This window comes from Pipistrellus kuhlii, unplaced genomic scaffold (assembly GCF_014108245.1).
Source record: "Pipistrellus kuhlii isolate mPipKuh1 unplaced genomic scaffold, mPipKuh1.p scaffold_m20_p_5, whole genome shotgun sequence".
Classification (NCBI taxonomy): domain Eukaryota; kingdom Metazoa; phylum Chordata; class Mammalia; order Chiroptera; family Vespertilionidae; genus Pipistrellus; species Pipistrellus kuhlii.
Genome location: NW_023425551.1, coordinates 60,788,473 through 60,932,651, shown reverse-complemented (window position 1 = coordinate 60,932,651; position 144,179 = coordinate 60,788,473). Strand labels below are relative to the sequence as shown.

Here is a 144,179-nt window from a genome sequence, read left to right as displayed (position 1 = left end):
GCCCCCTAATTTCCCTGCCAATCCTCAATCTGTCTGCTCACCTGTCTACAGCCTCAGCAGAGAACACTCCCATCCATCTGATCAGGCTGGCTCCTACCTGAGGACATTGCCCTGGTCTCTTCTTCCAGGTATCTAATACTTAGCAAACCTCCTCACCTCCTTCAAATCTTTGCTTACATCTCACCATGACTGTGAGGCCTCCTCAGACTACCCTATTCAACGGGGATGTGGTCCCAGCACTGCCACCCACACAGTTCCAATGCCCTCTTTCTGCTCTTTTCTTTCTTTCTATGGCACTTGTGGCTTTCCAACATCTGCTATAACTAACTGATGGGTTGATTAATTCTTTTTACTGTCTCTTCTGCACTGTAATACACATTCTATGATGACAGGAGTTTTTGTTTGTTATATTTTTGGTATATTTAATGTATCTCAAGGTCATACAACTATTGATATGTCTGGGACAAGCCAAAGACAGGAGTTTTTAAAATTACACTTTAATTGTTGCAATAAACTATCAATTAAGTGACATTACTAACTTATTTTTGCAGATGGTTAGATGATTTACCCATATCACATAGCTAATAAATAACCAATCTAAACTCAAAATCTCAAACATTTTCCAACCTACCATACAGTAATATCAGTTCTCATTCTTCAATTCAATAATTCTTTCCTGAGTGCCTAACTCACACAAAGCATCATAGTGAGATCTGGGTCTGCAGTAATTATAAAGGATGATAAAATGTGGAACTTGTCTTCAAGGAGCTTAACCTCTGATAGATTTTAAATGAGAACACTCGCCTAAACCGGTTTGGCTCAGTGGATAGAGTGTTGGTCTACGGCCTGTAGACTCAAGGGTCCCAGGTTTGATTCCAGTCAAGGGTATATACATTGGTTGTGGGCACATCCCCAGTAGGGAGTGTGCAGGAGGCAGCTGGTCAATGTTTCTCTCTCATTGGTCTTTCTAGCTTTCTATTCTTCTTCCTTCCTCTCTGTAAAAAATCAATAAAATATATTTTTTAAATAAAAATAAATGAGAACACTATTAATGTGGACTCAAACCCATTCAGTCATCAGGTATATGTGCAGAGATGTTAAGCTTTATCCTGATCAACCTATCTCAGCTCCTTCTGTGATTCCTGGTTGGAAGTTTTCGGCATATATATTTACTTCTCTAATTTTTTACATTTTATCAATTGGAAAGAGAAAGGCCTTCTGAATTCTGTTTTATCTTGGAGTATTTTACAGACTATAATTGTCAGGTCATTGGAAGTGCTTCCACCACCTGAATTCTGTTTGTTCTGCAGAGTCTCTGTAAGATGGGTCTTATTGATCTATGGATTGTGGACAAGAGGAGAATGAATAATAACCTAAGCAGGACACTTCCAGCCCAGATCTCAGACATTCTCCAAAGCATCTGGAGCTCGTACTGGAAACTTAGCAGGTACAAATATATGAAGACAAGTGTTATGGACTGAATGATTGTGTCCCTTCAAAATTTCATATGTTGATGTTCTAAGCCCCAATGGCTTGGGAACTGGGGCCTTTGGTAGATAATTACATTTATGGGGCCCTCGTGATGAGATTAGTGCCCTTTTAAGGAGAAGGAGCCAGAGGGCACTCTCTTTCTCCACAGTTTTGCCCTGAGAAAAGGCCAAGTTCATACACAACAGATGGCTGCCATCTGCAAGTTGGAAGAAACTGAATCTACTGGCACCTGATTTTAGACTTCCTGGCTTCCTCATCTGTGAGAAATAAATGAATGTCTGTTGTTTAAACCACTAGTCTACGGTATTTTGTTATAGAAATCTGAGCTAAGACATTAAAAAATAAGAGCACCAGATGAAATACCTGAAGAGAAATGTCAAAAGGTTCCTCTAACCTGCATCCCCTCCTGACTCTCTTAATAACAGACCTTGTCAGAGCAAGGACTCGGGTTTTTCTGTTATGAGAAGGGAGCTGAACTAATAAGTCTTTTAGAAAAGACACCCTGCCATTAGCATGGGGATTGTTCTTATTAGATGTGAGAAAATGCTTACTCCCTTAAGTCTGGATCTTGCTCACAAGATCCTGGTTGGGTTTGTGAAATCCATAAAAATCTCCTAATGTGCAAGCTTGACTGAGATTTCAAATAAATAAATAAATAAATAAATAAATAAATAAATAAATAAAGCATATTTTTAGTGTAGGGTGTGGCTTGAAGGAAATAAGGGGAGAGCAAAAGAATGTTACAGCTAGGTTCTGGAGGATAGAAGATTCAGGCAGAAGAGATGTGGACACATGGCAGATCAGGGGAAAGGACTACCAAGAGAAAAAGCAGGCACAATGGTATAAAAATAGCAAGCAAAAAAAAAAAAAGTGGGGGTGGGGGGGGGACTGTGAACAGTTCAGGAGAACTATGAGGTTTTGGAGGGGAGTGCAAATTGTAGATAAAAGCTAAGGAATATAAATGTTCTATAAGCAGCGGTGAGCCACTAATGCCTTTTGTTCATGGGGACAATATTTGGACTATATCTGAAAGATTAATCTACGTATAATAAGTATTATATATCCATATTATTAGTGGAAAAATAAGTAATGAGAAAAAGATGTTGTGTGTAAGTCATCAACCACAGTAATGCATGCAACTCATTATAAGAAGACATATACTATTTTGGCATCCAAGAACCAAAACTGGGAAGGTAGGACAGGACTTATGCATAGGTTACCTAAATTACTTGCTCTTATTAAAATGAATGACCAGGTGTGTGCCTCCCTGCGAGACCGCAAATGTTAATAGGCTTTTGGATTATTCATTATTCTGCCTGGAAATTCCTCTGGAGAACCCACCCACTGAGAAGACCTGAATCCTCCAGCCTGGGAGAATCTGTCTTTTTGTTAATTATCTGAGTCCAATCCTCAGAGATGTTTTTATTTTGCATGAATAATGGAAAGCAAATGTAATAATGGAAAGTTCCCATCAAGAACTGCTCCTCAGCTATTGAGAAGAATGCCTGGTACTCTTAGCACATCCTAATGCATAGTTGTCCTGGTGCATCTGACTCAGGGGGTCTCCCAGAAGTAGTGTGAGCACTGGAGAATAAATCTCTCATTTAAGCTTATTATTCTATAATTCTGATCAAATACAACTACCTTTAATAAGCTATTCCTAAACAACATTATAATGTTATATTTTATATAATATTATAAAAAATCACTAATTTTAAAATAAAAAAGTCCATTTAAAGTCCTCTTTTTTACCTTACCTTTGACATGATTAATCTTATGTTTGCTCTGCAGTATCTCTTGAAACTTGAAACTTGAAGCTTTCTCCCATAATCTTAAACTATTGTGTGAATCCCACATCTTCTGTTCTTTCTCCCCCCTGGAGTTACTCACTTCAAGGGCATAAATCTGTGGTTCTCACATCTCTATTATCCTCTCTGTTACTTCTTCTTTTGTGTTTTCTGAGCCTATAGTAGTTACCAATGATACTTTAAAAATAGATCACCAATACTATGTTATTTTAAAAGGGATGATTATATTATAACTCACTTGGGGGCATTATATGTGGAGGTCATATGAACAAAGAAAGAAACTTCTGTAATAGTAATATTCTCTTTCTCTCTCTCGCTCTCAAACTAGGCTATGATGAGATCATTTTCTATTGCCAGACAAGGAGATATCCTAAGTCTTTCTGCCATTTAAAATGACAAACTTTATCTTTTAATGAAGAAAAAGAAATATAGTCAGCCTGCTGCACATATTCACATAGACTATTCAGTGGCTTGAATATATTGAAATTGATATATCATATCAAATAGATACTGTATTTAATAAATATCAGTGTCAAATTCACTTGTGTTTTTCTATAATTTAAGAAACTTACCCGGTTTGGAGAATAGAGAAAGAACTCAACATAGTGAAGCCAAAATTGGTCTTTTAGGCTATTTTTGCATTTCTGAGATAAAAAATAATAATTCTGGGGATGATAATTATAACAGTGGTGATAATTACAAGTGTTCTTGGATGATTAGATTGAAAGCACTAATGATAGCATAAGGAAATGTTTCAAAATAAAATTGCATTTTTGAAACCACCTACATTTTAAAAAGCAATATAAGTATGACTAAAATAAAAGACAACCTTGAAATTTTTATTTTTCTTAATAGATGGTAATTAAGTTTTATGATTGTTTCAGGCTTGATATGCTTCTGCTTAATTATCCCTCTCTCCTTGTTATCCTCTCTACATGTATTATTGCTCAGAAAATAATTTATGTATACACTATGAAAACAGCTGCCTCTTTCTAAGTACCTTCCACAGGAGGACTGTTTTAGGCACGTTACGTATGTTCTTTTATAATACTACACCAAAAAAGGTGGTTTTGTACTCATTTTTTTGTTTTCAATTGAATTTATTGGGATGACATTGGTTTGCAAAACCATATAGGTTTCTAATGCACAACTCAATAAAACATCATCTGCACACTGTTGTGCACCCATCACCCCAAGCAAAGTCTCTTCCTATCTCCATTTTCTCCCCCTTGTCCACCTCCACCTAACCCCTACTCTCCTTCCCCCTCTTTCCCTGTGGCAACCACCACACTGTTGTCTGTGTCTATATGCTATATATGTGTGTGGTTTTTTGCTAATCCCTTCACCTTCTTTCATCCAGTCCTCCAACCTCCCTCCCTTCTGACAGCCATCAGTCTGTTCCATGTATCCATGCCTCTGTTTCTATTTTATTCGTCATTTTATTTTATTCATTAGATTCCACATATATGGTATTTGTCTTTCTTTAGCTGGTTTATTTTATTTAGCATAATACTCTCCAGGTCCCTCCATGCTGTAGCAAAAGGTAAGAGTTCCTTCTTTTTTATGGCCATCTAGTATTCCATTGTGTAAATGTACCACAGCTTTTTTATCCACTCATCTACTGATGAGCACTTGGGCACCCATATCTTGGTATTGTAAATAATGCTGCAGTGAACATAGGAGTTCATAAATTCTTTATAATTAGTGATTTGGGTTTCTTAAGATATACTCCTAGAAGTGAGATCACTGGGTCAAAAGGCAGTTCCATTTTTAATTTTTTGAGGAAACTCCATCCTGTTTTCCAGTCTGCATTCCCACCAGCAGCATATTAGGGTTCCCTTTTCTCCACATCCTCACCAGCACTTGTTGTTTTGTTGATTTGTTGATGGTAGCCATTTTGACAAGTGTGAGGTTATATTTTAATGAGGCTTTAATTTGTATCTCTTTGATGGTTAGTGACCTTGAGCGTGTTTTTACATGTCCATTGGCCATCTGTACGTCCTCTTTCAAGAAGTGCCTATTCAGGTCCTTTGTCCATTTTTTATTTCATAGCTGAAAACACGGATTTCTTGAGTATACATATGGTGAGTGAAACTCCAGAATGTAAGTCCAAGTCTTTACATCAGTAGAAAGTCACTTGATGGATTTATCTTAGGTGAGGTAGGTTTATCAATAAACAGTATTACATTTGCCCAAATTTTCCTCTCCTTTTCTATATTTCCTCCAATTCTTCTTCACTTGGAAGCTGTTTTCCAGCATAACTTTCACGTCTCTGTAAACTCCCCTCCCCGTTCTCAACTATGAATAATAATGTCATCAGAGGTTCCTGTGGAACTCTAAGGATATAAGCCAGTAAAAATTATTTAATAATTGTCAGAGAAGATCAGGAATTCTCTGTTTATGAAGTAGCTGGCTGAATAAACTGTCACTTAGGAGGTATTTTCTTTAAAGCCTATCTTTGGGGCTTTAAAGTAATTCAGCTTAGTTGAACTGGGAGGAGGCCTAGGAATCTGTATCTTTAACTGCTCCCGAAGGTGATTCTCATTCACAGGCAGATTTGAGAACTACTGGCTAAATCAAAAGCAGAGTTGCTGATCAATGATTCCTTAAGGCCAAGATCAAGATCAACTCTGTTGTACATTAGAATCAACAGGAGAGATTACTAACACCATACTGCTCAGGCCCCACACCAAACCAATCGCATCTGGATGCCGGAAGGTGGGACCTGAGCACCCAGGTTTCCGTGTTTTTTTTTTAAATCTCCCTGGGGAACTGTAATGGGCAGCCAAGGTTAGGAACCACTGCTTTAAGGGGTGGAAACAATTAACAAGCGGCCAGACTTGGTTTTGTTTTGTTTTTTACCCAGATGGCCTCTCTCTGTTTCTTCTTAAACTCTGTGCTGCGGTTGCAGAGTTGTCACCTGATTGAGATGACATGGGACATCTCTGTCTGCAGCTGGAGTACAGTTCCAACAGGAAGGAAGCAGGGAACTGGGTCTGCAGCTTCCGGTTGGCCTGTCTTCCACAGGATCAAAATAGCCATGTGTCCAAAATGGAAATGAGGAAAAAAAAAAATGTATCCTAATTTCATTCATTTACCCTACAGACATTTTTTTAAAAAATATATCTTTATTGATTTCAGAGAGGAAGGGAGAGGCATAGAGAGTTAGAAATATCGATAAGCTGCCTCCTGCACACCCCCTACTGGGAATGTGCCTGAAACCAAGGTACATGCCTTTGACTGGCATGGAACTTAGGACCCTTCAATGCACAGGCTCACACTCTATTCACTGAGCCAAACTGGTTAGGGCTAGCCTACAGACATTTAAGCTGAATGTAGACATTACCTTACATTCACTTGAAGAAACATCAATGATTTTATATTTTTTACTTGCTTACACACAAACTCAAACACATAAACACTCGAGTAATCTCTATTGCAAAATCCTGCTTAAAACTTGTGTATTTCAAGACTGTAGCCAAAGAAAGGAAGACAACAGTGTTATGAGCTCCTGAGTAAGAATGAACACAGAGAAGATAAAATCTCAAATATTATCAAAGTTAAAGTAAAGTTGCCCAAAACAGAACCAATGTGCATACATATAACTTCTCAGCTGCTCTGATTTCCAAAAAGCATTGCAAGTAAAAGCTTTAAGTTGAGCCCTAACTGGTTTGGCTTAGTGGATAGAGGATTGGCCTGTGGACTAAAGGGTCCCAGTTTCAACTGCTTTCAAGGGCATGTACCTTGGTTGCAGGCACATCCCCAGGAGGGAATGTGCAAAAGGCAACTGAATGATGTTTCTCTCTTATCAATGCTTCTAACTCTTTATTCTCTCCCTTCCTCTCTGGGAAAAAAAAAAATCAATAAAAAAAAAATTTTAAAGCTTTAAGTTGATTGGGGATAATTCCCATCCCTAAGAGGAAATAGGAAACCAGTAGCTGAGGCAGAGGAGCTGGTAGCATCCAGGGTCAGGTAACCCAGAGTTAACGAGGTGATAAAGGACTGGACGACTATTGCTGGCATTTTTTCTGGAACAGGTTTGAATCCACTTATTATCTAAAATCCACCATAACTCTTTTTTTTTTTTTTCCCTTTATGAGTTTGAATCTGGTCCAAGGTACTCTAAGATCACCTCAAGCATTGAGATGCTTTCCTCCACTCCTGTCACAAGACCATAAAACAAGACAAGAGTCTGACGGGTGATTGGGAAGTAGAGAAAAATTGGAAATTATCTCCAGTTTATGTCTAAGTTGATTTAAATCAGAAGATGTCCGAAACTCGAGCAGGACAAGCTCATAGTCTTATGAGACAATTTAAAATGAGCTTTAAAATAAATTTAGAACCCAAAAGGCAATTTAATTCAAAATTCCTCTAGGCAGAAAACCAATGGGACTTTAAAACATGGTAAAATGCAAATAAAAGGGCAGATTCAAGGGTAAAAATATTTTACAAGCTCCAGTGACAGCACAAAAGCACTATTTAAATATAAGATAGTAGGAAGCTGATATTGTACAGCTTATTTTTAAAGCACTAGACTGGAAATGAGTAGATCCTGATAGAGTTTTGGCTCTGCCAATAACTAACAGCCTTGGGCTATTCATATAAAATTTTCTGATCCTTAGGTTCCTCGCTGTTGAAAGAAAGGTGAGAGATAATTGATATATTTCACACCCTCAAATGCTTGGTTTTGTATCTACTTGGGAACCTCAAACTTTGAATTGTCTGAAACCATTTGATTATCTTATAAAGTGAAATTGCTTTAAAATTCAATTTGATAGTTACAATTCCTTCCCCTTGCAGTAGACTAAAACCCAACCTCAACTCACCCTATCTAAGTTTAGTTTACGGAAAATTAATAGTTTTGTATAAGAAGATATTTTGAGGTTGGTAAAATATTTTTTCTTCAAATAGTTTTTCTTTAATCCCCAAAGCATTATAATTAAAAGAGACTATGAAACTATTTCTCTCTGGCAAGAAAGAATAAAATATTTACTAAAGGATGGGTGGACTTTTTCAATCAATGCTTGGCCAGTATCCCATCTTCTTTCCTCTCACAACTTTCTCATGCTCTCTACGCCCTTTTTCCCACCATCATCTCACCTCCAACCAATAGGAAGACTTCCCTTAGCCCTCAGTTTCTTATGAGTTTGTGGTTCAGAGGATTGTCTTGTTCCTTCCAGTAAGTTTTGCTCCTTTCCTCCAACTGACTCTAATATTTGACATCATAGGAGGTACTACTTTTATTTTTGAAAGGTTCATATCAATCTTAAGGCATGTCTTAAAAATAAAACTTTATTCTTATTAGAAAGGGTTTGCCTCTAAGCTCATTGGCTAATGTGATGGGAAACTATCCAGTTTTAAAATAAATGAAGACACTTGATTTACCATGCAATTCATAGATGCTAAAAAGTGAATTCTATTATGAATCTCCATTGACTGAGTAAGGCACAGAGAAACTTGCCATGTAATTCTGTTGTAAAATGCTATTGATTTACTGTACAATATATAGGAGCTCATGGTGTGGCCTTATTGGGAGGCTCTTATTCACCGCAGTGTAGCATGAAACAACCGAGTCCCTCGGTGGTGAGACTCTGGTTTAGTATGGATCTCAGAGGACCCAATTGTGTTCCTCTATGGCCACAAAACTTGAACTTTCATTAATCCATTGTGAATTTCTCATTAGAGGCCCTCTCTGTACCCTGAGATGCGGCTCCAACCAACCATGAACAATGGCAAGCACAGTCTTACTCTATGGATCTAATTCATGAAAAAGCAATCCCGGGAGAGCAGCTTCTGGCAGAAGGCATGTGTGTTACTATTCTTTCCCTTAGTAAGCAGGAGGAAGATTCTACTCATGCCAAAAATAATCTAATCAGATTTCTTAGCATAAAAATGCCAAATATGACAAGAGAAAGAACAATGTGATCGTCTTTAGTGATCATTCACTTTAAGAGTAGCTATATTTTATAAATGCTTTGAGATTGCTTGTGAACATTTTGGTTTTATTTATTTTTTATTTTTATTTTTTATTTTATTGATTTTGTACAGAGAGGAAGGGAGAGAGATAGAGAGTTAGAAACATCGATGAGAGAGAGTCATCGATCAGCTGCCTCTTGCACACCCCCAACTGGGGATATGCCCGCAACCAAGGTACATGCCCTTGACCGGAATCGAACCGGGGACCTTTCAGTCCCCAAGCCGACGCTCTATCCATTGAGTCAAACCGGTTTTGGCCATTTTGGTTTTATTTAGAAAATTCTTTTAATCATTATTTAAACATGTACAACTAAACAAGGTAACACAACATAAAATAGATTATTATTCTAGCTGAAACCGGTTTGGCTCAGTGGTAGAGCGTCAGTCTGCAGACTGAAGAGTCCCAGGTTAGATTCTGGTCAAGGGCATGTACATTGGTTGTGGGCACATCCCCGGTAGGGGGTGTGCAAGAGGCAGCTGGTCGATGTTTCTCTCTCATAGACGTTTCTAGCTCTCTATTCCTCTCTCCTCCTCTCTGTAAAAAATCAACAAAATATATTTTAAAAATAGATTATTATTCTAAAGATTTTTTTAAAGTCTTCCAAGATTTTCAAATTTGAAAATTATATAAAAGAAGTCATAAAATGTATAAAATTGTATGGTATTTTTGGTCTAAATACTGTCATCAACTTATAACATTTTATTTCTAAATTTAATTGATAATGTTCCTCATTGGGAAAGAATTTTTATTCCAAAGGTTATCATAAACCTGTTGCTCTTGAAATCTAATAAAATAAGCCCTTTCAGAAGATACCCCAGTGTCAAACATAATTTTTTGTGTATGTTAAGTTTATGTCCTTTATATAAATTATTCAAATTTGCCTTTCTCTTAACCCTGCATATTTCTTCTTTGACTTAACATAAAAATGTACTTACTAGTAAGAAAATGAGCGAATAGTCATTCATTTCAGTCCTTTGTACTGTTCAAGAGACACATTGTGATTTAATATGCTACAAAGACTCCTCCAGCTTCACAGGCAGATGAAACTCCATGCTACATGGGATTTCTTCCAGAAACTTTAGTTTACAAATGTTCTTTTCTTGCATGAATATAGAGTGTAACTCTGAAAACAATGTTTGAGGGGCTGCTTGAATCTGATATAGTATTATATTTTCTGTTAGTTTAAGAGTAATTACCTCTGACGTGTATTATCCTGTCTAATAAAGAGGGAATATGCTGCTGAAACCGGTTTGGCTCAGTGGTAGAGCATCGGTCTGTGGGCTGAAGGGTCCCAGGTTCAATTCCAGTCAGGGGCATGTACATTGGTTGCAGGCACATCCCAGTAGGGGGTGTGCAGGAGGCAGCTGGTCGATGTTTCTCTCTCATCAACATTTCTAGCTCTCTATCCCTGTCTCCTCCTCTCTGTAAAAAACTCAATAAAAAAATAAATAAAAAAAGAATACTTAAAAAAAAAAAAAAAGAGGGAATATGCTAATTGACTGTCATGCCCTCAAAGATGACAGTGCCCATAGCCACAAGATGGCAGCACCCAGTTCCCTCGGCCCCACCAGGGTGGCAGGCATACAGCATGGCCAGGCCTGCCCACAAGCAGGTCTAGCCGCTTGCCTCCAGAGTCCCCCAGTCCTCTCATCCCCCCAGATGCCCAGGGCCAGCCCAAGGCACAGGCAACCCTTGGATGGCAGCTGCCCAGATACCCAGGACCAGCCCGAGACTCAGGCCAGCCACCAATGGCAGCTACCTAGCTGCCTAAGGCTGGGCCAAGGTGCAGTAAAGTTTTGGATGGCAGCTTCCCAGTCTCCCAGGGCTGCCAAAGGCTCAGGTAACCAGGGCTGGCTGAGGCTTGCACTGCCGGTAGTGGCAGCAGCAGAGGTGTGGTGAGGGCGTCACCTTTCCCTGATCACTGGGTTGCCTCCCGCCCCGAAGGCTCCTGGCTTGTGAGAGGAGGCAGGCCAGGCTGAATGACTCCCCCTCCAGTGCATGAATTTTCATGCACCGAGCCCCTAGTCCTATATAATAAAAGGCTAATATGCAAATAGACCTAACTGCAGAACAACCAAACAACTGGTCGCTATGATGTGTGCAGACCACCATGGGGCGTGTGGAGAAACATGGGGGGTATCAGCCACAACAAGATGGTGGAGGTGAATAGCGGCACCAGACCAAGGCAGGGCACTGGTCACTGTCATCGAGTCAAGCCTCTCCTGGTTACTGAAAATTCTTTGCTCCCTTGTGTAGATGGTCCAACTGGTGCTCACACCTGCTGCCAGCACCAGCCCCACTCGCACCCATTGCCAGCACCCAATGCTGACCCAAATCACTAAGCACCATCAGCCGGTGCTAGTGGCAGCTGCCGGCCTCCATCACTCCTCAGGGCTTCTCCACTTCCCCCTGCTCCTGAGGGGCAATCAAGACAGCAGCTGCTGATTGCATTGGCCCCAATACTGTCAGCAGATGCGAGTGGGGCTGGTGTCATCAGCATGTGGGAGCAGCAGTGATAGGAACTGGCTACCAGGAGACAGGGGACTGGAGACTGTGGCAGGAGGAACCAGGCAGGAATGCAAAGGATGGGCTGAGACCCAACCCTGTGCCCAACTGCAGCCTCGTGGCCCACAGTTCCTTTCAAGGTGCATGAATTCATGCACTGGGCCCCTAGTAAGTTATAGAGTAAATTTTTAAAAGTAATATATATACTCCAAAAAAAAAGTGCTCTCTTATCCTGTCCAGAGTGATGAAAATTATTTGTAATGGGAAGAAGGAAAACAAACCGAGAAGCCAGAAGACATCAAGATTAAATGCTGCAACTGGTCCCTCCACTTGCTTCCTCTATGCACACCTCCCTCATAAATGTCTCCAAGGAAACTCCTTTTTAAAGTTATAGACCCCCAGATGGGGAGATCCCAAACCATATGGATAGGGTGAAGGGAACCCATGTTTTCTCTTGTCACAAAAAAAATGAGTAATGCTGTAGTTCACTTGCAAACATCTACTGCATGCTTAACAAAAGTTGGGCATTATATTAGGGGCTTTTCATGCATTAATTAATTTTAATCCTCGAAGTGACTTTTGAGGCATTGTTATGAACCTCATTTTACAGATGCAGAAACTGAACACAGAAAGCATACAAAACCTTCCCAAGGACACAGAGTCAGTAAGTGGCAGAGCAGGACCCCGAGCCAGGCAATCTAATCGCAGAGACTGTGCTGTATAAGACTCTACACTGCATTTCCCCATGGGGACAATGACCATCCTTTTTCAAATTACGCAGTTGTGTGTGTTCTTATAGAAATGGTTAGCTCTATTGTTGATAAACACATTGTTTCACTCTCTTCTATTACCGTGTGTGTGTGTGTGTGTGTGTGTGTGTGTGTGTGTGTGTGTAAATAAGGCATTTCAGAAATTTAAGAATCCTTTAGAAGAATGTGACAAATGCAATGTTTATAATGTGTTTTCCTATTGTTAGTGTATGTATATCTTGACATAGCTGCTTCTGTCCTATTGGGGGGAGGGGGAAGAGAGAGAATGAGCTTATTATTAGAGAGAATTAAGAGGCATTAAGGGAATTAAGAGGAATTTCATAACCCTAACCAGTATCAAACAAAAACTACATGACTTCTTGATCATGCAAGAATTTTGCCTCCTGAGAAATCAGATAGTTCAATAAGGTTAAGTGCACTTCCAAAATTATATTCTTAAAAATATCCCCACACCAATAAGCAGCAAGCCATTCGATCAGATACTTATTTATTTATTTTATGTTGGGTGGGTTTTTTTATTGATTTTATAGAGAGAGATGGGAGAGGGGAAAAGAGAGAAACAACAATGTTTCAATCGGTTGCTTCCAGAAAACTCCCTGACCAGGAATTGAACCAGCAACCTTTCAGTACACAAGGTGGCACCCAGCCATCTAAGCCACACCAGCCAGGGAGAGACTATTTTGTAGTCCTTCTCCTTCCTTAAAGGAGTAAGTAATGAAGTGAAGTGAGATCATTCACATGTCAAGAAGCATTTAACTGTCTTGGCTGTAAACGTGATTAATAGTCATCACATTGAACCTAATAGCACAGCAGATAACATACTTTTCTGGAGCGCGTAAAAGGCTTCCGTGGGTATTGAGAAGATAGCCTAGGTGTGAGAACAGCTGTTTGGCTTCTGTAGCAGTTTAGAATAGCAAACTTTTGCCCCAGGGGCACAAGAAACTAGAAGCAAAGAAGTAGCGTCTTTAAAACAACAGAAGCCTTTGTGCGTGTGTGTTTGGTCATAGATTCAGGGCTTATGGAAATCTCTGTGAATGTCCAGGCAGGTCTTGATCCTGAAAAAAAAAAAAAAAAAAAAAAAAGTGGTTCTAAAACTTAGGCATGCAGAGGAATTGCCTAGAGCACCTGTGAACACACACATTCCTGGGCCTGAGAATTTGCAGCTCTAAGAAGCCCAGAGGTGTGCCTCTGCTGCTTGCAAGGACCCCTTTGAGCAGCTTTGCACCGTGTTACGGCATCCTTGTAACCACGGTGATTCCTGAACTGCCTCTCCTTCTCACTGTGTCATTCTCTTTTCTCATACCAGAGAGACAGAAAAACTGTCCTGGCAACCACAGGACACTCAAAAACAATCTCTGACCCCTGACCAAAAAACAAAAACAAACTATACAGTCACCATGCGGCAGAGGGCTTCCTCGGCTGGGTGCCTGGGTGTGAAAAATGAGTATCGCTGCAGGGGGGAGCAGTTCTATCTCACCCTCCTCGAGAGCTTCAGCTGTGGCAGGTGACCTCGCCGATTGAATCCTTGGGGTGTTGTTTCACACTATAAAGAGAAGCCAAGAAGATTCGAAGTTGAATACATGTGGGGTGTGATTCACATGTTCTCGGCAGATTTCAGTCGAGACATTTCTTTATTCTTCATTCAACTTTAGGTTACTATTGATCCAATTCATAGCAAAATTTTCAGTAACTATTAGATGATTCAATTATACAACCATCCATTTAATGTTATATTTTTTTAAAGGTATGTTCAAAGGAGCTCAGAACGATATATTTTAGATGTTCCTTATCTAGGTGATATAACATTATATGTAGTGTTTTTTAAGGTAAAAAGTGGGATAGGAATTATTGTAACAAGTCTTCTGTTGTAGATTAAAAAAATTAAAAAAACACGACATCCTCATTTTATTGATTGAGAAATTGTGGTTAAAATAAATTAAGTTATTGGGGATGTAAACTACAACCTGGAAAATATAGTCAATAATATTGCAATAACTATGTATGGTATTAGATGGGTACTTGAAATAGCAGGGGGATCACTTTGTAAAGTATATGATTGTCCAACCACTATGCTGTATGCATGAAATCAGTACAAGAAAATAATAATGAGAGTACACTGTAATTGAACATCTTAAAAATAGATGGGTTATTTGTCCAAGATCATGTGCCAAGAGCATCGAGAGACAGCAGGCCTGCTCTGGGCCACAGCGTGGAGGGAGAAATGAAGCCATAGCTGAAGCTGCTAGTGAACCCTGTGGGACCTTCAGTGGATAGCAGACAGGCTGACCTAGAGGACCTCTCATGCCAGAAAGAGCTGAAGGACCCAGGCAGCAGATAAGAAGGACCTGGGGGATGCCCCGCCTCTGTGAAGAGAAGAGACCCCCCAAGTCTCGCCAACCCTCCAGGCTTGAACTATGGGCAGCAGATGATCAATGACCAGGTGTGACAAGGGATTTTTCTTAGAAGGAGACCAGTGAAGACTTAAAAAATAGCAGAGTAACAGTATGTAGCCTTTGCAGCCAACAGGTCATGAGTGAAATTGTGGAAATATTAAATTTGAGATACCTGGGGGACGTTCAAGTAGAGGCACTTTTTAAGAAACCAGTTTTTGGCCATCATCTGCTTGTAGATGGAAATGGAAGGTATGGAATGTACCATGGACACTCACTGGGTTTTCACATCACCGCACAAGGGTTCCCCTGCTCTGTCCCAGCCACACTGTAATAGAGAGAGTAGCTATGATTGTACTCTGGGCTTCTCCCTTCCAGGCCACAGTTAACTGGGTAAGGAGAGGGTACACTGCCCAAACTGAACCAGGCAAGTTGCAATTGGAACTAGAGAAGTCGAACTTTAGTCAGGTTGACGATTAAAAAAGACATAAATGTAGTCTGTGGTTTTAGCCACCATTTCCCAATTCGTAGAGGAAGAAACAGAGAAAGCCAGTCAACCACAAAAGAGAACACATACAGACAAGCATAGAGATGAGAAAAATATGTTTTTGTTTATTTACAGTTCTGTGGCCCCTGGTTAGGTTCATCCCTGAGACACAGCTGAGGCAAAGGTCTTTGAGTCCATGAGGCAACTTTCTATCTCTACAAAAATATATATTTTTTATTTAATCAAGTTTAATTGGAATACATTTTATTTTAAAATGAGGAAAAGACTTTTAGAAAAAAAGAGACCCTGAATAATAACCAACATTGAATATCAGAGATAAGTTTGCAGGTGTTTGAGAAGGGGTCAGAGAAAGAAAGAAAGAAAAGGACAGCCGAAACCGGTTTGGCTCAGTGGTAGAGCGTCGGTCTGCGGACTGAAAGGTCCCAGGTTCGATTCCGGTCAAGGGCATGTACCTTGGTTGCGGGCACATCCCAGGTAGGGAGTGTGCAAGAGGCAGCTGGTCGATGTTTCTCTCTCATCGACGTTTCTAGCTCTCTATCCCTCTCTCCTCCTCTCTGTAAAAAATCAATAAAAAATATATTTTAAAAAAAAAAAAAGAAAGAAAAGGAGAGAAAAAGAAACCTAGAGACTATAGTGTTTACAAGTCAAGAGAAACCCATTTCATCAAAAGGTCAAATTCTGCTTGTCTAGAAGTCATGAACTATAAAGAATGAGGCATGGCCAATGGGTTTAACAAGCGGGAGGTCACTGTTGGCTTTGGTGAGGAAAGTTGGAGTGAGTTGGTGTGGAGCTGTGAGGAGTAAACAGTATGAGGAACTCAAAAAAAAACAAGGATATGCATAACCCTGATTTTACAGAGGAGAGAGGGTATGAAGGGTATTTGGGATTATTACAGGGTTTGGTGTTTTTCACTCTTGGTACATGTGTGTATACTATACACATTGGAAACATAGTTAAATTCTGATGGGAGAGGAACATCAGAGACTGATACACTAGAGATACAGTAGAAATTGGGGCATTTGGTAGCATTAGGGTCCGAGGAGGTCGGAAGAGTGGGATCCTAAGAACACCTCAGGGATACCTCTTGCATCAAAAGCGGAACGAAGGGGGAACCATGGTGAGGTGAGGTAAGATGCTAGTTTACCATCAGAGAATTGAGGAAGTGGTTTTCTTCTCTCCTTTCTAGACTCACTTCTTTTCCTTCCCCAAGGAAAGGAGACATGAGCTCTGAAACCCTCACCACTCCAGGGTAAAGGAGGTTGGAGCCCAGGAAGTCTGTGATACAGATGAGACCTTAGTATTATTTAATTAGTATCACCCTCCTGTTTGTTGTTTTGTTCTCTTCTGCAACACATATAGTCTGTCCTCAACCCATAAATTTATAAATATACCTAATTCCTTCAATTAAACTGGAATCTCTCTGTGGGAGAAAAACATGTCTTATCTAGTTTTGTACCTTGTAGAGGGCACCTGGGAAGGCACATGGGCATTTCTTTAATTATTGTCAGCTGAATCCAGGGGCGTTGGCAGAGCCACATCCTGGAAACACACCTTGCCAGAGGTAGGTGTGTTGTCAGCTTGACCTTCAGCTCGCTCAGGCACCATGAGACAGGTTTCTTTAACTAAATCCAGCCAAGCACCAGGAGCAAGTACGATTATCTGGGCCCACCCAGAAGTGGCCATTACAAAGAAGCCACAAGAATGCACATAATTTCCTTTGTCTTGGGCTTTAATAAAACTTCCTGGTATTTTGTCGTATAAAATAGATGTGCTGTATCAGCTCTGGGTCACTGTCTCTCCATCAGAGGACAGCCCCAGCTTTTTCCTTCTATCTCTGTGTCTGTCTCTTTCTTTCATTTTCTCAAGCCCCAGAAGCCCCTACTCAGGAACCAGACCACTCTCTAGCCTCGCTGGATTTGGAAAAGAGAGAAATATTTACAGTACCTTCCTCTTCAGTACTCAACAAACAATTATTTAATAAATTGAATAGAAATAGTACTTAGAATTTAACATCAATAACAACTTAAAATCTCACCATCCTTTCTAACATCTGACACCAAAGCATCATTTCTGATTACCTCTTAAAAAACTGAATTGCCATATTTGTTTTCTGATGAGCTCAGAAAGAAAACTAGCCCTTTGTAGAAATTATGTAATTTGTAGGTGGTCTAGAGGCTTTTATCATCTGATTCATTTAAATGAACCTCCAAATGAGTAAAAAATATATAGATTTCTTTATATTCCTTTCATAGTTTATTTAATGTTAAACATTTCTTCTTTATTTCTTTTCAGAACTATTTATTCCAAATCCACTACAGAGTCATCCAGAATTTTTAAAACCTGGATTAATTTCAGACATCACATAATACAGCTAATGTTTCCATGGTTTCATATTTCTAATGGCTCTCAAATATACCCTTCAGTATCAGTAATATCCTTTCAATGCTCCCTTCTCCTCTCTCCACTGATACTGAGCCTGTACTTAATAACTGTTAACCAAAACATATTGAAATATAAGTCATGTGATTGGAAGTGAATTTCTGCTGTTAGTATTTCTAATACACTTTTTCAATTTCTATTCATTTAAGATCTGGTTACTTTCATGTTTAATATTAGGTTTTTGTGATAATTTCTGAGCCACTAGTACTGACTCTTTAATGGTACGCTGCTGCCCTCTAGCTCATGTTTGAGAAGTTCCTTACAATGTAACAATTTCTTCAATAATCTCTTGTATATGCCCAATAAATATATATCCATTCTTTTTCAATGCATTATATATTGACAATTCTATGTAAATTCAATTTGTATGTTGATTAACTAAAAGTATACATCTCTTTAATTTCCAGATAAGATTAATATGATCAGTTGGTCAACAGATCATACTAATCTTAAAAGGAAAAATCCTCAAAAGGGAGAAAAAAAGAAAACAACTCTGTTTCTCATTGTGTTTTGTATTCTCAACAGATTCTCTTTTCACCATAATTTATACCTTTTTCCTTCAGGTAAGCTGCCTGTTTTTGTTTTTGTATTGGTTTTGTTTGTGTGTGTGTGTGTGTGTGTGTGTGTGTGTGTGTGTGTTAAATCAGTGTGTTTTTCTATCTGTTTTTCTGTAAGCATCTAGAGAGAAGTATCAAATCATTTATGTGCTTGATGAATGTGCTTAGTGAATACTTGTCACAGGATATTTTTGAATATGGAACAAAATAATTTCAGTTCAAATTCCAAGGACTGTCAGAAAATTTACCAGGTATCTATTAAAAGAAAAATATAAAATTCTTTAAGGCTTGATGTACTATTCTTTTTGGAGAAATGTTCTAAAATAAATCCTGTTATGGAATGATACTCTTTTGTGATGAGATTTCCTTGGCCTGGATAGAGTAGCTGGCAGGTAGTTATTACCTGAAGAATTCCACATCTGGTTTGCTGAGATTTGTTTGTATTCGAACATATTAACTAAAACTCGGTGAAACTACATTAAATTGAACTGCATATTAGCAAAAAGGAACAGTCGCATTATTTAAGTATCTACCTGTATTTTGTTGCCCAGAAGCCTTAAAATTGAAATGTAATGTGCAGCATAATTTTCAGTTTTGTGCTCAGCTGGAACTGTATGGCAAATGGCTTTTGTGGAATAGCACAGAAACCATGAGGCTCAAAAGGTGGAAGAAACCCACATTCATCTCAACACTTAATTTCTCTGAGTCTTACTTCTCTTACTTTTAAAATAAATAGCATGTCCTTTTCATGAAATTATAGAGCATTGAAAAACGCAATGAATGAGAAAGTATCAACATAAAGTACGCTCTACAAAAGGAGCTTAATAGATCTTTGTTTCATTTAAATTTCATGTAAACATTCAATTGTTCCTACTCTTCTGATGAAGGAGCACTCCTTGCCTTATTCCCCTTCCCACTCACCCAAGTTACTTGCTCACTGTGTATCTTCTATATACTCCTTTTCAGTCAGTCTTCATTTTGCAAATTCTAGCCAGTCTAAGCAGGAAGTGAATTTATAAAAAAAAGATAGTAGGTAATTCTAAAAATCAGGCTTGACTGCCCGGCAAGAACCTAAGCCACTGCCACTGGGACGCTTGTCACTCCTGCCCCCTCAGGCCTACTCGAATGGAGTCCCCAGAGGGCTGAGTGATTGCATCTGATTGGCAGTCTTTGTGCACCGTTGGCTACAAGAGAAGCTGGACAGGTGAGCAGGACAGAAGGCAGGAGACAAAAGTAGAGGAATCCCACAACCATTAAAAAGCTAGCAAAGGATTTCACATGGCCCAAAAAATCATGGCCATTCCTCCCTGCACTTTGTTTTCTATGATCCCCATCATGCTGGTCAAATTGTGTCTCCTCAGGAGTTTCTAGGAACAGAGAAGCTGTAGCCAATAACAAATCACGAAATATTGATTCCCCGCAGCTGTCCCCATCTCCATTTCTCACTCTCTCTGGGTATATGAAGGTATGTGAGAGTGTTATACTGTCATATGATAGAACATATGCATATAGTCTATAGGATGATGGATTTCCATTGATTCATTAAATGGTTATTGAATTCCAGAACATCGGCAAGGGACAAAAAACATAGCTATAAATATGAATAAGATCTGTGCCATTCGTTCTTAGGACTCACATCCTAATTAGGAAAGCTGTAAGGTAAACCACTAACTATAGGCAACATGAGAGGAGCTTTAGCAGGGAACATGCAAGGCACTGTGCACGTAAGCAATGTTTAGAGATACAGGTCCCAATACCTGTAATAGAAAGACCAAGATTAAAGGTATCGTTCAATAATACCTATATCACAAACATATTGGTAAGTCTGTTTTGTTATACAGGTGACTGGAGATATGTCAATAGGCTGCTGTGTGATGCTGATAAGTTCAGACTGCACTGTGTGCTTTCAATTTTTATTCATATTTGGTTTTTAGATCTTTCAGTGCCTTCGAATCATTTCAAGCTTCATTGTTATTCAGACACTCACTGTAAAATGAAATTTCAGATCATAAAATGTCCTTGAAAATAGAAACTTCTTGCCATGATACTAATGTTTTACTTTCCAGTCTTTAAAATATTATCGTTTTTAATTTACATTTCTCATGTATACTCATTTAATAACCAACTTTAAATTCAGTAATCACATTTTCCCCTAAGCTTTGATTAGAACAATTATAGTGAATGAAAATAAGAAAGTAATTTCTGTAAAGAGATTCATAAAGCATCCTTTTCAAGCCATAAAAGCAGCCTTGGAAGTAGGTCTTTGTTTTTTGTTTGTTTGTTTGTTTGTTTGTTTTTTCAGCATCAGGGGTACAAACAAAGTCTTTCTGTTCTGCTTAAGACACACAGATCCAGAACTCTTCCATGATCTCCTCATCTTCTTTGTCTCGGTCTCTCCTAGTGCCATGAGTCCTAGCAGAAGACTCAGCACACAAAAGGTGCCCAACAAATGCAGCTGAATGTCTGTCTGACCTTCTTAGCTAGATTAAGAAGGCACCTAGAAGCTTCAGCAGAAAGTCCCCTACAAAATAGAAACCAATAACTGAGTTTTCACACCTACCCCAATTTTCCTTTAGCCTAAACTCTCTAGGCCAATGTTTATTGTTGGTTTGCCTTATACAATAAGAAGGAACATCAGCCCACATCTCAGGGGAAATGGCCACACCAACTTATGCTATAAACTGACTGGTAGCACACGGCTGACTATTCTCTGTCACCTCACTACATTGAACCCTGAAGACAATATTCCCATAATTTCCTCAGACTGGCATCCTGAATGTTGTGTTTTTTAAATGCTAATAAAATGTAAAAGGAGGAAAAAAAAAAAATAAAGGCTGCAAACACTGTGATTAGCAGGGGTTTTTTTACAACATCTTTAACCCATTGGTGTAAAACCAAGCCAAAGCATGAGATGTGTTTTACAAAGACCCATAGACTCAGAACGGGTCTCTAGAACTCTGTTAGGGTGAGAGACAATACAATTTTTTTTGCATGTGTGGATCCCTCTAACTCAAATTCTCCTCTTTGGGAGTGGAAAGATTGAGGAAGTAGGCTTTCACTTCTTATATCTTCACTAGAGGCCTGGTGCATGAGATTCGTGTACTGGGGGGGGGGGGGATCATCAGCCCAGCCTGCGCCCTCTCACAGTCCAGGCCCTCAGGGGATGTCCACCTAAGCCAGCAGTCAGATATCCCTCTCAAAGTCCAGGGCTCTCTCAGTCTGGGACCCCTTGCTCCTTATCACCCATCGCAGCAGAGGCGGGAGAAGCTCCCGCCACCACTGCTGCACTCACCAGCCATGAGCCGGGCTTCTGGCTGAGTGACGCTCCCCCTGTGCCCTGTGGAAGCACACTGACCATCACAGGGCAGCTCCTGCATTGGGCATCTGCCCCCTGGTGGTCCTACCAACCAGTCAGTCCACCATTTGGTCAATTTGTATATTAGGCTTTTATTATATAGGATTCTTTCATCCCCAATTTCTCAGATTTCCCATACACACCTACATTCAGACATGTCACTCATACAAACACAGTCAGTCACACTCACAGATAAGTAAGACAGAATATAAAGTTTGTCACAACTAATAAAGACCCCAAGTCACTGTTTCTTATGGGAGACAGATGTTGCTTTCTCTCTCGGATAACAATCTGAATGTAGGCAAATCGAGTTCTGGCCCACAAAACATAGCTTCCATCTTGTTACTCTGCCTTGGTGGCCTCCAGCCACCTGATCTGAGGCCAGCCAGCAGGAAGGGCAAAGGCAGACAGATGGAGAAAGGACCAGGAGCAGCTCATCTGTCCTTTAAGGAAGTTCCTCAGACCATCCATATAGCACTTCTCCTTAATTCCCCTTGGCCCGAACCCAATATCGTGACTGTACTCAGCCACAATGGGAACTCAGAAATGCCACTTTGATTTTTCAAACTTTGTTCCCAACTGACATATTTAGGCGTTATTCCTGGAAAGAGAGGGGAGAGTGAACTTTGGTGGACAACGAGCAAGCTGCCGTGGGCTTGCTTCCTCTTCTCCCTGACATGATGTAGTGTGTGGGATCTCATTCTCGGAGGATTCAGGAAGATTCCTTTCCTTGTTTACCCACCCTTACACTGCCTTCCTTTCCACCACTTAATCCACAAAGATCCTTATTCTTCTGTATGAAAACAAATTCCTGCTCAAAGAAGGGATGGGAGCCATTAGTGAAGGGCAGACCAACTGTTGCTATTTAAGCTAGTGAGTAGAATAATCATCGTCCCCTCATCTGCGGTTCTGATTTTCATGGTTTCAGTTATCCAAGCCACAGTCTGAAAAAAATGAAATGGAAAATCCCAAAGACAAGCAATTCGTAAATTTTATTTATTTTTTTAAGTATGTTTTTACTGATTTGAGAGAGAGATAGACAGATAGAGACAGAGACAGAGAGAGAAAGAGACATATCTATCCCTGACAGAGAATTGACCTTTCTGTGCACAGGATGATGTTCAACCAACTGAGCCACACCTGCCAGGGCAACAATTCGTAAGTTTTAAATTGCACACCCTTCTGAGTAGGGTGGTGAAATCCCACACTGTCCCTATCTCTCCGGACAGGACGTGAATCATTCTTTTGTTCATCTTATCCATGGTGTACATGCTAGCCACCCATTGGTCACTCAGTAGCCCTGTGTGTTATCAGATCAACTGTCTTGCATGCAAGTCACCCTTATTGTATTTACTAATGGCCCCAAAGCACAGGAGTAGTGATGTTGTAATTTGGGAAGCTAAAGAGAAGCATAAAGTGCTTCCTTTAAGTGAAAAACTGTCTATCTATATATAGAAGAAGAAAAAAACAATATATTTAGGGCCCGGGCCTATCCTCAGTTTCAGCAGCCACTGGGGGTCTTGGAATGTAATCCCCCAGATAAGACAGGACTACTCTACTACAAAGTTGAATAGGAGAATCTGAGCCAAATTCTAATCCTCGGCTCGTGTGTTTGCTATCTAAATTGAGAACACAGTCCGTTTTAATTGAACACAAATCTCCTGTTTGATCCTGAGCACTAGAATAGGGTTTTCATTTGCCGGTAAGTGGATTTTGGCATTTTTCCCAAAAGAAGCTTACCTTTAGTGATAGCTACAGTATTATCTCATTCAGGTCCGAAACAAATATTCTCTGGAGGGACCCCGGCCTCTGTGGGCAGCAGAATCAGTCATTGAAATACAAATTTAAGCTGCAAACATAGCCCTGGTTATCTAGGCAGTTGTTTTCACGCTTCACAAAGCACCTGCGGTATCTTTGAAATCTCTAGTGTCAAAGGAGGGAGCAAAGCACGCAGAGCCCACCCACGCCCACACACATACCCATCCCACCTTACTTGGTCTATGGGGCTGGCTCTGCTTTAAAATATGGTTGTAAACAGTTGGCCTCATCGTTCCCAGCCTGAATTCTATTTCTTGTGGGGTTTTTTTTCCCTTGTGGACCTTACAGCCTTGAAGTTCCTCGGCCTCTCAGGAGTTGCTAATGAAGAGGGGTAAAAAGAGAAGGGTCATGTGGGAACTCTTTTGCTGACCTGTCATCATGACATATTTTTGCAAAACTTATTTAACTTGTTTAAAAACATCACGATGATGCCTGCAAAATAGATCCCCACCATGTCTTGATTCGTGAGATTATACTAGCAAGTCTCCTTGTCTCCCTGGCAGTCACAACCTATCTGTATGATTGAAATTCTTCCTTCCTTTCTTTCTTTCTTTCTCTTTCTTTCTTTCTTTCTTTCTTTCTTTCTTTCTTTCTTTCTTTCAATATATTTTATTGGTTTGTTACAGAGAGGAAGGGAGAAGGATAGAGGATTAGAAACATCGATGAGAGAGTCATCGATCAGCTGCCTCTTGCACACCCCCTACTGGGGATATGCCGCAACCAAGGTACATGCCCTTGACCGAAATCGAACCTGGGACCCTTCAGTCCGCAGGCCTACGCTGCTCTATCCACTGAGCCAAACCGGTTAGGGCTCTTTTTTTTCTTTTTTCTTTTTTTAAGTGATGTAAATTTTGCTTTCTCATTCTTAAGACATTTTTATTGATTTTTATTGTGTGAATATATATGTTGCCTGAAAAAAAAAACACAATTTGAATATTTGATTGAGATCAACGTGCACAGGAAATGATGACCCCAGACAAGACACGGTAAGTTTGCGTAGCACAGCTCCACGGCAACTTTATTGCTATCAGAGTCCCCTCAGCAGCCCACCTCATCTGTCAGCTATCCCGTGGCGACGAAATAAGAGAGTGACAGCACTTGTCATCTTCCCCTTAATTACCAAAAGCGCCATCTCCCCTTTCTGCTAGCTCAGCTACTTAAAGTCACAAAGCCACATCTCTCAAGGAATCGTTTTTTGACATATGTGTACCCCTTCTATAATTTTCGTAACGCCGAGTACCCCTCGTACTCATGAGAACGTAGCTAAGCACGGTGCAGTGCCTATCCCCACCAAACTCTTCCGGGACCCCTGGGGGTACGCGTACCACACTTTGGGAAACACTGGTTTAAGGGGACCCATTCTAAATAAAATACTCCAAGAACGTGTTTCTCTCGGCATCCGTTTCTTCGTTTTCCAGCTCATGTTTCTTCATGGCCACAAAATACCGAATGAACGTGTCTCCGAGGGCCTGTCGGCAGACACGCATCTTCCTCCAGCGCGGCCAGCGCATCTTCCAGCTTCAAAGGAATCCTGGGAGGCGGCGGGGCCGGACCAAGCCCGGGGCTGTCCCCCTCGGGGCCGGGCAGGGCATCACCGCTGCCCTGAAGCCCGTCCAGGCCCGCGGCCACCGTGGCGGCCAGCACCAGGTAAGGGTTGGCCGTGGCGGAGCCCAGGTTGTTCTCCACCCGGGCGCCTCTCTCCCCGTGACACTTGACATTGAAGGCGCAGCTGTTGTCGTTGTAGCCCCACGTGGCGGGCACCCTGTCCTTCGGATCCTGGCGCTCCTTGGAGTAGCGTTTGCGGCAGCTGCCAGCGGGAGCCAGCAGGCAGCTGAGCGCGGCGGAGTGCTGCAGGAGCCCGGCCAGCCAGCGCCTGCCGGTGGTGCTGAGCAGCTGGGTGGGCTCGGTGCGGGTGCTGGTGCAGGTGCTGGTGCAGGTGCCGGTGCCAGTGCAGAACAGATTGTTCTTCCCTCCCACGTCCCACAGGCTGTGAGACAATATTCCCGAGTTGCAGAGCCCAGTCTCGACGAAGAAGCTGGTGATGTAGTTGTGCTTGCGGGCCACCTCCTGGACGCCCGCTCTGAGGGTAAACGCGTTGTCCGCGGCGCCGATGCCAAAGGCGGGCCGCAGGCAGAGCTCCACCTGGCCGGGCCTGGTGGAGGAGGAGAAGCTCTCCACCGTGGCCCCCGCGCCATCCAGGCCGACCACCAGCTCCTGGAGGAAGGGCTGGTGGTGATCGCCTAGCAGGAGGGGAGCCGGGAAGGACACGGTCTTGGGGTGCATGGCCTCGGGCAAACCGAACAGGCAGAAGTCGTAGAGGAAAGCGGAGAGCAGCGAGAAGCCCGCGCCCCGCAGCCGGCGCAGCTGCCGCCGGGCCAGGTGCCGCGGGGACGTCCGCACCGGCTCCCCCGTCACCGTGACCGGCTCGCAGATCACCCGCGCCGTCCGCGCCGCCCACGGCAGCGCCCGGAAGGTGGACAGCTCCGGCCGCAGGACGATGTCACTGTGGAAGCACGTGGCCCTGAGGTGATCCACGTCGCTGCCGCCCTTGGGATTGGGTATCGATTCCAGGTAACCTCGGGGCATGAGAACACCTTGGGCCACTTTTTCCTAAAGTGAACGGATAGAGCGATTAAGTTTTGAAACTTGAAAACAAACATAAATGGGCAAGGAAGGGTTGAAGGGGTGGAGGTGCGGGGAGGGGGGCTGTTAAACATCAATTAGTAAGCATTAATTTAGTTTTAAATTTTTTTTTTGAAAGAAAACGCCAATGGTACTTTTGTAAGCAACTCATTGTTTTTAGCCTTGAAAGGTTTCATAGGCTCTCCAATCTGAAAACAATCTTCATAAATAAAAGGTATGATGATTAAGGAACTGTCTTTCGAGACCAAATGGCAAAGGTAAAGTAAAGTACGAAATTATTTGGAACTAGAGGCCCCTTGCAGGAAGATTCCTGCAACAGGGCTTCCTGCTGTGGTCTCTGCTCCCCCACCTGCTTCCCTTCCTTCACCACCGCACTTGCTTCTTTTTTTTTTTTTTCTTTTTCTTTTTTTTAATATATTTTATTGATTTTTTACAGAGAGAAAGAGAGAGGGATAGAGAGTTAGAATCATTGATCCGCTGCCTCTTGCACACCCCCTACTGGGGATATGCCCGCAACCAAGGTACATGCCCTTGACTGGAATCGAACCCGGGACCCTTAAGTCTGCAGGCTGATGCTCTATCCACTGAGCCAAACCGGTTCTGGCCACACTTGCTTCTTGCAGCTTCGCTCCCTTCTGTGGTGCTTGGCTTCTTTCTAGCTGTCTTCAGTCTTCACTCTGGCCTGGATATGCAAAGTAACCACCACCTTGGTTGGGTTAATTTGCATACTTGCCCTGATTGGCCTGTGGGTGTGGCCTGTGGTGTAGCGAAGATACCGTCAATTTGGATGTTTCTCTTTTATTAGAGAGGGTGGTCATGACCAGAAGTACTTTCCAAGGCTCTTTTTGTTTTGTGGCATCGTTCCTAATACTTCAGATAAGGCTTGCTTTGGGCTTGTCCTGCTGTAATCCCCATAGCAAACAGCCTCTCAGAAGTCTGCAGTAAAGAACTGCAGGTCCTCCTCAGAGAGCTGAGTGTAGTCAGTCCTAGACACACACCTGAGAAGCCAGGTCTGCGGACAGCTACCCTCCTCTCTTCATTCGCTTTTACACCCACTAAGAATGAGCTACCTCACAGTCTCAGAGTCCCAAAAACCTTGCCTGGGAATGAGAACATATATCTGCATGATTACAGCTTCCAAAACGTTATAGCTTTCAAGTCTGTATGAACTGGGGCTCACCAAATCTGACTTCTAGTCCTGGCTCTTACATTAATTATTTGTGTGAAGTTAGGCAACTCGGACCATGTACCTTCGCATCCGTCTCTATGAAACAGAAGCTAGACTAGGTGATCGCTATGGCACTTTTAGCCATGTACCCTCTTGGGTTCAATAGATTTGGTCATTTATTTAACTTTTGCTATGTGCCAAACAACAGGAAAGGGATGAGGTGATAAAGTCAAGCAGATACACACAAAAACACAATTTCTAGAAATGGTGTCATAGGAATATCAACCAGGCTTCATGTGTTGAAGTTTACATTAATGGACAGAGAAAAAGGCGTCTATAAAGTGTGGTTCCCATGATGTCACTGAGCCTTATGAGGTTAATAAAACGTACTGTGCCGAAACCCATTTGGCTCAGTGGATAGAGCGTCAGTCTGCAGAATGAAACGTCCCAAGTTCGATTCCGGTCAAGGGCATATACCTTGGTTGTGGGCACATCCCTGGTAGGGGGTGTGCAGGAGGCAGCTGATTGAAGATTCTTTCTCATCGATGTTTCCAACTCTCTATCCCTCTTCCTTCCTCTCTCTAAAAAAATCAATAAAATATTTAAAAATAAAATAAAATGAAAATGTACTGGCATTCTGCAAGCCAGATTGTTTCCTATGTTACCTCCAAACCCCAAGAGCATGGTTGCCAAGGTGTTGATGTAGCAGACACAATCTACCAGTCCACTCTTCTGCCTTCGATTGTGAGCCTCCTTCCCTTTCCACTGTCTCTACACATACTTTCAAATGCCATTTGACTTGGCTGGGCCAAATGTGCTTTCAGCAGTAATAATGTTGAGTAAGGTGAGCACTGCTCATCTATTGCCTGATTTTTTAAGTCATTCATAGACTTGTATATATACATGTCACACACATACACACATTATGGGATTTTAGAGCACTTTAGAATGAAATCCTTTCATTCAAATTTTCATTGTAAGAAAATAATGTGATTTCCCTAACTTGTCATATTTTTGTTTGAAAATCTGTACGTTAGTTCTGTATCTAGAATGAGGAGTGATGTATTTTATTCATGCGGCTTCCGAGAGTTGTTGCAATTTAAATCTGTGTTTGCACGCACTTGATTGTGAACAATAGAGAACAGCTTGCTGCCATGTTACTCTTCATGAATTTAAAGAATAGTAAAAAGTGAACACTTTACCCTTCAGGTTATTTAATCTGTGTTTTTCTGAGCACTCTTTTAAACTGTCATTTTCTTTTAGGAACATTCAAAATGCAAACTACTCTTTATTAGTAGTGGGAAATACATAAATATATACACAGAGACATTGTTCATGACGATTGTTGTCTTACATTATTTATATTTAAAAATATAAACAGTAGGGCAATTTCACACTGCAATATAAATCACCAGAGAATCAATAAAAATTCTTACAGAATAGCTCCAATCTCTATGACCACTGACATTTTGGGCCATATTAAAAGTCACCTTTTGAAACAACCAAAGAATTAGTCATGAGTTCTATATCATGTTTTGATTAAATCAAAGATAGAATCTGCATATAACTTAAATAAAAACTAATCCTTTGATAGAACAGATAGTACAAGTTGGTTGTGTAGTTTAAATAAACTAATATTTGTAAGGCAATGAGCATAATGGCGGACACCTGGTGAGTTTTCTCTAAAATGTTGATACCATCATTTTCAAAGGTTCCCCATTTGGCCTTTTCCAATTATGTAACAGTTTTTTCTCTAGTTTTTGTAGATGGCTTGTTTAAAAAAAAAAAAAAAAAAAAAAATCCATGTTTTTTCAATTTTATAAGAAAGAACACTTAACTCAAATTAACAATAAAAGGAAATATAAAAGCAGAGCTGAAGGCAGAAGGTGCAGTTAAAAAGAGAGAGAGAGGCCGGGACCGGTTTGGCTCAATGGATAGAGCGTTGGCTTGGGGACTGAAGGGCCCTGGGTTCGATTCCGGTCAAGGGCATGTACCTTGGTTGCGGGCATATCCCCAGTAGGGGGTGTGCAGGAGGCGGCTGATCGATGACTCTCTCATCGATGTTTCTAACTCTCTATCTCTCTCCCTTCCTCTCTGTACAAAAATCAATAAAATATATTTAAATAAGAGAGAGAGAGAAACAGTGGAAATGGAAGAGAAGAACCACTGACTAATGTTCCAGCTCTACCATTAACTGCCTGTACTATTTTTTAAAAGCTTTTCTTAACTTCCCAAGGCTTTATTCTCCTCATCTATAAGGAAGTCAATGAATTAAATTATGTTATATCTTTCCATGGTCTAACAAGAATTTTCAAATTGATACTTTATTTTCCCCAAATAGAAAAAAAAATAATTACTTTATAAAGATTAAAATTACTTTTCTCTAAGCCATTGGCAAATTCAAATTATTGACTCCACTCTTTGTTTAATGAACTTCCCATACAGAATTGTATGTCTATACATATACAGGTAGATTTATATATATACAAACATACAATGTTTAAATATATTTTTATTTATTTCAGAGAGGAAGGGAGAGAGAGACAGAAGCATCAATGGTGAGCAGGCCTGGCTGCTCAGGTGTGTGTTGTAGGACTGAAAAAGAACCAATTCTTTACTGTAGACTTCTGAGAGGCAGTTAACTATGAGGATTACAATACGACAAGCCATTGATCTGCTGCCTCCTGCATGCCTCTCCACTGGGGATCGAGCCTGCAAACTGGGCATGTGCTCTGACTGAGAATTGAACCATGACCTCCTGGCTCATAGGTCAATGCTCAACCACTGAGCCATGCCATTTGAGCCAGACACATGGTGTTTAGATTGGTTTGCACAGATTAATCTATTTTTAATGTCTAGTCATGATAAATTTTCCAAAAACAATTTAATCCTAAATTATAAATATTCATGCTGCAAATAAATACTCATCCTTATTTATACCTTCAAAAGTTCCAAAATAATTTGAGTTGTTTTGTTAAAAAAATATGTAGCTACTGTAAAATCATTAAATAATAATAATTTTAGAAAACTGGAGTTCAGAATAAACAGCAATTGCCCTATCTAAATTCCAGAAAAAAAATAAAAGTGATTCTTCTATATGAGACATTGAATAAAATAATGGAAAATATTTTCAATAGCAATAAAAAAAATAGAATGCAGAAGTTTTCTCTGTACATCAATTGTATCAGTGCTCAGCAAATGTAGGGAGCATATTAAATTATATTTTCATAAAGGAGTTCCATTGAGGAACTAGAGTAAGGTCTTAAAAATGTAGTTTCAGATGCCATTAGTAGATTAAATTATTAGAAGTTGGAAAACACTGAATAACAAGTTTTATATTGAAGTCTCTGGCAAGTGCCTAAAGTGCCAGTTATGGTTTCTTATTGATTGAAAGAAAGTCATGTGAATTAGATCCTGGGCCTATCCACAATACATTTCACATACATTTCACATTTTGTTATCAAAAGTAACCAACATATGCTCTTGCCTGGATAAAGAGAAAACAATATCTGCAGGCTGATCTAAAGAATTTCTTTTCTTTTTTTTTAAATATATTTTATTGATTTTTTACAGAGAGGAAGAGAGAGGGATAGAAAGTTAGAAATATCAATGAGAGAGAATCATCGATCAGCTGCCTCTTGCACACCCCCTACTGGGGATGTGCCCACAACCAAGGTACATGCCCTTGACCGGAATCGAACCTGGGACCCTTGAGTCCGTAGGCGGATGCTCTATACATTGAGCCAAATCGGTTTCGGCTAAAGAATTTCTTAAGAAACAAATTTGAATCTGTTAGCATTGTTTTAAAAGGTGTTTTGAAGATGCACAGTTTTTTCCCAGCATAAAACCTATGAGAAAAACTACAATTTGATATTACAGTGATAACAATTATATATTTTAATTTACAACATGTTTAACTATTATATTTTTATATAACATGAGGGATGTCTCATTCCTAAAAAGTCATGTTTCAGTTGCACAATACTAGTGTACCTGTCATTAAAATGAAGACATCATAAAATTGAAAAAAATCTTACAATCTTAGAACATACCTAAAAATATAATATTTCTTAATATCACTATTTTGGAGAACTTAATAATCATTAAGTCATCCAACAATAGAGTATTTTCTTATCAGAAATAGAAGCTAAAAGGGACATGCTTTTTATCTAGGAAATTTCTTTCTATTTAATTATTTTTCCCCCTTTTATATTTGCTCTTGGGTCTTCTGTTGCAATTTTCTCATGTCAAACAAAATATAATCTTCATAATTGCAGTAAGAGAGAAAAGATAATTCTGTAGAGGGAAATTATTCAAAGCAGAAGGACTAAAATTACCAGTCTTAATTAGTTTTATATTTCTATTGGGTAAAGGAATGGCTGTTTGGGAGCTGAAATTATGTGTTCAGCTCCTTGGGGAGCAATAATGTGTTTGGGAAGGGACAAGAGAAGAAACGAAATAAAGTATTGGTTTTCAGCTGAAGTTGCTGTGTGGATTACAATAAAATAAGAAAGAGTAATAAGGACCGTTGGCTTGCTAATGGTCATGAAATTGCATTCAGTCATAACTTGACTTGTAAAACTCACCTGGAAGAAGTGTGCAGGGATACTCTTAGACCTGGACACCCCATGAAGATCTGTTGCTTCAAATCGCACAAACTGAAGGTGATTTTTGGCCATCTCTTGTTTAATGTGCTTCATTCTAGAGGAGACTTGAGGTACCTTTGGAATTTGTGTGCTGTCCCCAGTGTCATCTGTAAAACAGAGAATGGTTCTAAAGCATTAGACCATGATGAAATGAGAAGCAAAAGGAGGCTGGTTAGCAGCAGATTATTCTTTATGAATATTAACTATGACATTCATGTCATTGGCTTAGAGCTAGAAATCTTACCCTTCCTACTTAGCCTCACGTATTCCCAAGAACATTGTCTCTAAAGGGCCAAGGAGATTGTTTATCACTTGGGACTAGGTGAAAGTGAACATCATTTGCATAAGTATATAGCAATATCATATGTAAATACTTACTGAAAATGCCTTTGCTTATGGAAATTAAAACATATTTGCATAATTAGACAGCTTTGGCATCATATAAATCTGTATATAGATGACTACCATTGAAAAGAAAACACTTTGAGCTCTTTGAACTGGTAATATCTAAATTAAAAGTTCTGGTATGTTTTGTTTTGTTCTGTTTGCCAATAGGGCTTTTTATCTTTAACATGTCATCTGAATCAAAGGCATCTACATCTTTCTGTCAAATTTAAAATTTGTGTAAATAAGCAAACAAAATAATTTTTCAAGAATGAGAGTATAGGAGATGAAAGCTCTAGACTGAGTACTCAATTTTAGCATTAGAAACCTAAAGCAACCAGAGAACAAAAAATGGGATGACAAAATGGGTACAGGCAGACCCCAGATACCAATAATCACTAAAATTAGAAGCCAAAAAAAGTCTTTTCAAGACGTTTAAGATAGTCTTCAAATTCTAAAACTTTACAATTAGAAGAGACTTTGGAGGATAAATAATCTAATCCAATGGATCAGAGAGGTATGAGGTGCCCCAAATCACACTCTCAGTTCATTGCCAAAATTGAAACCAAAATCTGAACCTTTGATTTCCAGTGGATAACTGAATATATAATTTTATGGTGATGAATTATAAAGCATATAGAGGGGTCAGGCACGTAGTACCCATCACAAATGTTATCTATCATCCACACCTTTGGAGAGGTGATAGACTGTAGGGATTCAGCACAAACACTGAAGACCCTCTGCCAACCTTCCAATGTTGCCTTTCCCCCAAAGACTTATGCTCTCTGTGCCTCAGCATTCTCATTGATACAGTGCACCTAGAGGCTTGTTATGACAATTAAACAAGTTATTTAACAGTTCCTGGGAGACAGTAAACACCGTATCGGTGCTTCTTAAATGCATCAAGTGAGCACCATTACTGTAAACCTAGTAATGGTACTCTGATCATATGTGTATTGAATACCCATCAATCTGTCACATCCCTGACACTGAGCAGCTTTAATTTTAAAGTAATACCTGAGTATCCTTTTTGACATATAATTAGGCTTTAAAAATAAGCATAAAGACGAACCGTTTAAAACATAGATTAAGTGGATTGAAAGTACATGAAGCATGAGGAAAACAAATTACTGGTTTCACCTATGCAAATATATTAGAGATAATGTCCTGTTACTGATACATTTGGCTACACTGAGACTCCTGAGGGTTTTTTACTACCTTCCATTTAACACAAACAATTAAGCTGTAGCAATTACAGTACTTCATGCTAAATTAGCAGTTGCTGTGTTCCCAACCTATTCTGAATTATTGGGTATTCGGCCCAAGTTAAATAATTCTCCTTACAGAAAATAAAATTTATAAGCAAGTTAAAATATGGAAAATTTCAGATAATCAATGTTCTAAACATCATAAGCAATTAAATACTAGTATAAACTACAAATATTGTTTGTTGTTTTTTAATTTACCTTGATTGTTGAAAATATTACAAGTGTCCCCCTTTTTTTCTTCATTTTTCCCCATTGACTCCTCGGCCCCACTCCCATATTTTAGCAACAGAAAAAGTTAGAATGTTAGATTACAGGTAATTCTATTAGTCTTTTACCTTATCTGGATCTTCTAAGTTTCTACAATAAATATGTGTTATTTCTAAAAAAGAAAAATATTGATCCATTCAAGATAGATTTTTTTTTAAGTTACCACTACTATTTATTCTGGACATAGTCTAGGGAGCTGCAGAAATATCCCTGACCTCACACAGCTTTATTTTATTGAATGAAGGAACTGTAGGCAATAAACATGCCATTGAATGCAAAGCTGAGATACAATAATTTGTGGTGAAAAGTGCTGACAAAAAAAGAATAAAACATAATCACCTAGAATAGTTTTAGATCGATAGGATTTGATCACAATGTGCACAGAGCCAACCATTGATTTGGTTTAAGATCACCAAGTTTCACCATGGCTGGATAGTGAGTATATGTATTAGTTTGCTGGGGCTGCCATAACAAATACCAGGTAGCTTTAACAGAAACTTATCTTCTTAAGCACTAGAGGGTAAAGGTCCAAGATCAAGGTGTCAGGGGGGGTTGGTTTCTGCTGAAGCTCTCTCTCCTTGGCTTACAGGTGTCCTTTTTACATGGCCTTCCCTCTGTGTGTGTCCTAATCTCTTTTTCTTATAAGGACTCAGTACTGGACACCAGTCATATTGGACTCAGGAGAGACCCTACACAACTCACTCAACATTAATTGTCTCTTTTAAAATCCCATATGCAAGTGCAATCACATTATGAGGTACTAGGGGCTTGGACTTCAACATATTAATTGGGGGGGGGAGGGGGTACTCAATTTAGTCCATAATAAATTAGCTCTAGTTTCATTAGAGTCCTCATCACCACCTGCATATTCTATGACACACGTTACTGTCTGTCTTTCCCATTTGCATGTCATTTCCAAGAGGCCAGGGGCTGAGCTTCACTTGCTGCTGTAACCCTGGTACCAGTAGCAGTACAGGCATATCATAGGCACTGGAGAGCTTTCATAAGCAAGTGTGTGAGTCAATTCATTCATTCATTCATTCATTCATTCATTTATTCATACATGCTGTGTGATTTGACCTTGTCTAATTAAGAAGCAAAAGTCGACATCACATACTTTTGCATGTTTCCTAAGTATCCATTTTCTCATTTAAAAGTTCATTTCTTTCACCAACTATGAGAACCCTATCCAATCTAATTTCATTTTCAAGGCCGTAACTAATCTCGCTGCATCATTGTCTGAATTTCTTTTCTCCAAATAAATCATACTTGTTAGTTACAATTAAACCTTTTGGTCAGCCCTTCCCAGATGCCCATGATGAATAGCAGGCAGATAATTGCCAGTTCAGGGTCTCATTTGTTTTTCTTACAGTGTGGTTCCTGGGAGGTGTTCTCCTTTCCCATCCCCTCAGCGGACTAATAAATTAAATCAGTGTGCTTTTATACAGGAAGTTTTACCAGTGTAAATGTTTGGGGGGAAGAAATCAGGAAATACATACAAACAAAAAACACATAAAACCTCCAAGCTCCGTAGCAACTAGAAGGCGGTGTTCAGTGACAACAAGGACATAGTTCAGTTGCAGAGAGCATGCCCTAGTCACTTATAAAAGATTAGCTGGGCATGTGGGCTTTCAGAAATACTATTTCAGAAAGTGCACTCGATAAGCACTCAGTTTATGGAATGCTGGCGATAATCTGCCACGCTCCCTTCCCAGGGCCTGCCTCTCTTTATCCACATGGCACCTCTGAGCGCCACCCTGCCAGTGCAAATGTACCCCACCCTCACGCTCACCCCGCAGTGTTGGAAAGCCCAGGTGGCAGAATAACCTGGTACAAAGCAGGGACAGAAAAATAACGTGTGGAAATGTGGGGGGCACATTTCCGAGGGAGGGAGGAGCTTTTTATATACATATGAAAATTCAGAGTAAGAATTATAGAGAAGAAAAGGCAATGTTGAAATGCCTTGCACTTACTAGTATTTGGAGGGTTAGTTTTTTGTGCTTAATTTTAAATTATGTACTTAAAATACACGTGTAAGTGTTTTGTTTGGGTTTGTAAACTTTTTGGTGCTTAGGGCTTAAAAAAAAAAACTTAATCCTGCCCTGGGCCAGAGAGGGAGCTTCTGAATTAACTAAATTGAATCAAAAAATGGTACACAAACACCAAGTTGATCTGTGCAGAGACAGCTCATGACACAAATTCTTTCCTCAGATTTTTTGACTTGAGACTAAGAAATGGAAAATTCCATCTTCTTTTTTTGGCTGAAGGTTACAGATTGCTCATGGAAGAGCTAAGATGGCTGACAGATGTTTTCATATTAGTCTTCCCAATGTTTGAAAAATATTTTGAATTAGTTGACACTCTAATATCAGGAAATTTCATATAAAAATTTTGAGAAGCCTCTTGATAAAACTAGATTTGAAATACTAGATGGATATGTCTTCATTAGCAAACAATTGGCTGGAGCTCTGAGGTAGCCTGGAATGGTGCATGCATGCTCTAATTCATGGGCTGACAAATACCTTCTATAAAGGGCCAGATAGAAAATATTTGCAACTTTGCAGGCCATATGGTATCCAACTACCAACTATGCCATTAGACAACACATAAAGATTCTTTACAAAAACCAGCTCACAAACTAATTTGGTTCATGGGCTATAGTTTGTCACCCTCTACTCTAGTTTCTCACAGCCAGCACCACTTCCTGTTTTCCTAGACCAGCCCACCTCATGCATCTGTATTCTTTCACAATAATAAACCTTGAGTATAATCACTTTCAGTGACTTCTGTGATTCCTTATAGTGAATTATCAAAACTAATCTTGGGAAACTCCCAAACATGTAATTAGTGTCAGAAGTAAACGTTGTTTGGTGAATACTGTACCTCTAATGTCACAAACTGCTATTTTCTTACTTTCTAAACCTTTTCAACATTGATTCCCTCATGGGGAGAAAAAAAATACCTCTTTTTAACCAGTTTCTTTCATTTGGATCTCAGAGATTTTTAACCAATACATTCATAGTTCAAAATAGCCGTATCACTGATTTAATAAGCCATAAATTTAGAGTAACAGAATTTCACTTTTAGAAGATTTGAGAGATCATCCATTACAACCTTTTCATTTTCTAGATGGGCAGCCTAGTGTGTAAAGAAAACTGTAAAGCACTTTATCAATGATGGCTGATATTCTCTTACGTATTCTGACTCCCAGGCTAGCATTCCTCAACCAACATCACATTATCTGTAATTCACATACACATTTAGGACTAGAGGCTTGAAGTATTTGTCCGTTTACCCCAGGGTCCTTACCAGTACAGCTGGAGTCAGGGTTGAATTCACTATCGGGAGCACTGGCTGATGTTTTGAGGGGTGAGGATTTCATCTCTGCTGTATGATCCTGGGAGTCCTCATCATCAGAGCCAGGTCCGACAACTGGTTTGCTCATATCCTCTAATTTGTGACACACCATTTGTCCTTTGAACCTTTCTGTAGTAATACAGAAAAAATGTTAAGGGACAATGCCATTGTTTTCAACTGTCTTCCATTATGACATGGAGAGAAATGCTTGAGGAAATAATTTATTCCTAGGCAGTAAAATACCAAATAAAGGGCAGTGAGCGTAGTACACCCTGGTTGCAGGCCATTAGGAGGTGCAATGTCTCTAGAGAATTTAAAAATAATTTTAAAAATCTATAAAAAGTCTGGCTGCTTTTGATTGCTGCCATGCACTGCCCTTTCCTACTGACTTGCCTTGGAAAACACCACTGTTCCTAGAATGGAGTTTGTTGTCCAAATTAACTCCTAGTCTCACCATTGTTTCAGACCCATCAGAGTCTAGATGGAATTCCAACATGTGGTATGAAGACGAGCCCCCACCTTTATTGTGGCCTCCCAAATCTTCAATAATCATCTTTTTACTCATTCTCAGAACAGAAATCTGCTTCTCTTCTTACTTATATGTTCCTTCTATGATGTTCTCTCTTTTTTACCACTTATCTCCTCATTCTTCCCCCTTTAAATTCTGAATATTTTGGCTGATTGTTTTTATATATTTACATTGTAACCCTGTATTTATCATCTTTTATGTTGACTTTGTACAAATAAATTTTATTTGTTTTTGCTTCTTCCATAGAAGAAAAGCAAATTTATTAGGAAAATGTGGACCAAATAAAGATTGTCATTGATAACACATTCCTGAGGGATAATGATAGCAAGACATTTGAGATTAAGTGTCTCATGCTCTACCGACTGAACCAGCCCAACAGTTGTACAAGATACCTTTTGAGTTGGGCATATCCATTTCTTCTATTGCAGTTGAAGAAATATGTGATTTAGTGACTTTCTTTCTTGTCCTTCTTAATTTTCTCATCCTACTGCCTTCTGTCTCATTATCTTCATCTCTTGAATCCTGTAATAGTTAATAAACAAAAAGTCCAATACAAGATCATGCACACAACCAAATTTGGTTGTCAAGAAAGTATGATTATTGGAGATCTAAATTTTAAAATTAATACAGGGGACCTTTATAACAAGGTAAATTTTGTCATTTCCACATCCAATGGAATAACTCAAAATTACAAATCCCAGCATTCCGCTCACAGGCTGGATAGTCTGTATCACCTTTCTCGTGTGATTTGGGAATTATCATGAAATAAATTAAGAACTTGTCCAACTAGTCAAGATTTCTATTGTTACTTTATACTCTGGGGTATTTTACATTATTTATTCCTAAATAATTTTGCCAAAGGCATTTCAAGCCCAAAAGTCTTCTTTTTCAGCATTTTTAATGTCTTTGACCAGAGCTATAATTACCTGAGATTTGATTCTCTTCTCTCTTTTTTTCTTACTCAAACTTATCGCATCCATATTTACTTTACTTCAAAAAAGCACTGCATTAATATTATTTTGTAACTGTGTTTTACAGTATAAAATGAATGTCATCCCCAAGCTGCCTTATAGCTTGATATGTAAAGAAAAACATTTTTAAACAAAATAACCAAACCTCCTACACTCTACCTATAATCTTTGAAAGGATCCCGTGATAGCCTCGACATGGCCTATTTCTAGAAGGGTCAAGAGGTGAAGAGCTTCATGGTCTTCATTACCAGAGGACAGACTCACCCCTGAGTCCCAGGACACAGACACCAATACTAAAACAAAACAATTAAAGTGTTGTGCTTTTTTTAGGCTGACACTGGTATGGTTAATGTTGTTATACAAAAACATTATGTTTCAAGGGAAAGAAAAGTGTCAGGGTCAGGGTCAGGGTCACACTACATTCTAAAATGTTTTAAGCTATTGTCTTTTTGAAGAGCATGTTCTGAGAAGTTTCATATCTGGGGGCAAGTTATATAAATACATGACCAGAGTCGCTGCTGAGGCTCAGTTGTCCCCATTTATCAATAAAGCCAGGGCAAGTCAGCTTCTGGAGACCGAAAGAAGGGGGACAACTTTTATTTTTGTAACATTCACCTGTCTTCAGATAATCCATACCAAAAAGAAAAGATTCTTAAGAAAACAACAAAGACAATTCAGCTAGTTACTAACCTGAGAACTGCACCAGTAAAACCCCAAGAACTAAATCACAGTACATGCCTCTAACTCCATAATAGATGTTCAAATCAAAAGTTTTTATCCGATTAAGATTACCTTTAGTTCAGTCTTTTGACTTTCTCTAATATACTAGGATAATCAGAGTATAGGCATAGCTATAATAACTGAAACAAATTTAGGTGAATCCCTGTTTTATCTTGCCTCCATTAGAGTATTTTTATTCTCCTTAACCTAATTACAGTCAGCTACAATATGAATGATGTTCCATTAAAAAAAAACCTATTAGCCGAGACCGGTTTGGCTCAATGGATAGAGCGTCAGCTTGGGGACTGAAGGGCCCCAGGTTCGATTCCGGTCAAGGGCATGTACCTTGGTTGCAGGCATATCCCCAGTAGGGGGTGTGCAAGAGGCAGCTGATCTATGATTCTCTCTCATAGATGTTTCTAACTCTCTATCTCTCTCCCTTCCTGTCTGTACAAAAATCAATAAAATATATTTAAAAAAAAAAAAAAAAAAAAAAAAAAAAAAAAAAAACCTATTAGCCAAGCCAAAACTGGTTTGGCTCAGTGGATAGAGCGTCAACCTGCAGACCGAAGGGTCCTAGGTTCGATTCCGGTCAAGGGCATGTATTGTACATTGGTTGAGGGCACATCCCCAGTGGGGGGGGGGGGGGGGGGGGTGCAGAAGGCAATTGATCAATGTTTCTCTCTCATCGGTATTTCTAACTCTCTCTCTCTCCCTTCCTCTGGTGAAAAATCAATAAAATATATTTAAAAAAACAAACAAAACTATTAGCCAGGATTCATGTGGTTTGGGTTCTAATTCTGACTTTTCAACTAAGTAGCAAGTCCTTCTGGAGCCTTTGTATTTTCATCTAGAATCACTACCATTTTATAAGCATTTCATAACCAGATAATATTATGTCTCATTCAGCACTTACAAAACATGCAGGGATCATTTGCTATTACCTACATTTTTGCTAAGGCAGAAATAGGTCCACAGGAGTTAAGTGCTTTGTTCAAGATCATATAACGGCCCAGGAAGAATGGGATTATTTAAGAAACTTCCCACATCACACAGCCTGACAGTTGAACTAGATGGAGTTCCAATTCTAATGTCATCTGTATGAGTCACAAAAACTTGTTCACTCAACTTCTTCAATTATATATTCTTTTACAGTTGTATTTTTGTTGTGTGTTTTTTTTTTTAACTGTGCTAATGGTTAAATATTTTGACCAACTTCTCTCAATACCATTCTAGATGCCACTGCTGGGGAAAAATTAGAGTCACTACAGATATCACTCTGCCCAGGGGCCCTCTAGAACTTCTGTGTACTCTGAGCAGCATTCCAGACTTTTTGAAATCTTTTATGTGGTCATTGAGAAACTTCCTTTTCTCCTTTACTCTCTACTTTATACTGTAATTGCCAATGTTTTAAAATTATAAAATTTAACGTAAAAATCCAGATTTCTGCCATTCTTTAGAGATTTGGAAAACTGGCATCACTGGGACCATATTTTGTCATGCAACAACTGGCTAGAGCCACATGTTGACTCCTTCCTGGAAAGGGATGTCCTCTCTGGTGTTCACCATCTAGCCCATGGTTTCTCTTCATTTTCTGCCTGGAATTTGAGTTTGCTAACACTGAACAACCCGAATCACTTTCTTTACCACATGGAAGCCTTCAATTCCATCACAGTACTTTATTGTAAGACTAGAGGCCCAGTGCACAAATTTGTGCACCAGTGGGGTCCCTTGGCCTGGCCTGTGGAATGGGGCCAAAACCAGCTGTCCAACATCCCCTGGAGGGTTCTGGATTGTGAGAGAGCACAGGCCAGACTGAGGGACCCCACTGATGCATGATCAGGGCAGGGGAGAGACGTTGGAGGCTGGCCAGCTGGGGAGTGACTGCAGAAGGGCTCCAGGGCATGTCTTGCTTGTCTTGCTCAGTCCTGATTGGCCAGACCCCAGCAGCAAGCTAACCTACCAGTTGGAGCATCTGCCCCCTATTGGTCAGTGCACATCATAGCTAGCAGTTGAATGGCCTTAGCATATCATTAGTATATTACACTTTGATTGGTTGAACAAACAGACACTTAGCATATTAGACTTGTATATATAGGATTCTTCATGAAAGGGATCATGTTTTATTTGTTTTTATGTCTTTGCTTTTGCCTTATCCATAACAGGTTATCCATAGTCCTCATTATTTGAATTGATAAAATTTAAACTGGTAGAGAGTTAAAATGGTTGTAATTACTACAAAGGAAAGAGTTATAAAAAAATAAAATTGTAGCCCTGGCCAGATTGGCTGAGTATATAGAAAGTCAGCTCTGGTACTAAAAGATCCCAGCTTCAATTCTGGTCAAGGGCACATACCTCAGTTTTAGGTTCAATCCAGGACCTGTTGGGGAGCATGCAGAAGCAACCAATTGATGTGTCTCTCTCATACCAATATTTCTCTCTTATTGTCTCTCCCCCTCCCTTCCACTCTAAAAATCAATGGAAAAATATCCTTGGATGATAACACTTTTATTATACCTACTGAGTCAAATCTCTTCTAAATGCTCTCTATATATTAATGCATTTAGTTTCAAACCCATCCCTTGAGATAGATACATTATCATCTCCATTTTAGAGGTGAAGAAAACTGAGTAAAAAAAATAAAAAATAATATCTTACCTAATAAAAGAGAAACATACAAATCAATCAACACTCCACTATGCCCACAGCCAATCAGAGTGAGTATGCAAATTAAACCAACAAAGATGGAGGTTAATTTGCATATGCAGGCACAGAGCAGTGTGAAGCCTGCTATGAGGGGAAGTGGGTGGTGGAGAGGGCTACTGAAGTGGTGCTCCAGACAGAAGCCAGGACTTGCTGGCTCTGGGCAGCCTGGGAGTGGGGACATGCTGGCTCCTAGGTGGCCGGGGAGCAGGGAGTTGCCAGATCCTGGGCCACCAGGAGTGGGGATGTGCCGACTCCAGGTGGCCTGGGAGCAAGGAAGTGCTGGCTCCCAGGTGGTCAGGAGTGAAGCCAGGGGCCTATTCTTACACAAATATTGTGCAACAGGCCTCTAGTGTGTGTGTGTGTGTGTGTGTGTGTGTGTGTGTGTGTGTGAATTTACCTCAAATCACATATCTTTTAAGTAGGAGAGTTAGGATTTGAACCCAGGCAGTTGGCACTAGAGCACAAGTACTTAATGTGTTCTAAATGAATACTGTCAGTAGGACTGCCCTCTGGGGAGCTGTGGTGCTAGGAGGCTAGAGCAGAATTCAAGAGAGCTCCTGCAGGGCCAAGTATTAACTCTTTAGTGCATGGATTGTAGACAGGACTAAGGGCCTTAGATCAATGGTCGGCAAATTCATTAATCAACAGAGCCAAATAGCAACGGTACAACTATTGAAATTTCTTTTGAGAGCCAAATTTTTGAAACTTAAACTTCTTCTAATGCCACTTCTTCAAAATAGACTTGCCCAGGCCATGGTATTTTGTGGAAGAGCCACACTCAAGGGGCCAAAGAGCCACATGTGGCTCGAGAGCCAAGGTTTGCCGACCACTGCCTTAGGGGAATAGTAGGACAGCTAGAGCAGTTTGGAAATATTTCTCAAGCAATCGGCAATACAGTTGCAGCTGAAAGGTCTTCTGGTTGCACGTTTGTGCTGCACAAGCAGTGCCTGGTGCATAGTAAGTACTAAATAGATGTTAGTCCTAATTGTTATTACCCAAGCACCATGCATTACTGGGGGTCTCTGTTTGGAAGATACCTTATGTTAGGTTACCTCATGGGCCCCTAACTTACAGGAGATGGGCCCCTAACTTACAGGAGATAGCTCCTATTAATTTATAAATTCTGAACTTAAGAAATGAGAGGAACCACTCAGGTGAGGTTATGTCAAGTAGTCTGAGGGTCCTCAGAGAGGGCAGAGTGTCCAACATTCTCATACTTGGACTCTAAATGCTGCTATTATTAAGCATTCTCATACTTGGACTCTAAATGCTGCTATTATTAAGCAGGTAGAATACTTTATAAATAGTCTTCAGATAGCCAGAGAAACTAGGCCAAGCTTAAACGAAAAAGGGGGCACCTGAGCCGAAGATAGAGATGGATGAAGTAAACCAGTTTGGAGGAACCATGAGCATAAGCACAGATATTCAGTTTTATTCTGGTCACATAGCATAAATATGCAAGTCTAATTCATGCTTAATGTAGATGATCTCAAAATTCTACAACAGGTTGATTCTGATTTCTTTTGACATTTCCACCTGAGAAGCTTTTCTGCTATCATTCCATAGATGGCTCCGTTGTCTCATACACAGGAATGGCCTTACAGAATGTTTTCTATTACAAGATATTTTCATAATTCATGTTTTTCTCATCACAGTGTTTCTTTTGAAAGTTGTTTATATGGATTCATATAAGGCTGTCATTTTGCATTTTAAATCCATAGTTTGATCAAATTAACTAAAAGAGGCTTAACCTAAAGGGATTTTGCCAAGCATTAAATATAAAACCTAATTTGACCTAATAAGTTTCCTTTTAATAATCAGTGTTATTTACATTCTAAATATCACTGACTTTATTCATTTACTTTTAATTTTCTTTAACAGTTAGCTTTTTAATGTCAATACTTAAAATAAACCTTTGTTTTGACCTCTGTGTACTGGCTATAAATGTGAGGTATAATCCTTCATATACTTTGATTTTTGTTAAAGATAAAGGTGCACAAAAAAAGAAAGCAAGCTAAGAAACGCTCACAAGTTTTAACCTCTTAGAAATCAGGGGGGAAAGGAATCAATGATTGTCAAATTTAAAAGAATATGTCAAACTGAAAAGAATGTGTCTTCAGTTTTCTTAAAGTATATTCTTCAAAAAAAATGGGAGGAAAATGTATTTAAAATAGTCACAGAAGTGATATTTCAAAGAGCATATCAAAACTTGCATCAACTAATATAAACATCTCCATGCCTATTAACTCCTATTCCTACTCTGGCAACCTGGTCTAGGAAAATAATTCAAAATATGTAAAGTTACATATATGTCCAGTACCACCTCTGTTATAATAGTGAAGACTTGAAAGCAGTATAGATTAAAGTAGAATGAGTTAAATACATTGTGGTGATTCTGTTCAGTGAATTAACCATTTAGAATTGAGTGCTGCCACTTCCCATCTTCTCACATGGATTAACATAGCCATTACCAAACTGTTCTCCTTACTTTCAGCATGACCATTCTCCTGCTATCCTCTAGACCAGTGGTCAGCAAACTGCTGCTCTCGAGCAACATGCAGCTCTTTGGCCCCTTGAGTTTTTAGCAAAGGCCAGCTTAGGAGTATCCTAATTAAGTTAATAAAATGTACCTACCTATATAGCTTAAGTTTAAAAAACTTGGCTCTCAAAAGAAATTTCAATAGTTGTACTGTTGATATTTGGCTCTATTGACTAATGAGTTTGCCGACCACTGCTCTAGACTAATTCCCAAGTTACTGCTCTAAATAACAATTTTGATCTTGTTATTTCTTTGCTTAGAATACTTCCACAATTTCCCAGCACCTTCTGGAAAAAATTAGAATTAATATTACCTGAGATGTTGTATAAACCAGCCTTACCAATCTCTGTAGACTCCATAACTGGTCATTTTCACGCACAAATTCTAGCTCCATCTTAATAGAACTGGGTTTATCATTTCTGTGGCTAACATTGTTTCCTTCTTGCCTAGGCTATTTTGATTATCTACTTTTCTGACCACCCTCAAAATTAACCCAACTCTCTGGACAATTTGGTATAGCCACTCTATTCGAAGATGATTACTTTTCTTAAATCCCCAGTGAAAGTAGACCTCTTACTAAACTTTGTAGCCTGTTCAAATAAATCATAAGTATTGTCTTTTTTGTCACAATTGGTAAACTATTTCGTCTCCTCTTAGAAATCTTATTTAGTGCTTTGTAAAATAATTATCAGTATAATTAAAGTTTCCTTCATCCACATACTTTTTTCTCCAAATAAAAAGGCAATAAGTAGTTTAACTCAAGTATTGTGATTCCTTAAATACCATGTGTGCAGTATACTTAGGTGCCTTCCTCTTCTAGAGGTAATGAACACTGCAGCAATAAACCAAGGAACTAGGGAGGATCCCCAATATCCACTTGGGCAAAAAAATGAGGATATTCCAGATATCTGTGAGGTAGATTTGGCAGTTTGGTGCTTAATTAGATATAGAACTTTACTATATCTTCCTCTCTAAGAGAAAAAAAAAGAAGAAGAATGTTAGAAGAAAGAGGAGGGAAAATGAAAAATGAGGAAGAGGGGATTATGAAAAAGGAAATTATTAACATTAAATGGTCAGTTTTCAAATCACATAACTGAGCCTCAGGAAGATTAAGGTCACTTAAGTGGAGGACAAGAAAGGTAGACAGTTCTGGAGCTTCCAATTTTGTCTTCCAGGTGTAAGTGGCTCAGACAGTAGGGATATGGAAAACTAAAGTTTTAAGGAAGATGGAACTGGTTTGACATAGTCATAGCAGAGAATGAGAAAGAGCCAAGTCAAGAAACAAAAATGTTGAGTGTCCCACAGGAACTGGAGACTTTAAAGTTGTGGTGGTATCAATCCACATCACACAGGTAAATGATTTTTCCCCAGCAAAGCTCTGTTTGAGATGTTAAAAACACAGGATTGAGGTTTTTGAGGATATAAACTCAGGAAGACAATGACAAAGTAAGTTGAAGATATTGGCAACTAAGAGACCAGAATAATAAAATATGAAATCCAAGCTACGTGGACTAAAAAATGAAAACAGGAAAGACTGACAAGGCAAACCTAGTCAACAGACTGAAGATTCTTGAAAGGTTAATACATTTTAAATGTATCCTTGAGCTTAATCTATTGCCTACAGTAAAATGGAAATTTAATAAATATTTTCTTTTTTTAATATTTTTATTGATTACAGAGAAGAAAGGAGAGGGAAAGAGATAGAAACATCAATGATGAGAAAGAATCACTGTTTGGCCGCTTCCTGCACACTCCCTACTGGGGTTTGGCCCACAACCCGGAATTGAACCTGGGACCCTTCAATCCACAGGCCAACGCTCTATCCACTGAGCCAAACCAGCTAGGGCTAATAAATATTCTCTAATGAATGAATGGCAACTAAACCCTACCATGTTGAAATACAAAGTAGGAAGGGACATTTGACTCTGATCTCTGCTTCATAAATGATTCCAAATGAGATTTATGTGTCTCTCCATAGGTTCTAATGATAATCCAATAGGCTGATGTAATCAAAACAACTTTCCTAGAGAAAATATTGTATGGATGCCTTTGAACTTTTCTCAGGAAGGGCTTTAAAAAAAAAAAAAAAAAAGTTTCTGCTGGTGACAAGCTGCTGCATAACAACTTTGTCTCTTGACATCATTAATTTCACCTTTTCTTAGTGGGGGAGGGGAGCTCCCTCTATTTATCCTCTAAACCACAATTTATCACTAGGGATGATTACTTCCTTTAAAACATGGACAAAATCTTATTTCCTATATCTCCTCTTAGCATAACTAAAACATGCTGATATCTCAAGAGAATTTTCTAAACATTAAGGAATGATATTAAAGAAAATTCAGAAACATTGAAAAGAACCAATTACAAAATATTTGCTCAGTCCTGGCAATTAACTATGTTTGTAGACTCTGATCTATTCCACATCTTACTCAAGACCCTGCCCAAAATATTCTCCTTTTTACATATCTAGTTCACCAGTCAGGTAAGTAGCATCATTTGGAGCTTATTTAAAAACATAAAACACCTATTTATGGCCTAGTTAGTGATTCAACCAAGCTGTTTCTGCAAAGTCCCTTTAGTCTCACACAAAATTAGGAAATCTCTGAGATCATTATGCACAAGGATACAAAAGACCACCAATTTCCAATTTACATAAAATGAGATATTTTAGGGACCCATTACCCATAGAGTTCCTTATCCTAAAAGCTAGATCTTCACCTGTATATTTTTAAAGAATTGTAATCCTTAAAGTCTATTGCATTTTAGGAAGCTTCATCTGAATACATGGAATCTCTGAAGATTTTGTGGTTCTTTATTACAAATATAATAATCCTCATTGGAAAAAAAATTTAAAGGTACAGAAACTCATAAAATAAAATGGAAAACTAAAAATAAGATAATAAAAGTTCTTTATTTTCCTATAACCTTTTGTTTTGTGATAAGTAAATATTTTTAGAAAGAATTGATTCTTATTATTATAAATAATTCTTGTAATGGCTCATTTTCTTATATAAATTATTTAATAGTTGTTTGTCGTTGCTTAATGTGTCAATACTGCTTGGGACCACACACATTTTAAAATATACCAAAAACAGAAACTGAAGAGAATATTTATAGTACATTCACATCTCTTATTGACAAGTGACTTACTGGGACTACTCTACTTTCATTTATTCAACAAATACTTAATGAATTACCTAGATTACTAGATGCTTTCGAAGAACTATAGATGAATTACTTGCTGTTTCATGGAAGATAATATAACACATAATTTTTAAAGGTGTGTTAGCATCTGTTATATAAATGATTTAAAAAAAAAAAAAAGGCGTGTTGGCATTTGTTGTATAAATGAGGAAGGCATTGCTAGAACCATTTTCCTGATGACACAGCTAAGTCTAAAAGATACAGTAACTCACCTAATTTCATACCTAGAAAGTACAGAATCCAAACAGATGGTTTGAAACTCTTCTTTCATTTCTTCATGCTACTTACAAACTTTACAGACAACAAAACACTAAAAACTATTGCCTTTAGGAATACTAAATCCTGGGCAGTTTTATATAAAATGCAGCAGGAAATTCAAGTCCTTTGTCTTTTAACTTTACACTTCAATTTAGCATTCAGTCCTTTGAGATGAAACTAAGCACAGAAGGAAAATACAGATTAAATTCTTGGAAGTTACAGAAAATCAGAACTTTACTTAATATATGGATATTTCAAGAGAATTTTCTAAACATTAAGAAATGAAATTAAAGAGATGGGCTACTTGGAAAAGTGTCATGTTTCTCATTCTCAAGCACATTTGAGGAGGGGTGAGATAGTCCAATGTCATGAATCACCAGATAGTTTCCAGTTCTACCACCAGAGATGCTCAGCACTTTTACCATGAAATAACCCAAATCCAAGTTGGGAGATTCACTGGGACCCTGCTCCACGTATATATCCACATCCATCTGAGAATTATTGAAAAATTATCATTATAAAGAGCCTCTGCGTGAAAGAAGTGCCACATGTTAAATGATGGGATGGACCTCTCATCCATCCCAGCAAGATGGTAAAATACACAGTAGTAGCACCAAGCACAGAGCAAATCCCACCACTGGGGCAAGTCCATGCAAAATCTGCCACAGAACATTCTGTATTAGAGAATGTGCCTGACAGGTAGTTTCACAAAAGAGAAAAAAATTATTTTCTACAGATATAGCACCATGTTATTTTTATAAGGTGAAGCTAAATAACAAAGGATGCTAAAAATTTGGTGAATTCCCTGAGCTTGGTACTAGTCCTGGTCTTATTTAGCATTTTTATAAGTAAATTGAAAAATAAATTCTTAAGTTTTTCAGATAAATTAAGGTTTTGCAGCTAAAATTATATTTATCTTGTATAGAGAGGATCAATGTGATTTCTGAAAGCTTTGTGGATAGGTAGAAAAGCAACAAATATACTTCAAAGGTAGGGAAGATTTGCAAATTATTTTCTTTTTTAGTTTTTATTGAATTTATTGGGGTGACATTGGTTAAGATATTGTAGAAATTTTTAAATATACATAAAGTATATGATATATATTTATGAGAATGGGTTCTGTGAAATAAGATCCAAAAACATAGAATTGTTGGTAAAGGGATCAACTAATGGGCTGCTGCAGAGAAGCATCGAACAGACCATCAAATTACAGTGTGGGAGTATTGGGGAGATAAGAGATCAACCGAAGGACTTGTATGCATGCATATAAGCATAACCAATGGACACAAGACCCTGGCGGGGAGGGGGGAGTGAGGGCATGTGCCAGGGGGTAGGGGAGGCCTGAGGAAGGTCAATGTGGGGGGGGAGGGGGGAGAGACATATGTACTATTTGTAATACTTTAAACATAAATAAATAAATAAATAAATAAATAAATAAATAAATAAAACAATGAAACTGGGCCTTATCAAAAAGAATATTTTAAATATGATGGGAGAAGACATTTTATGTTTTAAAAATATAATATGCCCAGAACTAGAATAATAATATAGTTCTAGTCACTGTACCTTAGGAAAACTTTAGTGAGCTATAAAAGGATACAGATGTATTTACAATAGTTATATAAATGTATACCACATATAATTGTTATCATTATTATATCCAAAAGCAAATAAAGTTCTACTATGCAAAAGAAAAAGTATAAAACTCTTTAAGAAAACTTAGTGGAGCTATTACTGGCGAGTCTACAACACAACACACAGGCATTCCGGTTTCAGTGAGTAGTCTCTCAACCGCCATGCATGAAACAGGAACCTATTTTTTAACATTGAGAGAGGTGCTTGAACTCGAAAAGGGTAGATTTAAGGTAAATCACAATTAATGTGAAATGAACTAAAAATCTTGAGATCTGAAAACAAAACTTTGAATCCTAAGAGACAAAACGCATTTACAATAAAAATATAGAGTTGGGAAGTTTTTGTAGAATTGCACAGAAAATAGCAGGAAGCAGGGAAGGTAGGGTAAGCTGGGGTCATAGCCTCCCACAGAGCTGCAGTAGTGCCCTAGCACACAGAAAGATCCAGGCTGCAGAGAGAGTGGACCTCTGGCCCCCCCCCAGGTGGCATCTGTTCCTGCTGCACTGTGGAAGCATCAGCTCTGTGTCTATCTGTGCAGGTGTTTTCTGGATGAGTCATAAGCATCTACAGGGCAGAGAACAAATCTTACCCAACTTGCTTGATATACTAGTACCACCCAGCTCAATGCTACGTGCAAGGTTTTTGATAAATAGATTTTAATTATTGTGATAGATTTCACATCCTTATATACCCATAAGGTCTATATTTGGTGATAAGAATGTGTTTTTTAATCTATTTTCTGTTCACCCCTGCTAAGAATTTGGCTGAATGCATGACTTTATGACATTGCTTTGCATAGGGTAGCTCAGAAAAATATTCTTTAGGGAACTACCAAATCTAAGATTAATAACTTCCTTTTTACAGGAGATTTTGCCGACGAATTTGTTCTGCTTGGGGAAGTGATCATCCTAGCGGATTTTCTTCACACACGCAATCTGCCCTTCTGAATCCACCAAGCCTTTGTTCAGCTGCCGTGTTTTTGCAGTTAAGCTCGTGCTACTGCTGCTCACGTTACCAGAGCATCTGGTATGGAACACAATCTTTGTCCTTTTCCAGACTTTAGTTAACTGGGGAAGGAATGTCACACACCATCTCCTTCCCTCCTCCCATGTACTTTCTCATCCCGAGAATATGGCTCCACTCAGGAGAGCACAAAGGAGTTTATTCAGGGGAGAGTCAGATCAAGTGGCTGCCAAGGCTCACCTTTATTACGTCTATTCAATATAACGTTCCATCCCAGTTATCACGGAGAGAGAGTGTGTCTCTTGCTGTGAAAATTTGTGTACTTTAAAATGATATTGTTAGTTTTTTCTATTTTCCTAAGAGAACATCAACATTGGTCTAGACCAGTGGTCGGCAAACCATGGCTTGTGAGCCACATGCGGCTCTTTGGCCCTTTGAGTGTGGTTCTTCCACAAAATATCATGCCTATACAGAAACTTCGTGGGCCCATGCACAGAAGTCAGTTTTCGGCCTGGGCGAGTCTATCTTGAAGAAGTGGTTTTAACGCCGAGCCACACTCAAGGGGCCAAAGATCCACATGTGGCTCACGAGCCGTGGTTTGCCGACCACTGATCTAGACCAGTGGTTCCCAACCTTTTTTATTTGGGGGGGGAGGGGGATGCCCCACCTAAGCATCTCTAAAACTCTGATGCCCCCCCTGTGACATATAATTCTTATTATTCAAAAAGTGAACTCCTATTCACATGGAGAAAGCCTAAAAGCTTGGTCTAAACAAGCTTCCAAAGAACATGGCATCCATGAAAGAGAAAAATAAAAGAACAAAAGGATAGTTGAAGTACTGAGGAAGAAATCACTAAGAAATTGTTAAATTAATAACAATATGAAGTGATATGAAAAAATAGCAAAGAAAGTTTCAAAACACATAATGGAGAACTGAAATGTATGAAATATGTCACAATATATATTTATATACTGTATATGAGGCCCCTAGAACCATAAGAAATGCAAAAAAAAAAAAAAAAAAAAAAAAAAAAAAAAAAAAAAAAAAAAAAAGTCACTGTTAATAGCTCATTCTCTAATTGCCCCCCTTGAAAATCAAATCTCCCTCCACCCCCCATGAGGCGTGTGCCCCACATTGGGAACCATTGGTCTCTAGACTGATATGGAGACAAGGTGACTCAAAAATTTTCACAAAAGCTGGGTCGCCTAGAATCCTTGCCCAAAATTGTATGAGGTAAGGGAGAAAATACAGTTCGACCATAAGCTCAGGAGTAACAAAACTTACTCCGATTTAATTAGAAACCAAAATTTCAAAAAGCTGATGATGTACATACTGATTACTTTCTTTCTCTAAGCCATCATTTACAGCTACACATTTACTTTCAGATAAATTGGTTGTCTTACACAAACATATCCATCATTTGATGCCTCTGACAAGGATCAGTCACTACTTGATAAGCCACAGCTTATCACTCCAGTGAATCCTTTCTTCACATAGTTACCCACTTTCTTTGTGGCAAGTACACTTATTCTTGTCTCCATACCAAAGCACACTGCTTAGACTCAGTGTACATGCCAGTCACCTCATTCTTCCTTAAGTTTTCTATATGGGTTTTTATTGATTTTAGACAAAAGGGGGAGGAATATGGATGTGAGAGAGAAACATCAATTGGCTGGGGATCAAGCCCAGCAACCCTGGCAAGTGCCCTAACCAGGCATTGAACCTGTGACCTTTTGGTTCATGAGACAATGCTCAACCAATTGAGCCACCCTGGCCAGGGCTTCTGTGCTGTACCAGCACAGCCAAGGGTTCGGCGAGCCTGAGGGGAGTCGGCAAAGGATGAAGAAAAGACAGACAGCCAAAACCAGTTTGGCTCAGTGGATAGAGCGTCCACCTGCGGACTGACAGGTCCCAGGTTTGATTCCGGTCAAGGGCATGTGCCTTGGTTGCGGGCACATCCCCAGTAGGGGGCAGCTGATCGATGTCTCTCTCTCATCGATGTTTCTAACTCTCTATCCCTCTCCCTTCCTCTCTGTAAAAAATCAATAAAATATTAAAAAAAAAAAAAAAAAAAAAGGACAAAGAGAATAAGCTGAGTCTAGGTGGATCTCCTATGCCTGGCTGAGATCATAGAACAGATCCAGACAGCAAGCTGGACCTTTATTTTATAGCCAGAGGTAAACAAGGCAGTGGTCACCATATAATGTTGTAATGTTCTTGTGAGTTTCACTTGTTTTGGCAGCACTTGCTGCCCCTCCCACAGCCCATTAGCTACCCAGGAAGGATTTAGGGAGCATCATAAGGTCAAGCTTAATTATGCTAAGAGTACTGCGCCCTCTAAGAGGGGACTTGTTTTTGGCTTTGCCAACAGGTCAGTCCGAGGCTTAACCCCATAACCGCTCCCTGCAGGCTTCTTTGGGTTTTTATCAGTCCACTAGATGAAGAAGGAGTAAGGACCAGGTCTATTCTCTGCATGACACTATTCCAAACAGTATATTGGTCTACCACTGTGCCTTACCCATGGTAGGTGTGCTTCTTACATTATATTTTCTTAACTTCATCTAAAGAAAACTGACACCCTCCCAGATCTGAATACAGCATTCCTCCCAGTCTACATTTCAGCTTTTCAGAATAATCTGTCTTAAAAATAAGAGTAGAACTTGAATACATACACATAATGAGAATGCTGCATATTGACAACTGAGTATTTTAATATATTCTAGAGCAAATGAGTGGGCTGTCCTATTTAAAATGCTGAACATTTGAAACTGAGGCTTGAAAGGGACCAAAGTTTTGCCACTCTGAAGCTGTCCTTTTAATATATTGACTTTAAGCTGTTTATAAGAGGAAACAAAAAAGAAAAGAAAAAAGACTCAGAAAGAACCTTGGCCCTTCCCCTTTCCCTGCCCAGGAGAGTCAGATAAAGAAAGCTGCTTCAGGAAAGAGATTTCAGGTTTCAGTTGAGCCTCATTTGAATTAACTACTGTAAATAGGAGGGCTTCAGGCAGGGGCGTGTTAGCTAGATAAGCTCTTTCATTCCATTGTTTCTGAGTTACATAACAATAATTTATCTGCCAACTGTGTGCCAGCCCATTGTCACTTTTGTAACTAATACCCCTTTTTTCCACCTTTTCTCTTTGTCCAAAATATCATAAACACCCAGTTTTGCATCTCTGTTTTGGAATTTTCATGCTTATGTGAATTCCCCATGTGCATGTATTAAAATTTTATATTCTCCTGTTAATCTCCCTGTCCATTTGATTATTAGTTTAGCGAGAAGAACTTAGAAGGTGAGAGGAAGAGTATTCATTTTTGTTAGCCTCCACGGCTCTCAATTTTAATCACTTAACCTCAAACATTTTTATTAGAATGAGACAAGCACTGTGAGAAAAACAAAGATGATGCTCTTAATAGCAATCAAAATAGGCATAAAATTTTTATAACGTCCTCATGCTTCTGAAACTCAGTGCCTAGCGAAAAGTTATTTGAAATGATTATTAAAACTAAGTGAGCTTTCCAAATGCAAATTCTAAATTAAGTTTTTTTATAAACTCAGTGTGCAGGAGAGAAGAGCATCTCATCACAAACTTCTCCAAAGCAAGTATAAGACAAGTATAACCATGCTGCCCTTGTTCATACCAGTACTCAGAGAGCTGACAGACAACGACAGAAAGCTTGGCTGTCAGTATTGTGGTAAATGACATTTTAATTATTAATTTCCTACCTCCTGCAGAAGGTCCCCTTCATTATTCATCTCGCACTTTTTTATGTAAGTTGCCCTTGGAAACCACAATATCCCCAACCAATGCATTGCACGTGTATTTATATGTACACCTGAAACAAACACTGTAGAGGATGAATTCCATGGAGGTTCTTTCCAGAGGGGACTGGCAGGTAAAAAAAGATGAACACCAGACTCTGATGTGTCATGCCCCAGGCACAGGATGCTGGAACCGCGCTAGAAAAGTCTGGATGACAAATGCTCGTTTATGCCTGACTCCCTTACAAACAAAGGCATACAAAGCCTAACACTGTGTTGATTGGCTTTTCCTCCAACACACTGAATTTTTGTTATATAACAATTGTATTCTGGAATGAAATCTATTGTTAGACTCGGATGATGAACGCTTATTATTAGACAATTGTGCAATCAAAGTCCCAGACAAAAGCACAAATGGAAAAATACAGCTGTCAGTGACCCAGATTTTTTTTTTTTTTTTTTACCAACGGCAAAAACCTACTCATTTGTAATTCCGGTTTTTATTTCCTTTTTCAGGGTCCCTTCCGGGCTTCTAAATTAATTCTGGCCCTTCATTATATAACTGCAGCCATCTTTCCGTAGCGTTTCCAGTTCTCCATGTGCTAGTCTCTGACAGACCCCAGCCCTTTCCAGCTGGCCACAATGAGCATAGAACTATCTACAGTCTGCCCTACATGGTCCCATTAACAACCCTAACTCAGTCAGAGGAAGTAGGGAAGCTTTTCAAAGGGTGTTTGAAATGATGCTTCTGCTGCCTTCAGTTGTGACAATTGATGGAGGAGGGGAGGGGAGGGGAGGGGAGATGTGTTTTTCCTAAATCAAATCAAATCTTCTAAGCATTTTTCATGTATGAGTGCACGGGCTCCATAGCTGGTCATTTCTGTCTGGGGTTTGGAGGCCTGAGGAAGCTAAGCCAGCACTCCAGCCACACAGCCAGGTCTTGTTCTATTTCTGCAACTGCCGAGCCATTATTTTATGTTTGTTGTAATCAACTCTGCTTTTCCTGTATTTCTTTGTTCATCTTTCTACCTGTCTCTCCCTTTGTCCCTCTTTTCCACCTGATGGATTTCAATTTCTTCTCAGTTTACCTTCTAATCAAACCAAAATATCAAATTCAAACATACTGTTTATAGCAGTTGCTATATTGCTGACAAATTTTGTTCTCTATTCTTTTGCTTTTTATTTATATTACTTTATTTTATTTTTTCCATCACCATTTATCCCCTCTATGCCCTCTTACACTCCACCTCTCCTCCACCCCACCCCACACACACAAAATCACCACAGTGGTTACCCATGAGTTCTCTGGGGTTTTTTCCTTTTTTGCTCAATCCCTTCACCACCACCTCAACACCCCCTTTCCACCAGAGCTGTCTCTCTGCTCTCTATGAGACTGTCTCTATTTTGCTTGGTAGTTTAATTTGTTCATTAAATTCCACATATGAGTGAAATTATATGGTACTAGTCTTTCTCTGACTGGCTTATTTCACTTAGCATAATGTTCTCCATTTTGTTCTCTATTTTTTTTATCACAAAACTGAGTATCTGTAAAGTTTTCATTTCTCTCTTGAAAGCTAAAAAATTAAATTGGCCTTATTTACCTATTCACTCTGTTGACCTTTTTTCATAATTTTATCAAAATTCAAAAGCTGATTCTTTTATGAACCTAACAACCCATCTGTTTATTGTAAAGAATTGAGACAAAGTAAAAAATTATAGCTGAAGTTTCCAGATAATCAGCATTATTTACGTAATCTAAATGCAGTTCACATCCATAGCCACACACTCTTTCTTAATCCCTAAATTAATAATGAATCCTAATTCTAATACTCAAGATGAAATGGAAAAATTGTTGTGTAATATAACATGGGATTGGTACTTTTCCAACAAACAAATCAGTTAAACAGTTAGATCTTACTAACTTGTTAGATCTTATTCATTTAGAAGAATTTTCATGTCACAAAACTCTTGTCTGCGTAATAATGGCATGAGCAGTATGCACGTCATAAGTCAGAGATATTCATTTCCAGTAATACTCATTAGCATCTTTCTAATTCTGTGGTTCTCCCTGGACCTGTGCTCCATTATCCCTAACCTGCTAATCCAATTGTCTTTAGCCTCTCCTCATTATCATTGGTCTCCTTCCTGACTCAAAACCTCAAGGTTAGCTGTTTTAAATAAGTTTCCACCAACTTCTTCTCCTACCAGTGTAGTTGTAAACTTATTTAAAAAGTGTTTATTCTAGTCACACTGGTTAGTGCAAAACAAGTTTAAATTAAATATTATATAATACGTTAGTTTATATAAACTAACATAAAATATATATTTAATATTCTCTAAAACTAAACTCAATGTTTAAAAAGATTTAAAAATGATGCATGTCTTAGTTTGAGCTGCTATAACAAAAACTCCATAGACTGGGTGACTTATAAACAACAGAAACTCACAGTTCTGGAAGTAAGGAAATCCAAGATGAAGGTGCCAGAAGACTCAGTGCCTCACTGTGTACCCATATGGGAAACATGTGAGGAAGCTTTCTAAAGTCTCTTTTAGAAGGATCCTAATTTCATGAGAAATTCAGTCTATAGCCATACATGTCTAATAATTGTTAAATTCAGTAAAGATGATACAATCATAAAAAATTAAAAAAATTAATTAAGACTTATTCTTTCAGATTGTCTTACAATGGTCTTTATGATTTTGCATTACAAAAAAAATTACAAAAATTTTATTCTTGTATGATGCACTATAATAATGGTTTATACAAAAAAAAAGACAATATGGGTTTTAAATCAATGGATACAAGCTCAAAAAAGGCACTGTTTGAAATCAATAGATTGGCTAATAAATGCAAATTATATGACTTAATTTAAAATAATATGTATAAAGGGTATACTCTTTTTTTATGATTTCCTATTTCAGCTGGATTTCTTGATTGAAGAACTAATATTGATTATTTAAGGAAGAACAGCTTCTTTATTTTCATAAAATTTTCTTTAAAAAGTGGATGAGCGAGGTATCAGATTTTAACACATGCACTAACTTTTGACTGCCCCCCCACCCCCTAGGGGGAAAGAAAAAAAAAAAAAAAAAAAGAACCAATGCAGTGTACATCATAGACTTCCCAGAAATAATTCTCCCTTTGGGCGGGAGAGAGCAAAAAAAAGAAGAAAAATAATAAAGGTCCAAAATATGGGATTAAACAAGAAAAGAAAACAAAAGACCAGTCCAGGAGATCCAGCATACAAATAATAGGAGTTTCAGACAAATATGAGGAGAAAATATTCAAATATATTAATTTCCCAGAATTGAAGATCACAAGTTTCCAGAACACAAGGGTATATTGAGTGCCTAACTGAAAAGATTAAAATTAATACACATCAAGATTTGCCATCATAAAATCTTAGAACACTAACCCATACAATAAATGGGGAATCAAAATGAACTCAGACTTCTTAATGTCAACACTGGAAGCTGGAAGCTGGAAGACAACAGAGAAAAGTTTTCAAAATCCTGTGGGAAAATACTTAGCATATAATTCTATACTGAGTCAAAACTATCAATCAAGTGAAAAGAGAGGGATGTCTCACATACTACTCCTAAACCCTTTCTCAGAACACTAATGAAGACTATGGTTCTCCAAAATAGAAAACTAATACAGAGAAAAGCCAAAGATCCAAGGACCAGGAGATCTAACATGGGGAGATTAAAGAGAATCCCTCAGAAATTGATAAGGTTGGAGCTCAGAACAATAGCTGAATACTAAACGAAAAGTAGTCAGGTATTTTCAGAAAAGAAAGCCCAAGAAATATTTTTCAAGAAAAATAAATTAATAAAATAACTCTTATGTTGGAATGTTTGGGGAATAATTGAGATTAACTTTCTAATATATACATAGGATACGAAGTAACTGGATAAAAGGTAATTTTTAACTCCATGGAAACCAAAATAGGCCATGGGCAAGAAAAAAATAATAATATTATAATACTACATGGCTCAACTGTGAATAGCTTTACATAATCATAATAATGTAAATACTAAATATTGATCATATTAAAATTACAATATATTTTATTAGGAGGATTAGGAAAATTGAAAGTGTGCATTCAAGAAATAGGGAGGAAGACATGTTAAAGCCTCATTAATTTAATGTGAAAAGTCAATAATAGTACTGTAGGTATCATTTTTAGAGATATTGAGTTAAGACAAAGAAATCCAGCTAAAGAAATTGAGAATGGGTTGCCTCTGGGCAGCGGGAGTTGTAAAAGCTGATATGATTTTTATTGATTTCAGAGAGGAAAAGAAGGGGAGAGAGAGAGAGAGAGAGAGAAATCAATGATGAGAGAATTATTGATTGGCTGCCAATCCTGCATCAAGCTCAGAACCGGTGTGTGCCCTACCCAGGAATGGAACCACACTTCCTGGGTCAATGCTTAATCACTGAGCCACACCAGCTGCGCCATGTATAACTTTAATAAACATGAAAATGGAAGAAGGGACGTGAATTGTTTTATTATTTCTTCCAAAAGTTGTATTATTGTGTTTACTTGATCTTTTCTTTTTTTTTTTCTTTCTTTTTTAAATGTCATATTTAATTTCTTGATATACAGTTAGTCACTCTATCCTCTGGCTTTCACAAAACTTTACACAGTGCTTACCATGTTGTACTGTTTTTACCTGTCTTTATGTCTACCACCTAAGCTATAAATGCCTAGAGAGTTTTGATTCTGTTTTGTAACTCACGCACCTGGAACACAGCCTGTTTCATAATAAGAGATCAATATACTTCTGTTGAGTGAGTGAATGATATCTGGGAGAGATTAAATTTATTATCTAGGAAAAAATGCCCAGACTTCTATTATAAGAATTAAGTATGTATTGCCAAAGAACATATAGTATCTTTTGCCATCCTAAATCAAATTTTTATGATGGCTTAGAGTCAAGTTATATCCGCTATGCTCCTGTCAATCAGCGCAGCCACTGAAGCTAACATGAGTGCTTTTTTTCTATTAGATAAAGGACTGAAGCATCTATTGTCAGACATCTTCACCCATAAATAACAATTTACATTCATGATTCTTTTTTAGGTAAAGTCAGAGCCCTTCACACAATTTATATACCAAACATAGCTGATTTCAGAGCGTAATCTATATTATTTATGCCTATTTCAGGTTTGTTGAAATCAGTTTAGGGATGCTCAATTCAGAATGATTCACATGGAGCACTTAATACATAAAGAATATGGAAGGGAAAGGCACAATAGAAACTCAGAAAACAGTCAGGAAAGTGTCTGAGTTTTGCACCATCCATTATTCTAGCCTTTTTGTATGGATGGACATGAATGTTGCCCATAGTTTTAAATAATGTTTTTAAAAAGAAGTTATAAGTAATCTCTGAACCTCCTGGTAGTCTTCCTTCATTGTGTCTCTTTACTTCCTCTTGTTTGTATCTTGGAAAAATGCCTCTTGAATTTCTAAGTAGAATGTGATTCTTCATTTGTAAAATTAAAACTGATTTGAAAACTCAAAAAAAAAAAAAAGAATAATTCACAAACTAGACACAATAGCCCCACAATATTTACTTCTAGATGATCAAGGACAAAATTAAAGATAAGTTGTATCTTCTACCTGATTCTAGATAATTTATGAATAATTTTATTTTGTAAAAAGAGAAAATTATAATCTATATACAAAATAAAATAAATCCAATAAGTATATTAGACACTAGAATAATAAGGCATACGCTCATTTGAAAAATTGGTTTCCATTCTATCCTGGGTATAATAAGGGCAGGTGGGTGATAATCTAAATCCATTGATACGTTTTATGTTCCATCACAAATAAATAAACTTCTGTTAACATCATACATTTTAAAGTAACATGTCTTTGTTAAGCAGATATACTTTAGAAAAAGAAATGAACATTTTTTTCAAAAATAACTTTCTTTGCATTAATTGATCTTCTTCAATTAAAGTCCTTGTGCCAAGACAATGTGTATCAATCTCTTCACTTTGAACTGTGATCTAGATAAAGCTGGAATGTCCACACCACTTCCTCTGTTCTTCTTGTAAAAGTTTGTAATTACAACAAAAGCTTTACAAAATTTACAAGTATTTAGCACTACTACTGTACATTATTGTAGTAGGTAAAAATAGTATACATTTATGTGGTTAGTGTGTAAAAATGAACTTGTGTTTTATATGTACTAGCTCATTCATTTAACCTCCCAAAAGTCAATGAGGTACTACAGTGTTTCCCCCAAAATAAGACATCCTCCAAAAATAAGACCTACTTACAGGTTTCCTTCTGAGTGAAATATAAGGCATCCCCCCAAAAATAAGGGCTCCCCTAGGCTAAACATGAGAGATTTGGTCCACTGATTCTGAAAGAAATGAAGTCACAAGAAATTCACCAGGAAATTCAGGAATTGGATTGTTATGATAATGTTCCAGAAGATGATGACATGATTGTCATTGAATAAATGAGTAAATTCTTGATACTGTAGGATTCACAGTTTGTCTGGTTTGTGTTGACAACTACCGTACTACCGTACTGTATACAGGTAATAAATTTCCTTTATTTTCATTTAACAATAAATGTGTACCATATTCTTTTTCATGGAAAAATAAGACATCCCCTGAAAATAAGACCTAGTGCATCTTTAGGAGCAAAAATTAATATAAGACACTGTCTTATTTGGGGGGAAACAGGGTACTACCGTATTTTTCGGACCAAAAGACGCACTTTTTTTCCCCCAGAAGTGGGGGGGGGAAAGTCCCTGCGTCTTATGGTCCAACTATAGCCTACACATATACTTTAAAAAAAAAGTTTTTTTACTTGCCTGGCTCTGTGTGGTCTCTGTGTGCTTGCCCGGCTCTAAAATGGTTCTAAATGCTGCTGTTTACTTTACAGGGTTGATTACATGTGTTTATGACTGTGATGTTGGGTTTTAATGCACATAAAATATTTTAGGACACTATTTGTTTCAGAATCTTTTTTTCTTCATTTCCCTTCTCTAAAAACTGGTGCGTCTTATGGTCCGGTGCGTCTTATGGTCTGAAAAATATGGTATTAATACTCCCATTTTACAGATGTGCTAGCAGAAGCACAGAAACCTTAAATGTCTTGCTGACACCCCACAGCTTAGTAAATGGACAAACGAGGATCTGAACTTTTATAGGCTGGACAAAGTCCATACTCTCAACCAGAAGGACAAGATGGGAGGGAATTCATGCTTTAAAAAAAGATGCAGCATTTAAGAAAACATAAATATATACATAAATAACATGAAGAAACTTCAATAACCCTTGTCCCTTTGCATTTGTGAGAACTTATCTGAAGGTTAAAGACAATTCTGTTGGTCTTATTTCTTGGTCTACATTTGTCTGATGTGAATGAGGAATTTATTTGACCACTTGTAACAAAAATCAAATTGTCGATCTATTTTAGTGGGGCACAATTGGTTTATAGTTTTTAGGAGTGGTGTTTGATATCATATATTTAGTATTCCTAAATACTGAAGACTTCAGATAAAAAGCAATAATGGTTCACCCAGCTGGTGTCATTCAATGGTTGAGTGTCAACCTATGAATCAAGAAGTCACAGATCAATTCCTGGTTAGGTCCATATTCCTGATAGAATTCTTTTTTGTTTTTTTTTAACAGCTCTTTCTTTTTTTAAAATATATTTTATTGATTTTTTAGAGAGAGGAAGAGAGAAGGATAGAGAGTTAGAAACATCCATCAGCTGCCAAGGTACATGCCCTTGACTGGAATTGAACCTGAGAACCTTCAGACAGCGGGCTGATGCTCTATCCACTGAGCCAAACCGGTTAGGGCTTGATAGAATTCGTATTTAACACATTGTCTCACATTCTGTTTAGAGTCAGCAACAAAAGTGACTATTATGCTAAATGCAATTTCCTTTCTTCTGATATGCTTTGTGTCTTTTATGAGGTTTATACCTTTTTCCCCTCAAAGTGATTTATGATTTTTCTTTAAAATGTTGATTAAAAATGTATTATTTAAGGTCCAAGAAATCAAATTCTCTAGAACAATTGTAATTTTAACCAGGGAATTTTATTATATTAAGATTTTATAAAATGTTAAATTTCACTCTTAAAAGTTTTAAAGTAGAAACAAGTCGTGTGAATCATAAAATCTACTATTTTATTACACATTTATGTGCATATACTTTATGACTTTTTGGAAAATTCTTGCCACTTTCTAGTTTATTCTTCATTGCTTTATTCATGTTGTCAACATTGTCAGTTCAATATATGCATGGCTTATCACTGTATCATAAACTACACAAGCAGTTATTAGAATCATTGGTTGTGCCTAGACATATGGTATATAACCAAATCCATGATATTAACACATTAAAACTCTTACTGTTATTTAAAATAAGTTTTCAAGACACCAAATGTCAGTAAATGACTTGGGGTGGGGGTGGGAATAAATTGTCAATAAATCTGTATTCAGCGTTTCTCATTCACAAGCATTTGTTCAAAACCTACTATATTCAGGCTGTCTGTCAAAATGATTGAGCCATGAATATAAGATTCAAGTCTTTACCCTACCACTTCCCAAGATAGCATATGGGAAGACTGTTAAACTCAAGTACTTCTCTTGCCTGAATATGTAATCTAATTGAATGGATCCAAAGAAGAGCGACTAAAATGATTAAACAAATGATGGGGTTCGTTATATGAGAACAGATTGCACAAGCTAAAGTTTACTAAGTACTAATAAGAGAAAACAGTATGGTGTTTAACACAAAGTTACTGCCTTCTGATGAATTATTTAACAGGATTGGAGGAGCAAAGGATGCAAATTAAACAAAAGATTGAACTTTTTTTTTTCATTGTAGGAGAAACAGTGGGAGAAAATAAAACCATAATGGCTCTGGTTTTATTTTATGTTTATGTATATCATATGTTATAAAACAGTATGTTGAGACGCAAAGTTCAAAAGGATAAAGCATGCTCAATGGGATTAAGGGTATAAACCGATTTGTGAAAATCAGTCCATAAAAAAAGAATGGTCTTTCTCACCCCCTCCATCAATCACAGATGCAGGATTTCAGGTCAACATAGGCCATCACAACAGCGACAGAAGGATGATCCCACTTTGTCCTTCTCCAGACATGTGCTTGCTCTGGACGCTGCATGCGTTTCCTTCTCTCGCTCATGTTTCCAGTTGTGACAGACACCCAGAAGACAGTGACTGACACCCTTATTGTAGAGAATATGACCCCAAAAAGTTGTGAAGAGTAACTGAGCTCTCCTGGAAGCTCTGGAATGGCTAATAACAAGAGCTCCCAGATGGCCCCTCACATACCCAGTACCACCTCGCCCCAATACTGCCTAGAAACAGCTCATTTTCTAAGGAAACAGTAGACCTGTCTACAGGATTGAAATTTAAAACACATCATTTGGGGGAATGGTGAAGCTTGGGTGGGGCTGAGGAGAGTATCAGTGAACTCATGGAGGAACAGAAATACACATTGGCAGAGAACATGAGATTTTTTTTTCTGTTTTGTCTTGTTTTGGTGTGTGTGTGTGTTTGCACCTGCGTGTGTTTTGTCCTTCTCATGTGCTCTAGAGAGGAACTTCTCCTGTCATCTGCCCCTTCAATCAACTTAAGCACAGTGTAGAAAACAATGTAACCCCTTGAAAAAAGTACATGACAGTTAAGCAGAGTTGCTAAAATAAATAACTAGTTCAAGTCACCTTACTTTATCATTTCAATTATTGACACATATCTACAAGCATTTGTATATTTAGCACAAACTTCATGAAGTTAAAAGAAATCAGTCATGACTGTGAAAGCATGAAATTCTGAGTTCCAAGGCATATAAAGAGTTTGCACTCACATGTAATGAGTTAAATATTATTCCAACGCAGCCAGAGCTATATTTAGGAAAAGAAGGGAAGTGCCACGGAATACATTTTATAACATCACTGATTTAACAGATTTGATACTTGGTGTCTATATTTCCTTCTCTTTCTGTTGACAGCATTCTAATTACTGGCACAGGGCTTAAAAATTATTGAGAACCCCAAAATCTTTCATTTATATAGGTTATATCAATCAATACTTATATTTTAAAATAGAATAACAATAAACATAGAACACGTTAACATAAGTAACATATTTTTAAGGAAAAATATCGACATGTTTCAAAATACTAAAAAATGTAATAGAAGCTTGATGCCATTTAAAATTTTACAAATTTTTTAAATATCTAGAAGTAGAAAAAATCACTAGCATTTCATATCTCCTTTTACAATACCCACATGACATGCAAGCTCTGGAAAACTCCACTGTACACTCACGAGAGAATGAAACTGAAAAAGGCACAAATAATGTCGTATTATGAAAATAATGTTGACCACACAGTCTCCTCAAAGGGACTGGGGGTCTCCAGGGGACATGAGAACTGCTGCTGCAGTGGAGCAAGTAGAGATTAAAAGCCTGAGTCCTAAATGACAACTTGCTCCTAAAAGGCGAATCACCTAATTTTCTTGATCTTGGTTTTTTCAGGTGTAAAATGAGGGTAAAGATGATCTCTCAGGGCCCACCTAATTTGAATATTCTGTGAATCTGTAAAATACTAAAGAAATGGAAACTCCCCCTCAGTTCCCTCACTTACTTATGCTCTTTGTGGTATTCAAGTTTTATGTGACTTCTGTTCCCACCCAGTAATTGTTGTAATAGGAATTTGACTTTACAAATTAATTCCGGCTAAGCTACCTATTTTAGTGATTAGGCCAGGTAGGAATTGCAACGTTTCTGAGTAAAGAGCATCTGAAATAATTTTTTTTTAAATAATTGCCTTCTTAAATGCAATGTGAGATTTAAAGTAGAAAAGGGACAGTCGTGGGAAACTAGTTGATAGTACTGTGTCAAGAGTAATTGCTTAATTTTGATAAATGTTCTATGATTATGTAAGATGTTAACATAAGAGGAAGCTTGGAGAGGAGCATACTGGAACTCCTCTGAAAGTTCAAAATCGTCTCAAAAAAAATAAAGGAGACAGCATTCTGGGTACCGTTGCATCACCATGACTGAGTGGTGTGAGGGCGGAGCCTTCAGATAGCAACTACCTGCTCTTCAGGCCCTCGCTGTTGCCCAATTATTTTTCAAGAACCCAAAAGAAAAAAAAGGAAACAAATAAGATATTTCAGAATATGGTGCAATATCCCACATAGGAATTTAATGTTTAGATTTAGGGTCATTTTAAATTTTATTATCAATGAATATTAAAAATACAAATATTTAATTTACCTCTTGCTTTAACAATTCAACTAGATTTATAATGAGCCCCTATTATGGATGGTGGTGCCATTTTATTTTATTTGTTTTATTTTGTTTACTGCCCAGCATCTAAACCCCTTCCTGTGTTTGGAGTGGGAGGAGGCGGGAGGATGCCTATGCTGAGAGTCCTGGAGGAAGCAATAAACTAGCTCTCACTAGACAAACTAAAAATAGCAGATTCTCACATTTCTCACACCACAGCCACTTGTGTGTACCTTATCTGGGAACGGGTTTTTGTCCTCTGATCAGCCAGATAGAGCAATCAATCTAAAGCTATTGGTGCAAAGGAGCAGGGACAGAGAAGTGAGGGTTTTTTGTTTGTTTTTTTGTGGGTTTGTTTTTTGTTGTTTGGTGTGTATGTGTGTGTGTGTGTGTGTGTGTGTGTGTGTGTGTGTGTTGAGGTGGTAGCAGTAGCTGAAAGAGGCGATGTGTTCAGAAGCAGAAGTGTCAGGCTCTGATGCCATCGGGTGATGCTGGGGAGCAGGTTACATCATGCAAGGCTCTGTGGTGGAGTACCTTTGCAGGGCCAGGTCTGTGCTGTGCCTTTAGCCGTAGTTCAGTCTGTTCCTCTCCATTTCCTGAGGCCAGGTTCAGCTCCCCTAATGACTCTGCAAAATGCCCAATGTCTTTACCAGTCCACTTTCTGCTTACATCAAACAAAGTCGATTTCAGTCAATAAGAACCCCAACTAATAACATACTCATTTATGTAACTCTAGAACTAATTCAATCCAAAGAATATTAGCAATAGCATTTTTAAATTAACCAAAGAACTTATGTGCATATATGCATAATCACAGACTCAGGCAATAGTGAGGTGAACCGAAACCGGTTTGGCTCAGTGGATAGAGCATCAGCCTGCGGACTGAAAGGTCTCAGGTTCGATTCAGGTCAAATGTACCTTGGTTGTGGGCACATCTCCAGTAGGAGGTGTACAAGAGGCAGCTAATAGATGATTCTCTCTCATCAATGTTTCTAACTCTCTATCCCTCTCCCTCTCTGTAAAAAAAAAAAATCAATAAAACATATATTTTTAAAAATAGTGAGGTGAAAGCCAGGGTGGAGTGGGAATAGGGTGGAGGGGAGTCAAGGGGGGTAAATGGGGGTAAATTACATCCTTAATACTCTCAACATAAAAATAAATTTTAAAAAACTTTACCATTTTTAAAAAATATATTTTATTGATTTTTTACAGAGAGGAAGAGAGAGGGATGGAGAGTTAGAAACATTGATGAGAGAGAATCATTGATCAGCTGCCTCTTGCACACCCCCTACTGGGGATGTGCCTGCAACCAAGGTATATGCCCTTGACCGGAATCGAACCTGGGACCTTTCAGTCCGCAGGCCAACGCTCTATCTACTGAGCCAAACCAGTTTCGGCAAACTTTACCATTTATTTATTGGCATATAAGATGATTTTAAATAGTTAAAAGAGGGTTTGAAATAATCATGACTTGTGTTCTACTATTCAATAAACATGATGTATGTGACAAGAGGTATACAGAGAATTAGCTATGCTTTGTGGCTAAGAAAAAAATATTAGACCTTATTTAAATATGTATATATGTATTTTTTAATTCAGTCAACCAATTGAACTTCAATGTCAGTAGCCAAGAACTGCTAAACAAACAGTAAATCACTGTGTGATCTCACTATATTTATGGTCCATGAAATCTCATTAAAGGCATTGAAGTATTATTCTATTTACGGAAGTTCAAAAATCAGCTTTTTAAAATATCACTTGACTATTGTTTTTTTGGTGTTGAATTATATAAGTTCTTTATAAATTTTGGATATTAACCCCTGCTTAGATGTGACATTGGCACAAATGTTCTTCCTTTTAGTGGGTTGTTTTTTCATTTTGTTGATAGTTTCCTTTGCTGTGCAAAATTTTTTTAGTTCAATATAGTACCACCTGTTCATTTTTTCTTTTGTTTCCTTGCCCAAGGATATATATCAGAAAAATATATTATTATAAAAAAATGTTCAAGATTTTACTGCCTATGTTTTTTCCTAGGATGTTTATAGTTTTGGGTCTTACATTTAAGTCTTTAATTCATTTTGAGTTTATTGTCATATATGGTGTAAGAAAGTAGACGAGTTTCTTTTTTATTTTGCATGGATATGACCAATTTTTCGCAGCACCATTTATTGAATAGATTGTATTTACCTTATCGTATGTTCTTGCCTTTTTTTTGTCAAATATTAATTGACCATAAAGGTTGGTTTCTAGGCTCTCTATTTGTCCCATTGACCTATATGTCTGTTTTTATACCATTACCAAGCTATTTTGATTTGTATGGCCTTTTAGTAGATTTTGGTGTCAGATATCATGGTTCTTCCAATTTTGTTCTTCTTTCTCAAAATTGGTGTGGCTCTTGGGTGTCTTTTGTGGTCCCATATAAATTTCTGGAATGTTTGTTCACTTATGTGAGATACACCATTGGTATCTAGATAGAAATTGTGTTGAATCTACAGATTGTTTTGGGTAGTATGGACCTTTTAATGATGTTAATTCTTCTCATCCATGAACACAGTACATGCTTCCAAGTATTTGCATCTTCTTCAACTTCTTTCTTCAGTGTCTTATTATTTTCTGAGTACAGGTCTTTTATGTCCTTTGTTAAACTGACAAAAAAAAAAAAAAAAAAAAAACAATCAGAGATGCAGTCAACAGTGTGGTGATTACCAGAGGGAAAGAGGGATAGAGCATGTAGAAGAGGATAAAGGGAGTATAAATGGTGGCAAAGGGAGGTGAACACACAATACAATATACAAATGATGTATTATAGAATTATCCACTCGAAACCTAAATAATCTTATTAACCAATGTCATCCCAATAAATTCAATTAGAATTTTAAAAAGAAAGAAATATTACTTGAGAAATAACAGAATTTCATACTATCCATTTTTACATAAATTAGAACCATGCATTGAGAATCAGATGTAATTACTTGCCTTCTAAATTTTGGCCCAAACCCAATCAGTTTGATTGTGCCAAACAGCACTAATTTGTTCTTCATCAAGCAGGTTTCCTACAGTGATATCACTTCAGCTCTCAACCTTCAACATATTGGAGTTAATCTCCTCTGCCTTTTACATTCTCTCAGGCTTATCAGCTTTCAGTGAGATGAAAGTTTCTCCTCATTGATCAAAACATTGCTCCCTCTCAAACATGTAAGAGCCATTTTCAGATTCACATCTTGATTTTTCTAATATAATTTTAAAAATTTAATATAAAAGACTTTAAATGTCTTATACTTTAATTGTAGTAATGCCTTGCCTACTCATATCATAGTTAGAAATATAATAAGTGGAACAGTGTTAATTATGATTTTATGCCATTAGGATGGTTGAAAGAAAACAGTCATGAGCTAATTCATTATGTATGCTTGCATAATTTTTTAATTGATTCATATTCACATTTTAGCCTGACTTTACATAAAAGAGTAGACTTTCAGTTACAGGTTTATTATTTCCTACTTATTTTAATCAACCTGATATGATCTGGCATTTAAGAGTGCATATCATTTTGAATTTCATGTTTATAAAAATGAAGTCAAAAGTCTGTAACTTAAGTAATATGTATGTCAAAAAATGGATTACCCAACTCAAAATTCCTTTATTTCCAAATGCCCAGCTCTTTACACTCTTAGTTGCTCTCCATGGAAACTGTAATGGAAACCGGCACTGGCAATACTGAGTTTGAACTGGCAGATGACCAGGAACACGGTGAGGAGGATATTCCCTAATCATGCAGCAAAGAGGAGTCTCAGAATTTCCAGGAGAGAGAGGGATCTTTTGCAAAGTACAATTGGTTACTGTGGTAGGCAGAATTTTAAAAATGAGATCCCCAAGATTTCCATCCTCTGGTTACTCAATCAAGCACTAATCCATACACCACTATGAAGGGATTTTGCTAATGCAATTAAAATCCTGAGTTATAGATTTTAAAATACTGCAATTATCCAGGCAGATTTAATCCAGCTTAAAAGCACAGTGTTTTCTCTGACGGGAGACAGAAGGGAAAGCTGGAGATGGAAAGCACCAGAAGGATGCAGTGCACCATTGCTGGCATGAAGAGAGAAACCATGTGACAAGCAATTTGAGCAGCCCCCAACAGATCACTAGCAAGAAAATGGGAACCTAAATCCTACAAATAAAAGTCAAATGTAGCCTGGTTTGCCGGCCGCTGCTTTAAAGTAGCAGTTCTTGTGTCCTTGTTTCAGCCAGCAGGAAGGATGAAGGGCTGCAGTAGCCATGCCTTCACTTTACAATCACAGCAAAAGTCTCATGCTTACACCCCATTGGTGGCGAATCAATCACATGGCTACCTTGCTGCAAGGTTGGCTGAGAAGCGCTGTCTTTATTATTGGCAGCCATACTCCCGGCTGGAAATCATGAGCTCTATTACTATGGAAGCAGAAAAGAACAGGCCGACTAGCAATCTCTGGTTCAATGCCATTTACTTAATAATTTCCCCTACTTAATTAAAGACCATCCTTTTCATAAACTAAATTTTCAAAAATAAATGGTCTGCTTCTTAATTCCATATTCCAATCTGTTGACCTATTTGTTTACGCTTACACTAATTCTGGGCTGTTTTATTTGACAAAAATTTAAAGTATACTTTAACTACCTGATGGGGCAAATCTTCCTTTATGGGTCCTTTTCATAAGTTTCTTGAACTGTGCTCTGCATTTTCCCTTACAGATGAATTTCGAATTGTTTTTAAGTTGTTTTTCCAATTGCAGTTTACATTCAAATTGTTCAGTATTAGTTTCAGATGTACAGGAAAAGCCAGTATTCTTTAAAAACATAACAAAATAAAACTATTTGCTGAGACTGGTTTGGTTCAGAGCGTCAGCCTGCGGACTGAAAGGTCCCAGGTTCGATTCCAGTCAAGGGCATGTACTGTGGTTGTGGGCACATCCCCAGTAGGAGGTGGGCAGGAGACAGCTGATCGATGTCTCTCTATCATCGATGTTTCTAACTCTATCCCTATCCTTTCTTCTCTGTAAAAAATCAATAAAATATATATTTTTTAAAAACTATTTGATACTTTGAATTTACATCAATTTGTAGAAAATTTAGGGGAAAATCAACATTTTTGTCAATTAAATGATATGATTATTTATTCAGAAGTTCTTTTAGTTAAATTGTAAGGATTTAATTGTTGATCAAACATTCCATTTTAAAGTCTATTTTTTCTGCTTCAGTTTATTTTATAATCTATCATTATTCCATAAGTTCATTCACTTTTTCATTCACTCATTCAGCTATATTTTTCCAAAACAACTTATTCCAATAAAGGCTAAAGGTGTCTCTAAGATAAGGTACTGTTTTTCACAACCATTGAGACACATGCTTCATGAAACAAAATTAGGTAATTAATGCCAAAGTCCTTTGAAAATTTGGAAAGTTACCAAGTAAATTTCTGTTCTGTTCTTGTTTTCAACCATTCACTACCTGGAAATGTACAAGCTGAATCTCATGGTGACTAATCATGTTCTAAAGCCTGTTTAAATAAATGGCAACATTAAAAAATAATTGTTGAGTCACACATGACTCATACAGCAGAGTCCACTAGTCAATGAATGACTTGAAAAGTGCCTAATATTAGAAAAAAAAAAGTTTCTCTGTGAATGAGAAAATAAGATAGAAAACTAAATCTGTCTCTAGTTCTTGAAAGTTTTCTTAAATTTAAACAGAAAACATTTTTCTCCAGGAGATAACAAAAAACATTTATTATAGAAGAAAAGATAAGTGAGAGGACCATGCAATTGATTGCAACTCAAAAGTGACTAGCTAAGCACAGAAGAATTTGGCCTGTTATAAGCACCTCTCACTGACACGAGAGAGGTGTTATCAGACAGGACAGCCCCCTGAGTCAGTGAAGACGGCTGTCCCCAACTTCGAGGATCCTCATCCTCTCCTATAAATGAATTTACATGAGACATCTTTTTTTAATACGTTTTATTGATTTTTTTATTTTTTTATTTTTTTATTTTTTTACAGAGAGGAAAGAAGAGGGATAGAGTTTAAACATCGATGAGAGAGAAACTCCAATCAGCTGCCTCCTGCACACCCCCCACTGGGTATGTGGCCGCAACCAAGGCACATGCCCTTGACCGGAATCGAACCTGGGATCCTTGAGTCTGCAGGCCGATGCTCTTTCCACTGAGCCAAACTGGTTAAGGCTATAGGAGACATCTTGACTGCATTGTGAAAAGCCAATTTATTAAAGCACGCTTTTCCAACTTTATTGAAAAAGCAAAGCAAGCAACTCTATACATCTGGCTTATGAAGTGTAGACGGGCTCTCCGTTAATCTGAAGAGCAAGTTGGGTGGGGATTTGAGGCGTTACATATCCTCCTGTCTATGGGTTTCAAAATTCCTCTGCTGAAATAGTTCAATGCAAACTAAGTCTCGAGGCCCCTTTTCACTTTGTTGTGGCCTTCCCAGAAACCGTGAGAAGCACCTGGCAACTTCATCTTGCCAAACTTTGATACTGCTGGCTTCTCTGCTCAGGGAGTCAAACTGTCCTTTGACCCTTCCCCTTCTCCCCCTTCCTTTCTGCATTCTCTCACTGGGGAGTTGTTTTAACTCCTGCTCTCATGTCCTTGGCTGGGGAAGATAATGGCTTGTTACTTTCTGGTACAAGCTGGCTGTAAATGGCCCACACGGGTTGGCCTTGTTTTAACTTTCCTGTCTCAGTTTCCCTATTCCTCCTGCCCTGGACTCCTTAACATAACTTAAAGCAGCAGCTCTGGAATCAGTGACCTTGAAAAATAGTTTGCTACAAAAAAGAAAGAACCCAGACTATCAACCTGAACTGCAAAAGAGGTGGAATTGTAATTAAGCATTCACAATGGAGAGCTCTGAATTCGGGGCACCTTCTGGTTCCTGTTTTGATTTTGAGTTAATGGTGCAACAAATATTTTTAAACGTAAAATCTTTACATGGTACTGCTGGCGGTTATAGCGAGACTAAAATGAATCAAATCCCAATCTGGCCTAGGAGAATCCGCCATTTGATAGGAGCAAGGCGGCATTTATTAATTACCTTCACCCAAGGTGGAGCTACAGGTTTTTAAAACAAAATTGAACAAAAGCATGGAAAGGAGAAGGGGTTAGTACAAAGGTTTTTGGAGGAGTTAGCGTTGGAATGCAGCCTTGAAATAACATTTGGGATTTGCACTTGTGAAAAGGAGGGTAAGGATTAGGGCGAGAACTGAAAGCACTGAGCTGTTTGTGCTCAGGACAGACGGTGGTTCTCAATTCAATGACGTCTGAGGAAAGGAAGAGAGAAACGGGGGGGACAGATCTTGATTTTCAAAGATCATACTTCACGCAAGAAGAGGCCTTCAAAGTGTTGCTTGTTTTGTTATCGATTTAAGCAAGATATTAAATTTAATCAGGGCTGTGCTTTAGGAAGATTTATGGAGGGGTCCATGTGGTGATGTGGATTCATGGACGTATTAAGGCCGAATTGGAAAATGCTCATAGCTGCCCAGATGAGAAGCACGGTCAGCAGAATTCTAAACCGGCCCCCACATTTCCAGACCTAGGTGTACACACACCGTCTCCAGTTATCGAGTCAAACACTACTCTGGGTGTTGCCGTGAAGGAATCTTGCGCTGTCATTAAGATCCAAAAGGAGTTGCCATTGAGATGAAGAAATCATCCAGAAGCGCCTGACCTACCCACGTGAATCCTTTAAATCTGTGTCCAGAGATCAGAGCCAGGGAGGTTAGATTCAAAGCATGAGAGGGGGTTAGACAAAGGGAAATATTTTTCCATCACTGGCTTTGAAAACGGGAGAGCTAAGGAACATGAGTGACCTGTGGAAACTGATAATGGCCCACAGTCAACTGTCCGCAAGGACATGGGAGCCTCAGTCATACAGCAAAAGGGGACCGAATTCTGCCCACAGCCTGCATAAGAGGGGGAATGGGTTGTTCCCAGAGTCTTCATACAAGAAGTCAGCCTGGCCAACGCCTTGTGGTACCTTGAGCACAGGGCATCTTGCCAGGGCTTCTGACCCATAGAAGCTGTGATACCATATTTTTGTGTGATTTTAAGCCCCCAAGTTTGTGGTAATTTGTTAGCAACAAATTACAGTAATGAAATGTATATCAATGTGCTTTATATCATTTTAAAGCACCTGCTCTTTACTAAACCAAGGATGCAGTGTACACTTAGAAAAGGCAACATTTCAGGACCTGCTTGGACAAGACTAGGATAAGAATAACATTTCAGTCCATTTCAGTTATTAGAGACCCGCCCGAACATTTAGAAGTGAATGCATTGTTATTTTAAAACTTTTCAAAATTATTCACTCAACAAACAAAAGTTTAAAGAGTCAGGTATCATGTAAATTAAGTAAACTAATTCATAAATATTTTTAAAAAGTAAATAAACTTTGAATTAAGATAACTATATTTAGAGTTATTTTGGCCATGTAATACTCAACAAGTGCCTTGATTCCTTTTAGTCTCACTTTCTTTATATCTCTGTGTCTCCAATATGGAAATGATTACAGTACTATTTACTTCAGTGTATTGTGACTAATACCAAACTTAAAAAAATACCAGTAGATACAGATATATATAAACTGTCAAATAATTCACAGATTTTAATGATGATTATTACTGGGTCTAGTCCTAGTTGTTTGTCAATAGATCATAGATTATCTCAGGGCATTCCAAGTAGCCTGAAATATGGTTTCAAAGATTTTACAAATTTTACTTTATTTCTGGTGTGAATCAACAGCATACTTAAAATAGTGTTCTATACACATCAAAGGATTACAAAGTAAACAATTCAGAAAACCAATTGGTAAGTGAAGTAAGCAGTATTTTATCCTAACAATAAAAGCTTGACATGCAACCACTGACAAATATATTTATAAGAGGGAAAAGCAGATACTTTCCTCATAAATATCTTGAATTTTACTCTTTAAACTAAAATAAATCTATTTGTCTTAACTTCTTTGAATTCAATTGGAGACCAGGGTATTTTTAAAAATGGAGTTTTAAATATTAAAAATTTACATATACTGGTGTCTTTTCAAACCTGAAAACGATTTCACCATATTGGGGAAGATTTAAGACAAATCCTTAGGATTTTCCAGTAGATCAGTGGAAGAATTTCTTATAATGACCTTGACCTTGTAGATGGAGTACTTAAGAGTAAGTAAATAAATTACTTTTTCAAAAGGAATTGAGATAAAGACGGTGACTTCGGAAAAAGAAATGCAGTTAGAGGGAAGAGAGTTGTTATATAAAGTGAATTATAATAGCATATTTCCAGGCAAACAGTAGATGGCAACATCTACCCGGTCTTATTTTTGAAATGATTGTATAACATCAAGATAAAACAGGCTAATGATTCATGAAATATGGGACTTTCCAAAACTCACGAATTAGGAGTGATATTTATGCACCGACACGTTCTTTGTTTTTATCCTATATTAGACTATCGTGCTGCTACCTTATCAGAAGGCCTTCGCTGAGATCATTAATCTTTAAAATGTTTTATTCATGAGTCATATTAGATTGCTCATCTAAATGAAGGGACAGAATCTTTCTCCCTCACAGGAGCTGGCCAGAAGAAGTGGTTGAATTAGATAAGAGTGAGGATTAATGGAGCCATGCATACTTCTTTTTTTAATACTTAAAAATAAATAAAAAGCTGTAGTGTGACCCCAATATCTAGAGTTTGCAGCAAGTTGTGTGGTCCAGAGCAGGAAGCTGCCTGGGGTTTCCTTTTCTCTGGTGAGCACACACAGCATCTGCCTCTCTCAGTAGCACTGGAGGCTGAGGCCCTGTGACCCTGTGCGCGGTCCTCACCCATGAACTTCCAAACCTGCGGAGACATCTTAGGAGATAAAGAGCAGACGTCACTGCGGGGTGTTTTTCTCTTCCAGGACGATGAGGTTTGTTACTGGATGTTTTCCACGTTGGAACTCAGAGAGTAGCCCAGGAGGCGGGCAGAGTCGCTGCTCTGTGACAGCAGAGGTCAGTCACAGCAAAGGGAAGGAAATGGAGCAATCGGCCAGGACTGGCTGTGGCTTTCTTGGAGTTACACAATCCACAGGCAAGTGGCCTGTGCACTCACACTCACAGACACACACACACACACACACACACACAGGACAGCCTGAACCCAAAGGCCCTACAGGGTCCCCTGGGCACACAACATCTCCATCCCTGGTCCATTGCCTTCCTGGACATGCTCAGATGTTGAAGTCTCCCCCTACCAGAGAACTTGTTAATACCACAGGAGTATTTTTTTTTTTAAGGGAACCATAATAGAATCTGAAGTGAAATTTCCCCCTATACTCTTTTACAATTACTGAACACTTTTTCTCTATTTTATTAATCCTGAAGTTACCTTTATCTTTAGAGAAAGAGAAAAAGAAAATAGTAGCCAAAAAAAAAGGAGAAAGTAAAATATTTTATCCCTACACTCTTTCAGCAAATATTTAGTGAGTACTAGGCACTGCCCTAAGTACTTTGGGTACAAAAATAAACATAGCAGACCACGTCTCTTTCCTCATGTAAGTTCGGGTCTGGTAGGGGCCAGCAGACATGGAACAATAGAAAGGTAGATTGTGTCAGGTGGTGTGGAGTTTGTTTCCTAGAGCGGCTGCTACAACATCCCACCAGGGTGACTTACAGTGACAGAAACGCATTGCCTCCCTGTACTGGAGGCTAGAAATCAAAAGCCAGGGCTCTGCAGGGCCCTGCTCCCTCTGAACCCAGCGGAAGAATCCGCCTGGCCTTCTGGTGTCCGGTGATTTGCTAGCAATCCTTGGCACTCCTTGCCTTGTGTATGACTCTAATCCTCCATCTTCCCGTGGCATTCTCTCTGTCCCTCCTCATATACGCTCCCCTCTTTGTATGTCTATGTCTGTGTCCACATCTCCCTTTTTTATAAGGACACCAGTCATAATTGGACTAGGACCCACCCTAATCATCTCATGTTAACTTGGCTATTCCTGCAAAGACCATATTTACAGATAAGGTCACAATCTGAGGTACTGAGGCTTTAACATAGCTTCTTTTTTTTTTTTTTTTTTTTTTTTTTTTTTTTTTTAAATATTTGACAGTATTACAGATGTAATTTCCTGTCACCCTTTACCCCCTCTACCCAGCCCCTATCTCACCTCTTGCCTTCTCGTCTAGCTGCTTCGCTTTTTCAAGTGTTTTTTAAAATGTTGCCTTCTCAGTAAGCCTTTCCCAGTTACCCCATTTTAAATTAACCCCTACCCCTGCACCCTGCAGCCACCGCCACTGTCCTTATTCCCTTCTCTGCATTCTTGTCCCAAAGATGTTATAATCTAATGTTTAACTCATTTATTTTTACCATCTGCTTCCCCTATTGCATTGTAAAGTCCAGGAAAGCGAATATATACAATACATTTATTTCAGAGAGGAAGGGAGAGGGAGAGATAGAAACATCAGTGATGAGAGAGAATCATTGATCGGCTGCTTCCTGCACATTTCCTACTGGGGGTTGGGCCCACAACCCAGCCCTTGACCAGGAATCAAACCATGACCTCGAATTGAACTGTGACCTCCTAATCCAAAGGTCAATGCTCAATCACACTGGCCGGGTAAAAGCAAATATATTTATATTTTTTATTTTCTCCCATGTCCTCTGGCATGAGAAGCATGTCTTGCACAGATTAACTTCAAAATGAATGTTTGTTTAAAGAACAATCATTTAAACTTACAATCAATCAGCCCTGGTTGCTTGCTCAGTGGTTAGAACACCGGCCTATGGACTGAAGAGTCTCAGGTTCCATTCCAGGTCAAGGGCATGTACCTCAGTTGCAGGTTCAATCCCTGTGTCCGGTAGGGACACAAGGGAGAGTCAACCAATGCATGTGTCTCTCTCACATCGATGTTTCTCTTTCTCTCACTCCCCTCTCACTGTCTAAAAATCAATGGAAAAAAATATTCTCATCCTCGGGTGAAGATTAAAAATAATGAAAATTAATAAATAAACTTACAATCAATCAGCAACCCCTGAAACTGTGCTAAAAGAGAGTTGATTAAAAGCCATCAGCTTGTCCCAGATGGGCCACAACTGAATATTAACATGATGAGCACTATCTTCAATTACAGTTCTGGGAAATTCAGAGAAATTTCTTCAAAATGGTGTTGCCCATATATTTGTTTTTATACAGGTGGGGATGTATCCTGGCGTATTTAATAAAAAGGGGAGGTGCAAGCCAAGTCTGCTGTTTTATGATCAGCTAACTCGCATCCCTCGGCGAGCTTGACTCAGGGATTTTCTAGTTGTTCCACCCAAGATTCAGCAGATCTGTAGATAACATAGATCAAGAGACTATGACAAGCAAAGAAAGAAACCTTGTGTATGTGTGTGTGCGGGAGGGGGGGGGGGGGGAATATAACACATTTCCCCTGCTTTTTGAATGAGGAGCCTGAATTTTTATTTTGCACTGGGCTCTGCAAGTTATATAGCTGTCCCTGCTTGTGAGACATCGATTTTTACTGGACATAATTTTTGTGCAAACAGCAGAAAGAAAACATGAGATAAATAGATTGATTCTGTCAGAGTGGAAAGATTAGGAAACTTCTCAAAATTTTTAGTTCATTCTCTTCATCTTTTTCAGTTGTTGTTTCCTTTCAACAATGCAAGTTGTTAAACTACTAATGAGCACATGTCTACCCAGACTTCTCTAAAAAAATCAGAGGATAACTTAGAACATGTCTTGGATGCTTTTCTTCTAAAATATATATAACAGAGAAGAAGGGAGAGGAATAGAGTTTTAGAAACATCAATGATGAGGGAGAATTATCAATCCATTGCTTCCTGCACGCCCCACACTGGGGATTGAGCCACAACCTGCCTGGGAATCAAACCGTGACCTCCTGGTTCATTGGTTGAGCCGGCCGGGCCAAAAATTTCTATCTTCTAGGTGCTTTGGAGCAGGATTAGGGTAGGTCCCTGCCACAGCAATGGAAGTCAGAGGGCCTTGTTATATAAGGATTTATAAACCACTAATTAGAAGATTTGCTTTGTAAATCAATGGAAATGATATTTCCCCTTAGGACAGGGGTGGGGAACCGTGTTTTTCTGCCAATGGCCATTTGGATATGTATAATATTATTGGAGGGTCTTACAAAATTATCAACTTAAAAATTATCCTGCTATATTTGGTCAAACATTTAATTAGCTCACCCCTAATGATGTGGCAGGGCCAGACCAAATGGTTTCTCAGACCTTATATGGCCTGCAAGCCAGACAGTTCCCACCCCTGCCCTAGGGAGGCTTATATCCAGAACAATTAAGAGTCTCTACAGTGGAAATTCTTTTTAGAAACAGGGCATAAATTTCAAAAATCAATGTAATCTCCTTTCAAAGCCATCTGGTGTTGATTTGCCTGCTGTACCTCCTGAGAACTCAAAAGAACCAAAAAGGGAAGGAAGTAATAATTCTTTCTTCCCTGCAGCTGCCGAAGCAGTCACTAACATTTTTTCTACATCACCTGTAAATGAGAACTAGCATTCAAAACAACACAATCTAAAGACGTGAGAGCCAAAAACGGAATGATTTGTGTTGCTATGATGCAATGCTAATGACTTCTGGTCTTTTTAGTTCCTGTAATTGAGCAATGTAACTTCTCATGTCCAGAGTGATGGTGGTGGCACGTAAAATACTTTGTCAATGCTAATGGACTCTTTCTGGTAGCTGTGCCGTGGTTACATACGAAAATGACCTTATTTTTATAAATACACGTTGAAGTATTATTTAGTGGTAAAGGGCATCATGTCTGTAGTTTACTCTCAAATCATTCAGGGGGGAAAAAAAAAAAAAAAGCCAAGATAGTATTACATAGAAATGGATGGATAAAGCAAATGTGGTAACATGTTAACCTTTGTGGAATCAGGGTCAAAGCTATATGGGAACTCTTTGTTCCGTTTTTCTGAAAGTGTGAAATTACTTCAAAATAAAAACGTTTCTCTGGCATTTTCTTTCAAATGGTTGGCACTCATTCTGCAGGTATTATTGCTGGTGCTTTTAGATTCTCAAAAGAGTGGGTAATGTCTGACTAACACACCCTTTGCTACCTGACTGACAGCAATTGTGAGGTGTCATTGATTATAAGATGCGGCACAACCTCTAAAAAAGCAAAAGTGGGGAAAAATATGCATCTTAGTATCCAGGACCTATTTTAGTCAAAATAACCAAATGAAGAGATCAGATTTAAGCAAATGATGTTTTTCCCACTTAGTATCTGTATCCTTTTCTGTTGCTGTTGCAACAAATTACTTACCACAGTCGTAGTGTCTAAAAACAACACAAATTTATTTTCTTACAGATCTGGAAATCAGAACCAAAATGAATCCTCAGGGCTGCATTCTTATTGGAGACTATAAGGGAAAATCCTTTTCCTCCCATTTTCCAGCCTACATTCCTCTGCTGGTGGGTTGTTCCCATTATTCTATCTGCCACCGTATCTTTGTCGACAACAAGTCCTACTTATGTTGGCTGTGAAGTGATCTAAAGGTCAGTTCCCAGGGGAGGGGATATCAGTTCAATCATTTGATCAGACCTCACATGGCTGTGGTATTACATGTGTTCCTCCTTGATTTCTCAATCTCTCGTTTAAAGAAATATTGCTGAACATACGACTTTGTGAATAATAGAAACTGTGACTGGAAATTTTTTTAAAAAATAGTTGCTGGTGATAGAATGTTAGGAAGACCTGATCTCTCAAGGATCTCTCCAGGAATGCAATATGACCCTTTGGAATAAGTATTTCATGGGAGCTCTGTTGAGGCTCCATTTTTGTTATTGTTGAATTTGTCGGGCAATAAGGAGACATGTTGCTGAGAAATAGTAATTCAGTTGTGTGTGTTTTTTCACCATTAAGATGACCCAATGATACAAATGCTAGTAATTAAGAAATTCTAAAAAAAAAGTTCCCAAAAAATCAATAAAAGTGCTATAGGTTATTGGTGATACTCATGATTAGTATAGACTTTCTGTAATTATGTTAAATTAACACATGCACACACACATTAGAAGCATGCCTGACAACTACTAAATGTTAGCTATTATTCTACATGTATATTTATATTATTATATAGCAAATATGATTTTTCTTTGCAAATGGCACTACTAGTTTTTATTAAAATTATGTACAAAATAACCTGGATTATTCAGCATGTTCTCAAATAGCATTGTTTTGTTCAATGTCATTTCATTATAACATTGATGAGACACCATAGAATTTAATTTTTGTTTATATCAATTAACCTATGGTGAAATTGGCTTTATTATAAATCATTTTGCATAAAGTCACAGGACCTACGGACAAAGTTGAGAACTTAGAAAAAATTTTACTCATATTCTTTAGGTTGACACATGAAACAAAATATACAAACATTCATTTGTGTGGTTAGGTACATATTAGTTTGCCTATAGTACTAACTTCATAAGCTTTTGGAAGATTAAGTGGGTAATGTTTTAAAGGCACTCTGCACTTGGCAGGTACATAATTTGAATTTTAAAGGATCTAGAAAATGCTGACATTGGAAATGAATTAATTCTAGTTTAGTGGGAAATTAATTCTAAATTATGAATTCATTAATTCTAAATGATTTCAGAAACACTGAGCTATGCTCTCTTCACATTACATGATTCTTTATTCCACAGGCCCTACTTTATGCCCAATTATCTTCCCCAGGTTCCTCTCCTGCTTTCTACTTGTGCTTGAATTTTCTAGGTGTTGCCCCTGTAATAATTCAGATACTCCTCAAAGGCTGAGAAGTTTTACCTTTCATTTTCACTTACCCAAAGGTCTTATTACTAAGGTCAGACCACAAAGCATTTCTGAAGAGGCCCTCTTGGGGCTCTCAGCAGAGAGTGATGCAAATAGCAAACACCCAAGGGTGCTATTTGAAACCTAAGAAACAGCAAAAATATTCCCATCCTCACTCCTGTCAATCAGTACTCTCTACTTATTCAGGGTCAGCTGATGAAGGGTAAAGTTGTCTTGATGAAGAACAAGCCCTCTGGCATCTAGAAAAAATCACAAGGTTTATATTCAATATTCTGCACTGTACCTCCCTAATAGACTCAAGCAAATGGTAATAGGTATGCACTCAGCCTTTTCTGGGCTTCTAAAAAACATCCATCCATTGCATTTCTCTTTCATTCATTTTCTAATTATCTGCCTATCTCTTACTTGAGCCCAATAGAATTTTAAATATGAAAAAAAAAATTAGAGAATAGGCTTTACATTAGAGAAAGGTAAAGTGGGAAATTGGTATTTTATTTGGTGTTTGTTTTTTATCAACTCATCTACTTTCAGCATTTGAATCAGTTTGCTGGCTAGTTGCTGGGTGAACAACTCATTAAACTATACAGGGTGCATTTCAACCACTGTGTACATTCAGAAATGACCACTATTTTTATCCCAACATCACTTGGCAGGAGAAATGATGTTCCTGGATTGCCAAACCCTGAAGAAAACAGAACAATAGAAAAATAAACTGTGCGTGGTGCCTTCTTTCAGCTTTTCTAATCTGGAACAGACTGCTCCCATTTTAAGAAAATTACTTGGAGTGCAAAGGATACTTCAAAATGAAGCAGACAGGTATGCACTGATTTTTTTTTTTTTTTTTTTTTTTTTTTTTACATTATAAGCAATCAAATTTTAGAGTAATTTTCCTCTTACTTAGAATCAAAATACTGCTAAGGGAACAGCCTGTCTTCATCTGGCTTATAGTAAACATTTGCCACTGAGGATTCAGGAGCCAATTGGATTTTTTAATCTTTGCCAATAGACACTAACACGTTTCTGATAAATTATGGCAAGGCAACAGGGAAAGAAAAAGCAGGCAGTAGAGCAGAGCAGGATAACCATCATCCATGTGCCCCGAAGGCAAATTTTCAGCAGTCTTCCAATTGTTGCCATGCCAGCCCCCTTGGTCTGCCTTTGGTGAGTTTGTTCATTCAATCACTCAACTATCAATACTTTTTATTACATCAAATAAAAATACAGATATTTTAATCCAACCCTTCTATGTCAACAAAGAAATAAATTATATACCCTATTTCAAGTAACTATAAAATAAATGTTGGCAAAGTTCCAGAATTGACTGGTATGAGACGCATAATCAGCCAAGAAAGATTTTTTTTTTGAAGTTTCTAGAATTCATACCTCCTGTTCTCAATAAACAGTCAACAATCCAGCTGGCATAGCTCAAAGGTTGACCTATGAACCAGGAGGTCATGGTTCAGTTCCCAGTCAGGACACATGCCCGTGTTGCAGACTCTATCCTCAGTGTGGAGCATGCAGGAGGCAGCTCATCAATGAGTCTCTCTCATCATTGATGTTTCTATCTCTCTCTCCCTTCCTCTAGAAATCAATAAAAATATTTTTTAAAATAGTCAATACATTTTTGTTGAGAACTTACCCTGTGACTGGCAACTAGACTCCATGTTAGGGATACAATGATAGTCAAAATAGATACAGTGTCTGTCCACACTTGTTTACAGCCCAAAGGAACACCAGGATAACTAATCAGGGAATTACTTCATGGTGTGGTAAGTACAGGGAAAATTCAAGTAGCTGTATAAAGGGCACCTAATTAGAAAGTGTATCTATCTAATTCTCCATGGAACCCACTGTGTGGGATGAAACTTTTTAAATCAGAAACACTTTCCTGGAAGAAATGATGTCCTGGCTGGAAAAAAAAAAAAAAAAAAAAAAAGGATGAAAAGTTAGACAAATGAAGAAAAACTGGAAAAGCAATCTACAGTATGTACAAAGGATCAGAGGTAGGCATGGTCAAAGGACCTGAAATTCAGTTTGGCTGTACAGACAGCCTCAAGTGTAAGGAAAAGAGCAGCAAAAGATGGGTGAGAAGTTAATCAGGATTATCTAGGTTATTCTCAGTTAGCAACTAAATGCTAAAATATCGGTGATTTGACTTAACAATGGTTAATTCTCACTCAAGATACATATCCAGTGTAAGTTGGAATCAAGCTAATAGTGATGGGGTGCACACAGCTATTTAGGGATGTAGGATGATAGAGACTCACCATCTCATAGCTGTAATACCTGGAATGCCTCGCCAACACCACTCCTACCCACAGCCAAAATTCTAAGGGCCTAGAAATCTAGGAAAAAAGATAGAATATTTATATGTCTCTGGTATAGTCATGATATTGATGGCCTTTGTACATCATGTTTCCATAGTTTGTGATTTCTGTTGAAGGCAATGAAGAGCTAAAGAAGAATTTTGAGCAAGATAATCAAGGGTTCATGCTGAAACCGGTTTGGCTCAGTGGTAGAGCATTGGTCTACGGACTGAAAAGTCCCAGGTTCGATTCCGGTCAAGGGCATGTACATTGGTTGTGGGCACATCCTCGGTAGGGGGTGTGCAAGAGGCAGCTGGTCGATGTTTCTCTCTCATCAACGTTTCTAGCTCTCTATCCCTCTCTCCTCCTCTCTGTAAAAACTCAATAAAATATATTTTTTTAAAAAAAGATAATCAAGGGTTCACATTTTTATCTTTATTTTATAGCGCTGCAGGGTTTCCTGCCCCATGGGCCCACTGGCCCTTCTTCTTCGCACGTCTTCTCTAATTGGACAGGGGTTGTTCAGAGCAGTCACCATGGAAGGAATGCTATTAGGAAATTAAGATCCACAGGAGAACAATTGATTACCCTTCATATCTCAATAAAAAGCATATGCTTTTGAATGCCTCATAGAGCAAATGCCCCAATAAAAACTGAGCTCCTACTTACGATGCAGCAGCTTTGGGAAAGATGGCTCAGGAATGCACGGACATGCTTTGTTAAGTAGAACTAAATGAAGGCGACGCCTTGGGTCCTGAGCTCTGAATATAAAGAGAAACTACTGTTATTGGCATGTCCATTCCTTTCCCCTAGGCATCTAGTAGACACCCATGCCATCAGATCACAGTTAAAGAAGGGCCTTAGCATGGCACCCACAGTCAGTCACAGAGGTGAATGCTTGCATATGGGAGGAAAAATGGAAGGAAGATGAATAAGTGGTTAATGCCATTTCTTTATTTATATTGCCAATAAAACCATGTCTTTTCCATTTTTTCTCAATGACTGACATTAACAGAAATGTGTCAGAGCAGATGACAGCAGGTCCTTTTTGCCTCCTCTTGTCCAGTGGTCAATATCTAGTTTGTTACAAAGTGAGTCCCCAAGAGATGAACCACCAGAGCCAATTTGATTAAGCAAGCTAGAGTTTATTACAGATTCGAATCCAGGCTCAAACCTTGGCTGACGCAGCAGCCAGCAAACACCCAGGTGAGAGCCCCGATGGAGGGGCAGTCCCTCCAGAGCGCTCACACAAAAACACAGACAAACACACACCTACCTCGGCCAGTCAGACTCTCCGGATTGGAGTTCCTCATGGTCCTGGCTGGGGATCCCAGACGAATTCATGATCTCCAAGGACCACCAGGGAGCCGAGTCCGATGCAATAAACAAAAGAGCCTTCTCCATGCTAGCATGGGCTGTCCCACTCAAGCCGGCAGCATGGTGGAAAGAGCGAATTTCGCCCAGTCCAGGGGTTTTACTCAGGTCGGTGAAGTCACTGCCTCGGCTAACCCTGATTGGCCCCTTAGGACAAAGAACTGGCCATCCTTATCTGTTCCTAAATCCTAAAGACTAAATTCTAAAGACTGGGGGCAGCATGCAGGATTAGTTCCCAGTCACACCCTGCTGGACATTGGAATGTGGCCCTATCTTGCCCATAATACAAAAGCAGAACTAAAGGTTATCTATAGTTTCTACCCCTGAAGCTACTGAGTCAGTGGGAGTCAATCTCCTGTAACTACCCTATTGTTTAAGCAAATAATTGAAGGTCGAAGTCAGATAGCAAGGTTAAAATTCAAACAGCAGTTTTTACCCAAGTATGATTGCTACCATATTTCATAGTTGACTCCTCAGAAGATTTTTTAAAAACATAAAGCTGCCCTAACTGGTTTGGCTCAGTGGAAAGAGCGTCGGCCTGCAGACTGAAAAGTTCCAAGTTCAAATTCCATCGAAGGCATGTACCCTGGTTTAGGGCACATCCCCAGTAGAAGGTATGTAGGAGGTGGCTGATCTACGTTCTCTCTCATCAATGTTTCTGAATCTCTGTCCTTCTACCTTCCTCTTCATAAAAATCAATAATATATATATATTATTTAAAAATCAATAAATATATATATATATATATATATATATATATATATATATTTAATACAAAGCCCTCAGCTATGCACTCAATTTACTGAATCAAATTCTAGGAGTAGGACCCATAAAGCTGTATTATTTTTAATTTTCCAGGCTTGGAATATGTTGCTCTAGGAATAATACACCATGCAATTGTTTTCTATCTGAAGAGCCACTATGACTTCTAGTCATTTGCGGTTGTTCTCATTATGTAAATGTGTGTGTCTCTCTCAAAGAACCAGAGAGCTTACCTACCCACTGTTGGATTTCTGTGCCACACTGCACTTGGGGAAGCACTCAGCAGACAGCTCAAAAATACAGAATAGAAAGCAGTACCATCAAACTGAACTGATATTCTGGATAGAGACAAGTTTGCAGACAGATATCAGAAGGAAAGAAACAGCATTTCTCCCTAGGGCACAAACCTATTTTTATATTCAAGCTATTCTCTTTTGGTAGACAGTGTCATAAGCATCACTGAGCTCAATCTACTGTTTGACAGGTAGTCTTATGTGATTGACTTGAGAAGATTCACTTTTTAGACACATTTCCTCAGCCCCCATAGGGAAGCTATGGAGGGGATATGCTGGGGCTGACCAGTAGACCCTGAGCAGCAGATGAATGGATTATTCTGACACAACATTCGCCAGGAAAGAGAGGGCTAAGGGCCTGGTTAGAGGAACCAGGCAGCCTCAATTGCCTGCCTTGTTAGGCTTTTATTGCAATAGCAGTTTGAGATAAAGTTTATCTTTTAGATACACTCAGTAGGATAAGAAATATTGGGAGGACACATGCTTTTCTAATGTCCTTTAAGCAAGGACACCCATAAGGATTCCAGTAAACATCTGGGGGTCTGCACGTGCATAAACTTGTATGGAAAGATTAAGGAATAATTAGACGCACCGCCTTCAGCACTCCCCTGAATTCCAATAAACAGGGCATTTGGCCTTCCCTTGTCTCAGAATGTCCTTCTTACAAACTTTCCAGCCGAGTCTCATGTGCTCCTCCGCAGAGGCATTTTTATTTGTCAGGTTGGCCATCAAGGTAAAATTGTGTGCTATTGTTGCATCAAGATGAAAAATAGTTGTATTCTTCTCCCCCCCCCCCCAAATATGTGTGCAAATTGAAAGGTCCCTTTATCCTCGTTCTAGATGTCTCAAGTTCTATTTTCCTTTTACATGTTGAGTTTTTGGCTTTACATTTCATACACGTTTAAATATTTTCAGTAACTTTATGTCAACACAGAAACACTGTTTGGAAATAGATCTCACTTTGCAGGAGGACAAATATGGGCATTCTTTTTCCAATGGAGAACCAAGCAAGTAGCTAGCTATCAGAAGTGACGGCTATCAAATCTATGTAATAACATTGAAACTCCCTAATATAAAATTTTACTATTTTTTCCAGTCACACAGATAATACACGCTCAATGCTGAAAAAGTTAGGAAACATCAAATTACAAAGGATGAGATTGAAACCACTACCACATATTGGTTCACAATTCCATTCCAATCTCCTGTAGCTGCCCTGCAGCATTTTTAAAGATGGAGAGCTGAGGACTAGAAGGCTCGTTGAGTTCAGTGTCCATGTATATCTTCACTTGCACCCAGCAGATGTCCCCACACATAGTATTTGGAAGAAGGAAAGAGGTCGTGTCTGCACTTCTGCTCTCTGCTGTCCAGCACAGTCCCCTTGGTGTTAATGTAACAGAGATGACAATGTCTGTTCCCTGGCTTAGTCACTGTACCATTCTGCTGGTGTGAATCTCAGCTGAGTTGATTTGGTCCTGGAGCCAGCGATCCTGACAACAGCTTCAAGATCATGGCAGAGAAAGCAGCCAACCTGGCAAGTCTGGGAGTCATTTCTGGAAGCTCAGTCAACAGCCTGCCTCTTTAGCCTTTACAATAATTTTGTAAGCACATACTTCTCCCATAAATTTTCTTTCTAAAATATCTTTTGTTACCCTAACCGGTTTGGCTCAGTGAACAGAGCATCGGCTTGCAGACTGAAGGGTCCCAGGTTCTATTCCAGTCAAGGGCATGTACCTTGGTTGCGGGCACATCTCCAGTGGAGGGGGGGGGGGTGCAGGAGGCAGCTGATCGATGTTTCTCTCTCGTCGATGTTTCTAACTCTCTATTCCTCTCCCTTCCTCTCTATAAAAAAAATCAATAAAAGATATTTTTTTAAAAATAAAAATAAGCCAAAGCCGGTTTGGCTCAGTGGTAGAGCGTCAGTCTGCGGACTGAAGCGTCCCAGGTTCGATTCCGGTCAAGGGCATGTACATTGGTTGCGGGCACATCCCCAGTAGGGGGTGTGCAAGAGGCAGCTGGTCGATGTTTCTCTCTCATCGATGTTTCTAGCTCTCTATCTCTTTCTCCCTTCCTGTCTGTAAAAAATCAATAAAATATTTTTTTTTTTAAAAATAAAAAAATAAATAGAAATAAATATATTTTGTTACCTGCAATTGAATTTACATTGTATTAATGATAATCTCATAAATCAGGGTAAACACTATTAACATTTCCTTGTCTCTCTTTATATCTATAGCTGTATATATGTGCACACATGTAGTTTTTTTAAGTGGGATGGTATAAAATATTAGAATATTATTTGCAACTTAAAAGTTTATCATGGAAAATAAAGAGATAGATGTAAATCAGTTTAAACTCGCCAATAATATGTGTGCCTGTGGTCACAGGAAAACTGTTTGAATCAGAGTTTACGGTAGTACGTAGGTAGTTACAGTACACCATGATCTACTTACTGGCTGAGGAAATACCTTTCTTTGTTCAAAATGTGTCCACCACCCTTAATTCCCGCCATTAGGTTGACTTTGGTACTGAAAGAGGGATGTTTGTGTCAGGACAAACTTTGCCCTTTCCTCTAGACCCCACGCTTCTGTGACCTACCTTCTTCAGAAAAGCAATGTCAAACAGACTAGCATTTCTTCAGGGAAAATCTCCCAATGGGAAGCCTTTTCAGTACAACTATTTGAAGCTATTTGAAATTGTTTTTCCTGAAAGGCAAAGGTTACTACAAATTACCTCATCACCATAGGTTTGCAACATAAGCCATTCATCTGGAAAAAGTTAAGTTGTATCAACCTATGGCCCATGATAACTCTTATTACAGTAAGAACTCATATAGGAAATGCAGGTGACGGTGGTCATCATCAGCCCATCTTGTCCAAGCCTAGACAAGCAAGCGAAGGAACGCAGACTTGCCCGCAGAGTATGGCCTTATACCTGAAAGCACAGAGTCCTCTAGGGAAGAAGAAATGTCTCTCTCTGCCATTAGTTGAATGTCAACAAAAAGTCACTGTGGGATAATATGGCTTCTTTAATTCCAAGGGAGATTCTCTTTCCTTGCTAGGTGACAGCTCTTAGTTAAATATTATATAATGCTTTCACACTCATGCTGGACCTATCAGCACATATATTAAGTTTTCTGGTAACTTAAGAATAAAGGCAATTCTCAGATTGCCATTTCTTTTAAAATTATCACTGTTTCTCTTAATTTTCCAGAGAAAAAGGAAGCATAAAATGGAATTCACAAATATTGTATTTCCTCTGCAAAATCTGTTAAATTGAGAAGGTAAGCATTTTAAAATACCATATATAGAATGCCAGCCACATTGGGGAGAGCTTCATACTTCTAAACACATTCAGATAAAATATCTCCCCACCATAAATACTTAACAGTGATATTTATCTCAACAGTAAAACTCTGCTTATCTAAAATTATATGTTTATGTGTGAGCACACACACATACCCTGTACTCAGGGTGACAAGTATATATTCACCGGTTCACCGGGGAAAGTATACACCAGCACAGACTAGACTAAAGTTTAGAGATAAACATTTTGAACAGGTTTTTTTTTTTTTTATTCAAATAACCCACATTATCTGAGGATTGTAGTGCAAATTATGCCCTTATGACTAAAAATGGACATAACAGATTACATTAATTCTGCTAAATGTTTACTGAATTAAACTTCTCTCCTATATTGTGCTGGACACAAGCAAGTCAAAAGTAGTAGAATAAATGTTATAATTATACAGTATAATAACTTCTAATATCCATATAGTAATTTATAGCTTAATAACTCCTTTCACCTAAGGCAGTGTTTCCCAAACTTCTCTCATGATGAGACTCACCTGGTGGAGTTCTTAAAATACAGATTCCTAAATCCCAACTAAAAAGTGCTAAACTAGCCGGGACCAGTTTGGCTCAGTGGATAGAGCGTCGGGCCTGTGAACTGAACGGTCCCGGGTTTGATTCCTGTCAAGGGCATGTACCTTGGTTGCAGGCACATCCCCATAGGGGGTGTGCAAGAGGCAGCTGATCGATGATTCTCTCTCATTGATGTTTCTAACTCCTTATCCCTCTTTCTTCCTCTATGTACAAAATCAATAAAATATATATTTTTATTTTTTTTATTGATTTTTTACAGAGAGGAAGGAGAGAGAGAGAGAGCTAGAAATGTCGATGAGAGAGAAACATCGACCAGCTGCCTCTTGCACAACCCCTACTGGGGATGTGCCCGCAACCAATGTACATGCCCTTGACCGGAATCGAACCCAGGACCTTTCAGTCCGCAGACCGACACTCTACTACTGAGCCAAGCCGGTTTGATAAAATATATTTTTTTAAAAAGAAGTGCTAAACTAGAATTTTTGGGAACATATAGGTAAAATTGTATACTTAACTAGTGCTTAAAATTTTAGTTTAGCACTTCTTATTATAGTTGGGATTCAGGAATCTGTAGTTTAACAACACCAGGTGATTCTCATCATGCGAGAAGTTTGGGAAACACTGACCTAAGGTATTATATTTAATCCTCTAAATCTGTGAAATAACTGATCTTTACCACCCCCATTAAAAATAAAGTTCTGAAAAGGGTAAATAACTTACTTAGGGTTCACTATGCTAACTATACTACACAGGATTTGAGCCACCTTTTGAAATTCTCTCTACCTCATTTTATGTCTGGTTATTGGATTACCAGCCTCTCTCAGACACCAACTCTCTCTTTTTTTCTTTTCTTTTTTTCTTTTCTTTTATTTTTTTTTATTGATTTCAGAGAGGAAGGGAATGAAGAGAGAGAAATATCAATGATGAGAAAGAGTCATTGATTGGTTGCCTCCTGCATGCCCCTTACAACCTAGGCATGTGCCCTGACCGGAAATTGAACTGTGACCTCCTGATTCACAGGTCAATGATCAACTACTGAACAACACCAGCCGGGCCATCAACTCTCTCTTAACTACTCCCTCTAACTTGACATTCTAAAAGGCACCCCAGTGTCTGGCTTCATTTCCCAGAAGCCACTGTGCTTACCATATTCATACTCTCCTCTGCTTCCAACCCTTTAAACTGGCCTAAATTATCCATAAACCATGGGTACAAATTGACTGCCTTCCTAACAATCCTCCTCCGTTACTTCCTTGATTGAATGGTCTTGAATTCCTTTGGTCTCTACCTCTTTCTATTATATCACGGGAACCAAAGAGGGATTACCCCATTCTCAGTTCCAAGGGTAATCCTGATAAGTCTATGCCAATAATTACAACCCCGTTTCTTTGACTAGGGGTTGGCTTAAGCATGGTCACATAACATAATTCTGTACAGTGAGACATGAGAAGAGTATATGGAAGAAACTTAATGGGGAGGTTTTCCAACCTTGTTTTGGCTTCAATTGTGTCCTCCCAAAATTTATGTGTTGAAGCTTGTGGACAAAAGGGGCCAAATGCTAACCTGACAAGCTCAGGGGAGGCCTGCATGGCAGTCTTGCAAACTCAAAGAGCCAAAGTAACCACAAAGGATGGTCTGAAATTAAACTTTAACTAAAAGCAATTGTGGTGGGCAGTTGCGTCCTAGGCCAGTATTTTCACTGACAAAAATCTTATTGTATTTTTTATTCTATGATAACATATTCTTGAAATGTCTGGGTAACTTTTAACTTCCCTTTTTCTGGACCCCTTAGGGCACAACCTAACCCCTGGGCGCCAGGACAAATGCCACCAATTCCTTCATTGCGATTGTTATCATGTTAATTGTTGACTTGTAACTATTCTGTACCCATCTAAGTAAAAGAAGTATGTGTCTACCATTTTACTCTTTATCCAATCCCAGAGGTTTCCTTGCTTTGCGTTCTCCAGCCTCTCTAATCTATTACCAATGGATTTCATGTAACCCACCTACATTCCCCTGCAATGTATAAAAGCAGACAAAAAACTGCCATTCTCTGGAGCATTATGCCAATTTGTTGAGATTCTGCTTCTCGGCAATTGTCAGCAGTCTGGCTCAAATAGACTCATAAAAATTTACAGGTTTGAATGTTTTTACGTTAACAAGCTCTAATCCCCAGTACCTCAGAGTGTGATTATATCTAGAGATAGGGCCTTTGACAAGGTAATTAAGCTTAAATGAGATCGTATGGATGGGCCCTTATCCAATCTGGCTGGTGTCCTTATAATAAGAGGTGATTTGAACACACAAAGAGACATGTAGAGGAAGAAAGCTCATGTGAGGATGCAGCAAAAAGGTAGTGAGGACCACCTGCAAGCCAAGGAGAGAGGCCTCAGAAAAAAAGCAACCCTGCTGACATCCTGATCTCAGATATCTAGTCTTCTGAACTGACTAAATTTCTGGTGCAAGCTGCCCAGCCTGTGGTGCTTTGTTATGGCAGCCCTAACTAATGCAGGTCCTACAGTTAAAGATAAATAGTATTAATAATGGCCAGGGAACAACTGGCTCAGAGTGCCTTTGGAAAACCAAGAGAGACGTTGTGGTTAGTCTAATGTGGTTGTAACAGACAAAAAGGCCATCAGAACAGAAGAAAATCTTGTCCTTAATGCAAACCTTGTGCCTTTGCTAAGAAGTCATCTTGGGATGCACATATTTAAGCACAATACACATGAAGTAATAATTCCTGCTTAGTTTATAACGATGAAATACAAATAGGAAGAAGAAAAAAGAGAAAGAAGGAGGAGGAAGAGTTGGGAAAGAGCTAAACCAAGCATGTCAAACTTGCGGCCCACAACGAATATTTTTGCAGCCCAGACAATAGTATGTAAGAAACATTTTAATAAAAATGTTGTGACTTAATTTTTACAATATCCTGTTATACATAATTATTAATAATCAACTACAACGTTCGCTAATAACTGATTACTATAATTGTGTTGCATTCATTTCCCTTATACTCCTTATGCACAGATGCACCATTTCTCTCCACTAATACCAGCAGCGAATATTCTAGCAGCCGATTGCCAAGTCATTAGTCTTGGACTGACTTGTTTGGTGTGCGCAACAGGAAATATTTCACTTTTGGAGAACCAGAAAAATAGGTTTATTTGCATTATGCTTATTAATTTGTGCAGTTATTTCATGTCTGGTAAGTTAATGTTCAAGAAAAAAATATTAATTTTTATTAAAATGTCTTATTATTTTATGTTAATGATGACTCATTTATTTTAGCACTTTGTATTCAGCATGTCTCTATGTTTCTATGAAAATTGAAGCTTTTGTTTTTTTTGTGGCCCACATACACTTCAATCTTGTTTATTTGACCCATGTTAGCCTTTGAGTTTGACGTGCTTGAACTAAATCTTTTAAGTGTTAACTCATCTAATTTCTAGAACCCTATGAGGAACTAACTGTACCTTATTGTCCCCACTTTGCATAGGAGGAAACTTCAATCACAGAAAGATTAAGTAAATTATTTAGAAGCACACAGTAAGTGAAAAAGCTAAAATAAATAGCAGGTCCATAAGAAAGAATCACAAGAAAAATTAAATTAAAATGTTTAAAAATTCTATTTTCTTGTACTACTCTCACATTTTGTTACTAACGGAATAGAAAAGAGCCTTATCTTAATTTACATTTCCAGGGATGGTTCTGAGTCATTTCTTATCTTGTGTTTCTATGCTTGTTTTTAAACAAGCAAAAGTAACATACACTCAAATTATAACACGCCAGACTTATTCTGGCAAAACAACCCATTGTCTTCTGCTTCTACCTTGACCCCACTGCAAAATCACCACAATCTGATATAACAGGGAGAGAGGAAGAAATAGGAAAATTTGAATAACTGTGTGGTTTTAAGCTTAATGAGAGCATAGCTTATGTTTTGAACAATGATTCTTTGTGGTTATCCCAAATCCTATTTGTATACTGAACTCTAAACATAGCTGCATTTTGATATGAAGTATGTAAACGAGTTTACAAACAATATTTTTTGACTCGATCTTTAGCAATGGAAAAGGTCATGTCGTTACCATTATTCCAGTACAGAAATACACAGAGGTGCTGCACACAGAGATAAATTGTTAAAGATCATGAAATGCAATCATTTTAAAATTATTTTTGGAAATAAAAATAATATTGGTCAGTGCCCTCTGGAAATAAAGTGCATTCATGATAAGCACATGTTTCAAAATTTAACTCCTTTTTCTACCGCGCTCCAACAAGAGAACATTTTCTAGGTTGAAATTAATACAGCCTGAAGAAAAGTTACCTTCTGTGAATGCTAAATAGGGACACTGTGCAAAGGGAAGAGAAAGCACCCTTTGGGTCTCAGAAACTACATAAGAGAAAGAATAACTCTACTGAGGGATTTAGGTTTCTTCTCTGTGAATCAGCCTCTGTAGGCATTGTTTAGGCATTTATTATTTATGAAGCTCCTGAGTGTGTTTGCTGCAGGTGGATTCTTTTAGAAAGAAACCGAAAAACCTAAAGTTAAAAAAAAAAATCAGATTTAGAATAGTTGAAAAGAGGAAGAAAAAGATTCTATAAATCTGGGTTAACTGTTATCTCCATAAGGTACATGATTTATTGCCAAATCCACCCTGTCAATGCTAGTGATACTTCTTTTATTATTAACAGGAAGTATATTATAACAGACAAATTGAATTTGGTTTTTTTAAAATATATTTTATTGATTTTTTTACAGAGAGGAAGGGAGAGGGATAAAGAACTAGAAATATCGATCAGCCACCTCCTGCACACCCACCACAAGGGGATGTGCCTGCAACCAAGGTACATGCCCTTGACTGGAATCTAAACCTGGAACCTTTCAGTCTACAGGCCAATGCTCCATCCACTGAGCCAAAGCAGTTTTGGCTTTGAATTTGTTTTATTGAAAATCAGAATTGAAGGAGTTCAGATAATATCTTTTAACTTTCTTAATTTACTTCATTCACTCAAATTTTAACAACGTGAGTTGGAAAATATGCACTATTTTTACTTTAGCTTTGAATTACAGGCTTCAGTTAAATACACAAACAGCATTACTAAATATTGTCTGATCACAAGTATTGCTAATAAAAAGAATATTTACACAGGTAAGACTCATTTAAGGCCACATTAAATGTCACATTTAAAAAAAAAACACATGGTAATAGAGACATTTGCTGTTATATAATTGACTTATATACATGCCCTTAGTAGGCAATCTTATGGGCGTCTCAAAAAAAAAAAAAAGGTGACATTTTCAAATTATCTTAGTTGTTGTAAGTTTAAAGATACATAAGGATGTCGGGTTGCATCTTAGCAACTATTCAGCCAGGCAGCTGAAACTACTATAGTTTATTCAAGACACATAGTAAATAAACTAGTATAGTTTATCAAGACACATACTAACCTTGTAGAACTGACAACAGCTCTCACACCCAACACCTGCAGAAACCTGTTCAGTAGTCAACCTCTTGGCTTCCTATGACAAGGACTCCATCTCAACTTGTGACTGGGTTGATCTTCATCTCTGTTTCTGCTACTTCTGTGACTGCATTATGACTTCTGAAGTTTCAATGGGTCTCTTAGCTTCTGCTCCCTTTTAAAAATTTTCCTCCAGAATTCCAAAGAGAGATCAGCTTTGTGAGTCGGTCAACACCCAATATTGACCATTCTTATTGGGCAGAGTGCAGTAATGGGCCACTTCATGGACTAATGAACAGTATTTAGCTTTCCATCTTAGTCCAAGGATTAATCCCTTCAATTTAAGTCAGCTGGCCCATACAAGGAGTCACGTGATACAAAAGCATGATGATCTAGTGAGTATGTAAACACTTCCTGCTGCTTTTCACAAAATGAAGCTATAAACATGGAAACTTCTCAGAAGAGGTCTCGGGGCATGGTGGACACATAGGAGAATGTGGTCTCCTTCCAGTATATGCTTTCTTTTAAGAAAACGGTGACATTAAAATTTAAAATTAAAACACACACACACACACACACACACACACAAACAGTGCTGGTTTTATCCTTCCACACAAAAATTGTGATTACATTTAGTTATTTTGAGGATATTCTTGCTTTGAACATAGATTTAATTCTCTATTAATGTATTGCTACATAATTTTGATGTAGATTTCATGTTTATTCCCTTGTCTTATCTAGAAAACTAAACCTTATCTTGTTTATTTCTTGCAGAGTGCCTGATATATAGAAGGTGCTAACTAGATGTCAATCAAATCAAATCCATGAAACAAATCAATGACAGAAACATTTGGGTTGACTTTACTAAGGAGAGCCTCAGCTTAAAACCTGAAAAGTGATAAAACCAGTTTGGCAGGAGCAGGATCCTGGGCATCGAGTCTATTGGGCAAACACACTGTTCACCTAGAGACAAGAACATTTCCTTATAAGCTGCAAACTTGTTCAGGATTCCAGGAATGTGGGAAACAGTAGGAGTATGGCAGAAACCCTACCAAAAGATTAATGAAGTAGAGCCTTATCCAGCAGGCTACCTTGCTAGCCAACAGTGGACATCCCCCTAGCTTAATATAAGACGTGATGCAATCAACTGCCCCACATCAACATATTCAAGACTCATTCTTAAAAATTTAGTTTCTGTTAATGTTCTAATGTAAATGCATACATATTTCCAATAACCTTTTAGGGAATAACAATGTGTCTTGGGGCATTGCATATGGACATTCAATTAAACTGGCATTACTGGTTATTTAATCCCCCCAAATTAATATCATCTATAATGAAACACAAATTTAATGTTAATAAATATTTGATAAAGCTATTATTAAAATACACAATGAATATATTAATATGTAAATATAACTGGATATTTATTGGTTGTTTCTACCTGGTCATAGATATATTCAATAAATTGTTTTATAACAACATCCTGATTATGCACAGACGTAAACTCAGAGTTGTTTGCATTCTCTAATTATCAATAGGACTTATGGGATTTATATGCATAAACATCTTATTGGTTCTATTAGGATTGGCTTATTAGAAGGTACACGTACATGAATCCTATGGGTTCTCTGTGTGTGTACATATATGTGTGTATATCTATATAATCTATGCTAATAAAAGAGTAATATGCTAAATTAGACCGGGAGACCTTCCAGAGACCTTCCAGTCGTCCTTCTGGACAAAGCTCGGGGCTTGGCCGGCCTGCAAACTGCCCCCAAATGGCCCTCAGCCCCTCACCCAAGCTGGCCACACCCCCCAGAAGAGAACCCCACCCTGATCTGGGACCCCCTTCGGGGCAGACCAGGCCTCTATACCAATAAAAGGGTAATATACTAATCAGACCAGGAGACCTTCCAGGAGGCCTTCCAGACATCCTTCCAGACAAAGCCATGGTGGCAGGGCTGTGGCAGCGGCAGTTAGGGGCTATAGACCAGGAGGGGAGGGCAGTTGGGGGTGATCAGGTCAGTGGGGTAAGGGGGGGGGCAGTTGGGGTCGAGCAGACTGGCACACAGGTAAGGTAAGCAAACAAAATAAATCAGAATAAAATGAGTTTTTATTATAACCTAATAGTAAAGGCAAAGAGAAAAACTAAAAATAGTGATTTTTTAGGATTATTGTTAGACTTGAAATAATAGCAAATTAGAAGGAAGGAATATTGATTAGAAAGTCATTTTCTAGCTTAAGTCACTGGAGAAAGAATAGAAAAATTTAGAGAACATTATAATTCCTACAAACCATTAAAAATTTCTGAAAAAGGAAAGACAGTTTCTAGGGTAAAATACCAGTGTTGAACACCCAAATTAATAAAATTTAAAGCAATACCTTATATCATAGAGGTTACGAATTAGCAAGCACCCCTTCTTAGCTAGCACCTGTATATTAATAATAATCTTTAATTTTTTTGGCATCTAATCTTAGGATACATCCTTAGGCCTTTATCAAGTTAGCTCTAAATGCAACTTCTGCATCTCAACAAAGGCAACATAATCAAGAATAGTTATATAATTTTAGACCTATCTTCTAAGAAATGAATAAATAATATTATAAAATTAGTTGGAAAAGAAAGATTAGTTTGTATTTGTTACAGAAATAATTGTTTCTTCTAACATCTAATTTTTACTCTTTGTTACTTAAGTAGATTTATCTGTGCTGAATAACATCGCTTTATGAGCCAGCACTGTTTTAACTAGGTGGATCGCTGGGCTAGAAATAAAATTTTCTGGGCTGTATTTCTAGCTCTGAGTAGTTCTGTAACCTTAAGCAACCTTCACAGCAGGAATGTCAAAAATACCAATCAAAATTAAAATGTCACTCTCCATCTACAGGGTGTATTGCATAAGAATTGTTAAATGCATACCTTTCTTTATGTAAATGAAAGTAAAATGTAATAAAATTATTTCTACATTATTGTCATATTTAAAAATCTGTAATGATTTGTCTAGTATAATAGGATAACATAATAAGCTCAAAAAACCTAAGACTTTTGATTATCCTTTAAAGTTAGTAATTCTTATAAAATTATGCAGCAGCTTTCATGTGCGTATGATTAATTTACAGTTAGCTAAGTGATAATGATTATCTTGAATATTAGAGGCAAGAGGATTCTCTACACTTAGTGGTGATTAGTCTTTCCATTTAATTTTTAATAGTTTATTCATTTGCTCGGTTAAATTTAAAAATTTTAGAAATGCAAGGAAAGAGACTTTCTTCACTCTTGGGATGATAGAATAAATTACTTTTCCCTATTCCTCCCACTAATTACAATTAAAAACCCTGAACATGCCGAATCCGGTTTGGCTCAGTGGATAAAGCATTGGCCTGCGGACCAGGTTCAATTCTGGTCAAGGGGATGTACCCTGGTTACGGGCACATCCCCAGTGGGGGAGGGGTGGGGTGCAGAAGGCAGCTGATAGATGTTTCTCTCTCATCGATGTTTCTAACTATCTATCCCTCTCCTTTCCTCTCTATAAAAAACTCAATAAAATATATTAAAAATAAATAAATAAAATAAAAACCCTGAGCATTAGATCTAAAACAAACATAAGAAAGCTCTGGAAGATGGACAGAAGGAGGCAGACAGGCTATGAACCTCAGAACGCAAGGAACAACACACAGGTGAGATCCTTGGGCTTCCTTTTTCCTGAGGTAGAATAGAAGCAACTGGGAAAGACCAACGAGCACAGACTAAAAAGCCCCAATAGCCTGCTCCTTCAAGCCAAAGGGCAATCTAACAAGACAGAAAACTAAGCTTCCACACGCAGTATCAGTGGAGAACGTGAGGTGTCTGAACTTCCACCCCAGCCCAGCAGTAATAAAGCACCCTTCCCTTCCCCCTTCCCCACTGCGGAGCAGCCCGCAGAGGCCTTGTGCAGAGTCAGGGATCTCACCCCCACCGCCCAGAGTAATGAGGCAACCCCCCACCCCAGGGTCAGGGGAAGCTGCCTGGAAATCAATAATAAGGCACTGAGGTTCCGGCCCAATCACGGGCCATTATAAATGCTTCACCAGGTAGCCCTAGGCAGGGAAAGCTGCCTCCCTCGCTCACCATCTTGGTGCACAGCCAGTGCTCTGCAGATCCTGAAGGGAGTTACAGTCGAGGACTCAGGCCCACCGGGCCGGTCTTGCTCCTCTGCATATCCGATCCTCGCCCAGGCCCCTCCACCTGGAAGCCTCCTGACTGGGGGACCTGAAGACACTTTCCTCCACTCTGAGTACACAGTACTTTTCCACTCCTAGCCCTTCCTCCTTTCCTGTGCCTGCCCCGACCCTTGGGTCCATAAAATAGCAAGAGCCTTCAGTTCAGCAGAGAGATGATGCCCACACTCTCACATCTGTGTTGATCCACATGACCCTCAACTGTCACCCCGTTCCATAGGGTAAACAGAAAAGCACTGTCTCTGGTTTAGCAATTCATTTATCCTATACAAGCAAGTGATTAAAGGCTGGACTGCTGCATTTATTCTGGCTTGTTGCTGTAATGGGCAGCACCTGGCAACTCACCTTCCTCCAGCCTAGCTAGCACCCCTCCCAGTGAGGGAGGTATGGAAGGCCTGGACAGGAGCCAGAACTCCCATACCCAGCCAGCAACACAATGGCAAGGTGGTGTCCCTCTTCCACTGGTGGAGGGTATCAGAGCAAGCTGGCCACAGCAGGAGGTTTAAATAAGGTGCAGGATCTCATATCCGAACACTCAAAATGTCCAAGTTTCCATCAAAAATCACCCTACGTTCAGACCCGGGAAGATCTCAAACTGTAATAAAAAGATGTCAGCGATAATAGGATTACCTGACAGAGATTTTAAAGAAACAGACGTAAAAACATTTTAGAGCAATCATAAGCACACTGGAAACACATTTTTCAAAAAGGAAATCTCAGCAAAGAAATAATGTCAGCAAAGTAGTAGAAGACATGAAGAAAAAATAAGTATTCTTGTAATATCAACAAGGAGGAAAGAAAACACATAGGTCATTACAATAGACTTTTTTTCTCTTGAGTTTGAAGCAACATAATTTAATTATGCCTGATGTGATTCTAACTGGAGAGAGTACGGGAACATAAAGTTCTCTCTTTTATTCAAACTAGCAAAACAGTAGAAATTTTCTAAGTTTTCCACATGTAACATAATACTAGAGTAACCACTCAAAGGTCTATACAAAGAATAGACTAAAAAATAACATAGACAAATAAAAATAGAATTTAAAAATTGTTCAAGTACCCTCCAAGAAGGGGAAAAGTAGAGAGAGAGAAAAGAGAGTACAAAAAGAAAACAAAAATATTAATTGGCAGACTTAAACCCTAATATATTGATAATTATACTAATGTAATTGGTCTAAATACATCAATTAAAAGACCACCCTCTCTTCCCCCCCCAAAAAAAATAAATAAAAGCACAAACTATGGTAACACAGTACAAAATGGATCAAAAAGGATATAATTATTCTTATAATTATTTAAAAATTTTATTTCATAATTTTAAAATTCTCAAAAAAAAAATTTCTAGACCAGATGGTTTCACTAAATAATTCTACCAAACACTGAAAGAAGAATTAACTACATAATCTCTTCCAGAATGTAGAAGAGAAGAAACACTTCTCAATTTATTTTATAAGGCTAGTGTTACCCTGGTACACACAGTACAAAAAAAAGGAAAAAAAAGAAAAGAAAGCTGTAAACCATTATTTGCAGACCACATATCCAACAAAGGACTAGTATTGAAAATATAAATACAACTCTCAAAACTCACCAGTAAAAACAATAAACAATCCCATTACAAAACTGGCAAAAGATATGAAGAGACATTTTACTGATAACTATAAGCATATGAAAAAGGTTCAACATGATCGACAATCAGGAAATTGCAACATGAAAACCGCAATGAAGTATAACTATACCATTTCAAAATGGCAACATTTAAAAAACAAAACAAAAAACTAGTGACTCGAAATGTTAGCAAGGATTCAAGAAACTGGATCACTCAGTGATTGCTGGTGAGAATGTAAAATGGTACAGCCACTCTGGAGGCAGATTGAGAGTTTCTTAAAAAGCTAAACATGCAATTACTACACAACCCAGCAATTGCATTCCTAGGTATTTACCCCAGAGAAATGAAGACTTATGTTCACACAAAAACCTATCCGTGAATGTTTATAGCAGCTTTATTCATAATAGCCAAAAACTGGAAACAGCCCAGATATCTGTCAAGGAGTAAATGAGTAAGTGAACTGTGGTATAGCTATGTAATGTAATACTGGTCTGTAATAAAAATGGACCTTTGATGCTTGCCACACTTGGATAAATCTCCAGATAATATGTAGGAGATGGGTGGAGCCAATCCGAAAAAGTTATATACTGATTCCATTATGCAACCTTCTTGAAATGATAAAATTATAGAGATGGAGAGCGGATTAGAGTTATCAGAGGTTAAGAGGTGATAAGGGTGGATGTGGGTATAGATATCAAAGGCAACATGAGGCATCCTGGTGATAATAGGAAGTTATGTATCTTGACTCTGTCTTTATCTTAGATATGATGGTACTAGAGTTTTACAAAACGTTACAATTGGGGAAAATGGGTAAAGCATACAAAAGATCTCTCTATTATTCCTTTCAACTGTGTGTGAAACTACAATTACTCAAAATGAAAATTCTAATTTCAAAACTTTTTTTTTTTTATGCAAGGGAAAAGATGACAGTTCTCAGCCAGTTAACATGACAAGGAAATACTTGGGGGGGGGGGGGGGGGGGTGTGACAATGTCTTCAGTCCCAGACTATGACAACACAATTTTTCTCAAACTACAAAGCAGGGTTATTTTACATTAAATTGCATAAAGCATGTGAACTTCCTAGCATCCAATATTTATGGCCCACAGGAATTTTGTTCTCCCTTTTGATTCTACAATTCTGATACAAATTAAATTTATGCCTATCCAACTAGGAGTTACTAAACCCCATAAAAGCAATTATAGTCATAAAGAGATGCTGTAAAATTGATAATGAAACTGTTCAACCCACAACCTCCTTCCACCCCTGCACCTCCTTCACACACACACACACACACACACACACACACACACACACAGAGTGCTTGTCTTCTGTACATGTGCTGAGAATGTATCCCAGGGAACCGTGGGTTGCATGAAGGTATTGATTTTAAGTTCTCCTTTATTAAATACCAGTCAAGAAGAAACGATTACTGTGACTTTCTGAATAACTACAAATAAAATAGCTAATGAAACAGACATGCCCCGTTTCTACATCTTTCATAGTTTAATTATCCTTTTGTATGCAGATGAGGGTCCAACACGAAGGGACAGTTATGTAAAGACTGACCCTTGACCCTGGAGGGGTAGCTAATTGGTTTGTGTCCTTCCCATGGTTCAATCCCCAGTCAGAGCACATCCATGAATCAACCAATGAATGCAGAAATAAGTGGAACCAAAGATGGAGGTGTTTCTCTTTCTCACTTTTTTTCTTTCCCCCCCAAGATAATGAATACCATAGCCATTGTTCTGCTGCAAATATGTATTTTTCCTCACCTCAGGTGTAGAAAACTAAAAATATAAGCAGAGGCAGATTGAGGAAGGGGGTGGCAATTCAGGGGGAAGATATTCCTGATCTGCCTCCACAATTTAAAATGTCTCAAAACAGAGTCTCACTTATTTAATGTACTAATTTGAAATGTTTGGAAAACAAACATGCAGAGCATGAAAACAGTTCATAGTAGTTTCCAGTCAGGTCAGTTCTCGGTTTTACACTCTAATCCTTTTCTTAGTAATTCAGTGTGCTTTTTTAGTTACTAAATTATTATAAATGTGTTTTTCTCTTTGTGGAGAGCTTGGTTAAAGTAAGATTATGAAAAGGAACACTGTCTTCTTGTGACTAAATTATAGAAAACTGTTATCATAACCAAATTGCCTAAATGTTAAAAATACTCTCACTTCCTCAAAACTCTGCACACAACTGAAAGCCAATCTGAGGTATAATGAGTAGATGAAATTTACACCCATCAGTTCAAATAAAGTGTAGCCTCCACCAGAGACCTGTTTTCTTCAAGTTGTGGGTTTAAAAAGCTATTCACATACACCTAATTACCTCTATAGCCCGATATTCAACAAATAGCACAGTAAATAGTAACACCGTCATTTTTAACTTGATATATAATTGAAGTCATACGACAGAACATAAATTATAGCATTTAGATTATGTTGTGTTCACAACAAAAATAATTTGTTGAAAAATAAAACAGCTATTTTTGTGATTTTCCCTCAGACGTGGACCAGCATTCCAGTGGCTCTAGATGTTCGATTTTTTTGTAACAAACACTACTATTAATAACAGCTCAATATAAAAACAAAATGTTTTCACAATAAAGCAGGTCTCCCACCCACCTTCTTCTCCCACAGAATGCTGCTTGTATTCCAGCTTGTGTCCTCCTCCCTAAGTAAATCTGCTGTTAGTTTTGTGGCTTGGGGAAGAGGTATTTGTCTACAGGACTGGACAAACGACTGAATAAGCACATAATTCTTTCAAATAAGCAGGACATTCCAACACAGCCCGCATAACAACTTCTAGGTACTCAATCTTGTGGCCCAGAACTATCTGCAAATTTTCTGCTGTTATCCACTCACTCACATTCAAAGGAATGTCCGCACTTATTTATGACTGGGAGAGAAATCAGAGTCTCTGATGTTCAGGCCTTACAAGATAAAATTTTGTCTCAGAAGCTGTGACTGAGAAATTTTTTCATATAATGAAAGTAGAGCCGAAACCGGTTTGGCTCAGTGGTAGAGCGTCGGTCTGTGGACTGAGGGGTCCCGGGTTCGATTCCGGTCAGGGGCATGCACATTGGTTGCGGGCACATCCCGAGTGGGGGTGTGTGTAAGAGGCAGCTGGTCCATGTTTCTCTCTCATCGATGTTTCTAGCTCTCTGTCTCTCTCCCTTCCTCTCTGTAAAAATCAATAAAAATATATTTAAAAAAAAAAAAAAAGAAAGAAAGTAGAGCAACTTTTTGACCTCAGCAAAGGTCAAGAAAAGCAGAGGGAAAGTCAATTTTGAGTTTAATCATTCTGGAAACTTTTGATTTAAGTTAGCAACTATTTACTAGGAGCACACTCTTTGCTAGGTACTATATGAGGAAGAGCAGGCAGCATAGCCAGGCATGGTCCCAACAGTACAGTTTGTCTAATCAAAGACAATCATCAACACATTGAGCAGCGAGCTACTTCAGGGACATCTTTAGGAGTCAGCAGCATGACAAAAGACAACAAGACCCCAATCAATAACTAGCAGACTGTCCTTCTTGTCAACCCCTTCCTGAACCAGAACCAGATCAGGAGCTGTTAGCAGAATTACCTGGACTTCCACTGCTGTGAGGAGAAAATGACCGCTAAAATGTATGATGTCTCCATGTGTGAATGGTACTAGCATGTGTACTAGTCCCTCTGTCCAGGTCCCGGGTGTCTGCCTCGGATGATCACAGGGCAGAAGGCACATTTCCTGAAAAGATCTGAACTGGCTCCACCTCGCCTCTCCTCTGTCCTCCATACTTTTCCCAAGGAGATGGAGGGGGATCTGGATATATCCCATCTTGGGATCCTGAATCATGGCTTAACTCATAATAAATACTTGTTGGAAAAGTGTAAAAGAAAGACAATTATCAGGCAGGTATTACAAGTAAAAAAAAAAAAAAAAAAAAAGAAAGAAAGAAAGAAAGAAAAAGTATGACAAAAGTAGCTCTGGCTGGGTGGCTCAGTTGGAGTGTTGTCCCATAAACCAAACAGTTGCAGGTTCAATTCCCTGTCAGAGCAAATACCTAGTTTGTGGATTTGGTCCCTGATCAGGATGCAGCAAATTGATATTTCTCTCTCCCTTCCTCTCTCTCTAAAAATCAACAAAAACATAGCCCAGCCCAACTGGTGTGACTCTGTGATTGACTATCAAACTATGAACCAGAAAGTCCTGGTTTGATTCCTGGTCAGGGGCACATGCCTGGGTTGTGGGCTCGATTCCTAGCGGGGGGGAGGGGGGGGGGCTTCCAAGAGGCAGCTCATTGAATTTCTCTCTCACACTGATGTTTCTCTCTCTCTCTCTCTCTCTCTCTCTCTCTCTCTCTCTCTCTCTCTCTCTCTCTCCCTTCCTCTCTCTCTAAAATAAATCTTTTTTTTTTTTAATCAATGAAAACATATCCTCTGGTAAAGATTTAAAAATATAAGACAAAAATAAAAAAATATGACACTAGATGCAAGGTTCACTTTTTGAATGTTGGGATCACATAAACCCAGATGCCATGGTTTTATTTTCTTGATCATGAGAATCCTTTCCCCTTCGCTTCTTTGGAATCTTTTTTAATAAGACAGATTTTATTGTATTTCCTCAAACCAGCTGCAAACAAGATCTATGAAAGGAATATGCTATATCATGTAGGACTTGACCAGATAAAGAGACTCGGAAATCAAGTTGTCTCACAAAACAAGTTGAAGACAGTGGTAACAGAAGCTGATTCACCTGCTTAACGATACCACCAGAGACCCAGGCTCCTATGATTCAGCTCCGACCCTTGTCCTTCACCTTCATGCCTGTCGCCTCGTGACTGTAAGATAATTGATTATGCCCTTTGGCCATCACCTCGTCATTCAAGCAAGGGAGGAAAGGCGGAGTAAGGGAAATGCCATCCATGCCTGAACCCTTTTATCAGAGAAGCTAAATTTTTCCAGAAATGTCAACAACAGGCTTCCTCTTATATCTATGTGAGGAGCTCCTATGCCTCAGTCTCCTGATGAGTTTGGGCAAATGAGGGACCTGAGCAAAGATGGGAGGGTGAGGGTTGAGAGGATTTCTTCCCTGTTCCTTCCCTTTGTCCCCTTTGAACACTGGCAGTGGCCAAGTCCTTCCATAACGACAGCTCCAGCTGGGCACCCTCCTCCATGGCTCCAGCTCTCTCTGGGCTCTAGGAACAACACTCTACCACTGGCCTTTTGAGGTCTTGGGGTGGTAACAGCCCTTCACTATAGCTGCCTTATTGATACCTTTAACCCTGCCCACATCTCTGTAAATGGACTCTTCATTAAAATATTTTTATTTGACCATCTGAGCAAAATTCTCTTTCATGCCAGGACTCAGACTGATACAAAGAGACCTTTAAGTGCAACAGAGAATGGAGGCATAGAGACAGGAAAGCCATACTGACTCAGGCAAAATATGATCCGTTGCCTGGAGTTGAGCATATGCCACCATGGATGGATGTATAATTAGAGTAACCAGAAAAACAGCAGAGAAAGAAGGATTGAGTGGCTGCCTGACACTCTCTACTACACACAATTTACAATTAGAGATGGTTTAAAAGCAACCTGTGTGATTGTGTCTTTTTTATTTTATTTTTTTATTGCCCTTCAACTAACTCAATGTCTTCCAAAATATATTTCTGTTAGTAGATATAATATCTTAGTAGATAATAATGTGTAACTCTTATAGAAAGCTTTGTAGTCTACAATGTACTTTCACCTATATTATCCCATTTGATCCTTGCAAATAGCCCTGTGAGTAAGCCAAGACAGGCATTTTTATCACCATTTTACAGATGAATAAACAGAAGTTGAGAGAATAACCACCTTGCTTTGGCCACACATTAAGTGGTGGAACTAGAAAGCAATTATATCAGGCCTCCAAGTTCAAGTCCTGGCCAATGTACCTAAGCTGTGCTGTTTAGCAGTGGTAGGCAAACTGCAGCTCACGAGCCACGTGTGGCTCTTTGGCCCCTTGAGTGTGGCTCTTCCACAAAACACCACTGCCTGGGAGAGTCTATTTTGAAAAAGTGGCATTAGAAGAAGTTTAAGTTTAAAAAATTTGGCTCTCAAAAGAAATTTCAATCGTTGTACTGTTGATATTAGGCTCTATTGACTAATGAGTTTGCTGACCACTGGGTTAGGGTCATGCAAAGAGGAAAAGCATTATCTTCCACAGCTTCTCTGATTCCCGATTGCAAACATCTTCCAGCAGGGAAAATGGAGGACTCATGAGTTTCCCTACATCTAAGAGTTTTGGTACATTGTTAACATGACCTTGAATTTTTCAGTTAATGCTGGATATTTTAATTTGATGTTGGTTGGGGATTTTATTTGGCCCAAGAAGAATTCAGTTTATGTATAAAAATAAAAAAAAAGTGAAGTTAATAAGACTCGCTCTTCCACTTAATAGTAGTTAGCAAAACAGATTTGTTCGTTTTTTGAAATCTTTCTAAAATAGTGTAGACTCTGCTATTCATATGCCTACCAATAGCAGCCTTTCCTTTTTTATAAGCAGTTGTGAAATAAAATATCTGCTAAATGTGATATTCCATTTGTGAGGGCTGACATCTCCCTACCACAAATAAAATACAAGGGTTTTTTTTTGTTTGTTTGTTTGTTTGGGGGTGGCAAGGGGTTTACATCCATTGTGATGACTCAGAAGCCTTTTATGTTTATGTGCAGGTTCTCAGCTACAGGTTTGGGTTGGGGATGCCAAAAGTATGGCTACCAAATAAGTGGTGTCACTATATTTAGAATTTAAATGGTAGTCTACAAAATAGAACATAGGCTTTTGCTATCTTATTTGACTCTATTTTCTTAGGATTTATTCAGAATTGTTAAAAATTTGAGTCATGTATATGAAACTTTTATTACAATCTTAGGTCTTCTATTACTTTGGAAACCATTGGAAAATATTTATTTACAAGATAAATATTATAAGTAACATTTTTCACATCAAAATCTTTTACCTATTTATGCCGCTAACCTCTGAACAATCTTCATGGAACTCCCTATTTGAGTTAGTTTGTAGATGCCGATTTTGGGTATAACAATGCTATAAGCAGCCAAAACCGGTTTGGCTTAATGGATAGAGCGTTGGTCTGTGGACTGGGAGGTCCCGGGTTCGATTCCGGTCAAGGGCATGTGCATTGGTTGTGGGCACATCCCCGGTGAGGGGTGTGCAGGAGGCAGCTGGTCGATGTTTCTCTCTCATTGATGTTTCTAGCTCTCTATCCCTCTCTCTTCCTCTCTGTAAAAAATAAATAAAATGTATATTTTTAAAAAGAATGCTATAAGCAAATTATTGATAATTAAATAATAGCACTTATTCCTAACTCAAGCTAAGAAATTCAACTAAGTTGCAGATTAGACTTTAAATGCCATTGATCTGTGATCATTCAAAAAAATTGGCAGTAATCATTTGATTCTCATTGGCCTCCAAATGTATGTTTCTTTCATTAAACTATTATTTGTATAGCTGTACATAAGATAATACTTCATGAACCCACGTTTTTATCTTCACTTTTACCCAAATAGCTATTAAATGACAGTTACCAAAATGTAAATGAATAAACCCACAGAGAGAACAGGAGATTCAATAATGATGCAGGGGACATAAAAGGAAAAACAAAGAAAGAAAGAGAGATGGGAAAGAAATACCTAGGATAATGGTGAATAAAATCCCAAGATGAAAGTTGTTCAAAATGCCTAAAAAGCAACAACTCCAAACTGGATCAAGAAAATGAAAGAGAATCACCCAGGAAAAAAATCAATATCTAATGTGCAAGCTATTCAAAGAGATTTATTTTAGTCTATATATAGAAGTTGGGGATGAATTAATGATTAAATTATAGAAAAAATTAGAAACAAAGCTAATTCTGAAAAAATGCCAACTCCTGGAAATACAAGAAGTTGAACAAATGAATAAGTATAGTATTGATATGTAATTTGGCAGAAGATAATATTCACATAATAATATAAACACATATTATTGACTGAATTTTTAAAAGTATAATTATGTTTTTAGGTTTTAGAAGTACTGAATTTTATATATACATATATATATATACACATATATATGTGTGTGTGTATATATATATATATATATATATATAGAGAGAGAGAGAGAGAGAGAGAGAGAGAGAGAGAGAGAAGAGAGAAATCATCACCTTTCTTAGCAAAGAAATTGATAATGTCGAAAACTAAAAAATTAAATCCTTAAGAAGCATATTATCTGCAAGCATAAATACTGAAAGAAACAGCTAAAAGAATTGAAAGTGGTTCTTTTAGAAAAGCAAAAATCAAAAATTAAAAGGGACAGGGGATGACAGCCTCTTTATAAATTACCATTTGAAAAGAAATTCCATTTGAAAAGTATTCATTAATTGAAATAAATGTAAAATTCCAAAAAACATATTTTAAAAGAGCAACATACAAAGAAATATACATGAATATATTTAAGTATCTATTGAGATAATCATCTGACATCTTAGTTTATTGACATGATATATTCATTGATTTTTCAAAATTTAAACTAAACTTGAATGACTAGAATAAACTCATTTAGTCATGATGTATTATGTTTATCACTAAATTAAATTTTCTAAGAATTTGTTATTTTTTACATTGCATCTAGGATAATGAGGACTATTGGAATACCTTTTCCAGAGTAATGCTGGGCTCATAAAATGAGTTGGGACATGTTCCTATCTTAATTTTATGAAAGAGCTTGTGGAGAACTAGTTTTAGTTCACCCTTAAATCAAATAGTTGGTAGATTTTACTAATGAAGCCATCGGGACTGAGATTTTCTTCATAGAACAGAGTTTAATTATAACTCCTGTGGTTTTTAATAAATACAACTAGAACTACTTCAGCTTTCTGTTGTTTCTTGCATGAACATTTGTGGTGTGTGACTTCAAGAAAATTCACCTAGTTATCTACTTTCCAAGTTTATTGGTACAAAATTATTCATAATATTCCTTTATTATACCTTTTAAAGCACCTGTAGCCGAAACTGGTTTGGCTCAGTGAATAGATTGTCAGCCTGCTGACTGAAGGGCATCTACTCTGGTTGCAGGCACATCCCCAGTAGGAGGTGTACAGGAGGCAGCTGATAGATGTTTGTGACTCTCTGTCCCTCTCTCCTCCTCTCTGTAAAAAATCAATAAAATATAAAAAATAATAATAAATAAATAAAAATAAAGCACCTGTAGCTGCTATAATTTCTATTAGTTCATTCCTAATAATGAAGTATTCTTTCTTCTCTCCCTTCTTTTTTTTCTCATTCAGATTATCGATTTATCAGTTTCATTGACCCTTGTAAAACATATTTCTTTCCATTGATTTCTCTTTTATTTTTTTACTTACTACATCACTAATTCTTTTTCTTATTTTTATAAATTTCCTTTCTTACGCTTACTTTGAGCTAAAATTTCTCTTTTTCACTAGGTTCTTAAGATTGAAGCTTAGATCATTGACTTGACATTTTCTTTTCCTCTAATACAACAATTTACTGCAAAAAAGTTTTTCACCACGTACTGTTTGGGCTACACTAACAAATCTTGAGGTATTATATTAGTATTTAATTAAGTTCAAAATATTTCATAATCCCAATGTGGGATCTTGCTTGAGCTATGTTTTATTTAAGTATAATATTTAATTTTCAAATATTTGGGGATTGTCTATATCTTTCTGTTATTAATTTCTATTTTAATTTTATTGCAGCCAGAGAACTGCTTTGTATTATTTCATTTGAACCCAATTAACTATATTGAGATTTGTGTTAAAACCTAGAATGTTATAACACAAATGTTGGTGAATGTTATATGTGCATTTGAAGAAAATATATTTTCTGCTGTTGTTACATGAAGTTTTCCATAAATTTTAAATAGGTCAAGTTCATTGTATTGTTCATATCTCCTGTGTCTTTACTGATTTTCTATTTGTTCTATTAAGAGGGGAAGGTTGACACTGTGGAGAACAGTATGGAGTTTCCTCAAAAAACTGAAAATGGAACTCCCATTTGACCCAGTAATCCCACTTCTAGGAATATATCCCAAGAAACTAGAAACACCAATCAGAAAGGATATATGCACCCCTATGTTCATAGCAGCACAATCTACAATAGCTAGAATTTGGAAATAGCCTAGGTGCCGTCAGAAGATGATTGGATCCAAAAACTATGGTACATCTACACAATGGAATACTATGCTGCCATAAAAAAGAAGGAATTCTCATCATTTGCAGCAACCTGGATGGAATTGGAGATCATCATGCTGAGTGAAATAAGCCAATCAATGAAAGAGAAACACCACATGACCTCACTCATTTGTGGATAATAAAGAACATTATAAACTGATGAACCAAAATATAGATATAGAGACAGTAAATCAACAAGCAGACTGTCAAATTACAGAGGGGAGGGGAGGAAGATCTGGGGGAGATAATAGATCAACCAAAGGACTTTTATATATGCATATAAGTACAACCAATGGACATAAAACTCTGGGGAGGGAGGGGATGTGTGGGAGGGAAGGAGGGGGGCAAAAAAAATCAATAAAATATATTTTAAAAAAAAGAGAGAGAGAGAGGAAGGTTGAAATCTCCAACTACAATTGTGATTTATGTGTTTCTCTTTTCAGTTCTATCTGTGTTTTACTTCAAATATTTAGAAACTGTTCTTACATTTAAAACAGTTATATTGTTTTCTGTTCTTTTATTTTAACTAATAAATGCACATTAAATTGTTTTATTCCTTTATTTTAACCAACACATGACATTATACTCAATCTTCAGACCAATACATAAGATCAACAAAACCAAGAGCTGGTTCTTTGAAAGGATAAACAAGATAGATGGACCTCTAGCCAGGCTTACCAAGAAACAAAGAGAGAGGATCCAAATAAACAAAATCAGAAATGAAAGAGGTGAAATAACAACAGACCCCACTGAAATACAACGGATTGTTACAAAATACTACGAACAACTCTATTCCAACAAACTGAACAACCTGGAGGAAATGGACATATTCCTAGAAAAAATCTTTAGGCCAAACTGTAAAGTAAATACTATTCTCATCTCCAATTTACATGTGAGGAAACCGAGATAGAGCACTCGAGGTGACCTTGTACTGCCGGTCTTCCCACCCTGTTCAGCACTACTCTGTACTGCCTCCCCAGCCAGCAGCCCATTTCCAAAGTTCTCAGCCTTCTTCTCCTGGTGCTCTTCCCAAACATGGCCAGGTCACAGTCTCTCCAGTGACAATGTTTTTTATTTGCACTCCAATATAAGTAAAATATCCCAATATGTCCTTTTTCCCATCACTACCATGCCACCCAATTAGACAATTAGCATTTTTTACAAGGAAAATAAAAATGTAGATGGAACCCTTCTTTTCCCTGAATTGGTTCTGGGACCTCCCCTTTGCCCCTTCCCCCCCCCCCCCCAAAAAAAAAGATAAATTTTCTTATGGCTTGTCTATAGATAGCTATCTTAATCTCACTTTTGTTGTTGTTATATGTCAATAATTTCTGTTTAGATAAACTAATAATTTATTTATTGACAGATAACAGGTTTAAGGCCAAAATCTATACAAGGTTTTTCATTTTATTTAAGGGACTAAGCCACAGCATCCCCACCAATAACACTGTCTTCACATCAGTTATTAGTTTACGTCTCAGAAGTGATCGATATGCCACACATATTCCCTGGAATATGCCACACTGCCCCACAGACTCAGTGGAACCTCCTCATCCTACAGCAGGTGCTTGGAGCTTGAATGCGGTCTGCATGGCTCATTGCCTCTGCTCCTGGGAGACTTAAAAGATGATAACAAGCCATCAGTTTTGGCACTGGCCAAAGAACAAGGGTTTGGAAGCTGTTCTTTATAGAATCCTTTTCATCAAAGCAGAGAAGGGAAGAAACAGTTCCTTGGCAAATAGGTCAGGTCCCAACACATTGCTGCTGGCTTCTCTGAATGAGGAGTTCTATAGGCTTTCCCCTGAGCATACATTTCAATAGAAGAGTTTAGAGTCCCTAACTTCTACTCAGGGAATCATACTGCTTCTCCACCTGAATGCGGAGAAAACAGCCTTCAGTACAAATGTTTATTCCAAAGCCTAAATGCCTAACTCCTCTAGGACTGTAGCCCGGATATTAGCACTCCCCTAACTGTTACCCCTGGAAAACAGTGAATACGTAGAAGGTGGTGGCTTAGTCCACACTACATCAAATTGCTGGCTTGATAGATTTTTTTTTTCAGACTAAATTATTTGTCATCTTGTAAATGTATTTATACTTTCTAAAATATATATGCTAGCAATGAAATAATCCAGGTATTTTTTTTTAATTTAGAATTTTTAATTTTCTTAAAATCACAAGTAGTACACCATAAGGGATATAGTTAATAATACTGTAATAACTATGTACGGTGCCAGGTGAGACTAGAAGTATCAGGGGACCACTTTATAAATTATATAATTGTCTGACCACTATGCTGCACACCTAAAACTAATGTATATATATATATGAGGTAATACGCAAATTAGCCAGGATACCTTTAAGGCATCACGACCTGCTCAGCAGAAGACTGCATCCCCACCGCTCAAGAGGAGCTGCGTGTGCAGATGGGCTGGAGGGAACTGTGTGCCACCCCCAGCCCCAGCAACACACACGAAGGTTGGGGGCGTGCTTCCAGTGGCCACAGTGCAGCTCAGAGCACGCCCCCAGTGGGTAGCAATGGCTGCCAGAGTGAAGCAGCCCTGGTCCCAGATGCCTAGCAGCAGCTGGAACAAAGCAGCCCGGGTCCCAGTGGGTGGCAGTGGCGGCCAGAGCAAAGCAGCCCGGGTCCTGGGTGCCAGAGGGAAGCCAGTGCCAGCAGCCAGGGGAAGGAAGGTCTATTCTTGCACGAATCTTTGTGCATCGGGCCTCTGCTATAAAACAATATGAAATGTCAAAAATAAATACAATAAATCACTATCAAATTTTTTAAATATATTTTATTGATTTTTACACAGAGGAAATGAGAGGGATAGAGAGTTAGAAACGTCGATGAAAGAGATACATTGACCAGCTGCCTCTTGCACACCCCCCACTGGGTATGTGCCCGCAACCAAGGTACGTGCCCTTGACCGGAATCGAACCCGGGACCTTTCAGTCCGCAGGCCAACGCTCTATCCATTGAGCCAAACTGGTTTCGGCAAATCACTATCAAATTTAACTAAGACTTTTACATGCTGATCACATGCTTAGCAATAGGTTAGGAGCCTTTATTTATTTTGTGCAATAGTAATAACACATTGAGCTAATATTCCAACAATGTTTTCTATAGAGGCTATCAATCAATTTTAAGAAATAGCCACATTTAATGGCACTGGAAACAAACGCTGTGCCTACTGTTTTCTAAATGTCTCTATCTCAACGTCTACAGGCATGACAGTGTTGTTGTATATCTGTATACCTCCCTTCAGAGCACAGGGTGAACAATAACTCTCCTTAGAGAAGAGCACTGAGTTAGGAGCCTGGAGATCGTGGGCCCAGGAGACAGCTCAGGTTGGACGGAAGACTTTGTGAAAGTCACTCCAGCACTCTAGGTCTGTTTCACCACCTGTGAAATTCAAATATTACACTAGGTGCTCACCAGAGGCCTCTACTGCTAAACTCTAAAAGATCCTTTACAGAAAGAATGTACTTTGGAAACAACCAAGCAGGTATATGCTTTTTTGAAGTGTTAATGATTGATAGGTTGTGACACTGAAATCAGTAAAACACGAATCAAATATTTACACATACCTCCCATGTGGTGTATTTTCCATTGTGGGAAGGTATTGGGCAATGGAAAATTTCTAAAATACTTTTACTGGAAGAGATTAATTACGCTCAGTTTTGTGTTACTATTATGTAAAGTTTATACTAGAGCAATAAAGATATGTGAAGCCCTCTGTTTATTTATAGACTAAAATATCACATTAAGAATGGCCTAACAAGTTGTTCTCAGACTGAGGCTTATGGCTTGCTTAAGAATAGAGTGCTTTTCTTTATATAAGATGGTGATTTAACCTAAGAGACCAAATCTATTGTTGTTGTTAATACTGTTAACAATTATAATTCAAAATATCAACAACATTTTCATTTCAAGGCACTGTTCCTTGAAGTTACCGTAAAATGGAAGTCAGAAATCAGGTTCACATTTTTAACTCGGCCTCTGACATAGAAAACAGTAAAATGTCAGGCCATTTCATTCTCTAACAAAATGGGGGAGGAGGGGAATACCATTCAGCAAAGTACCCCAGTTCTGAATGTGGACAGGTAGAGGCCATGTTACTTGTTCTGCATGTGTCAACATGAAAAGCACCCCAGCTGCCTGAATGTTTATTACAAATTGATTATCATGCTCTTTTAAGTTTTACATTTTCTGTTTAAATTTTCAAACTGCTCATTCTTTCAGGATGAATTCTGCATGTAGATCGCGCATTTTTAAAATTTTCCCCTTTATTTACCCTGAAGTAACCTTTTAAAACTTTAGTGATTACTGAATAATGCCAGAATTTAGGGATTTGATGACCAGGTCCACCTTTCCCCCACCCACGTACACACTGTGGAACAGACTTTGATCCTATCTCCTTCTGGGCCTTTTCCACCTCAGAATCCTAGTCTTTCAAATCTGCTTCTATGTGGAAATTTTTCATTCTGTAGTTTTTAATTACCTTTGCCCTACTGAATCTTACTTATTTACCCTTAATGTTATTGTTTTTCTTGAGTATGTTGTTAAAAACACACTATGGTATCTTGAGTAAAAGAAAATTATGCTGTTTTTCATCATTCCAATAAGTTTCCTAGTAACACCCAATATTCTACTTGTCTTGTATTAAAGCAACGCAGTGAATGATTAAATAAAAATCTACATCCTTGAATTCAAATTTACATCTCAAAATTCTTTACCTTGAAATCATATTTCCTCTCAGTCATTACTGGATGCTAACCATTACACTTGCCCATGCTGAACAGTGTTTCCCACTTACTGTTCATTTCTATTGTTAGGAGTTTGCTTGGTTCCTTCCCTTCCATTATCACTCAAATGGAAATTGTGTTTCCGAGAACAGAACAGCCGGGGGAGGAGGGGGGGGGGGGGGGGAGGAATAATCACAATGGCAATCAGGCATCGGGATTTTTCTGGTTCTGTCCCAGTGTGTTCTGTGGAAAGCTGAGCCTCCCCAAATATTAAGAATGTGTTCTTCTAAATATCCTTTCAACTGTTCTCTTCTATTCTAGCTCATTGAAGTGATGCTGTTAGTGATGTTCCCAGTGTCCTTGAACTCTAAACAGTAGCCAGGATTACAGCATCCACTGAGATCTCTACTGCTCCACACCAAAGCGTGTGCTTTGCTGCAGCCCACTGAATCCTACACCGAATGCCTGCCATGGGGGGGGGAGGGCAAGTGTGCCCCCAAGAACTTCTATCTTCTGTAGCTATTGCCACAATTGTCATTGCCATTTGCACCCTAGATATCTCTGCTCTTTTGATTTTCACTTGTTCTCCATTTGTTGGAATTTAGTCTAAGGAACTTAAACTAAGGGATAATCAAACACTGGCTGACCAGTCTCAAACCAGACTTATTCACATCAGCATTGTGAACTTTCTCTTCCCACATGATGAGTTATTTTGTTGTAGTTCTTTGTTGCCAAAGTGTTTTTTACATAGACATGACTTAATTTAACCCTATGACCATTCCCAGAATAGGTGGTGCCACCAATTTTACAGGTAAAATGACAAAGGCATCAAGAAATTAAATTAATTAGCTCATATCACATAGTTGGCAAGTGACAGAACCCAGCATTAAATGTGGTCTTCAGACCCCAGAACCTTGAAGTACACTATGCATTCTTCTCCACCTTCTAGGGTTTTCTATGCTAAATATGCTGCTTCCTAAACAGCATATTACACTGCCTCAGTGTCAGAGAATCTTGGTGGCCCGATGCCATTTCTTCACAAAACATGCCCAAACATGATAGAACCTTAAAGCAAACACAGTTTTTGTTCCAACGCAATTCTTCTATGTAAATGTGTAGCCAAGGGAGCTTGTGCTTTGGAGACAGAAAGACTTGGGTATGGAGATACATTCTGCAAGTACTGGTATAGATCCCTGAGCCCCTGTGTTTCTCCTCTATACAATTGTTCAGTAACCATTTTCTGGGATTGGAAATGGGCTGGCACTATTAAGCTTTTCTCTTCCTTCTCTTTTGCAACCTTCAGATCTCCTCTAAAAGTCATAAATAGGCCTTCTCTAATTCTCCCAGGCAGAGCATTAACTCTATCAACTTATCACCACCTTAAAACCTCTCTTAGCCTCCATAGCTCCTTGCTTAAGAATATCAACAGGCCAAAACCGATTTGGCTCAGTGGTAGAGCGTCGGCCTGCGGACTGAATGGTCCCAGGTTTGATTCCGGTCAGGGCATGTACATTGAGGCACATCCCTGGTAGGGGGTGTGCAAGAGGCAGCTGGTCATTGTTTCTCTCTCATCGACGTTTCTAGCTCTCTATCTCTCTCCCTTCCTCCTCTCTGTAAAATATCAATAAAATATATTTTAAAAAAAAGAATATCAACAGGTCTGTCTTGCCCAGTCGGCTTATGAGATACTTGAAAACAAAGATTGTATCTTACTCAGGGTGTACCCCTAGTGTCAGGAAATAATATGTCTCCTGAAAACCCCTATGACTAATACTTGCTGTTTACCAATACGTATCCCCAGATTTTGTTTTAGGTTTCCTAAGCCTCATTCCTTAGGCAGTTCATTTCAAACTTCTCACCTGCATATCTGATGGCAGAAGAATGTGTCCAGAGGGTTCAGAGGCCTATCTCTACACAACTTGCCATAAGTTCAAATGTTGATAGTTTAATTATCAATTTATTTCAATTTTGTTATCTACCCCATAAAATAATGTGTCCAAGATCGTGATCAATTGTATCATCTAGAATGTTTTAGTAAATATGAATTTGTTTTCAGATGTGTCTTAGAAGAAAATATGACCAGCTAATCAAGCCATTGATTTCATGGATTTTTTTTTTTTTTTACACAATGTGTGAAGGTGGTCCAAAGGTACAAATTCCAGATATAAGATAAGTCCTGAGGATGTGATGTGCTACATGGCAACTATAGTAAACAATACTGTGTTGTATATGTGAAAGTTTGCTAAGAGAGTAGATCTTAAAAGGTTTCATCACAAGGGGAAAAAATGTTCCTATGCGTGGTGATTGATGGCTGTTAACTAAACTATTATGGTCATTGTTTTGCAATATATACATAAATCAAATCATTATGTGGTACACCTAAAACTAATACAATGGCATATGTCAATTATATATATACTTTTAAGTTATAAAGAGAGTACTTGAATAGCCAGCTGTTTGGAAAATAATGCTATATTGATTTGTTTTGAGATGAGAGATAGAGAGAATGGTGGTGGCACAGGCCAAAGCCAAACACATGAGTTTAAGTCTTGTCTTGGCCACTACTAGTCATGTGATGTTGGCAAGGTTCTTACCCTCTCTGTGCCTCTGTTTCCCCATCATCCAGGTGGAGGTAATGACTGTACCTATGTCATAGAGTTGTGGTGAGGATTAAATGAATTAATATATGTTACACATTTAGAACAGTGCCTGACACACATTAAGAATGATGCAGTGTATGTTGATATTATTGCTATTATCATTTAAAAGAATGTTTCATATTATTCACAGTAGGATGAGGTTCCACTAAGCTGTGCCAATGCTTCTTGCCCCATTTCTCTCACCCTTGTGCATTGCTACATCCATCTAGAGATGCTCAGACACCTGTTTGAGAAGCAAGTTGTGGTAGGTTCTTGTGAATATTTGGGATCTTCAATAGTGCCTCTTTACCACAATATAAAAGTAATACCTTGTTTTTCCTTAAGGTTTTATAGTCTTGCAATCAAGGGCTTATGTGTTCCATGTGACTGCTGACTCTCTGGCATATTTATGAGGCATGGTGTAATTTCGGAAACCAAATGCCTGGGGAAAGCAGGTCATGCTTTGTATGTACTCACCCAACTAGACTTTGATGTGGACACTTTAACTGTGTCAGTAACTCATTGTGGGACATGAATGCCACATGAGTTGAAAACTCAACCTTTATATCGTGCTTTGTAGTGTAACAAAGTATTTTGAGAATATTATCTTATTTAATACTCAAACAAATCTGAGAAAAATTAGTATGTTCCTTTCCTCAGATGAGGAAACTCTGTTTCAGAAAAATAAAGTAACTGACCAACAACTCTGGGCCAAAAATGGATAGCACCAAGTGTTCAACCAGAATGTGGCTTTAATACAGTATTTGTCTTTTAGAGGTAAACCTTGAAATATTAATAAGATGATGATATGGATTGTCTTCAAAAGTCTATGGAGGGAGAAATAATAAATGATAAGAAATTGACCAGGAATACATCAATATTAAAGTTAGATGATAGATATTTAGGGTTCATTATCTTATATTATCTAATTTTTTCCACTTTCTTTAATTTTCTATAATTGAAAAAAAAAAAGAAAACTTAAACAAGGTATTTTTTGCAAGTGCTATTTTGGGAACCCAGTATGAACTCTGGCAATGCTCTTTATCTGCTGTTTGTCACAGGGCAGTTCTGCGCCCAGTTTCCTCATTAATAAAATGGTAATAACAATAGTACCTGCCTCATAGGGAATTTGTGAGAATTGGATGAGCTGAATGTAACTGTTGTTTGCAGCTATTGCAGACATTATTATTCTGATTCCCAGGTGTTTCATTTTTTTTAGTAATAAGCTAATATCCAATTTGAATAAAATATTGTTAAACTCATTCATTCCTCCAATAAATAAGCACCTAAATTATGTTCAGTGCATGTTCTAAGCACTGGGGATAACAAAGTAAGCAGTGTGCCTAGCCTTATCTAGCTCCAATGCTAATAGGAAGAAAAAAAAGAAAGATGTATGTGTGTGTGCAATGTGTTAAATGCTAATGAAAAAAACTATCTACACTAATAAAAGAGAATGATGCAAATTGACCATACATTTTTACAACACCCACCAGCCAATCAGGAGTGTGTATGCAAATTAACCCAACAAAGCTGGAAGGTTGATTTGCATATGCAGGCGCCCAGCAGCCGGGGACGGGGCAGGCCTCTGGGCAGCATGGGAAATCAGAAAGGTGACTCCAGGCCAGAGCAAAGGCAGAAAGACAGCTCCAGTCTGGAGCAAAGGCGGTGCCAGCAGCCAGGGGAAGGAAGGCCCATTCTTGCACAAATCTATGTGCATTGGGCCTCTAGTAGTTGGATAAGTGGAATAAAGAGTGACAGAGGGAGAAAGCTATTTTATATAGCGTGATCAAAGAAGAGGCCAGTGATATGCCAGACCCTGCTCATGTCAGCTCATGGAAACCAATCAGGGCTACAAGAATTTTGTAAGCCAGTTGTGAAACACTGTCCTCACTAAAATTAAATTATATCAACTTAAAATTAAATAAATTTTATAAAAATAAAGTTAATAAATACTTAAAACTCATCATTTCCTAACTATTTTATTACATTTTACTGGTATCCATGCTCCTGAGGTACTTGTGTTTACTGTATCTATTGGTAGAAATGCTACATCATGATGTGTGCTACCTACCATTGCAACCTCCACCTTGAGAAACATCATTTTAGTTGCTTCAAACTGGCCATCATGGGAGTATTTACACCAAAAAATTCAACAAATGCAACAAATCAGGGTTTGGTTTATTGTGTGTTAACAGCCACCCTAAACTTCAAAAAAATGATGAATAAAACGTCAACAATATAGATGAAACTTAAAACTGTGTTACAATGTACATGTTAGCATCTTTTTTTTTTTTTTTCCAGAGAGCCAGTTGTTAAACATTTACCTGCATCCCACAGGGCAAACCTCTCTGTTAAAGTGATAGGCGATGAATAAAGTGATAAGGAGACTTGGAGACCAGAGTGAGCCTTGCAGACAGCCTGGAGAAGAGTGTTCCAGGCAGAAGCCGCAGCCAGTGCAGGCCAGCATGGCTGGAACCAAGTGAGGAACGCCTGAGGTCAGAGAGCAAACAAAGAAGGGCTTTGTGGCACCTGATAGATGATTGTGAGAACCACCTTTCAATCTGGGGAAGATGGAAAACCCTGGGAGGGTTTTGAGCAGAGAAGTGAACTGATCTGATCTGACTTCATTTTAATAGGATGCTCTGGCTGTTGTGGAAAATACACTACAAAAGGGAAACACAGGAGCAGAAAGACCATTTAGGAGGCAATAATCCAAGGGAGAGGTGAAGGTGGTTTTCAACTCGGAGGTAAGTGAGGTGTTAAAAATGGTCAGCTTTTAGCTTTTTCGTATGTTTGTTTTATCTTGTTAGAAGAGCCAATAGGACTTGCTGAAAGATTGAAAATTAGATGTAAGAGAAAGGAAAGTCAAAGGTGACTCTAAGGTTTGGGGCCTGAGAAGGATAAAATCGGTGTTTACCAAGATGGAGAAGACCAGGATGGGAAGGATTTGGAGTCTGGCTTGGCTTTGGACATCTTAAATATAAGATGCCTAGTAAACATTCAAATAAAGATATTTAATAGTTTCTTGGATATCTGTGTGAGTTCAAGGGGAAAGTTTAGACTAAATGGATATATAGCTGGTGTTTAAGGCCATGAGTCTGAATGAGATCATGCAGGGAGTTTATACAGAATAAAGGGAAGGTCTACGAGGGTTGCACCCGGCAACACTCCAGCATGAAAGGGTCCAGCACAGGAGACTGAGAAGATAGACTTGAAACGTTGGAGAAGAACCTGACACTATAAAGCATTCATTTATATTATTTATTTCTTTGTACCCTGGTCCTTTTCTACAAAGGCTTTGAGACCATAAACAATGAAACAAATAAGCTAATAGAATTGACTTTTTTTAAAAAAAAAAAAAAGTTTGTGTCACAAAAGAAAGACTAAAAATACGTGAACTGTGAGAACTAGCAGTATAGTCACTCTGAACTTTACATCTGGTTCTGACTTTTCCAGGACTCACAGCAAGAAGGAAGCACAGTCAGTGTGTCATTTCACTAGGACTGCCATAGAAAATACAGTACTACTACACAATTGAGAGGCTTAAGCAACAGAAATGTATTTTCTCATAGTTTTGAAGGCTGGAAGTCCAAGATCAAGGTGTCAGGAGGTTCTGTTTCTCCTGATCCTGTCGCCTGTTGCTGCCCTCTCCCTGTGACCTCTCAAGACAGTTCCTCTGTGCATACACATCCCTTAGTGTCTCTCTTATAAAGCCAGCAGTTCTATTGGATTAGAGCCCCACACTTACAATCTCCCTTTTGCCTTAATTGCCTCTTTAAAGGCTCTAATCTCCATCTAATCTCCATAATACTAGAACATTCCCATTGCAGGTTAGGGATTCAACACATGAATATGGTTGGAGCCAGGGTAAAGACTTAATTCAGTCCATAACAATCAGTGACACTGTTTTTATTAACAAAACTCTAAAAAATATCCTCATTTAGGCCTGTATACTAACTATAAATGTTATGTTAATCCTCTTTTAAGTCCGTGTCATTATAGGATATCTGCCTGCCCTAGTGTTACTTTTAATAATTTTATTCAATGTACACGTGAGGAAGTAGCCAGCAGAAACACTCCTGTGCCAAACAGAAGAGTTAGGAACTGCTAGGCCTGCTGCCCTGTGCTACCTTCTAAGAAGTAAAGGCTATTATTACTCTGTTTTGATTGCATCTTTAGGCTTTGATGCTGATTATTCTACATAATCCTTACTAAAAAAAACAATTCCGATATTGGGAGGCAATGCCGTGAGCAGTCCTATTAGATATAAAAGTAAAGATCAAAGGCCCAGAAAAAAACACGGTGGATCAGAACCACCAATATTCAAGATCTGAGAGAGAGTCATAAACAGTACAGATAAAATAGCTTGTTCAAAACATGACTCATTTATATTCTCTAGGAAATGTATAAATGCATTTTTTTTAATCTGAAAAAATAAATGTGTAAAGATTCTTGAGATCTATGGCTTCTCATGGTTTACTGGGGCATTATTTTCCCCTTCTGTTTCCTTGCTCTGATAACCTTAAAAATGAAGTAGGGCTAATTTATTCCTAAATCCAGGGGTGTTATGGAGTAGAAATATCACTGCAGACTATGACCACTTTGAGGTCATGCTTAAAAGGAGCATCCTGAGGGATGACTAGCTAGTAGCACTCCAGATGAAAATAAGTACCATGAAGAGATAATTCTATAAGGAGAGTGGTTTACTTGAGGTGATTGACTCTGAATACCAAAACCTTGAACATAGTTCATACTCAGCCCTTCAATCCAGAAAGTGAAACCAAAATCCAGATCCTGCTGCCTGCTTCAAGGAAAGCCAAACTCATGAGAGAGGTTCTGATAAAAGGAAAGAGATTTATTTGAGTGCCGTCATCTCAAGAAAATGGGGAGCTTTCCCCAGTCCTCAAAAACTTATTTTAAGATCTCCGTGCAGGTGAAGGTTTTTATAAGGAGGGAGAGGGAACGCAGAACAAAGAGACCCGAGGGAGAGGCTGTGGATATGCAGGCTGTCCTTGCTAGTCCCAATATGGATTTTCATGGTCAGTGTCCATGAGTAGACCATCTGTTGTTGTTGTTGTTGTGGGGTTGTTTGTTTGTTTGTTTTTTAATATGTTTTATTGATTTTTTTACAGAGAGGGACAGAGAGCCAGAAACATCGATGAGAGAGAAACATCGACCAGCTGCCTCCTGCACCACCCCCCCGCCCCCCCGGGGATGTGCCCACAACCAAGGTACATGCCTTGACCGGTATCGAACCTGGAACCTTTCAGTCTGCAGGCCGACGCTCTATCCACTGAGCCAAACCGGTTTCGGCTATTGTTGTTTTTTTAATCAGTAAATTCTTGTGTCTGTGCAGTCCGTGTTTGCCAGGGCCTTGAAGGTCAGGATGCTCCTTAGGTTCACCCAGGAAGTGAAACTTTTAACATGTAATCTCTAGTTTTGAGAGAAAAAAATCAAAAATTAGAGTAAGAATCCAAGTTTAACATTTACTAAGATTAATATAGGTAGCTTTATATAAATACTAGAGGCCCAGTGCATGGATTTGTGCACCAGTGGGGTCCCTCTGCCAGGGAGGATCTTAGGAGGGCTCCAGGCCATGTCTGGCCCATCTCACCCAATCCCAATTGGCCAGACACCAGCAGCAAGCTAATTTACCTGTTGGAGCATCTACCCCTAGTGGTCAGTGTGCATCATAGCAACTGGTTGAATGGTCAAATAGTCAGAGGGACAATTAGCATATTAGTCTTTTATATAGAGAGATAGCAGATTTAGTCCCTGTTACAATAGCAATATGTAATAATAGTAGGGGATCTTTACTTAGGAATTTGTTGAAGATGACATAACAATTAACTAAGGATCACTAAACCAACATAATGGAATGAGGACTTACGTTCATTTTACTATTCTGCATTCCACATAACACCAGTTTCCTGAAATGCTATGTCAAATATAGTGAGAAAATATTATGGCCTTCCTATCTATAATAACATACTATAGTTCAAGTTTTAATCAGCTTAACAATAACCCACAACCTTCGGACCAACTATATAGTTCAAGTTTTAAAAGGCCTTTTGCGATACTGTGATTTATAAAAAATATATACATTTGGTCATTCAGTTGATCAAAGCATATTTCTAAGATATATTTGATCTTCATTCATAGTTTATAATTCACAGCTGCCAAAAACCCTTGGAATTTCCTAAATATTGCTAGTGATAAATGTGTCTTTTGTTATGTTAATGAAGTGACTTTCAGAAAGCACCTATGAAAGAGGGCTAGTAGGTTGGAGGGTTGAAACTTTTAGTCCCACTACCTAGCCCCCCACCCTCCTAACCTCTCCTACTGACCCCACAATGGAGAGGTGTTTTGGGGACTTGAATCAACTGCCAGTGACCAATGGCTTCATCAATCATGACTATGTAATGAAGGCTCCACAAAAGCCAAAAAAAAGTACAGCTCACCCTTTTTTGGAGAGTTTCCATGCTGGGGCACCAGAATGTTTCCACGTGCCACCTTACCGGGCCCCAAGTTCAACACAGACAGAAACTTCATCTGGCTGTTGATTTGTATCCTTTAGGAGCCTTTGTAATAAATCAGTAATCTGGTGAGTAAATGGGTTTTCCTGAGTTCTGTGAGCCATTCTCACAAATTAATCAAACCCGAGGAGAAGGTTGATTTATAGCAGGTAGGTCAGAAGCACAAACAGCAACACTGGCATCCTGAGTTGGAGGGGCTCATTGAAACCTCCAATTTGTAGCTGGTTGGTCAGAAGCACAGGTAACAATCTGAGCTTGCAACTGGAATTTGAAATTGAGCTCTTTTCCTGTGGATTATGATTCTATCTCCTGGTGGATAACGTAAAAAATGAGTTGAATTGTTCAAGAATTCCTTATTGGTACAGGAGCTGCCACACACACATTGGAATTGGTGTCAGGGGACCTTTACACCATTAAAACGTTGTTTAAAAGGTCAAATTTTACTTGACAAAAAGACGCTTTTTTTCATGAGATACGAATGTCTTGATGAACTAAAAAATATTTTAGAATACTGACAATTTTAGAACAAACCCACAGTAAATACATTTTCCATTGTAACCCACTTATCTAACTATAACAAAATCTTCACAAAATAACACTAAAAATATTTTTTCTACTTTTTTTCTCAATATGAGTAACAACTCTACTAAATTGATTTCATGCTCTATTAAACAATTATAATGCACTTTTAAAACCACCACTTTTGATGATAATGTTCAGGAGTTGTTGTAGGCAGAAATTGGTGCAATGATTATAAGTTATACAAAAGAAGTTCTGTCCCTGGCCCTTTAAGTCAGCTGACCAACTCATGTGACCAGAAACGTATTTCCCCATTAAAGCAAGCTTAGACCACTCTTTGATGTTCTTCCAACTGCTTCCCAACTTTTCCACTAAAGTATCCTTTATAACAGCAAAGGAGAAAAAGTAGGTATGCAGCCCCGGATGGCTACAGCATAGCAAAACAGCCCATGGCAAGAGTAAAATATCTTTCATGTCTTAGATTTTACCTTAAAAAATTTATGCAAAATTTGCACTTGACTGAAATGGAATAAGTAATGTAATGTATTCTGTCATTAAATGCAATTGAAGTTCCAGGAAGGGGTTTTTTTGCATATTTTTCTGCTGAGCCCAAGGAGAAATTTTGTCACACTGTTCCAAACAATTGGTTAGGGTCGCTCTTATTCTTCCACGAGTCCCAACCTAATTTGATCTGGTGTTATATATCTGTCTCTCCGTTTCTCTAATTCTCAAATTCTAACTTCATTTCCTGCCTCTGTAGCCACAGATTTAGCAATCTTTTTCATTCAACTTCTGACATTTGAGGTTTTGTTTGTTTGTTTTCTTTTCACCTCTGGCATTTTGAATTTTTGTATTTATTTATAGTTGTAAGGATGCACAATATTGTCAATTCTTGAGTCTAAAGCCTTATTCTAGTTCCCTGTCCAAAGAAACCCCATGCCAAACTCCAACCCTTCAACCTACACTTAACTCAGTCAGGCTTCATCATAGCTTCGTTGAGTTTACTCAAAAAGAGAAATGGGAGCCCTGGTTGGTTTTCTCAGTGGATAGAGCATCGGCTTGCAAACTGAAGGGACCTGGTTCGATTCTGGTCGGGGGCACAGGCCTGGGTTGAGGACTCATTCCCCAATAGGGGGTGTGCAGGAGGCAGCCAATCAATGATTCTCATCAATGATATTTCTCTCTCTCTCTCTCCCTTCCTCTCTGAAATCAATAAAAATATACTTAAAAAATAGAAATTGGAGATGGGGCCGAAACCGGTTTGGCTCAGTGGTAGAGCGTCGGTCTGCGGACTGAAGGGTCCCAGGTTCAATTCCAGTCAAGGGCATGTACCTGGGTTGAGGGCACATTCCCGGGGGGGGGGGGGGGGGTGCAGGAGGCAGCTGGTCGATGTTTCTCTCTCATTGACGTTTCTAGCTCTCTATATCTCTCCCTTCCTCTCTGTAAAAACTCAATAAAATATATTAAAAAAAGAAAGAAAGAAAGAAATTGGAGATGGGGAGTAGATAGGGAAATGCTATCAATAGTCCAAGGACAAAATGAACTAGATTTATTTATTTACTAGAGGCCCAATGCACAAAATTCGGGTGGGGAGGGGGGTGTCCCTCAGCCCAGCCTGCACACTGGGACCTCTTTAGGGATGTCTGACTGCCCATTTAGGCCCGATCACTATATGAGCAGTTGGACATCCCTCTCACAATCCAGAACTGCTGGCTCCCAACTGCTCGCCTGCCTGCCTTCCTGATTGTCCCTAACCACTTCTGCCTGCCAGCCTGATCACCCCCTAACCACTCCCCTGCTAGCCTGATTGATGCTTAACTCTCCCCTGCCAACCTGATTGCCCCTAACTACCCTCTCCTACAGACCTGGTCATCCCTAACTGCCCTCCCCTGCAGGGTTGATCACCCCCAACTTCCCTCCTTTGCAGCCCTGATTCCTCCCAATTGCCTGCCATGGTGGCCTTATGACCTATAACTATCCTCTCTTGCAGGCCTGGTCCCTCCCAACTGCCCTCCCCTGCTGGCCATCTTGTGGCAGCCATCTTGTGTCCACATGGGGGCAGCCATCTTGTGTGTTGGAGTGATGGTCAATTTGAATATTACTCTTTTATTAGATAGGATAGAGGCCTGCTGCACAGGTGCGGGTCAGCTGGTTTTCCCTGAAGGGTATCCCAGATCAGGGTGGGGGTTTCCTTGGAGTGTGGGGTGCCTGAACAAGGGACCCATGGTGGTTTTCAGGCCAGCCATGCCCCCCAGTGACCCAAGCAAAGTCCCTGGTGTCTGGGATTTATTTATCTTCTATAATTAAAACTTTGTATCCTTGAGTAGAGGCCAGGGCCGGCCAGAGCAGAGGGGAAGTTTGCCTTCCTCCATTGCAGGGGAAACCCAAGCCTCCTGCTTGCTCCATGGCTGCAGCCATCTTGATTGGATTACTTTGCATACTCGCTCCTGATTGGCTGGTGTCTTGTGTGCATAGCAGAGGTATGGTCAATTTGCATGTTTCTCTTTTATTAGTATATATTTTAAATATATTTTTATTGATTTCAGAAAGAGAAAAAGAGGGGGAGAGAGAGACAAAAAAAGTCAGTGATGAGAGATAATCATTGATCAGCTGCCTCTTGCATGCCCCACACTGGGGATCCAGGCTGAAACCCAAGCTTGTGCCCTGATCAGGAATCAAACTGTGACCTCCTGGTTCATAAGTTGATGCTCAACCACTGATCCACACTGGCCAGGCTGAACTACATTTATTGGTGCTTAAAAATCCTCAATATTGGACTTAGTAGAGGCATTCAAACATGAATTAAAAAATACAAGCTGGAGCATATTAAATACTTTAAGAGTTTATTTGAAGAAAAAATCAATTCAAATATGCAGCACCTAACTGGAAGTGATTAGAACACTGCACTGACAGGAGGACAAGGGAGGGCTCATCAGAGAAAATGTGGAATCAAAGAAAGGAAATTATTTGACTGGCTGTCATTTAAAGCCTAGTTGGCTATTTGTCATTGATTGCCCTTAAGTTTCAATTTCATAACGTTGAAGCATTTACAAACTTAGATTTCTGTTTGTTTATGTAGGCCACCATGACAGTACAGCCACCTCGGTCTAATGGCCTCATTGTTTAATTAATTTAACAAACACTACCCTCATGAATCAATAGAATCTTTTATCTCTGTGAATTTCTTAGAGAGATTCAAAAATCAAGCTATGGAATTCCTGAACTTTCTGATACTAGTGTAAGTCTACGTATGTAACTCACAGTTTTGGGTGAAGCCTCTGATTCTGTTAACCAGTAAAGGCCAAAAGGCAGCCTTCTCCTTAGAAATCACACTCAGTTCCAAGCTATCCTTTAAAGGTTTTGGCATTTCTACCAATCAGGGTATGGTGAAGGGTGGGATGGACCTCTCAGGTCAACCAGGGAAAAGTCCACCAACTAGCTATGCTCCCGAGGAAAGGGAGTTTGACACCTGTCCTGGACTCGATTGAGGGAAAGCCACAAAAGACTGTTTCCATTAGAAGGTCTATCACTGATCCACTCCCAACTCCAGCCCATGCTGAAGTTCAGACCTGGACCAACAACTCAGTGGCACCAGGCCACTCTTCTGCCTCTACCACATATCCCATATATATTGTTTGGAGGAAATAGATCATACAGATTTGATATCAATTTTTACTTCCTCATCACTATGAAAGAGGTGAAGTAACCCTTGGCCAATGTGGTTAAGAGAAGAGTCTCTGATGTCTGTCTTTCAGACTGAGGTCCAGGTGGTCCTCATTCCATTTATTTCCCTCTGTATATGCCACATGGGATTTGTTCCACACAGTTCTTGATGTCTCTTTCCTATTTGAGGCTCATTCTGTCTCTAAAAAATTGTCCTTGCTTATACTTTGTCAGTGTTAGCTGCAAATAATATATGCTGTTATTACACAGAAAAATCAGGAACTACAATTCCATCTCATAACCTTCCAGATTCAGATATAGACACATTCTCTAAAATTAAAATCCCCAATGGGCAGCCCCAAGCCATGTGTTGCCTGCAGTGTGCCTTGTTTGACCTATGGATTTGTTTATAAGTTCACTTGGTTGATTTCAATATTTAAAAATCAGAAGATTTTTATTCAAATGTCCACTTTTTCATGAAAAATCAGAAGATCTGGCAAAGCTTGGCCCATATTCTGACATTCCCATATGGCCCAGAGCTGAGCTGAGGAGCATGGTCCCCTTTTCATTTCAACCCAATAATCACCCCTCTGTTTTCTCTCTAATATACAAACCAAATGTGAACTGCCATTTATATATTTGCATTATCATTATATTTGCATTGATTTTCTTATAATGCAGAAATATTTATTTGCATTCCAACCTATATCAATAGTGGGGAATAGTCTAATAGATAGACTTCCTCACAGATTTTGTAAGAAATGAGACATTTTTTGGTGAAAGTAAAAATTATTTCCACAGATATGATGTGAAAAGTGTATTTTAAGTGAAGACATTCACATTAAGATATTATAAAACAAGCCACTACATGAACTATGACCTCTGTACAAAAGAAAAGAAAAAAGACAAGTGAGATGAAATAAAAATAAATAGAAATAAAAATTTTTAAAAAACTAAGGTGTCAAAAGAGATTTGTTTTGGGATGTTGTAATGCTATTATGAAATACATTCACAAAGCTGACTGCCCTCACTCATATAGCTCTTCATACAGCACTCTGCACTCTAACCTCCACCTTCATCACGCATCCCACCCCATTGACTTTTGAGTTTGTCACTTATGCTCTAAAAGAATAAATCTAGAAAAAGAACAGACACCCACATGAATGTCAAAATCACTATGTTGTACACCTAAAGTTAATATAATATTGTGTGTCAACTATACTTTAATTTAAAAGAAAGAAAAGAAAAGGAAATGACACTTAACTACCCCCATCACTGACTCCTGTCATCCAATAGTGACTACAAAACATGGAGAAATGATATGTGTATACTTGGAGAAGCTTAGTAAAACTCAATGACTTAATGATAAGTTAAAAAATTAGGCATTTGTAGGGAGTAGGGGTGGTACTGGGTAGAAAGGGTCAATGGGGAAAAGGTGTCTATCTGTAATATTTTCAATAATAAAGATAATTTTTTAAAAATATATTTTATTGATTTTTTTACAGAGAGGAAGGGAGAGAGAGAGTTAGAAACGTTGATGAGAGAGAAACATCGACCAGCTGCCTCTTGCACACCCCCTACCAGGGATGTGTCCACAACCAAGGTACATGCCCTTGACCGGAATCAAACCTGGGACCTTTCAGTCTGCAGACCAATGCTCTACCACTGAGCCAAACCAGTTTCGGCAATAAAGATAATTTTTAAATAAAAATAAATGAGGCATTTATACTGAGTATTTCAAACAGGTTGGTGGTGCGTTTTGTCTCCTGTTTTAGACCAGTGCAGAACTATGTGGAAATAAGGACTGAAGGATGTTTCAAATTTGATATAGAGAATTCCAGATGGGACAGGGGATGGCTGATGGATGTGGCAGGAACACATTTCTAACAGTTGGGCAAGAAATCCCCCAAGCACTGATTAGGCAAAAAGGAGGAGGTGGAGGGAGAGAGAGGCAGCAGCGGCATAAGCAACCTGGGCTAAATCAGAAAATATTTTGGGCAGATTACACCACTTAGTCATGCACCAGTTGTGATGCCAGCAGGCCATGCTCAGGACAGTCTGCCCTAGAAACAACTATGAGCAGGGGTGCTGAACGCCTGGCAGGCCCAGGGAGTACTGTAATCAAGGACAGCCCTTCCCAGGAAGAGAGAAAGCACAGGTCTGGAGCAAAGTTCAAACAGGTAGCATACCGAATCCTTAGGCTAACATATTTCAGATTAAGGGTGCAGTAGAGATAAAGGACATTATTATGTAGTGGTTATTTTTTAGAGTGAGATGTAATGAAGACATAAGAGATAGAGGATTAAGGAGATTCTTCACTAAGCAATAGAATCATTAAAAGTTCACCTTGGTGCCAAAACCAGTTTTGCTCAGTGGTAGAGCGTCGGTCTGCACACTGAAATGTCCCAGGTTCGATTCCAGTCAAGGGCATGTACCTGGGTTGCAGGCACATCCCCCGTAGGGGGTGTGCAAGAGGCAGCTGGTCGATGTTTCTCTTTCTAGCTCTCTATATCTCTCCCTTCCTCTCTGTAAAAAATCAATAAAATATAAATAAAATAAAAAAATTCACCTTGGTGTTATAGTACTGCCTCATAATTATATGACTTGTTTATTGAAAGTTTTCAGACTGGGTTCTCCTAGCAATTCCAGCAACCTTGTCATGTCATAGAAGGCCTGATGTGACAGAAGTTGCTAGTAGAGCAGTCTGAGGTAACCAGGACTGTTCAGTTGACTTCTCCTCCTCTTTCTCCTTCTCCTCCCCCTTCCTTCTCCTCCTCTTTCTCCTTCTCCTCCCGCTTCCTCCTCCTCCTCTTTCTCCTTCTCCTCCCCCTTCCTCCTCCTCCACTTCCTCCTCCTCTATGTGCTTCTTATATTTCCTTTCCTTTCTTTACTAATCTGTATCCTTGAATTGGATTTATCTAAAAGAGAAATCACAAAAAAAGAGGAAAAATTTAAACATGAAGCTTTATGTACCTTCAAAGGATTTATGGAATTAAATGCATGGTTCTTCACTGAACCTCCCTAAATTAGAAGAGTTTCAGCTTAGTACAATTAAATTTAAAAGGCTATTTAGTGCAAAGGGGGAGAATTTTAGAAGGTTAGTAGAGTAATAAACTAAGAGATTTCAAATATAAGGTAGGTGATAGGCAAATCTATAGTGACAAACAGTAGCTAAGTGGTTGTCAGAGACTAGGGAAAGGGTAATGGGTGCAAATTTCTTTTTAGGGTGATGAAAATGTTCTGGAGATAAGGTTCAACTAGTTTTCTAGTATTTTCCCTAACAACACTATGGGCCTAGGACTGGCTTATATTCTGATAAAATCCTAAATTTCCATTATCTATCCTAAGCAGGTTGTGATACAGACCTTGTGGGGTTGTGAGCAGTAAGAAGAAAAAAAATTGTTCCCGAGAACAAAGAGCCAAAAATAATCTGGAGATGAAAGTGCTGCTTGCCATCCCCATGTATGGCTCATTCTAGTCATACAAATGATCATAGTTCATTGTACTTTAAATAACCAGGCATTTAAACTTACTCCCTCAAAAATCTAACACAATCTTGAGTAAACAATTGAGGTGTTGACTGGTTTATGAACTGGAAATCCTATTACAGACATAAGTAGAAAGAACTGTAATAATTATTTGAACCTCACACTGTGGGGTTTTATTTAATGATATCCATTTAAGCTTGTCAGTTTCATGCACACTTTCTTCCCTATGTCCCATGTAAATAAAAAGACGATTTTTGAATTATTTTCTTTGGCAAAGAAAATTGGGTTCTTTTCCATCTTCTCCTCAAACTTGCTTCAAGCATTGTGCTTCGTGTTGTTATTTGGGAGGGATGCGGTTAAGGAGGTACTGTCTGTTTTCTATGATTAAGTTCCATAACCTCTTTTTAACTAACAGCATTTTTGAAGACCAAATAGATCAATTAGTGTGTTATCCTGAGCAAACCTGTTCTCCTTCCCCTCTGAGAGCCTTGAATGTGAAAATGAAGGTGGATGAGAAGATTATGTTTAAAAGAGAGGATGAAGAAGAGGAGGAGGGGGAGGAGGAAGGGGAGAAGGAGGAGGAAGAGGAAGAAGAATAGGAGGAGGAGAAAGAGGAAAAGGCTTATAGTGAGTTGGAGCTCAGATGTGGGATTTGGGCTTGAAAACTGGTTCAGCACATCCCTGAGATTGGGGAGTATCCTGACTATTCATCAGTGGGAGAAATCGCATGCCTCTTTACCCTAGAGGTCTCAAATAAGCCTGCTGGATTTATTTATTTTTTTATTTTTTTAATATATTTTATTGATTTTTTACAGAGAGGAAGGGAGAGAGATAGAGAGCTAGAAATGTCGATGAGAGAGAAACATCGACTAGCTGCCTCTTGCACACCCCCTACCCGGGATGTGCCTGCAACCAATGTACATGCCCTTGACCGGAATCGAACCTGGGACCTTTCAGTCCGCAGACCAACGCTCTACCGCTGAGCCAAACCGGTTTCGGCTGGATTTATATTTTAATTCAAAACCAAAGCCAGTTTTGTTTCTGTGTCTTTTTTTTTTTTTTTTTTTTTTTTAATTTCCTCCGACTGAAGAAATTTTGGACTACTCCATAGAAGGAAGTTCCTGCCTCCCTTGGCCAGCTCTGTGTTACCTCTATCTGGTGTCTCTGGGATGCCCACACAAAACCAAGCAGGTTTGTTCCATCCGTTCTTTGTGTAGCCATGTCATTGCCGTAGGGTGGTATTTAAGAATCTTAGGTCTTACTGTTTCTTCTTTGAGGAAAGGCTCCTCCTTAGATGTCCTCATGGCTCCCTCCCTGTCACAGATTGGGTCCTCCAGGAAGCCCACCCTGAAACAGACATCTGCACAAAGGATGGTATGAGGGGTGTTCTTGGAATCAGCTTTGAAAAGAAGGAAAAGGAAGCAAGGAAGGGTCGGCCACAGCTGGCCCTAGGACTCTGTCAGGTAGGTCCTGTATGAGCTTTTAAACACCCAGCTTGATCATCATTGGATGTGAGCTACCTGAAGGAAGGCCACATCCTTGAGAGAGCAGCTCTTTCCAGCTGAGGCAATCCCTGAGAGTCCTGACATTGAATGCTGTCTGGTGACAACTTTCCAGCAACTGGGGAAGAAAGTGCTTCTTTGGAAGGGAATCTGAGGAAAGAAAAAGGCACATCTATGAATCCCTCGCTTCATGCAGACTCTGCATAAAGGTTACCACTTCAGAGAGGCCTTTCTGACAACCCTTTATAAAATACCATCCCCATTCCTAGGTTCTATACAAGATCCCAGTCTTTGTTTCCCCTTACCCTGCTATTTTACCACTTGACATGTTATATTTTCATTTAAGTGTATAGTTTTGGCATATTCTCCTGACCCACACATACATCACACATGCTAAATATAAGTTTCGTGAGAGTCTGAACTTTAGTACAAATGTATATGTCCACATCACCTAGAATATACAATTTCTGACAAATCTGTCTGCCACCTAGATCCCTTCATTTGAGGGAAATACCCCCTAAGACAATCTAGTAATTCTGTTGCTTAAGGCTGAGATTCTTAGGTACTATCCAAAAAGATTTAATGAGCAGAATAAAACAAGGATCTTAATATCAATTGGTGCTGTCTAAGGTTTGACCCACTAAAGATGCCCTCTAATGCTAGAAGAAGGATTACAATCAAACTTATTCTAATATAGGAGGGACCTGCCTTTAGAGGCCATTAAAAAACAAAAAACAAAACTCAATGTACTCATTTGTTAGGGCAGCTACAACAAAGTACCACAAACTGGTGGATTAAACAGAAGTTTATTTTCTCACAGTTCAGAAGATTAAAAGACAGGGATCAGGGTGTACACAGGATTACCTCTCTGCCTGGCTTCTAGATGTCTGTTGTCTTCCTGTCTTCACATGGTCTCCTGAAATGTCTGTGTCCAATTTCCTCTGCCAGTCATATTGGACGAGGGCCCACCTAAATTACTTCATTTTAAATTAATTGCCCCTTTAAAGACTTCATCTCCAAATACAGTCACATTCTGAGGTACTAGGGGTTAGGGCTTCAATATATGAATTATGTTAACCAGAGTTAACACCAAATAGGATTAATAACAAAATAGATGTTAAAATTAATTCACGAACTACAAATGTACTGCAAAATAGATGAGCATCAGCCCACATGGAAAGTTCCAGAAGGCTGCCCTGATGTGAAAACTAGTTGACAGAACATAATAAAGGGACTAGGAAGCCTTACGGGAGTACTTTCAGTCTTTTGGCAGGTGGACAGGCTTAGTCTAGCTTCAAATTGGCACTGCAAATCTTCACTCTGCACCAAGGCACATATTACAAGAAGACTTCCTCCCACAACCACTTTAAAATTACAACTAAATTACAGAACAACCATCATTCAGAACCTCCTGAAATCTAGCTGAATATAAGCCCTGCAAGTAGAGATTTAAAGAAGAAGCCACATCAAGACTAGTAGGAGGGCAGACATGTAGAACAGGCAGGTCCCACGCACAAGTGATGGATAAAAATTAGGAAGGCTATCTCTGCCCCTGTGAAGAGTGATGGATCCCAGCCCCACACCAGGTATTCCAGCCCAGGGACCCAGTGCTGAGAAGAGAAGACCCCATAATTTCTGGCTATAAAAACGAGGGGGTGTTATGCCTGAGTCCCAGGCAGTTCATCTTAAAGGACCCACACAGACTTACTTGCATTCACTCACTCCGAGCTCCAGTATTGCAATCGCAGCTCAAAAGGCACCAGGGACATATGAGGCAGAAATGAATTATCTGGCATCAAGACAAGAGCTGGAAGGGCAGCTTTCTCACAGACAAAAGTTCTTTTTGTTCTTGTTTTTATTGATTTCAGAGAGAGGAAGGAAGTGGAAAGAGAGAAACATCAATGATAAGAGAGAATCATTGATCAGCTCCCTCCTGAATGCCCCATACTGAGGACCAAACCCACAACTCAGGCATGTGTCCTGACCAGGAATTAAACCATGACCTCCTAGTTCATGGGTTGATGCTCAACCACTGAGCCAGAAGGGCTGGGCTCCCAGATAGAAGTTCTGCAGAAGCCATTATTCATTTGACTAGCCCTTCCCCCACAGAGCCAGCAGGTACATGCCCATATCTGAGTTTCCATCAACCTGGCTAACACTGTTCACCCCACCCTGGTGATTCCCTGAAGCCTCACTCCACCCTCCTTTCGGCACCACCCAACCTGCTTCCAGTAGCTTTTTCATACAAATTGCCTGTCTTGGCTCATGCTTCACTTTCCTAAAATCTCTCAAACAAGCAGCATTTGGCCTCATCATGCCCAGTAGCTCTCTCTAAGTGGCCCCAGGCCCAGCACTAGCAGCAGCAGGCCTTGGTATGCACCTTGGCCTCTCCTGGGCCACCTCCAAGCTCAGCATAGGTAGAAAGCATCTTTAAGAAGAAGGGGAAAAAAGGAAAAGATGACCCTTATTATCCTGGAGTGATTATCAGGATGATCACTCAGTAAGTTATATAACGTCTAATCACTGGGGTATACACCTGAAACTAATATAATATTGTATGTCAACTATAATTTTAAAATAAAAACTGATTTAATAAAATAAAATAAAAAAGATTTACTGTCCAAGACATTATACTGAAGAATCAGTTTTCCCCAGGGTGAATAATTTCTGGGCCAGTTACGTCAGTAATACCTGCTGTCATTGTTAGGGTGGGAAGGGGAGCGTGTGATAGTGAGGCCTTTACAAAGGGACCCCTGAAGTGGTTCCAGTATTTTAGAATTGAATTTGGGGTGAAGTGCTGAGTCAGTGTATCACAATGTGGACACTTTGCTCCTCCCTCCCTGCCTCACCAATCAAACCTTCAGAGTTTGAAGGAAATTGTGGATGTTATCTCACTTTTTCTTTTTACTTAAAAGGACACTATTATGTCTTCTAAGATCTTGTTTCTTAAAGTGTGACCTTTTCCAGCAAGAGAGAATCACCTGGGGTCTTATTATGAGAAAACAGCTTGGCTCTCCAGAGCCACTGAATGTGATTCCCTGGGGACGGAATCCAGTAATCTGCTTTTGTACCAAACTCTCCAAGTATTATAGTTCATATGTGCAATAAAACATCAGGAGCATTGTTTTCAGTTGACCAGAATTTCATATCCAAAATATTTACTTTGGGCCGAAAACAGTTTGGCTCAGTGGATAGAGCATCAGTCTGCAAACTGAAAGGTCCCAGGTTCGATTCTGGTCAAGGACATATACCTTGGTTGCAGGCACATCCCCTGTGGGGGATGTGCAAGAGGCAGCTGGTCGATGTTTCTCTCTCATCAACGTTTCTAACTCTCTCTCTCCCTTCCTCTCTGTAAAAAAATCAATAAAATATATTTTTAAAAAATTATCTTTATTATTGAAAATATTACAGATAGACACCTTTTCCCCATTGACCCTTTCTACCCAGTACCACCCCTACTCCCTACAAATGATTCTCTCTCGTCGATGTTTTTAACTCTCTATCCCTCTCTCTTCCTCTCTCTAAAAAAATCAATAAAATATATATTTTTTAAAAGCTGCAAAATATTTACTTTGGTGGATAGATTTTTTAAAAATACTCTTTAAGATAAAAGGAAGAGAAATATTAGTTTTGTTTCAAACATGGTGCATATGTAGGGCATACATTCCAAACGTCATGATGCATAACCAAATATTATTATGAATACTCTTACTAAAGTCTATCACATGACCAGGGGCTCTCCTATAAAGTAAAGAGCATAGGTAAGAGTGAGAGTTGCCCTAGCTGGTTTGGCTCAGTGGATAGAGCATTGGCCTGTGGACTGAAGGGTCCTGGGTTCAATTATGGCCAAGAGCACATATCCAGGTTTCAGGCTTGATCACCAGTAGGGGGTGTGCAGGAGGCAGCTGGTCAAGGATTCTCTCTCATCATTGATGTTTCTATCTCTCTCTGTCTCCTCTCTCTTCTCTGAAATCAATAAAAATATATTTAAAAAAAAAAAAAGAGTTGAAGGACCTACCTGTCAAGCAGCCAAGCTGATCCTGAACAGCAGCCATCATTGCAGCTGCTAGGTCAGTTTGCCAAGCTTCCATAGGTGCAGCCAGTACAGAGACAATTCGCCCACGTGGATGTGAACTGTTTATTACACTTGGCACTGCAAACAGCATGAGCTTCGTGTTCACAGTGGTTCCTCTTGCCCCTCAAGTCCCATGACAGTGATGCAGACGACTTAGGTCCAGCTAGGCCCTGCATGCCCTGTGGATAGAGCATAGGCAGGGAACCTCCAGTTTAGGAAACACTAAGCTATTAAAGGAGCTATTAGGAAACCTGTTCATCCACCCCTACAGAGAGCCACATTATCTTTATATATCCTGATCAGAAAACAAATCTGCCTGCTGACTCAGAGGGAGATATTATCTTTATTACCCTGGATTATCTCCAAAGCAGCAGGAAAACTACCTTATTATCCTGGAGAATAAGCAAATTTGCTCCCTGCCTGAAGCAACTTCACAGATATCTTTAAACAAAGCTACCCGTGCTCTTTGCTCGGGAGGCCAGCTTCATCACTCAGCACGCCCTTTTTATATGTCTTCCTTCCGTGTCTCACAGGGTAGCCTAGGAGAACTCAAGCCTGTCTTGCTTCCTGGACTTCAGAGGGTAATTCTTCTTAATACTTTGTGTCATCAAGAACTCCGGCTTCGGATCTTTTAAATGGAGTATCCTATAGCCCAGGCAGGATCTTGAATGGAGCCTCATTACATAAAACAGATCAAAGCAGGCCTACTCCCTCAAAAAAAAAAGAAGTGGTGCCCCCTTCTGTGTATTCCTTCAGTTAGATTTTGGTCCATGTTGGCCTCTGAGCATCCTCAAAAAGTCCTTCTCCTCCAAACACAGTTAAAAGCCATCACTATACTGAAAAGTGATGTTTTGTAATTACTAGCACTCCTCAGCAGGTTGGTAGGTTATCAGACAATGAGAAAAGGGTTACACAGGTTCGAATAAATAAAAAACAGTTTTTCCTGGCATCGGCGCAGACAGGAGAAAGCTGCTCTCATTCATCCCTAAGTCACAGAGGCAAGTAGTTTGGTTTCTGTTAACAGGAAACATATCCAAGGGCGGCCTCAACGAGTAACACTCCTTTCTGTACTCGTCTACTTACTCACTCATTTATTCTACTCAGCAAGAATATTGATATTGGTAACCCGCTAAATATATATTGTTGGTATATAAAAGTGATTAAGACATGTCCAAATCAAAGAAGGGATAAATAAAAGCAAGTGTTATATAAGTAACAATTACATAATGTTTGTAATTACAGAAATTACGTCCATGAGCCTTAAGAGGGTATGATATGTTTTTATGATGATTCTGCTGCTTGACTTTGTATGCCTGAGACAGTTCCCTGGAGCATGCGCAGCAGTTCTCTGGGGTGAAGAAGAAAGAAAGGCTTGAGGGATACTTTTGTTTTTTGAATCTACAACTGGCTTTGAAGGCATTAACTCATAAACTCTAAATACTCTTAAAATCTTCAAATTTTCTGATTAGCTAACCAAACTGTGCATCGAGAAATCTTTTCCATATTAAAAACATCCAACTGCTTTTCTAACAAGATAACCTCATAGTCACACATAACCTAAGCATAGAATAGTTTTTCTCAGGGAAGGGTCTAGAAGCTTGATATGGATAATGCACACCTTTTTTCAAAAATGATGATCATGTCTACTAAGTGTTCTAGATACACTACATCATTTAGTTGAATTCTCATAGCTACTTTATGAGTAAAGGACTATCCTACTTTTGCAAGTGAGAAAAGAGTGGGTCGGGCTGTTGGGTAATTTTCCAGCATGCTGCCAGAACTGGGAGGCAGAGCCCAGGCCTGTCCATCCCCATTCCCAGGCTCCTCAGAGCCCTGTTCCTTGCTTGATGAACAGACAGCCCTGCCAGCACCTCTTTTCCCAGCTATCTTTTTAGCTTTTACTATAAACGGAAACTCATCTCCTTTCATCTTCTCTGACCAGGAAGTTCACTACCTTTTTCTTTTCTAAATAACATCTGGAGCCAAAACCGATTTGGCTCAGTGGATAGAGCATGGGCCTGCAGACTAAAAGATCCCGGGTTTGATTCCAGTCAAGGGCATGTACCTTGGTTGCGGGCACATCCCCAGTAGGGAGTGTGCAGGAGGCAGCTGATAGATGTTTCTCTCTCATTGATGTTTCTAACTCTCTATCCCTCTCCCTTCCTCTCTGTAAAAAATCAATAAAGTATTTTTTTAAAAAAATAACGTCTAGAGAAATGAGAATATATGTGACTTGGAGTATGGATTTCCCTCTTTGTGATTCAAAAAGACTTCTGCAATAAAGAAAGGAAATAAATTGGCAGAGCAAATTCGAAGAGCATTAAATCTTAACAAACTTTGAACAGATGAAATAATTTTTATCTTTATGTTGATGACAGAAACTTTTATTGAAGATGAATTTTCTCTTTCAATTTTGAACTTAAAGAAGATAGCAAATAAATGTAGCAGACACCAGAATGGGTACAAGCATATATTTTTTTTACTAAGGTTCATTAAAATAGTGTTGATGTAGTACTAAACAAAAATGCATATCTTTGGATCATTTTTAAAATGTAACATATTCAGGAATAAAGGATTATAAAAATCAATTCATAGAATAGTTTAACTAACCTAATTTAATATTCTTGCTTCACAAAATTAATGTTGCATGAAATATATTCAATAATTATATTCTGCTAAAAACATAAAAGCATTATTTGCCATATTTATATAGCTTATGGTTCTGCTATGAGTATGTCTAAATAGCCAAGAAAAAGATTTCTCTTTATTCAGAAACTAATTAAATCTAGATTTTACTTTTAAAATATAAAAATAGTCAAGAAAATGCCATCAGTCATGCACTCCCTTTTGTTATTAGACTGGCCATGGGTGTACTTCAGTGAAAAACCATGAAATGACACTTTAGTCTATTGAATGTACTCTTTTACACAGGGAAGAAAAAAAACAAAACATATTCCAATCCATGTGTTGAAGGTTTGATCAAAAGTAAAATACTTGGTTTGAAGTCTTTGCACAGTTGCCTAGTTCCCTGATTCACCGATGCCTGAAGAGCATAGGCCACTGCCTCACTTCCAGGGAGATAACCATCAGACCTCCTTCCCCTTTTCTCACTGGTGCTCACGTGGATTGGCAACTGCAGAAACGCTCAAAGGAGGGGCAGTGTCAGAATAAGAATGTGTGACACCTGCCTCCAAAAGTGAATGGATCAGGTCGGCTTGTGATTTCCAGTCAAGCAGAAGACTTGGAGAAAGAAACTTCTTCCTTCCCGTCACTGAGCCTGGCTTTTAACCACACCCCAACCAGAGTTCTTTGTCACAGGTCGGACAGTACCCCTCGCTGGTAGCTGAAAGATATCCCAGATGTCCTAGATCCATCGAAGGACTGGCACTAGGGTCTCAGCCCTCCAGTTCTAGCAATTCTTACCTAAGTTGGGAGGCACTAGGAATTATCTTCAAAAACACCAAAGCTGAATTCTAAAAGGGGTCCAAATGGGATCAATAAACTCCTTCAGAACCCTCGTAAACCCTCGAGGACTGTTTCCTATTTTTCAAACAAATCTAAGTTAATTATTATCACTAAATCTAAATGGGCAGAAGACAGAGGAGTTAATGAGTCTTTTAATCTATCATAAATAATCAAAACTTCCTGGATATGTTTTCTTAATTGTAATCAATGTATTCCTTTTTTTTTAATCTTTTTAAGGTATTATATGTGTACATACATTACCAATCCCCCCTCCACTCACATACATGCCCTCCCTCCCCAGAGTTTTGCGACCATTGGTTATTCTTATATGCATGCATACAAGTCCTTTGGTTGATCTCTTATCTCCCCCAATTGTATTCCTGATAAATTGCCTATAAACTGAATCTCTGCATGTGTCATGTGCCAGTATGGACCCCCAGTATAGATTTCTATATATTTTGTTGTCATTCTATTTCAACTCCAAATTAGTGTCCAATGATTTAGCATCATTTTCACTAGTTTTTCCTCCTTATTTCACACTTTCTCTCCCCGATCCAAGCATGTTCAAACTCCCTCAAATATATTTTTAGTAAAGGTGGAGATGAGAATAACTTCCTTAAAGCAGGACACACCTATCTCTACAGTGAGTATAAAGGCTAACAAGTTCAAAGTAATCTCGGTAAACGCGTTGCCAGCCAGCCCCTCCTTCTGAGCAGCTGTTATACGAGCTTATGCTACATTTAATTTATTAACCCAGAACAGGTTAATTGCATAGTTTCCACAAAATAGAGCATGTTGTTCGTAGCAACTACATGCTAATTCCTTTGAAAAAAAATATCACTAATTATACAGTGACTGTGCATCTCCCAGCAATTGTATGATTAACTGGTGTTGCATGTTTCAAGCTCTGAGTGAGCTCGGTGTCAAGGCAGACAGAGTTCTCTGGCAGGGCTGGTGCACAAAAGGACCTTTTACTATCCTTCCTCTGTTCTCCTAGAGCTTTGCTTCTTTACTAAGGCAAGTGGGTTTGCACACGGCCCCCCTGAGGTAGGAGGGGTTGCCGCAGCAGCAGCTCTGACATTTAAGCAACCGCATAGACACAGCAAACCTTTTCCAGGCACAGAACAGCGTGTACTCACCGAAGACAATATCAATGGTTGCCCAGTAAATCTACATCTATAAAAAGTTCAGTAAACACACAGGTGTAATGGCTTGAGTTTTATATCCAAATATAAAATCACACATTTCAGGCGGAGTTTTTGAGAAACGACTACACTTTTTAAAGGTGTTTGAAGGTGCATGGCCTTCAGGATTCTTTTAGCTCCTAAAGCTAAGGAAGAAATGTCATTTTTGCCTGAAGTGCTGATGTGGCTTTGAACATCACATATCCAGAATGTTCCATCTCGGATTAATGTTTATACAAGTGCTTTTAATTGACATTTCTCCAATGTCTTATGCTTTCCTCCTTCCTCTCCCCAAATCCCTCTCTGATGAGAGAATGGGCCTATTTTGCCATCACATTATTTTTCTGCATATCTGCTTTGCTTAGTTGCTTTAACAGCAATGACTCCCGGGAGAATGAGGTCACAAAGACTCTCTGTGGGCTTAAAATGAAAAGTGTTTTTCCTTA

General features: G+C 38.6%; 1 protein-coding gene and 1 long non-coding RNA gene across 3 annotated transcripts; both read right to left on the bottom strand.

Moving 5' to 3' along the window:
• Positions 1–24,968: 24,968 nt before the first annotated feature.
• Positions 24,969–134,901, bottom strand: LGSN (lengsin, lens protein with glutamine synthetase domain). 2 transcript variants are annotated; one of them, XM_036415036.2, is made up of 6 exons: positions 134,770–134,901; positions 58,054–58,118; positions 38,273–38,402; positions 37,304–37,480; positions 32,016–32,182; positions 24,969–26,228 (listed from the first exon to the last, which is right to left on the bottom strand). In XM_036415036.2, exons 3-6 carry the CDS (start codon positions 38,361–38,363, stop codon positions 25,038–25,040), a joined length of 1,626 nt encoding a protein of 541 aa, XP_036270929.1. In that variant the 5' UTR covers positions 38,364–38,402; positions 58,054–58,118; positions 134,770–134,901; the 3' UTR covers positions 24,969–25,037. The 2 variants fall into 2 exon arrangements, with proteins under 2 accessions (XP_036270929.1, XP_036270928.2); XM_036415035.2 differs by lacking the exons at positions 58,054–58,118; positions 134,770–134,901 and adding an exon at positions 54,602–54,891.
• Positions 134,902–135,799: 898 nt separating this feature from the next.
• On the bottom strand, positions 135,800–139,842 carry LOC123651384. The gene is made up of 2 exons (XR_006740058.1): positions 139,024–139,842; positions 135,800–135,950 (listed from the first exon to the last, which is right to left on the bottom strand). It is a non-coding gene; the product is annotated as an uncharacterized LOC123651384 (long non-coding RNA).
• Positions 139,843–144,179: the final 4,337 nt, after the last annotated feature.

Bases quoted from the DNA above. Each gene is read 5' to 3' on its own strand.
- LGSN (XM_036415035.2), bottom strand. From the start codon at position 54,688: ATGCATTGGTTGGGGATATTGTGGTTTCCAAGGGCAACTTACATAAAA. The intron at 37,481-38,272 runs GTATCTTGTACA...GTATTACTACAG, and splicing joins GGATATGCCCAACTCAAAAG to AAAGGTTCAAAGGACAAATG. The intron at 26,229-32,015 runs GTGAGTTTTACA...CGTTCACTTTAG, and splicing joins TCCCTGCACACTTCTTCCAG to GAAAAAGTGGCCCAAGGTGT.